At 41.1% G+C, this 141,306-nt stretch overlaps 9 protein-coding genes across 11 annotated transcripts; 5 read left to right on the top strand and 4 right to left on the bottom strand.

Annotated features, from left to right (window-relative positions):
* The first annotated feature begins 6,024 nt into the window (after nt 1-6,024).
* LOC138595728 (delta-type opioid receptor-like) lies at nt 6,025-12,412 on the top strand. The gene is made up of 4 exons (XM_069667111.1): nt 6,025-6,109; nt 6,459-6,714; nt 9,379-9,731; nt 10,077-12,412. Exons 2-4 carry the CDS (start codon nt 6,467-6,469, stop codon nt 10,604-10,606), a joined length of 1,131 nt encoding a protein of 376 aa, XP_069523212.1. The 5' UTR covers nt 6,025-6,109; nt 6,459-6,466; the 3' UTR covers nt 10,607-12,412.
* A 1,185-nt stretch (nt 12,413-13,597) lies between these two features.
* On the top strand, nt 13,598-17,042 carry chmp5b (charged multivesicular body protein 5b). Its single transcript, XM_069667707.1, has 8 exons — nt 13,598-13,740; nt 14,342-14,446; nt 14,747-14,793; nt 14,891-14,984; nt 15,081-15,152; nt 15,467-15,575; nt 16,486-16,601; nt 16,690-17,042. The coding sequence occupies exons 1-8, from the start codon at nt 13,672-13,674 to the stop codon at nt 16,738-16,740; spliced, it is 663 nt and encodes a 220-aa protein (XP_069523808.1). The 5' UTR covers nt 13,598-13,671; the 3' UTR covers nt 16,741-17,042.
* Nucleotides 17,043-17,117: 75 nt separating this feature from the next.
* Nucleotides 17,118-21,883, bottom strand: fastkd3 (FAST kinase domains 3). The gene is made up of 7 exons (XM_069667708.1): nt 21,806-21,883; nt 19,997-21,489; nt 19,785-19,870; nt 19,499-19,673; nt 19,349-19,418; nt 19,143-19,257; nt 17,118-17,324 (listed from the first exon to the last, which is right to left on the bottom strand). Exons 2-7 carry the CDS (start codon nt 21,459-21,461, stop codon nt 17,226-17,228), a joined length of 2,010 nt encoding a protein of 669 aa, XP_069523809.1. The 5' UTR covers nt 21,462-21,489; nt 21,806-21,883; the 3' UTR covers nt 17,118-17,225.
* Nucleotides 21,884-23,446: 1,563 nt separating this feature from the next.
* Nucleotides 23,447-26,760, bottom strand: myl12.1 (myosin, light chain 12, genome duplicate 1). Its single transcript, XM_069667020.1, has 4 exons — nt 26,676-26,760; nt 24,703-24,902; nt 24,327-24,488; nt 23,447-23,968 (listed from the first exon to the last, which is right to left on the bottom strand). Exons 2-4 carry the CDS (start codon nt 24,884-24,886, stop codon nt 23,796-23,798), a joined length of 519 nt encoding a protein of 172 aa, XP_069523121.1. The 5' UTR covers nt 24,887-24,902; nt 26,676-26,760; the 3' UTR covers nt 23,447-23,795.
* A 4,878-nt stretch (nt 26,761-31,638) lies between these two features.
* On the top strand, nt 31,639-60,977 carry myom1b (myomesin 1b). 3 transcript variants are annotated; one of them, XM_069667047.1, is made up of 38 exons: nt 31,639-31,757; nt 32,097-32,359; nt 34,769-34,903; nt 35,026-35,200; nt 35,954-36,111; nt 36,311-36,403; nt 37,686-37,774; nt 38,093-38,134; nt 39,502-39,663; nt 39,809-39,970; nt 41,951-42,092; nt 42,308-42,507; nt 42,715-42,768; nt 42,890-43,014; nt 43,123-43,306; nt 43,386-43,560; nt 43,637-43,758; nt 50,424-50,620; nt 50,704-50,830; nt 52,626-52,810; nt 52,900-53,014; nt 53,091-53,247; nt 53,333-53,439; nt 53,522-53,566; nt 53,660-53,796; nt 53,890-54,034; nt 54,835-54,894; nt 56,067-56,134; nt 56,234-56,347; nt 56,832-56,891; nt 57,123-57,210; nt 57,302-57,340; nt 57,443-57,548; nt 58,165-58,328; nt 58,596-58,632; nt 58,832-58,854; nt 59,267-59,322; nt 59,427-60,977. In XM_069667047.1, exons 2-38 carry the CDS (start codon nt 32,166-32,168, stop codon nt 59,685-59,687), a joined length of 4,503 nt encoding a protein of 1,500 aa, XP_069523148.1. In that variant the 5' UTR covers nt 31,639-31,757; nt 32,097-32,165; the 3' UTR covers nt 59,688-60,977. The 3 variants fall into 3 exon arrangements, with proteins under 3 accessions (XP_069523148.1, XP_069523150.1, XP_069523151.1); XM_069667049.1 differs by lacking the exon at nt 56,832-56,891; XM_069667050.1 differs by lacking the exons at nt 32,097-32,359; nt 34,769-34,903; nt 35,026-35,200.
* A 10,176-nt stretch (nt 60,978-71,153) lies between these two features.
* LOC138595725 (phosphatidate phosphatase LPIN2-like) lies at nt 71,154-81,221 on the top strand. Its single transcript, XM_069667104.1, has 20 exons — nt 71,154-71,174; nt 71,264-71,464; nt 72,185-72,280; nt 73,060-73,355; nt 73,434-73,550; nt 73,694-73,820; nt 73,913-74,372; nt 74,768-74,867; nt 74,975-75,162; nt 76,324-76,417; nt 76,526-76,595; nt 76,686-76,769; nt 77,027-77,106; nt 77,415-77,571; nt 77,964-78,112; nt 78,220-78,306; nt 78,400-78,552; nt 79,659-79,773; nt 79,854-79,957; nt 80,044-81,221. Exons 2-20 carry the CDS (start codon nt 71,273-71,275, stop codon nt 80,186-80,188), a joined length of 2,814 nt encoding a protein of 937 aa, XP_069523205.1. The 5' UTR covers nt 71,154-71,174; nt 71,264-71,272; the 3' UTR covers nt 80,189-81,221.
* A 540-nt stretch (nt 81,222-81,761) lies between these two features.
* emilin2b (elastin microfibril interfacer 2b) lies at nt 81,762-92,564 on the bottom strand. Its single transcript, XM_069667777.1, has 9 exons — nt 92,431-92,564; nt 92,151-92,276; nt 91,174-91,355; nt 89,254-91,041; nt 84,026-84,235; nt 83,895-83,948; nt 83,771-83,824; nt 83,566-83,682; nt 81,762-82,093 (listed from the first exon to the last, which is right to left on the bottom strand). Exons 1-9 carry the CDS (start codon nt 92,562-92,564, stop codon nt 81,762-81,764), a joined length of 2,997 nt encoding a protein of 998 aa, XP_069523878.1.
* Nucleotides 92,565-93,014: 450 nt separating this feature from the next.
* Nucleotides 93,015-126,311, bottom strand: smchd1 (structural maintenance of chromosomes flexible hinge domain containing 1). The gene is made up of 46 exons (XM_069667410.1): nt 125,961-126,311; nt 124,775-124,850; nt 124,445-124,603; nt 124,263-124,345; nt 124,017-124,150; nt 123,791-123,905; nt 123,581-123,700; nt 123,265-123,431; nt 123,063-123,153; nt 117,085-117,301; nt 116,861-116,990; nt 115,610-115,793; nt 114,452-114,646; nt 114,245-114,367; nt 113,166-113,272; nt 112,901-112,983; nt 112,689-112,802; nt 111,830-111,907; nt 111,358-111,706; nt 111,075-111,183; nt 110,835-110,907; nt 108,093-108,226; nt 106,589-106,717; nt 106,261-106,485; nt 105,890-106,032; nt 104,548-104,633; nt 104,344-104,462; nt 102,862-103,023; nt 102,573-102,701; nt 102,400-102,479; nt 102,102-102,259; nt 100,167-100,282; nt 100,009-100,070; nt 98,915-99,002; nt 98,628-98,759; nt 98,393-98,548; nt 98,186-98,306; nt 97,107-97,223; nt 96,944-97,029; nt 96,712-96,834; nt 96,420-96,601; nt 94,360-94,469; nt 93,874-93,944; nt 93,624-93,792; nt 93,372-93,530; nt 93,015-93,283 (listed from the first exon to the last, which is right to left on the bottom strand). Exons 1-46 carry the CDS (start codon nt 126,117-126,119, stop codon nt 93,195-93,197), a joined length of 6,012 nt encoding a protein of 2,003 aa, XP_069523511.1. The 5' UTR covers nt 126,120-126,311; the 3' UTR covers nt 93,015-93,194.
* A 112-nt stretch (nt 126,312-126,423) lies between these two features.
* Nucleotides 126,424-141,055, top strand: mettl4 (methyltransferase 4, N6-adenosine). The gene is made up of 8 exons (XM_069667688.1): nt 126,424-126,784; nt 127,114-127,179; nt 132,720-133,080; nt 133,298-133,367; nt 135,536-135,710; nt 135,793-135,899; nt 136,003-136,094; nt 140,763-141,055. Exons 1-8 carry the CDS (start codon nt 126,554-126,556, stop codon nt 140,966-140,968), a joined length of 1,308 nt encoding a protein of 435 aa, XP_069523789.1. The 5' UTR covers nt 126,424-126,553; the 3' UTR covers nt 140,969-141,055.
* Nucleotides 141,056-141,306: the final 251 nt, after the last annotated feature.

The raw sequence follows: 141,306 nt of genomic DNA, 5'->3' as shown, positions 1-141,306 counted from the left end.
AACTGAAACGGCGATGGATAATGACATCCAGAGGGACATGGAGCCGTATTTTAAGGTATTTTATAACTCATTAGCTTACGTTAAAAGTAGCTAACATTAGCACTTACCCACTTCCTAGCTAACATAGCCATTTCACAGTGTTACACAACACAATATGAACATCAATTTCTACGGTAATGTTAACCCGCTAACGATAATGTTGGCTAGGATTTGTTTGAATGCTAACATTAGCTGTTAGCTGTTTGGCTCTTAATAAGGTTTTGTAGTTTAACCTTGAAATAATGTCTTTTCAGTTGCAAACATCAGTCAAGAGTAGAATTAGTACTTTGTGTTTGATGCCAAATAGAAAAAGACAAAAAGCGACGTAAACATCAAACACGATACATTAAACATTATATTTACTTTCTTAACATAAACTTGTTAGCATTGTAATCGTGAGCATGTTAGCATCCTAGTACTAGAATTAAGGCCTAAAAGAGCTACAGATTATGGACAGACGGACGGACAGTCACCTAGCTAGCTAGCATAAAGCTACTAGCATACCAGTAGACTCATGTGTTGTATTAGCCACGAAGCTATCTCTTGGAAAAGCTAGTAAACAAATATGTAATTAGATTTTTGCTGTTGCTAACTCGTTCACACACGGAGTTCATGCAAGGTAACAGTTTCTTTTATTCATCTGACTTTCTCCTCTTTTTATTCTTTCAAAATGTCATACCAGCTGATCTTATTCAGAGCTGTAGCCTATCCCAGCATGCTCTGGGTGAAAAACAGACCATCTATATTTATTTCCCACTCCTCAAAGGGACACTAGGAATGTTGAAACACTTCACTTTGACAAAGGGAAAGTGAAGCCTTTCTCTTTTTTTTTAGGAATTCGCCTTTTTCTTCTCAGACCGACAGTGGGCTGTCCACTTGCAGGGATAAAAATTCAGACCCACCAAGGAAGACAAATGAAGTGTTGACTTTGCTGAGCCAGAATTTGCTAACGTTGAGCTGTCACAGGAAAATGAAGCTGTCTAATTAACAGCACATTTAAATATCAGTGCCTCAGTTTATAGCTTCAGGATAAACTCATTGCATGTTTAAAAAGGCTCCTTAGCGTAACAGATCTGTTAAAAATGCTATCTGCTAAAATGTTTGTAATAATACTGCTTCTAAAAAAGAATAATTAGTGTGGGTAGAAAATGTAAATCTGCCTCTCCTTTCCTTTACTTAAACAACTTGAGCTCCAAGTAATCGACCTTATTGCTCCGCTGAGACGTTTCTGGCTGTAAAGAAATGTAATGGAGGCAAATACCCGGAGCAGAAATGAACTCATTCATTACTTCGTTTGAGTCAGCAAAACTGACTCTCAATTATTTTCCTGCTGCAATAATGACTTTTGACTTTCATTGGTTTTTCTCCCCATATTCGCCATAATTACTGACATAAGTTTAATAATTTGGATCTGTGGCTTCCAGAGGGCCTCGAGGACTCGGCGAATGAGACCTTTTTACATCCTCAGACATTAGCTTCACTGCAGTAGATTGGTTAGTTTGCTTATTTATGACATGCTGGGCATGAGTCACATTATGATCCAAGGTAAATTGCTGTTGCATAATATTCTCACAAAGCATCACTAATGTATCACATATAAACAGCGGTACTTTTCCCATTCAGGGTCTGATTGTTTCATGTAACCCCTGGGGTCAATACAGTCTTAATGTTTACTATCTTTGATACGAGTGAAGAACACGGTTTAATGTAATGTTACATAATGTACAGGCTTCTTACAGAGGAGAAGATCAATGATGATAAAGGCAAAGAGGTTATGAAAAATAATCAGTGAAAATCCTGCCACAAATGAGGTAACGGTAAACAGCTAAGCATTTTAGTAAAATTAGAGGTCCCACAGACTAGAGATAGACCGATATGTTTTTTTCAGGGCCGATACCGATACCGATTATTAGTAGTCAAGGAGGCCGATAACCGATATTTGGAGCCGATATTCATTTGTAGTAAAAGTGAAAATATTGGCGTCAAAATTTTGAATATACAAACTCCAACACTTAACTTTGTTTAAATGCCTTTAAGCATATGTTTATAAACAAACAAACAAACAAAAAGCGCAGGGAGTTCCCAGGGTCAGCAACATCTCTTATGAAGTTAACTGAAAATTTAAATAAATAAATAAATAACTTCCATAAGTTCTATTAAGTAAATAAAACAAAGTTAAAAAATTTTTGCAAAGAAATGAACTTTTTCTCCTCTCCGCCGTGTGTGTGAGCACTCTGCACTCTTATCGACCGTCGGATAAAAAAAAAATAATTAAAAAAAGGCCGATGGCGATATGCGTCAAAATGCCGAATATCGGCTCCAATAATCGGCCCGGCCAATAATCGGTCTATCCCTACCACAGACTCCCTGCTCTAAGTCTAACAATCATAACACTACAAGCAAAAATAGCATTTTCATTGAAAAGGTATGGGATGCCCTCTGGAAGCTCATTAGTGGTTGTTGAGTACTTATTTTGCCGTCTTTGTACTCGCATGTCAATCATCTGTAACACACTTCTTCATGCACTAACACAAAGGTGCTAAAGGTGGATCGATGGCTCATGAACAAGCAGAGCTAAGACTATAAAACCAATCTGTTGAACCTTGTTTTACAGCTAGAGTGTGTGAATCCCTGAGCTGATGCATGGAATTGTGACACATGACGTCAGATTAAAAGGAGTAGAAGCAATTCTCATGACATTAGATTAAGTGAACCAATGACTGTATATATAGATGGACAACACGTCTCCATCTGCTCCCATTGTACGTAATTGATGCCAAAATAGCCCCTGCGATAGGCGCTTCCATCTTGCGATGGTGACATCATACGAAGCCAGAGTCTGCGCAGTAGAGATCGGCGGGTGAAGCGGCGGTAGCCACTTCCGCTAACCCAAACACACACTTAACTTACTGAAAAAACAGCTAGGATCCCGCACGCCGGCGTGTTTAACAGCAGAACAGCTTCTCTGTGTTGGTCTGAGGAGGCTGCAGGAGCCTAATTTGTCAACAGAGCTGTCAATCATCCTTTTGACAGCATCAAATAACTAATTAAAAATAAACTTGTCAGAAAAATGAACGCTTGGACGTAAATCAGCATGATCAGAACTAACTATAATGACAGAAACCATGTTTGAGAAAAATGTATCTGGCGTGTATTTTGATTTTATAGTTTGACTCATGTCCCATCTGTTAACATGGAGGAGGCGGGCTTTATGACCTATACTGCAGCCAGTCAGCAGGGGGCGCCCGAAATGTTTTGGCTTCACTTTTAGGGAGCTGTCATGTCGTCCATCTTTTTATACAGTCTATGAAGTGAACTATCATGCAGATAAAACAATAGAGGTTGCTTACTGTTATATAGGCATCGCAAACACATTACAGTTAGATGAAGCTGGAAACAAGTGCACAGCACGTAGTTGAGTTTCAACTTGGAACTTACTTCACAGCTATACCTAACTCTTTACTGCAGCACTGCAGCACAGAGGTGAGTTGTTTCTTGGGAACCGCAGCTACATGGAGCTCAGCACATCAGAGAATAAACTGTATGAAAAATAAATGATTCTGCCCTTAGTCCAATAAAATTGCATCCACTAACAAAACATACGGGCTGCCCCTGAGATCTTGACAGCACAATCAGCATTTTTAAACAAAGCAGCAGAATTTTAGACCTGAGGCTCATGTGCATCATGTTTTACCTTAGGATAAAAGAAATAAAGGGTCATCTGTGCCTGCTGGTGAGGCGGTTTGAATCCGGCCTGCTCTTGACCTTGGTCATAAATCATTCCTTTTTCCTGTTTTATTCACTGGAGTCTGTCCACTACAGCAGAGAAATGTGCTGTGTTGTAAAAGCTGTTATCGTGACCCCATCATTGCACACACCTAGAGCTGACTACTATCAGATTCATAGGTCCTGTATTTCCTCCCCTCTGCTCTGTCCAGCTCTCGGCTCCAGTTTAAAAGAGACAAAACGTAGAAATTAAGTAAATTGCCAAATTTCTTTTGATATCTGCGCCATAAATGTGTTCTGTGCTTCTACAGAAACTGCTGTGACACACGTAGATCTGATTATATTATTAGATTTGTATGCATTAGCTGATCCAGGGAACTGTGATTGGGGAAGCAATGAGGATGGAGGCTATGTTGTTTATAGCGGGGGCTAATGATTATGGTAGCGATAAAATAATAACAAATTAATTACAACAGAAAAATTAGGTCCAATACAATGTCTCCAATACAATGACGACATGTCCTCCATCTGCTCTCAATAGCCCCCGTGATCTTGCAATGCTGATGTCATTTGGATCCCGCACGCCGACGTATTTAACAGCAGAACAGCTTCTTGTGTTGGTCTGAAACAGACGTTCACAGATACGGGTACTTCAATGACTGTAGTGATTGCTTTAGTTATGATTCCTCTCGCCGATCTTCCACCACTCTGCTAATCAGGAACAGATTGGCTGCAGGAGCCGGATTTGTCAACAGAGCTGTCAATCATCCTTTTTACAGCATCAAATAAGTAATTCAAAATGAAACACTTAGATGTAAATCAGCATGATAATAACTAGCTATAATGACAGAAACCATGTTTGAGAAAAATGTATTTTGATTTTATAGTTTGTCTCATGTCCCATCTGTTAACATGGAGGAGGCAGGCTTTATGACCTATTCTGCAGCCAGTCAGCAGGGGGCGCTCAAAATGCTTTAGCTTCACTTTTAGGGCGCTGTCATGTCATCCATCCTTGTATACAGTCTGTGGTTCATTCCCTTATTTTGAAGGAACACACTAAATGCACACAAAAAGTAACAACAACAACGAACAGTTGAAATCCAATCACAGCCACCTCAAAAAGCATCTATGAATTTACTCAATACTGAAGCTGTGAGCAAAAACGATATAATTGAGCAGATCAGACGTTAGTATGAAAACAGCACCACACAACTCTTGCTAGCTAGCAGCTGCCTGCCAGCTGTAGCTGACGTTAGCCCGCGGCACAAAGCTAGCTTACTTTCAGCTAACGTAGCCAACTTACAGTATTGACGCAGCTCGGTCTGACTGTCCTCTTCTTCACCGGCCTCCTCCTCGTCAACTTTATCCTCCATGTTTGGCAGCACGATGTCTCCACCATTAGCATTCTTATTAATTCAAGCCTGTCATCGCCTTGACCGCCATCATCCACTCTTTATCGGACAATCAATAACAAAAGAAGGCGGTCAGCTGATTTGCATTCACCGAGCACTTTCCACACTTTTAGTAACCGCGAGTGTTACGGTTAAATTATACAAGGAGCAAAGTTCATCGTTCATCATCAATTGCGTCACTGAAACGTCATTACGTAAATTGAAAATATGATTATATATATATTTTAAATGATCTATTTATTAGCCAGATAGATGTTCCTAAACATATATACAGTATATATACAGGTTAATGCCATACATTTTTTTATCATCACAAACATTTCTTTTTTAACAAAATTACTGGGGTCGGAGTCTTTTTCAGAAGGGGCTTAAGACCTTGCTACCCGCCCCCCCTGCTTATTTGAACATTGTACAATATAAAAGGACAATCAGATATATCATAGTTTTTCACTGTGGATTAACCCTTTATAAATCCACCAATACGCACATCAGGGATGTCTTAGTTAATGATGCTCCACGGGTTTTACTCCAGTGTGACATAAGATCGGAGGAAACTGTGTGATGCCTGCGGGTTATTGTCATCGCTCTGTCATTTCACATTTTGGGTGTAGGCTCTCTCTGTGTGTCTGTCTCTCTCTCTCTCTCTCTCTCTCTCTCTCTCTCTCTCTCTCGTTCTCTCTCCCTGTGTGTGTGTGTGTGTGTGTGTGTGTGTGTTGGGTCTAGCCTGACTGCGCGCCACCTCTCCATCAGTGCGTGTGCACGAGGGGTCCGCAAAGCCGCTGCTGCTCCTCTCCGGGCGCGCAGAAGCATCCACAAACTTTCATGAGCTGTAACCTCAACCAAGGCAACAAAACAAACCAGAATTATAACTTGGATAATACATTTTTTTCTTACATTAATTACAGAGTGCGTGGGCACTCGGCTGGATTAAGGTGAGTAAACCTGCCAGATTGAAATTGCTGTGACGTGTTTGCTGTGCGCGTTTTTCCGGAGATGCTGGTGCTGCTGAGTTTGCATTTCCGACTATGTTTTGCACGATCTACAAGTGGCTACAGAACCGACGTGAAGTTTTAAGAATAATTTAAGAGTAATTTTCAGTACTATAAATATACATTTATTTTTACTTTAAACAGGATTTAAGTGGTCTTTCACGTGCGTATTTCTTGCTCATGTCACCTTATTTCCCACCTTACATAACTGGTTGCAATGTAATAATTTATTTGTATTTACCCGCTTTAGACTCTTATTTTGAAGCCTCACTTTCGTCAACCTAACATACAGGTGTCAAAATGGAAAGCACTCCGGTTGAAATATTCAAAGAAGATAACAGTAAGTGCCTCTCCACGTCGTTGGATGACTGTGCGGTGAATTCTTCAGCCTGGGTGTCCGGATACTCAGAGAACCGCAATCTGACCCACGATGACAGCTGGGAGCAGGAGGGCATGTCTCCCATCATCCCCATCATCACTGCGGTTTACTCCGTGGTGTTTGTGGTCGGCTTGTTGGGCAACTGCCTCGTCATGTATGTGATCATCAGGTGAGGTCATTTTTTATGTAGAATTAGACATAATTTCTCCTATATTTTACCATAAAATCAACACTAAGGGGCTTCACTGTGCCAGAAATATACTGTAACCTATACAACATTATGTTGTGGTGATTTAAAGTAGCATAACAAGCTGTAGTTTGAACATTTTGAGGAGACATTTTCTGGAAATTTCTCAAAAATAGGACATGTTTGATGGACAGAGGAATGTGATATAAATGTTATTACTTTTGGGGAATGTACTGGCATCATTGGGCTTTCTCAGTGACCCCATAGGCCACCTTGTACATGTCATTCTTCTCCTTTCTGTCTGTATTTTGTTGCTCATTTGAGACAGATGTAGTCATTGCTCTGGCAGCTCATCGATACAGTTTGCATGTAATGTGCACATAAATAGCCGGGCAACATCTTAATATATATGAATTTTCTAGCTAGTAAGTTAAGTGGGCGAAGCTTGAGTTCCATTATGACCAAGAAAGGGTTTAGATTAATGCTGTCATTTCTCATATGTGGTAATATTGATAGATTCTGTCTCATTTAACGGTCCAGAAGTGCCTGAAACCTTTGAAGTGGCCCGCTTTATAATCTAATAACCCTCAAGACCTCCAAAATATAATAACAATGTTCTGTAAATCTCTCCTGGGCTGGCGGGCATGATATTAATCATAGTTGAAACCAGTGGTGCTTTATCAAGCTGATAGCCTGCTTGCACCTCATTGGACGTTATTTATGGTGTGCGAGGGCAACAAATCTCCTTTGATATAATGTGAAATGCAGCAGTGCCATCCAGCATGCCTCGGCCCATAGACAACAATTACCTCAAATCAGGTTGATTGCCTCGCCTGTCTGTAAAAGCCAATTTTTTCCTGTCAGTTCCAGTGAAGACTGAAAGTTTTATTGTTAGTGGCTCCATGGAGAGCAATTCAACTAAAGTAAAAGTGGTTTTATGTTGATTTAGTGTATACAAATATCTGAAATTACACTCGCACTGAAGTCAAAAGGCATTAGACTTTTAACTAAGGCTTTAATGGAAGTACTTGACATGACTGTGCACCTTTTAAGGCTTTAAATGGGCATGGTCGGTTCTGTTAAAGCTGCTCTAATCAATATTTTGTATCAATAATTAATCAGAAGACTTCGTGTAACATAAAATTTCTCACTCACTGGGATGAACCTACAGATACTTATCACCTGGCTCTGCAGGTTATCTTAGCTCTACAGTGTTTTTAAGCCTCTTCCAGCTCATTGTTTTGGTTTATGTTTTGCTACACTCTCACCTCTCCCATCAGTGTTACTTCCTGTCCCAACAGGAAGCTGGTTTTAGCTAACAGCTCAGATAAAACCTTTGTGCTACATGTTTAGCGCCAAAAAAAGACAAACAAGTTGGCAAAGCTAGCGACTAGTTGGTAAACACAATGCAGCATATAACAGGTAAAGAACCAGATATTTTTCTCAGTAGCTGGTGGAGACCAAAAACAAAGCTTAAAGCAGAGTGAATAATAGACTTTAATGCAGCAGGTGGACAGAAACACAACTTCAAATGTATGCTAATGCTACTTTTAGTTTGGAAGTGGGGTATTTTGAAGCTAAAGAGTCGGATATTTCCTGCAGGAGTTCATAGAGACCAAAAACAGAGCTAATAGGAGAGTGAATACCTGACTTTAAGCTGGCAGGTGAACTGAACTTCAAATGAATGCTAACGTTGCTTATGCTAATGAGTTTGCTGGATAGACAACAGTTAGCTAACGGTTTCCCAAAAACAACTTGATGAGGTAACGCTGCCCCCAAGTGGACAGAAATTAATGAGATTAGGATAAAAAGATTAGAATGACTCATAAATCTGTTAAATCAAGATGAAATTTGCAGCTAGCACCCAGTTAGCTTAAAACCATAACATTATTGTTTTTACCCTTTGGTGCAGATTAAACAAATGTGTCAATCTTTAGAGATGTTGGTTGACAGATTTTGTTGCCATTGGCCAGAGCGTGGATAGCTGTTTCCTCGTTCCTTGTTTCCAGCCTTAATGCTAAGCTAAGCTAACTGGCTAATGGCAGTAGCTTCGTATGTAACAAACATCTTGAGTGAGGTATCTATCTTCTTGTCTAAGTCTTAGCAAGAAATTAAAAGAGTCAATTTTTCAAGATGTGCAACAGTTATGAAGAGATGTGCGATTTCAATGACAATAGACAACAAACATCCTGCCTGGTGCATCTAGTGAATCAGGAAACTTTGTTTGTGTTGTTTATAATTAACAAATGCCATGATAACAATGCCCAGTGGACATGATTCAAATAGGTAATTCTGTGGGATCAGGTTTTAATTTGGATGCTTCATTACATCCTGTGGGTCTCACCGCTGGTAAAAAATGAAAACTTTAAATTAGATTTAAAGTCAAACTTTGCAAAAGTAATTGTATACTGTTTTAATGCCATTGTGGTTTAATGAAGTGAAACACAGTTCATTATACATGGCCTCCAATCAGATGCATACTATACATAACAATGAAGAGGCAGCAGTGCAGCAAAGTGGACTAATGGACGATGTTTAATTCATAATGAGTCCATGAAGAGTCGGCCGAGCGATACATATGGCGGCCATTGCAGTCGGGCTGATGGATTAGATCTGGTTTAACCTTGTGTTCTGCATGTTTTACAGGTACACAAAGATGAAGACGGCCACCAACATTTACATTTTCAACCTAGCGCTCGCCGACGCCCTCGTCACCACCACGATGCCCTTCCAGAGCACCGATTACCTGCTGAATACCTGGCCCTTTGGGGAGGTAGTTTGCAAGGTCTTCATCTCCATCGACTACTACAACATGTTCACCAGTATCTTCACTCTCACTATGATGAGCGTGGATCGATACGTGGCCGTGTGCCACCCGGTTAAAGCCCTGGACTTCCGCACTCCAATCAAAGCCAAGATGATCAACGTGTGCATCTGGATCCTGTCCTCAGCCGCGGGGATTCCTGCTTTTGTTCTGGGTGGCACCCAGACGAAGAGTGGTGAGGAATGAATTCCCCTTTAGCTGAATAATGTTAAAAAGAAATGTTTTCTCACTTAAAGCTTGTGCCGGTAATATTTTAAGAGCAGTAATATATTCTTCTATCAAGTCCATCTGTCAGCCAAGGGTTTTCCATTAGCCACACATCATGCATTTTCCTCCCTGGATAGGGATGATGGATAAAAAAAAGCAATTTAGAGCAAAATATTCCCTTCGAGTCCAGATAAGCTGCTCCCTAACAGCTTCTTAAATTAAAAGCAGAAAGGCACAGAGGGGAATTTTTATTTATGATAAAGCACCAGTGCACTTCATCACCTAATTCACATCCTGTCCTTTGCTCCTGCAGGAATAACCGAGTGTGCCTTACAGTTCCCAGAGCCGTATGTGTACTGGGACACACTCATGAAGATATGTGTATTTGTCTTCGCCTTCGTCGTGCCTGTCCTCATCATCACTGTGTGCTACTCCCTCATGGTCCTGAGGCTGAAGAGCGTACGAATGTTATCCGGCTCGCGGGAGAAAGATCGCAACCTGCGCCGGATCACGCGGCTGGTGGTGGTCGTGGTGGCTGTGTTTGTGGTCTGCTGGACGCCCATTCACATCTTCATCCTGGTTAAAGCGCTGGTGAGCGTGCCGGAAACCACCGCCATCATGGCCGCCTACTTCTTCTGCGTGGCTCTGGGCTACACAAACAGCAGCCTCAACCCCGTCCTCTACGCCTTTCTGGACGAGAACTTCAAACGCTGCTTCAAAGACTTCTGCCTGTCGGCTAAATTTAAGGGGGACAAGATGTCAGGGAGCAAGAAGGCCCCCGGCAGCGTGCGCGACAACGCTGTTCCCCTGCAGAACCACGATGGGACTAGTAAGCCGGCATGACTAGCAGTGGAACTGTCTTCAATTTCACACATAGGAAAAGAAGACTCACATGACCTGGGCCTAACCCACGTCACATCAACAATGTAGTTTGGACTCTTTTACAGAGACGCCATTTGTTTTCATTCACAACTGGGTTTTAACCAATGCTCACGCTTAGATGATTTCATTCCAGCGATCAAACGAAATTATAATTATAAGTTGGATTCCTTCTTTTTTTATGAATACACATAGAATGAAAATCCCCTCTGCATGACAGTAACCGAATCCTCGTCCCTTTGCTTTAACATCACTTCGTTTCCTCATGGAAGTTGGTTTGAAGACTGTTTATTTATTATGTCAACACGAACGGATGCTAACTTGAGGAGACTTTGATTTAGGGGCGACGGTTTAGCTCAGTAAGTCGACTACCTGGGTGCAGCGGCCGCAGGTTTCACCGACGCCCTCGGCCCTTAGCTGCATGTCATCCCTCACTCTCTTCTCCCAGTATATCCAGTCTCTCTTTGGCTGTCCTGTCTAATAAAGGCCAAAAAAAGGCCCCAAAAAATGTGGTTTAAGCAGGAAAACAAAATATTGATTGCCTTTAAAAGCATCCATTTCGAAAACCAGCCCTTGTCCTGCTTTATAGTCTATTATTAAGAAAGAGCTGCTCATTGATTTTAAAGACTTCCTCTTAGTGAGGAAGCACTGCATAAGAGGTAAAGAGAGTCCAATGTTTAACTTTTTTACTGTCAAGTTAGGATGAAAATTGTAAGTGTTGGCTCATTTGATTCCATTTTCCTGTCATTTTTCTACTGCCAAATGTGCCTTTAACAGTCCAGGATAACAAGTTTGCAGCAGCGGAAAATGACTTAATTAATTACTTCTGAATGGGGGTAAAAAAAAAAAAATCACTAAATGCATAAAGTTTGATTTATGCTGTTAACACATCAGTGGAAGTGTCAGCATTGATGTGCAAAAATGCTTATCGCCTCAGTGAAGAGTTTGTGCTGATGGACCACAGTGTGAGAAAACCGCCTCCTGGGACTTAGAAGGAGTGAAACAAAGAACGTGTTGCATTCAAATGCGTGACAGTTTATCACTGCGGAAAGTTGAAGAGGAAATCCTGGACTTGAATGTGCATTTAATATTTGACAGAGGGCTCTCTATCAGCTTTGACTCTGGAGTTGCGTCCAGTTTGATAAGTTGTGTATAATTCAATCACATGGGCTGTTTATGGCTTCTACCATGATACACATCGTCCTATTGAAATACTCATGCTTTTATTGTGAAAGTGGTGTGCATTAAATACAGTTTATTCTATCAGTTGTACAGTATGATAGTAAGTGTACAATGCATTATTTTGTATAGATTACAAAGAACATCTTTGCACAGACAACTATATTGGTAGCATGTCAGTGATCATCGCTATGATAGTATAATGCAACATCTGCAGCCTATATGCTCGTGCTGTTATTTTGAATGTACTGCAAACAGACTCTGTATTATACAAACATTGCATAAACTCTTCTTTGTATTATGTCATGTTTCAGTATTTCAGTAATAAAATCCATTTCCATGAACACTCATGTTGCTGAACCAGACCTGTGTGGGTTAACTGTCTTTTATTGTAGATCAAATCTCGTCATGTGTTCTGGCTTAAAAATAGAAGTTCTGTTACCTGTTTAGAGAAATAAGAGACTTTATTCTTAGAAACTACACTGTGACCCAGACATCATTGATTTTTTCTTGTCTCTCTGCTTATTGTTTAAATCTGCTGCTGCCGCTGCCGCTGCTGTATATTGGCTTTTTCTGCTGTTTGATCTGAACACCCAGTGTGTGAAGGGATGAACATTAAAGCAAGTTTGACAAATTCAGGTTGATTCTCTTCTCTTAGGCACACCTTGTCAGTTTGGATTGTCAGTTCTCTGCAGGGTATGATTGTGATGCTGTGTTCAGGTGCCCAGAAATAAGCACCAAACTTTTGAATAAAAAGGGCCTCACAGTGGTTTATCTGAATAACAGTTTGATAGAGGAAGTGCAATTTAAGATTCTGCATTATTTTCTGCACAGAAACAATTTTCTTCGGAGGTCCAGGGTCCCCGCAGGTGTAAAATTTGTGTTTCACAGCAGCTCCCCCCAGAGGAAACAAAATGTAAGTACATGAATTTATGCGTTAAAAATGATTCCTTCCATGTTTGATACAGTAGTTGCATGCACATTGCTTAAAGTAAGCAGAAGGTTCCCTACAGCCATCTTCTTTAGCAATATAATGGTAATTGATTATGTAATCCAAATTATTTTGGTTTTCATTTAATAAACCTGATCAGTTTAATTCTGATCAGTCTGAACCAGAGTTATTATAGTTTCTAAATTGCCATTGGTTTTCATTTTTATTTAGTCTTTCATTTTGGTTTTTGGTTTTGGTTTAGTTTAAGTTATTTTTATGAGTTCATAAGTAGTTTTCGTGTTAGTTTTTCAGATATTAAGAGGAAAGCCTTGATTTAAAGAAGCTGAAAAAGGTAGGATGAAAGAATTTATGACATCAAATATGATTTTCATAAGGCCTTCTTATGCAGTTACTTGTAATCAGAGTACTCCTGCCCAAGCAATCAAATAACACATAATCAGATTACTACTCTCCCTACTCCCCCAGAGGCAGGGGTCAGTGTTTTACATGAATTTATGTAATAAAATAAAATATATGGACACAAACTATGACTTCAATAACTATGTAATTGCCCGTTTTAAATGTTTAGATTTGTTTAAATGTCCTAAATGTCATGTTGTTTTGCTTTCTGTTACAATTCTTTTTGAAAAAAAAAAAATCAGGAACATATTGTCTTGTAAGTCATGCTACATAAATACAAGCACCATAAGAAGAAACGAGTAATTTAACATGAAAGAGAAGAAAAACATGTATTAAAATCTAAACAAAGCGCTTTGTAGGGCGCGGCTCAGTGAATAATGACCACGTGATCCCTCTGACGTCAACTCGAAGTCACATTTCCGGGTTTTTCCTCCGACTGGACGGCAGACAGCAAGTTAACACAGCTTTCTTGAAAGTTTAAATCCTTAATTTTGCCAAAATGAACCGTATATTTGGTAGCGGAAAACCTAAAGGTCCGCCCCCGAACCTTTCGGACTGCATAGGAAACGTAAGTTTAATCTTGAAATAACTTTTTATACGCTGTCAACAAAGTAAACAAAGACGGACCCCTTCTCGGCTTAGTTAGCTAACTGTTAGCTAACTTTTATGAGCAGAAAACAGGTCAACGGTTTGCCACATTTAACAGCCATGATGTCATGAAACGGCTTGTATTTAAGTTGTTATAATACTGATTGCAGAGAGGATATTTTTACTGGTCGTTTCTCCTAACACAATGTATCTATAATATCAGTCAATAATCAAGATATCATAAAAACAACAGTGGGTTGGTCTGTTTAGGTACTGAATAAGCATTATATCATTTTGAGCAGGAATTTAAGTGATTTCTCTGGCATACAACAGAAACTATGTGACCGTCAGTGAAAAGAGACCTCAACCAGTTATACTGGTTCTGTGTCTGGGCAGAGCTATTCTTAGCTAACTAGAGAAGGAAGGAGAAACGGGTTATATGGCCAAATAAGCTAATGCTTATGTGTACCTAAAGAAATCGGTTAGTTAGATTGTATGTATTGATATAAAGATCAACTATTAAATTACCCTGCATTTATTGATCAAGAAACTGATGTCATGTTCTCTGTTTTTACTTGAAGGTTGATTCTCGGACAGAGTCTATTGACAAGAAGGTTGCCAGACTAGATGCTGAACTTGTGAAATACAAGGATCAGATGAAGAAGATGAGAGATGGGCCCTCAAAGGTGAGATTAATTGCCCAATGCTTATGGATAACGAAGAAGGGATTGAAATCAGCCCTTGACATCCTTGGATCTACCTGCCAAACATTCACAATCATTAGATAGAATACCTTTTCCAACACCTAAACTAGTAAGAAACTTAAATGTATAAACCTCAAAACATTGTTTTTTTTTTAACAAAAGTTTTCCTCATTAAATTACACTCTAAAATCGGCAACATTTCTGGTTGGCACCAAAAAGTCTAATGTCTTTTTCCCTTCTCATCATTGTTAAGTATACTCACTCATTTCCTTCATTTACTAGAACATGGTGAAGCAAAAGGCTATGAGAGTGCTGAAACAGAAGAGAATGTAAGTCATTCTATTTCCTAGAGTCAAACTTTTCATATCATCACGGGTCAATCTAGTAATATAAGCTCAAACTTAAATTCTTCTTCTTGTCCTCCAGGTATGAAGGCCAAAGAGATAACCTCATGCAGCAGTCGTTCAACATGGAACAAGCAAACTACACAATCCAGTCCCTTAAAGACACGAAGACCACCGTAAGAGACTGCCTCCAGATGTGATTCTTTTTCACACCAGAAGGACATTAGCTTAAGAAAATGTGGCTTTCTGCTAATGTTTTTTTCTCTCTTTAGGTTGATGCAATGAAAACCGGCCTTAAAGACATGAAGAAGGCGTACAAGAACGTGAAAATTGATAAGATTGAGGTACTTTCTTTTTTTACTACAGCTTTACTTCAATAGGAGGGCCTGATATGCATCAGCAGATACAAGGAAGGTTCAGATGCTCCCCTTCTAAAATGTACACTTTAAAGTTATTATTGTGGACTGTGTTGGAGAATAAGGTCATGCAGAAGGTACCAGACATTGTTAGATAAAATATAATTGGCATTTAAATTCCCATAGTAAAGGATTTGTTTTTGACCTTATTAAGCTTTTACAAGAGAAGTCTGTGCGCGTCTCGTCTTGCAGAGCATTTACACGAAATGCAAAAATTTAAACTCTATTTTCTTTTAATTCAGGGCCTACAAGACCAGCTGGAGGACATGATGGAGGATGCCAATGACATCCAGGAGGCGCTGGGCAGAAGCTATGGCACTCCTGAAATTGATGACGATGACTTGGAAGCGGGTCAGTAGAATACTTCTATTCCAGCATTTGTAGGGGACCTCGTTTGATTTATGAAACGAGCCCCTCTACGTCTGTGTTTTCTCCTATCCTTACTGTTTATTCCATATAATAATTGTTAAATATATAAGGTAGATAATTGCTGATCTCTGAAATGATAGAAAAAAATCCTTGCCATGTGAGTGTCCCATCCAAGCAGTTTGAGATTTCGCTCTTCTGATGGATTTAAGGCAGCTCTTCTCGTCAATCCGTCTTAATGCTGGGTTGCCAGAAGGGCGTCCTAAATTTGCACTAAAATGCTGTAAAAGCTTTCTTTTAAAATTGCCAGTGCAGCCTTCATAATTTTCATTATTATTATGGGAAAGAGGAGGTAAAAACGCAACCAACAAATCTGAGATGGCCATTTGCAAGGGACTGATGTTATAGCAGGTTGTCTGTGGAGTAATTTGCAGTGGAAATTTTCATTTACAAATGCTGGACATGGTTTAGCTCAGCTGGTAGAGCAGGCGCCCCATACACAGAGGCTACAGTCCTCAATGCGCTGATCGCAGGCTCTACTCCCCGTCTGCTGATCAGTTGGTGCGTGCCATCCCCATACTCCCCGTCTCTCTTCAGCTGTCCTTTATAATGAAGGCAAAACAACAACAACAAATACTTGACATGACAGATTTGCGCACAATTACTATAGATTTCCAGGTAATATTAGTACCGCGCGAATACGACGTCTGTCATTTTGTTTCTTGTGTGTTTCCCTTATTAGATGAATAATGAAGTGCTTTGACAGACCGAACATTTACATCCTTTCAATTTCCATCAATGATACATACATGTATATGTTGCCATGGAGACCCTAATGACACTTAAGTGACATGGCCTATGTCGGTGGTTATCTTAACTGTGAATGTGTCCACAGAGCTGGATGCACTGGGAGACGAGCTCCTGATGGATGACGACAGCTCCTACCTGGATGACGCTTCTACAGCTCCTTCCATCCCGGAGGGTCTGCCCGGCGACAAATCAACCAGCAGGGTGATTCTTTCAAGATATTTCTTTTTACTCTATATAAAAAAAATTTGTATGCTTTTACTAATGGGCTTTGTTCCTTGTCGTGTTTCAGGATGGAGTCCTGGTGGACGAGTTCGGCCTTCCTCAGATTACTGCTTCATAAAGCAGCAGTCAGAACACTCATGTTGGTTTCACATGTATCATAGCCTTTTTCTATTTATCCAACTGACACTCCAAGCCTTCAAGTGCAGCATTTGTACCAAAGCTTTTTCTTTCATAGGAATGATGAAAACTAGAAATGATAATCAGGCTTTTGTAATTAAAGGGTGTGATTTATATTCTTTGAGTGAGTTCATGTCGAATGTATCCAAGGTGATAGTTGGAATCAGGATTTTCTTAACTTTGTACAGTTTCTGCAGCCGCCGCGTTGCCAAGAACAAAATAAATTATATTTTTCAAACCAGACGTCTTGCCTTGAATTAAGTCATTCAAAAGTCATTGTTCATATAAAAGTAACTTTATTATCAAGTTAAACAGGTCAGAGTGCATAAGCAATAACTTCATTTGGTAATGCCTGTTTCTAGAAAAAATAAATAAAGACTCTGCAAGTAAGAAGCTTCTTCACAAAAGTAAAGACGGCACTCATCATCACCAGCTCAGCCTGTAAGTGTGAGGGAAGATTTTCTGATGCAGATACTCCACCACACTGGTCTTGTCTCGCAGTGTTTCAAATTCATAGTAAGGCACCTGAAAAATTAAGGGGGGGGAATTCTGATTAGTAATGTAATAAAAACAAAACATCACATTAACAGGGAGCAGAAGGTCGTGCTATGAGAATAACTGGTGCTCTCGAAAGCAGTGATTCCTAAAGTGGAGGCTGCAGTCCACAGATGGGACAGTTTCGTTCTATTTGGTGACACCTTGTGGCCATAAAAGGCAATTGCGGGTGCATACATCTCATATAAGCAGATGTCCTCGCTGACGGTCGCTTTCCTTTTCAGACTGTTTGCTTCATCTGAGCGTCGAATTTGTTTCTTTTTCTTTGGATTTTCACTTATTTTTGAAGTTGTATCTGTAGTCATCGATCTTTTCTTTGTTTGTTCAGCCATAGTAGATTACTGTTTACTCGCAACACTTGGAGAGACCGGAAAAGCAGCCGCTTAGCTCCGCCTACCCTCTCTGACAGACCGACCACTGCTGGGTGATGGAAAACACGTCACTAACTGGGCGCCACCGGTGATGTTTTCACAATAGTTGCACCAGACACCCAGTCTGTAAAACTGCAAAGGCTTTCATCAGTGGGCCATAGGCTCAATCACTATCGTGTTACCTCATTCAGCGATAGATAGAGACTCAGACTTTTATTTACATGAAAATCTTTGAGATTATCACATTAAAGCTCCTGTGAGGAGTTTTTCACTGGTTATGAAACAGACTGAAATAAATAGTGACGCATCTATATGACCTACAACATATATTTATATATATTATAGACATTTATTTAAATGAAAATCTTGTCAAGGTACTGCAAGTGGGCCACGAGAGGTCGTTTATACACAAAAATGTGTGTTTTACTGTTTTAAAATACACGATTTGCACTAATATTGTTGCTTTGTACCTTTTATGTGGATAAATTATCGTGCATTACATTACCAACCTAATTAATTAACCTAATGTATGCAGATGATTTGGTAATTTTCTGCCCATATAGTGCTGGCCTACAACAGCTATTGAATGTCTGCTCACAATATGGTCTCGACTTTGACATCAAATATAATGCAATTAAGAGTAAGATTATGATCGTTAGAAGCAAAGGTGATAGAAAACTAGTTTTTCCTGAATTCTTTTTATCTGGCATTGCTCTTCATGAATGTAATGAGATCATATATCTCGGCCATCATATTGTAAATGATCTGTCGGACAATAGAGATATTAACAGACAGTGTCGCAAGTTATACGTGCAAGCCAATATGCTCGCACGGAAGTTTAACATGTGCACTGTTAATGTTAAGACAGCTGTATTTAAAGCATTTTGTACCATGTATACTGCCCACTTGGGGCGTGTTTATAGCAAAAGCAACATGCAGAGACTCAACGTGGCCTATAATGATGGCATGAGAATGCTTTTAAAAGTGCTAGTGAAATGATGGTAAATGTTGGGGTGCCGAACTGCTCAAGTCTGTACGTACACACAGCTACCTAATGTATGAACCTTTGTGTCATAATCGAGTTGATGCCTCACTTATGTATTGCTGTATGTATTGTCTGTTATGTTTTATATATATATATATTTTTTGTGCTATGGACCTCACGCTGTGTCCTTAATAAAGTCTTATCATTACAACTACACTACAGTAGGCCCACTTTCACATAGAACCTTACTACATATGAAATAGGAATATGAATTGAAATCCTTCGTTTTGTCCCCGAGCGTTGATCCGAGTTGTGTGATGAGTAGTTTGGTGAGGCCCCGTTTTTTTTTTTGCAATTTCATGTTGGGAATCGGCATCCTTACGTTTGGGAATGGCTGCTCTAAAGCATAAAAGTAAAAGGTGAGGGTCTAACCTGGACAACTTCATATCCCAGAAGCCTCAGGTGTCGTTGCTTGATGGCCTCTTTTCCAAGTAGCTGCCTCTTGCTTGTGGTGAACCTTTTTTGTCCATCGATACAAAGAGCGATCCTGCAAACATGAAAACACACAGAGTTAGAATCTCATGTCAAACCATTACGAGCTTCAGCTGGATCCAATGATGCAAGTCAAATCCATTTACCTCTTGTGCACATCCTCATTTTGACTGGCAGGCAGCACATATCCCTCCTCATTCAGTTTTATCTCCACATCTACAAAGACAAATCTTACTGTTAAGCCCTTTGTGAGTAGGAAACACTGAGGAGATAAACAGATCTTGTGTTGATGTTACCGAGTGTGTAGCAGTACGGCGTCAGAACTTTAGACCCAAAGTATGCACGAGCCCCGAGAAGATCAACCAGTCCCATTTTCACGGTGTTGTACAGATGAATATCGATCGGTGTCTCCAGAGAGCGTCCGGGCATGAGGAAAGACTTGATGCGGTATTTGGGGTGGAGTTTGGGACCCTGAGGAGACAGAAGGTGTGGAAGAACACAAATACATTGACACTACATTAAAGCAAAACAATACAGGAGTATGCTTTCAGTGAGAGGTTGTGTATTCAGAATATACTTTACCTCATAGAAAGGACACTCCAACTTCAGCGTCAAGTAGAGCTGTGTCAGCTGTGCCAGGACAATGCGGTCCATTCCTGTGCCTTGATCTGGAATAAAACAAAAGCTTTTTTTTTTTATACTTTAATCATAAAAGACATGCAGCGACATCAACATCAAACAATTAATTTGCTTGTGAATCCTTCATGGAAAGGTACATACTGCAGGATAATTACCTTGCAGTTGCTGGAGGAAGTAGCTGCTGAAAACTTTGGCGACAAAGTTGACAGGAAACCTCTCCACCAGGGTGCAGGAGTGCAGCAGGTTGAGCAGCGTTCGAGGCTGGAAGTGTGAAAAACGCGAGTGCAGGATTTTCTCCACTTTCCTAAATATGTCCCCGGCGTTGGGCGGAAGGTAGCCGAGCTTCCCGAGAGCCATGATCTGCCTCGCCACCTGGCTGGTGCTGTAGTCATCGGCCCGGTACACGAAACTCTCCGCTATAGCGTCAAACACAGTGGGGGAGAGGATGTTCCTCCGGCCGAAGAACTGACACACTTTTGTAACTGTCTCTGGGTGGGAGGTGAAGACTACTGTGGGCACATGCCTCTCCATCGCCTCCACAAAGTAATGATCGCTGTGACCAAAGTGCATGAGGGCGCCGAGAACGACGGTTAGCTCCTCATCAGTGAAGTGAGGTACATGCCGCACAGCCTGCTTACACAGACTGATCACAAGCGGCATGGCCTGCATCTGATTCAGGGTCACGAGAGCACTGAGCAGCCCGCTGACGGCAGTAGGATCCATGCAGGAGGTGACCGTCACAGCACGGGTGTGCATGGCGTTTAGCATGTGTCTGTATTGTCCATCTTCAGCCACTCCCCCTTGCAGAAGTCTGTAAACAGCGATAAGATCTGCCAGGCTCCACTGGGCAGGCTTTTCCTTCTGGATTTGCTCCATCACCTGCTCCAGCATCACACAGCCAGGACCCTCCATAGCCTGCATTGCCTGACCCAGGGTACACAGCTGCCCTACGCTCATCTCCCCTCTGTCTAACCTCTCCTGGCTCTCAGACACCAGCCGCACCATTAACGTGCTCCAAGGATCCAGGAAGAGGCGTGTGCAAGCCTGGAGAGCTGACACCACCCCAGCATCTGTCAGGCGCCTAGAGTCCTCCTCCAGCTGGAAGCACAGAGCTCTGATGGTGTCGTTCTCCAGCACTGTAGGATCCTTCAGGGAGTTCCCTGCCTGCTCCAGGTCGGCCACACGGTGCAGTGCTGCTGCAGCCATGGTGTCAGACATGATCTCCACAGAGCGCAGCAGCGAGAACACCTGTCGGGATGAGGAGCAGGTCCCTAAACGCTGCTGGAAAGACTCTTCCTCTACAGCTGTGGGTCTGTGCAGCTGGGTCAGGCAGAATCGAGGCCACGAGTTTCTGTGGAGTCCTACAGAGCTGCTGGCCACGAAGGACGGTTCCCTGATGATGGTGGTCAGGGTCCTTCTCCCGCGGTCCGGCTGGAGCTTCTTGCAGCCCTGTGTCTGGATGCAGCTGCCTGCTGAGGTATACAGGCAGGCTACACATAAGGGCTGACCTACCCTTCCGGTACTCAGGAGCCTGGAGGGGCAGACGGGTCCCACATGAGGGTAACGTTGTATCCCGAAGTGACCGAGCACCGGAAATCTCTTGATCAGTTTCAGAGCCATGACCCTGCTCCAGGACTCCCAGACCCAGCTGGAAGAATAAAAAGGAAAAACTATCAGACAGTGAAACGGTGTTTAAGGGTTTTCTTTAAGCCAACACAAACATTCAAAAGATGTCATCGAACCTGAATGCAAAACTACAAACAGTGAGAGCGTTTAGCCCCTCCTCACTGTTTTGTTAACTAACCAACCTTGAGGTTAGCTAACGGTAGCCACTTAGCTGCTAGCTTAACTTAGCTATCCTACAACAGTCTTGCTGCTCTGATAAACGTGTATAATGGTTGACACTTAAGGTCACAGTAATAAATCGATAATAATTGACAAGATGAAAGTGGTAAAGTTCTTACCAGGACTTTCCGACAACGGAATATGGTCACAGTTCGGCGGCTGACAGGGGAGATTCCGTCCTAACGTGGTCCTGTAAGGATCGTGAGGCATTCGATGGACCTCGGACGTCGTTGATTCCATGTCTGAACTACGATTTCTCATCTTAAGTTTTGATTACATTTTCTGATCGGAATTTAAATATACAAGATGATAGAACTAATTCTGGAAATGCCAACAGTGATCCTTCGATATGGGAAGAAGAACGTGTTAAAATAAATCAACAGGAGTCTAATTAACTTTGAATGTATAACACATAATTTTAAATACTTTTATCGTTGCCTAAACGGCACCAATTATCTTTGCACCTCTGATTTGAGATCCCAGAAAAATTGGCATTTCACAGACAATTTCATATGAACATCCCGTCCCCTCAAGTAATTTCAATAATCACTTAAATTTTGAGTCTTTAGTGTTTGTTTTTTCCGATTAAATTTGAAGGCGGCATTAGCTGTTTGAATATTCCATTCAGACACTAGAGTGCGATATAACCCAGGTAGGTTTTCTTCAATTCATATGGCCAGGTAGAAGGTTTGTTTAAAATTTTAAATATTTGTACATCTTAATAAATGTTATACCATTATACTCTTATCAGCATTAACTGTAAAGACTTCAACTTTCTATCAGTATTAACATTTATCTGCATGGTCAACCGCAATTTGACCATCCTGTAATTTAAAGAGTTTGCCTAGCTACCGTTAACTCATTCACTAGACGTAAGGCGCCTTTGAAATATAAGACGTTCTCTTTAACAGTGCTAGCGAAATTACTTAGATCCTTTACTTATACTTGAATACAAGTATAACCATGGTCAATTAGACTTTAGAGGCTGTTAGTTATCTTACAGGTTAAATTACCTTTATTATTCTTTTAAGTACATAATAAAGTCACCTAATCTGGTGCATTGTATTAATTCTAACATAACTCGGTCTACTCATGATCATAAGCGCATGTGGGGCATTGTACCACCACCAAAAAACTCTTAAACAAGTATATTTTCGATATAAAATAAAGTAACTATAGCAGTTAATTCATGTAGTAAAGTAAAAACTACAGTACTCTGCTCTGAAATGCAGGAGCTAAAGTATAAAGGAGGATAAATAGAATATATTTAAGTAAAAGTATCTTAAAATTGCACTGAAGTAAGTATTCTTAGGTGACTTTCCACCACTGTTCATTCATAAAGAATATATTTTAGAGCAGCTTAAGTTATTGGCTCATGAACTGCTGCTAAATCAGTAGGAAGAATTGGATTAACTTTACAATGCTTGTCTGACAGCTCAGTGTCCTCTCGTCTGTTAGATAAGTCCTCCATTACATAAAACCACACCCTTTTTCTTCACAGGAATGTATCCCCATTACTTTAATAATGGTATTTGGGTAGTTCCTCTTTGTTGTGTTCATGTTAACCATGTTTTTTGCCCCTTTCACTGAAAGAATTCAGCTTGTGCTAGTCGGCACACGCTTAATGAGTTAAGTGGGGAGGCAGTATGGACTTGTCAGGACTTGGTGAGCACTTTAGATATGCCTCAGACAAAAAAAGACAGATAATGCACTGCTTAGTTCAGTTGTCATTTATGGAAAGGGAAAAAGTCAGCAAAATACAACTTGATAGAGGGCTTTATTTAAAAAGTTTATATTATAAAATGTAAAAATTCAGCTAAACCCGATCACATGAATTGCAAAGACTTATCCCTTAGAGCTTCCAAGGTGCTGCCACTTCACATCTTTACATGACAGAAAAAAAAACACTTCACAACCTATTAGAATTTTTTCTCCTCATTAGAGATGTGTACATTTGGCAATACTGGAAGGTCCTAACAAACAGGAGTGGATAGTTATTGCTTTGGTTTGTTTAAAATGGGGTTTATACTGGAGAGTTGAGACATGCAGCACGGTGATCTAGCTGACGTTGGAGACAGAGGGTGGAGAGGAGTATGCTGGTATGGCTCTTTAATCGTCTTTGTCCTTGGCACCGTGCTTTAGGATGCGTGTGAACTCCACGTAGTTGAAGTTGCTCTTCTTGTCGATGGGGGCCTCCCTGAAGAGCTCGTCCACCTCCTCGTCTGTAAACCGGTCGCCCATTGTTGTGAGCAGCTCTCTGAGGTAATCTTCCTGGATGAAACCTGAGGGGGGAAAACAGTTCAGATCAGATAAGGCTAAAGACGGCCTGAAACAACATCAGAATTATCTCAAGAATTCCTACTGTCCTGGAAAAACCATTAGTGAACGAACCTTATAAGGCAAGGCCACTTTATCGACTTTATAAAACATCTTTACTAAAGCACAGCTGCTATTCAAAGTTCGGAAGTGGTGAAGAAAAGCAGAAACAGCTGAGTAAATTAAATCTAAAACTAATAAAATTAATTATTACAAGAAACGTCTTTAAAAAAAGGGATGTCATCTTTGTATCAGCAGAAGCCTCACAGTTGAGACTATTTTGAGTCTATCAACAGGAAGGAGTTTTCAGCTGCAACAATTTACCTGTCCCCTCCTCATCGAAGCAAGCGAATGCGTTTCTGATCACATCCTCAGGATCTGTGCCATTGAGCTTCTCCCCAAACATGGTGAGGAACATGGTGAAGTTAATGGGTCCAGGAGCTTCCATCATCATGGCCTCCAGGTACTCATCAGTTGGGTTTTTCCCTTTATAAAAGACAGGTATGATGTACTTAAAATAGGTTGGTAGGGTTTTGAGTAGGTGTGACACCAACAACTCATTAACATATAAATATGTTTGCTTGTAAAACTAGTTTTCAAACAATGTAGGTGCACACCCAACAGTGCGGAACTGCTTACAGCTACTTTCTGATGTTAGTTCAGCTTATCTGGAAGTCAAAACCGAGACTGTCCAACTCACCCAGTGAGGCCAGCATGTCGTGAAGATCCTCTTTGTCTACAAACCCATCACGGTTCTGGTCGATCATGTTGAAAGCCTCCTTGAACTCCTGAATCTGAGACTGGTCAAACATGGCGAAGACATTGGAAGTGGCGCGCTGAGGGCGCTTCTTCGTGGTCTTTCCCTTAGCCCTTTTGCTCGACATTTTGACTGATTTTTACCTGTTGGAAACATTTTTAAATGTAAACAACATCTTAAAACAGTTAGGGGGGAGTTGGTAAAAATACAAGTACAAAAGTACATAACGTGAATCTGATAAGAGGGGAAAAGAATGATATAGGAGACACTCTGATCAAAGGTAGAGCAGATCATGGGGCTACTCAAAATAAGATTTCGTCATCTGTACCCACAACTCAGTGGTGGGATATTTTAATACTCTGGCAGTGATTCCCCAGAGCGGTGTCCCTCATTGAGCTATAAATGGAAATGTTCCTCATCTTTCTAGGTTGATCAGCTCACTGGCTTCACTAAGGGTAGGAAAGTTACTGATGTGAGGACAGATGCCCTTATGAGGCAATGTCTTAAATGGAGACGAATACTCTCCTACACAGCCTTACCTTGATGGATTATTAGGTTCTTGCAACTGTGTTTTCACAGGCAGCAAGTTCAGACTACAGCCTGGCCTTGTGTTAAAAGACATCTACTGACTGTATTTATATTTGTTTCTAAATCTTTAAGCACATTTGCACCGTCCTGTTTTGCACTACCTCCATACAGCCACTACTCAGTGTTGCAGTGTTTAGTTGTAATTTTAATAGCCTTTACTTTTTATTTTAGCTCAATTTTATTTTGTCTCTAATCTTATTATTTTCTTACGGGTGTAAGGGAGAGTGGGGGGGTTGGGCTGACAGATGTGTGATGTTAAATGTCTTGTAAGCTACTGGATGCCTAAATTTCCCTCGGGATCAATAAAGTATCTATCGTGGAGACATGGCTAGATATTATATTTGACACTGGTAATTATACAGGCCCGTTCAAGTAGGACAACTGTTTGCGTTCCGAGTTAGGGCCGCAGCTAACAACTGTTTTAATTGTAAAATGAACTATTGATTAATCACCACGAGTCCCCAAATCAGCAGCTGCTTTTTAGCTTTGAAGACTAAAAACATGCAATTTACAATAAAAGGGAATATCGGCGAATGTTTGAAGCTGAGACACAATTATCACGGTTGATAGAAATTAATTTGTTGTCGAGTAACTGTTCATCTACTTCTTGTGCCATCTATAATGATAAGCTACATTTCTGGGATACTTGCTATTAAAATGGCGTTATAATAGTTCTGTGTTTACTATTTCGAGTAAAAAAAACAAACTCAAAAACTAAATGTCTATATAATTTAAAAGCACATATTATCAGTTTTAATGTACATCCAAAACTCTAGAAGCGTTCACAAGGAAAAAACACAAACAAACATGGTCGTTTAATTTGCATGTAGTCGTGTTGCACATTTAGTAAACTGTTCAAACATAAAAGCTAGCTTCTAGCAAAGCAAACTTTCCTCGTTTGGTAATGTTTTATAATTTAGTGCATTTTTAACTACGTGCTCGGTCTTAAGGGTTTGCGGCCTAGTTTCAGCCACATTAAGTAATTGATGTGCATAAAGCAGCTTGACATTCGCCCCCTACTAGCAATCGACAGCAGCGAAAAGTTAGCCAGGTAAATTTACAATTTAAAAAGTTTACCTATAACTTTAAAATGCCTGCTTCGTATCAAACGGTTTGGTATCACTACGTTAGCTTTCGAGTTAGCAGCGCAGCTAACATTTAGCCGTGTTTTCAAAGCAATCAACCGAACTCTCCAAACGGCACTGTAATCTGCTGTTCAGGTATACGCATTTAATATGACCTACAGCTGCGTGGTATCTTATTAGAAAACTGTTAATAATATAGCTGACTTCGGTAGAATGAAATACACGATTAAAACATAGTCTTACCTGACGCCAACCAGATACTTGTAGGATAGCCCGTGCTGCTCTTTTTCTCAACCACCGCCCTTCACTTCCTGATGTTGAGTTCAGTAGAGAAGATTCAGAACAAACCAACTCAGAGAAATACGGGGGAGGTTTCAAGGATTAAACCCTTATCACTCGCTTTAAAAATAATGAATAAACCTTTTGTGTCTAAATTTACAAGTATTTTAAATTTGAATGGACATTTTAATCCTAAAAGAGATTAGACTGTTTGCTATTTAGAGGTTATTAAACACATAATGTACCTTCACACCCCCGTTGAAATAAATGCAAGTTCCACAAACACTCCCTTGCCAGCGCTGGCATTCCTGGATATGCCCTTTTAAGGAAAGAAAGAATACAGCGTCCATTACATTGTGCAATTAAGGCAAAGTAGGGTCTAATGACCCCAAAGAGGAAAAATGCTATCATATATAAGGCACACTTATGCAATTGCAAATAATAGCTTTCTCTTCGATGTTCTTGATTGAATTGATAATGTTAATAGCGGTCTAATTTGGTGCTTACATTTTTTCGTGCTTATTTGGATGACTCAAATAGCTTTTTAATTAGATGTCAGTTATCTTACCATGTCTATAGTGTTTGTATTGTATTTATTGCTTTGTAAATGTTTTTGTGCTGCCTTCTTGGCCAGATCCCTCTTGAAAAAAGACGTTTAAACCCCAATGAAATGTTGTCCTTGTTAAATCAAGTAAATAAAAAAGGAAGGCCACGTAATAAAACCAGGGGGAAATATTGATAGGATGGATAATTATAGACAATGACAGTCCAGTGTGGGTCAGACAACAGTTGGTACCCCACTCATTTCTGTGAAGGGAGGCTTAGCGCTGCAGGCTTCAAAAGCAAAATATGGAACTGGTGAGTCACAGGTTAAAAGAAGACACATCTGTCTTTTGTGTTCAGTTGTCATATCACTTTAAAAGTTGATAACAAAATGCTTAAACATGTGTCAAGAGTCACTTTTAGTTATGCTATATGATCAGTAGCCAAACAAGTCATCGATCTAGAACTGTACAGTCCTAAAATATCATATAACTAATATTAATGACAATACAAAGTGAATGAAACTACTTTAAAAACTACAGGTCTCAGTGATGGTTATCTGGTCACTGACTTAACAAATTGTTTATTTTTATGTTTATTAGTAAAGAACAAACACAGAATTTTAAGAAAACACAGTTATATATCTATATTTTCCATTAAAACTTTGCAAATTTCTTAAGAACTCTTATCTTATTGTCAGGTAGTAGAATTGATCAGTTTGTAGTTTTTCATGAAAGGTCAAAGTTTAAATAAATGACATCATTTTAGTCATATTGTAGTGTCATATTTAACCACTAGAGTGTGCTAGCTGCACAGAAAAAGTTTTATTCTTTAAGCAATAATGAGACTGTTTTGGGGCATGTTACCCAAGCCTGTGAGAACATTTAATCTGTTCATGTCTAGAACCATTAACAATCAAACAACTGTGTGGGAGCCGTACAGAGCAAAAACCTAAGAATAGCCCTAATAGATCCCATGGGATAGTCCATACAGCTGGAATTTCCTGGACAGCTGAATGCAGTGACATGCTGCTTACGTGAACATGATTAAGTGCAACCACATTCACAAGGACGCATATCGTAGGTGGGGAATGGAAAAATGCGACTATTTCAAAATAATGCAGTATAATACAACCTCAAAATGACCATAAAGTGGCTCAAAACCTCTCTGACGGTGTCAACAAAACCTCACTGCTGTCAATGGTCAAGCACTATTGCTAATAGATTGTTTGTTGCTCATGATTCTCTTTAAATACCACGGGGCACAATAGGATGAAGTTATTAGGTGGCTGTTATCATGTTCCCGGTAAATAAGCACTCAAGTTTTTCTCCTTTTGAATGACAGCTGTTTTTAATTGGGGCTTATCGTCATATTAGAGTAAATCCTAAGATGTTTGTGATGAAAGCTACAGATAGACTGTGCGCTAGTCTTTGACATTCAGTTATATTCAATAATCCCTGAGGTTACTGTGCCTTTAGGTATGTGACCGGGCAGTAACACACAGACAACATATAAATATATACAATTTATTGTCATGTGATTGTGACACATTGTGTGTAACATGCTTAGTGTACAATGTGTCCTTGATGCTCGCTTTTTTTGTGTTCAATAACACAGGTTAACTTTTTAGGACGATACAAACCAGTCACCATTAATTTATTAGAATCATTAGAGGAAAAGTAGGTTACTGTTATTCACTGTGTTAACCAAAAAATATGTTTTTCTTCCAGTCACTAGCTAATTTGCTTTCTTATCCAGAGTTAAAGAGAAAAATTATACTCTCATTAATACGAGTTAATACAAAGCTACAGGCAGCAACGGTTAGCTTAACTTAGTATAATATAACAACTTAAAACAAGGATGTAGATAGAGTCCAAAGCTAACGGAATCTTCCTACCAAGGACTCTTAAACTCATATATAAGAGACTAGTGGTTTTACTGGAGGTTAACAAGTCAAAATGTGTTAAGATAAACAATTACATTTCAGTTAATTTGTGAACTTAATGCTTTATTAATAGTAAGAACAGTAAAACATCCTTCTAATTTGTGAGTTGTTGAAACACAGTTCCTCCCATTGCTAGCTTGTAGTGTAGCTAATCGGTGTCACCGATTATAAAGGTTTATTCACAGGTGAATCCAGATGTAAACAAACCTTTATTGTATTAGTGTTGATATTTCATTTGATTTAGATGTTATGGTCAGCAGTTTGTTGACGCTACGATATCACTCAACACACTGTTGAGTGATATCGTAGCTACCAGAGGTTCTTGCTATCTTGGACTAAATAACCACAAGGTTAACTGCTCACATTTGCTCTTAAATATAGTCTGAAGCAGAATTTATGACTTCAACGTGGCAATATTGGTGTTTGTAGTTGGATTTTTTTATATTTGGACAGAGAAAGGCTAGCTATTTCCCTTGTTTACATACGCTAAGCTAACCAGCTGCTACCTTTATAGCATACTAGATTCATATTCACTTGTACAGACATGCGAGAAGTATCAGTCTCCTCGTATAATTCTTGGCAAGATTTCAAAGTATGTGTAACTTTTCCTTTACATAAAATATACTTGAAATGTATTTGAATCACAGCATTAATGGCTAGCAAGTCCACGCTGCAGCCACTGGCTGTAGCTAGCTTTGTCAATTTAGCTGTAGCTTTTCTGATCATGAGGCAGCTGTTTTACCTCAGAGGATCACAGCAGTTCAGAGTAGCCGTGTTTGCAAAGGATTTAGTGGCTTGTGACATATTATGTTACCCTTGTAAAATTCATCCCGTATTCACTAGACTGCATGTAGTGTTGTGACCCTGCTTAATGTCTTGTATTGTTCTCAACAGTGTTGATCTCTTTTAATGGGTTTATACTTTAGATCGCTGCCATAATATTCGTTGCAATGCTGACTGTAGTGTCATGTGGAACAGTGGTGGGTGAGGGCCAAAAAGGACGAATGTCACAAATGCCTATGAGGTGTTAATTGACATGATATTTTTGCCATGGAAACTCATCAGGTGTTTGTGTTGTTGTCAATTTCTAGGAAAATATCTGAACATCTGTCGCGACCTCTAAATCTGCTAATCTGTCTAACGTCCTCCAACATATTTATTTTAACAGAAAAGTTTGAGATATCTTTTGTTAATTCATAAGTCATGCTGGCATCAGGGTTGTTTGGGTTTTATCAACAGTGTTTAATTTCCTTATCATTCTTGAAGTAGCTGTTTACAACCAGAGAGGACATTTGCCTACTTGTACAAATGAGAGTGACAAAGAAAGAGAGAGAGTGACAAAGAGACAGTAACTGGCAGTTGTTGGATGTGAAGCTAGCGACAATAGCATAGCTAAAGTTAGCAACATCACAGCTGAGACTGCTGTGGCAAACAGCAAAGACAAAAGCTGCTGGAGATTAACCAGGAATGATTACTGTAGGCTCAAAGCCAGCAAGATCTTAAAGGAGCACTTCGCCCCTGGAAAAAGCCACTGTCAGTCAAAGCTGGTGTTCTCTGTAATCGACAGAAGCATTAACATTTTAAATTTGCGCCATAGCTGTGGAGAAAGTTGTACAAACAGCTTGTGGTTTCGCCCATTCTACATTCCTACAACACCCAGGGTGCATTGTGCCCTTCTCTCTGAAAGGAACGGCCCAGCGCGAGACGCTGAAGTGAAATATTACCATTTCACTGCAGGTAACGGCTCAGAGAGGTACAGAATCCAAAATACACGGAGAACATACCGGTGGATCGTCTAAAAAAATCTTCGGTCTGCAGTCTACATTTCAAACCTGACGATTTTGAACGAGACATGACATCGGAGGCGCGCGTCCTAGATTGAGGAAGTGTAGTTTAGCAAGCTCCCCAGCCTCCGCCAGATGACGTGTTTTACATAGTCTGGTGGAGGTTTTCCAGGGCCCATTGGAGAAGCAGATAGTGTCCTCCAAAGGCAAAGAGGGACGTTGCATTTTCTACCATAATGGCATTAGCTCCCCATAATAGCATGATAGGACTGAGGTTGAAAATCGGTGAACTGGCCTTTTAACTTAAACAAAATAAACTGTAGGACACATGAAAAGTGATGTACTTTTACACATAAATACAGTACAACTACAGATGTGTATTTTCTATTCATTTCCTTCATTAATTAAATGGATAAAGGAGGTAAAAAGAATTTTATACAAAGATGAAACAATATAGATTAAATTAGAGCAAAAACACAAAGTAAGCCTGTGTTTACCTGCATTCATCAGGCAGTCATGCTCATCTGCAGAGACCTGCACCCATAAATGTGTAGGGCCCCCATGCTATGCTCTCAGCTATATTTATCCCCACCCTCACCATAAAAGGCTCTGACTGCTGCTGGGACACTCTGGCAGGGGCCAACATTATTTTTGTTGTGTAGACCGCAGCCCTGTAAGCACCTACCTGTAGGTTTGCTGGGATATCAAGCTTAAAGTGTGGAGTTTGAACCATCTTTTCCTTTAAAGCTTGGAGTTTGAGGCTTTCTGTCCAGGGTAAGTGGCTGGTGCACGTCTTTCTAAGCATGCTGGGAAAGTGCCTGGATTTTATATCATGTGTTGCAAGCTGATGGTGCAGATTTTAATTTGTTTCATGATGATTTTTGTCAATCATCTTGTCTTTTTAATCAAAGAAATGTTACATAATTTCTCAGTGATATGATTTCGTTTTGTCTGTCTTGAACGCTAAATTAATTATCCATGTTCAACGATATAGAACATGAAGTAAATGAAAGCATGGCCAGCCTGTTAATGAAGAAATAACTGATTTCAACAACAGTATGTAACATTTAAAATTCAATGCGAGTCACAACTGAACTGTAACTAACCACACAGACTGATAGGAAAGCAAGAAACTCGGGAAAAACTTGAAAAAACAGGCTGGTACCAGGAGAGGCCTGCAGCATGTCTGGATCTATACCGTTCTACCAGAAGCACCATCGCCACTATGACCGCGGCTACCGCAGCAAGGAGACTGAGTCCAAACTGAGCCAGTACCAGTCCAGCAGCAGATATGCGGCTGGCAGCAGCAGATACGTGGCTGGCAGCAGCAGATACGCGGCTGGCGGCAGCTCCTCCGCCACCAGCTTTAGCAGGGGGTAAGGAGCAGGAAGAGGACCCTAACTTCACCCGTCTTTGTCACAGGAAAGCCCTCCTGCTCCCTTTAACACCATCACCCCAACCCGACTGATCAGGTTCACCTCCATCACCTTTGCTGGATCACTTCCCTGTCGCAGCTTTGGGATCATCTTTCCCATGCTTTGCTGCCATATTGACACCAAAGTAACCATCACTCCCTCCTCTGAGTCCTCTTTGATCAGCCTTTACACACACCTGAGGATCATTTCGCTTCATTCGTGTTGACTATCGCATGAAGCTCTTTGCATGACGGCTGAGCAACTTATGCATGTAAACAAACTCTTTGAACACACATATTCCCAAATAACCAAAATAACTGTGTATGATTTTGTATAATTTTTGTCTGTGGGGTTGAAACTCTTTGTTACATAAGCTGTGAGAGAAATACACTATAATGACGGAGATAATGTATATGGCAAAGACTGAAATAGAATCTTGACCTGTGCATACCGTGCTGCAGGGAAAGTAAGAGGTGAAATCTGAACCACTGTGTTGTGGATTAACATTTATTTTACGTGGAACCTTAGTTCCTTTCCTATATTTCCAGTAGACACAAGCAGAGTAGATGTTTATAGTGGTTGTTTTCTGATGCCCAGATTTGTTTCGTCCATGCTGAATGCATTGGTTTGCTGTGTAGTGTTTTTAATGTTGACTATATTTTGGTCAAATGAGATTCTGACTGTATGTGTAAGTATTACATTAATGGAAAGAAGCTCGAAAATAGTGAAAACCTTTGCCCAGTCAAGGTTGGGACGACTAAGACGCCATTACAGGAACTTTTCTCTTTACCTGGCTTTCAATTTCCTTGTATTTTGAAAAGTTGGTACCCCATTAAGGCTAAGCTGTTCGTCTAAATGCGACAACTTTTCGTCAGTAAGGTTCCATGTAAGCTCACCGACTTTGCGTTGGATACGTTTGTTCAAGTATGACCCCTGTAAATGGCCAAAAATACACCAACATCTCAAAATAAAACCAAAACAGCAGACTTCCTGTTGGGCTTAGGGTTTGGGTACCAAAGGCTTTTTTGTAGGTCTGGACTGAATACATATGCCTACCAAATTTCATACATGTAGGTCAAACACACTCATTGATGTATGTGTGTAGTATGTAGTCATTCTGCAATCTCCCATGACCTGAACCATATCAAACTTAAGTGTTAAACACTTTTGATGTGTGCGCAAAGTTTTGTGAGTTGTGAAGCACCTTTAGTCCCTCAAAACTGTAGTTTTTTTGTATAAGAAATATCCTAGCTAAAACAATGTAGCTTCCATAATAGGTGTGGGACAAAATAACAATATCGCGATACATCGTCATATCGTATCGCATCGTATCGTTACCCTGCAATTCCCACCCCTACTCCGTAACGTTTGGTGTCCGAGCCCAAAGGGTAGTGTCAAGTTGTTTTTCAGTGTCCAAACTGTGCGGTCTCAATGTTCTTATCAAAGGAATAACAGAACACCCAGTTTAGGGTGACCCCATCTTTTACACTGCTTGGCTGGTCTTTAAAAGCACTGGCCTGCTGAGTGTGAACAGGTCAGAGGGCTTAGGTTTTACTAACACCATCTGATCTTGGCCTTTACACTCACTGCCGGGCAGCCAACCTGCCACCAAATCCGTGCTGCGGTTAGGAAAAGAGGATTAAGATGTGATGAACGATTGAAGTCAGGGTGGTTATGATAAAGTTGTTACGACAGAGATTCCGATGTATTTATGTGGACATGACCATTGGGTTTGTTAAATGAGATAACCATTACTGCGTGAAACAGAAGCTTCCCGTGTTATAATCCTTTTTAATGGACGTTGTTGCGGAGCTGATCCTGGAGAGTCAAGTGGATGTAACTGGCCAGACTGAAGGGGGACAGTGAGCCAGAAAGATACAAGAAAAATGAGGGCAGTTGACTTGTCACCCTTCTTGCCCCCTCCTCCTTATCAGGCTCTTGTTATCTCATCCTGAGCTCCAACCCCCAAGTCTCTGAAGCCTGTAAATAGTGTTGCCATTTCAGAGGCTGCGGCGTCTCACTTATTCTAGGATAACTCCCAATTGTTGAATGTAGTGTTCAGGGCTATAGTATCAGGTGTACTCTCATATTTGTGGCTCTGGTAGGTGTTACCATCATTTTAGATTGCAGCAGAGGTCTTGTTTGGGTCTGCTAATGATTGAATAATGGGTTTTAGTATTTAAAATGTAAGCATTATAGAGCTGGATAAACAATAAACAATCAAAACTAAACCATCAACACTACTTTTCACTGAACCTTCATTTACGACTCATCCACCCTCACATTGGCTTTTCCCCACCATGTTGATGTTCTGTTGCTCGTTGCAATGTCTGGCTGGGTGCCAGGCTGATGATATTCTACATGTCCCAGACTTAAAGTGTCTTCACATTCTGGGCTGGAAACAAGCAGACTGAGCCCCGTACCAAAGAGAGCCAAGCCATCTTACTTGGCTGTGGATAAAGAGAACCAAATCATTGGCTACGTAGTGCCGATCTTCAGGGGCAGGTAATAAAATCTTTACTGCATAAAACTGTAACAACAAGAATGTTTGAGGCGTATTAATCTTAGTGTTAATGATATGCCTTGCTCCCCACATCCATCCCTGGCTCCGCTCTTCAAACTTCTAGTCAAGAATTTGCAACAGGATTGTCGGATACAGAGGAAGCGAGGGTGAGGGACACTGCAGCATACATGGCTCGCAGGGATTTGTTCACCAGTGGCGTGGAGATGGAGCGGTCAGAGCTGGTCTCCAGGAGGGAGGCCATGCGTGAAACGGCCGAACGCATCTCCCTGAGCAAAAGGGTCAGTGTGGGAAATTTGAGATCATATGGGAACCATATATTGCAAACTGTTTCCATTCACACAAGGCCATTCTGTTTTATGACATCACATGCAGTTTCTTTGTAAACTGCGGCTTCCTCATAGCTCATAGACCATTCGTATTGTTAAATCACAGATTGGCTTTTGTTACTTTTTAGCATTAGTGAGGCTTTAAAAAACACTATTATGTTATTTGCGTATTTGCATAACTGAGCTTAATTAATTGCAGTACAGCTCAGAAACATCAAGTGCCTGTGGCTAAGTGGATACTACTACTCCATACACAAGGGAGCTATTTATGTCCCATGGTAATAATGTGTAGTACTACTCATTCATTGAGCATTATAAAAGCAACAGTGACCCCATCACTGTCTCCACTCTGCCAGATAGCCTTACTAATGGGTGACAAATTCCTCGGAAGATCGGGTTTCTTGAGATACAGTGAAGCAGTGTCCCAGTGGTGTTGTCATTTTATGTGTTGAGTAACTGGAAGCAAAACAAGACTGGCCCTCAACACCCGTAGCTATTCATAGGACATAATGAACACTTACAACATGTTGAAAAGTGCATTTATCACGCATGTGTGAAACGAAATGTTGGCATTGTGCTCAAATTGTGTTCTTGCTTCAACCTTGCATTGTGCATAAAAAAGGTTTGGGTTGTTTTAAAAGTTTATGATTGGCAAGGTGTCACTATCCTGGATGATTTAATGCTGAAGAACTCTCCTGTTTGTAGATCCATGAACACGAGGAACACTTTAAGCGCATGAACGAAGACAGCCTGATGCATACCCCGGAGTTTGTGATTAAACCACGCTCCCACACCGTGTGGGAGAAGCAGTGTGTGCGGCTGCACTGCACTGTCAGTGGTTGGCCCGACCCACGGGTCGTCTGGTAGGTCACAGACAAACATCACCAATAACAATTCAAATCTGTCCTTTCTGTCCCCTATACATCCTTAATCTATACTTTTGTGCTCCATCTAGTTTCGTGGCTTTATTATTTTTCCTCTTGATTATTTTTCATCTGTTTCAAATTCTTTCTGTTTCCTCTTGTCTGTCCTTTTCTTGTGTATTCTGACTCATATTACAAGGTACAAAAACAATGTGGCAATTGACCCCCTTTCCAGCCCCGGCAAGTATAAACTTGAGAGCAGATACAGCGTGCACTCACTGGAGATTAACAAGTAGGTGTACCTCTTCTACCCACAGTTCTAAAAAAAAAAAAAGTATTTTCTAAAAAGGCTTTGAAATAATTATTTACCGTGATAACAGAAAATTAATCATATTCACACAGCGGCCATTTTCCTCTGACTTTATGCTCAGGGTGGGAAGCTCACACGCTGTTATCAAACGTACAGTTGTTTTCCAGATTGAACATCGTACAGCTGCAATTGAAAAGACATTGCAAATTAAAAATCCAGACGGCCATATGTCATGATAAAACAATGCAGTTAATGACGCATTAGCTACCTTTTAGACAACAGCTAATTTTAGCATTCAACCACCTAGCTAACATTACCGTTAGTGTTACAAGATGCAATGGAAAGGCATAAATACTGTTAGCTAGGAGCAGGTGGAAGGCTAACATTACTTATTGTCTAACAGTAGTTGAAATATGGCCCATGTTCGTACATTACACATTATTTAGACTGTAGCTAGAAGGATTTCTGCCATCTTTAGCACTTAGCTCAACTGTCGACTAGCTAACGGTTAAGTGGTTTAACATGGAAGGTTGGCTAGTCACCCTAAATCACATTGTTATAACATGATATGAAATGAGATATTTATTATAAAGATATTCAAAACATATCTTTTATCTTTAAACAACCATTCTAAAAATCACCAACACATAGTAGAAGTGAATTAATTAGTTTGTATTGTTTAGAATGTCAGCCTTATTTTGTAGCTTTTTCTTTAGCATTAGCTTCACTCAAAGCTTCATACTTCATGTTTGGCAAAATGTTGACATCGTCTTTTGTGCCTGCCTAAGTTTTCCAAACAGATTGACACTGTCGGACTGTGAGCAAGAGAGGAGCCAAACTATTTTCCAGGCGTAGATAGATAGCAAAGAGCATGGCCTAAAGATAGCCACGACAAATTCAACAATCAGCCAAAAACTCAAAAGGAGGAACAAACAAGATTATCTTTATGATATTTTAGCAGTGCTTCTTAGAAACATCAAGTGCCAACTGTTAGTTTCTGTTATGTTCAGCACCCAAGAGACACTTTCGTGTACAGAGACCTGGTGCAGATGACATCACTAGTGGTGTCTATTTATTGACAGAGTATTCCTGGCCAGGAGTTATGGAACGCCTCACAGTCGGGGCTCACATAGTTGGTATTATTTACATGGCTGAGAGGGCTGTGGTTGAGGTGGGGGGAGGGGTGGGGACCGTACATGTTAATCCTTGAGGTAAAGAATGTGCGTATCATGGACATTGATCACCTGATGCTCTCCTCTTTCAGATGTGATTTTGATGACACGGCGCAGTATCGCGTCTCTGCCATGAACTCCAAAGGAGAGCTGTCCGCATTTGCCTCCGTCGTTGTCAAGAGTAGGTTCAGTCTCAAAACCATCACACTCGACAGTCTTGATACAGCCCCGCTCATTTCTCATGATCACTAAATTATTTTATACTACAATAAAGCAGTAAGATCCAAATGTAGTTTAAGATGTTTTCTTGCAATATTGTTCCCAATAGTTGGAATAGATAGAAACCAAATATAGTTATAAGTTATAAGTGCCAGATTAATTAAGGACCACAATCTTATGTGCTATGTAAAATGTGGCACCTGTAATGTAGGGGATTTTTCATAATGATTCTGACATTTTGTCGTTATAATGACCCATCAACTTCTGCTGCTCTCCGCAGGGTTCAAAGGTGAAGTTGATGAGAACCTGCCATCACCCAGACGTAAGTGTGAATTTACTGTATACTTGGATTGAAATTTTTTGTAAAGTATGCTGTACTGTAAATAAAAGCTTAATTAATTAATATATTTCCACTAATGGGCAGAGGAACAAGCTGAAAGACACAGCTTGCCTTAATTTTTGTCTTATCACGCTTTTACGGCTAATGTGATAGCAAACTGTTGCTTGTAGCAGACAGTGAGCGAAGCATTAGCCTTCAGTTATTAGCTAAGTATTAGCATTCAGTTTGACTTATATTATTATCCACTGAATGAATGTACAAAAGGCATAAATTCACTCTAGTTATAGCTTTGTTTTTGTGTCCATCAACTCCATATCAGTGTCCGCAGATGCACGTTAGCTAGCTAGTTGCTACTAGCATAATCTGTCTGTGGTATGAAGCCATGCATGTACCACACAGCTGCTTTATCAGAGCTTATCTGCTGAAAACATCTTATCCCCATTGCTGGGACCAATGTTAATCACAACAATTAGACTTAACATCAAATATCATGGCACTATAACCAAAACAATTAGCTATAACAGGCTAGAAGGCTCTACAATGCAGCTTTAATGGAGTAATAATGCTGGGTTAAGGCTAACTGCAGCTACATGACTGGTCTGCAGTGACCAGAGGGCTGTGGTGGGTTGGGGGCTCGATAGACAGTAAATGCTACTGCACTAACATCCTTTTTGTTTTCTTGCGGTAACAATACAGGGGGCAGTACTGAAGGTAAAAGGGTCACAGGACTCTGGTTGATGTTTCCACTGATTATGTGTCCACTGCATGGCCACTTTTGTCTGTGTAGCGATTTAAGGTTCACAATATTAGCCGGGAAAAATCTACAAATTTTTCCGTATGTTGGGTTCCACTTTGTGTGCATCTACAATGTTGTCCATCAAACAAGCCTTGGAAGTAGACGGTATTAGTAAAAGAAGTAGATGTATAAGTTGCTAAATAGATTTAGTTTTTTAGCGATAATTATTAAACCAAATGTTGTAAATGTGTAAATAAATGTATTTTCTGCTAATTCAACCACTGAAGTCACTGAAGACTGATTTCCTTGCTTGATGTGTGTCACTGTCTTATGCATGTTTGTGCGTCGTCACTTCTTGTTGTGAGCACTGTACTGTAGTTTATGTTGGTCTGTTTGTTTGATGTCTTTCATCTCATTATATTTCCTCTTCTTCACTTCCTTCTGCCTGGCTGAAAAGTTTGGATCCAGCATATTGTTCGGGTTTTTTTTAAATGTGGATATGGTTATTGATGTGATGAAGTTCTGTCTCTTTCACAGTGCAATGCTGTGTTCTTTCTCTTCATACTCGAGTGTTTCCTCTTTGATCCTGACTTTTCTCTTCCTTTGTCCGTAGAGGGCCCAGTGTCTGAGTATGGCATCAACTTCAAGACTCACATTGTTGATAAGTTTGGTGTCTCGTTTGGACGAGAGGGAGAGACCATGAGTTTGGGATGTACCGTGATCATTTACCCTGCTCTGCACCGCTACCAGCCTGAGATCGAGTGGTACAGAAACGGTGAGTGGACGACTTCAAGATGCCAAAATTCCTCTTTTATCCAATCTAAAAGAAATTGTCAATATACAATTATTTAGGCCTAGATAACTACATTCCTAAAAAGTATGACATAAGCGCTCAGATATTGCCTGTGTTATTTTCCCAGATGTTCTGCTGTCTCCCTCTAAATGGAACCACATGCACTGGAGTGGAGATCGAGCCACGCTGACGCTCACACACCTCAACAAGGAGGACGAGGGGCTCTACACCCTGCGTGTGACCACCAAGTCTGGATATGAAACCTACTCAGCTTACATCTTTGTCAGAGGTATGTACTCCCTCCCTAAAAGTTACGTTGTCATCAAAAAGTCAGATGATATTCCAACTTGTGTAAAACTTGTGTACTTCCTAAGAGATGTGTTTGTAGCAATGACTGTATGTAAAGATGGACGACATGCCTCCATCTACTCTCATTGTTCAAAACTGAAGCCAAAAAACTCCCTGTGACGGGTGCTGCCATCTTGTGCTGGTGACATCATTTGGAGCCAGAGCTGCACAGTAGACATTCAGCGGGTGGAGCCAGTCAGCAGGGGGCGCTCAAATTACGTTGGCTTCACTTTTAGGGAGATGTCATGTCGTCCATCTTTTTATACCTTCTGTGGTTTGTAGTCCGAGAATTATTGACCAATCACGTATCAGCAAGCTTTGGTTGCATGCAGGAAATACTGTCCATGTGCAGAGCAAAAGGGGCGCAATTTGCCATAATGCCATCCTGGCTCCCATAGGCGGCCATTTTTTTTTTACACATATCTGCATGCAAGTGCAGCTAACAATCCGCTCTGAGATGTCATATCTCAACTCCAGCTTCATTCTTGCTTCTCAAGTTAATAGACTGTACAACTGAAGACTGAACAACGCAGCACATGGAGGAAGTCTTTGCTGATAGTCCTTTATTGCTAACCGCTGGCTACGGCAGTTGCCCCCGAAAGTTTGCCGATGATTTGATTGTCCTGGCAGACGGTCGCTTTCCTTTTCAGACTGTTTGCCTTCATCTGAGCGTCGAGTTTGTTTCTTTTTCTTTGGATTTTCACTTATTGTTGAAGTTGTATCTGTAGTCATCAATCTTTTCTTTGTTTGTTCAGCCATAGTAGATTATTGTTTACTCGCAACACTTGCAGAGACCAGAAAAGCAGCTGCTTAGCTCCGCCTACCCTCTCTGGCAGACAAACCACTGCTCCGCATGTGATTTTTCAATGAAAATCGCACCAGACACCCAGTCTGTAACACTGCAAATGCAAAGGCTTTCATCAGTGGGCCATAGGCTCAATCACCATTGTGTTACCTCATTCGGTGATAGATAGTGACTTAACAGACATTTATTTACATGAAAATATTCGAGATCATCTCTTTAAATTCTTTTTTAAAAAGTTAAACACAAAAGTCAACACAAGCTTAATGCGGCCCGATGCCCCCAGCTTTGTTTTTGTCAAGTATGTCATGAGATCAAGGTCAAAGCCAGCTGACTCCAGCACCATGTTTAATAGTCAGACTGATTGAGTGGTTTTAAATAGGAGCTCTCTAAAACCGACAATGCAGATTGGCAGCTCCCTGTGCTTGTGTTTGTATACAGTGGAAAAAGGGGACAGTGGAGCTTATCTTTGCCGCCTTCAGGGACAATCTGACCTTTGAAGCTTTTACAAATGTTAAGTATGAACATGACACAAAATAGACCCTGTTTCCCTGAAGAGGGCAGGTACAGTCTCCAAAACAAACCGCTATGCGTGCCTGGCTGCAGTCGGGTTATTCTCAGAGAGCTCAGCGGAGGAATGAGGCAGTGAGCTCAGAGAGATACTGTTAATATCTGCTTCAAGGAGAAACAATAGGCTGCCCAGTTTCCTGACTAAACTCTGTAGTTATATTCTTAAAAAGGATTAGTACACATACAGTATCCCTTGTTGATACAGTCTCTTACTTTATGATGCAGCTCTCCGTCTCTAGTATGGACATTAGGTGCCCTGGCTTACCCTTACGGTCTGTTTCTTTAAGAGTCACCTCTCTTATCCCCTTTCACTCCGGGGCAGGCTGCAGCTAATTCTGTCCTCCAGCCGCTGCCTGCTCTCAGCTCCAGTTTGACTTGAGGACCAGAAACATTCCTGGCATCTCTCCCTGCAGCTACACAGTTCAGCACAGGGCAAACTCACTTTAAAACAACCAGCTAGTTTTGACTGATTATAGATAAATCTTTTGTTCAGAGATAAATAAACAGAGAGAGAATATATGTACTGACGGTCTTTACTGTGTGTTTTAGATGCTGATGCTGAGGTTGAAGGAGCTCCCGGCGCCCCTCTGGATGTTCGCTGTCTGGATGCCAATAAAGATTACATCATTGTCACCTGGAAGCAGCCCGCTGTCGATGGTGGCAACTCCATCCTGGGCTACTTTGTGGACAGGTCAGCCAATGTGCTATTACTCTTACATCCCTGCTTAAAATGTCCGTCAACCATCAGACAGCAGAGGTTATATTTCTTAGCGATTTGACAAGGCTGGTAGAATTTATGACCTTTTCCTTGCTCTTAAAACTTTGCAGTTCTTTCCACAGCTGTCCTAAATCCCCAAAACACAACTTGATTAAATATGTAAACTTTCTATTGTTATATGTTCCCAGATGTGAGGTTGGAACTAACCACTGGATCCAGTGCAATGACACCCCCGTCAAGTTTGCCCGATTCCCCGTCACCGGCCTGGTGGAGGGACGCTCCTACACCTTCCGTGTCCGTGCTGTCAACAAGAACGGGATGAGCCACCCGTCTCGTGTCTCTGAGCCGGTGGCTGCCATGGACCCAGCTGACCGCGCCCGCATGAGAGGTACCGCAGCCTCCAGTCTCCTGTCCCTATTCAAAGAGCTTTGTTATATTCATATAGTAGAGGAATAAGGGGAAGTGCAGGACTGTTATTGAGGCTTTTTCGCAGCTTTAAAACAAAAAATGTGGGAAAAAATTGTGAAGATTTGAGTAAATTACAGAAGTAAGATTGGATTTATGACTTTCATGATGATTATAAACTCGTTGTCAGGTACCTCTGCTCCCTGGACTGGCCAAATCATTGTCACAGAGGAGGAGCCAGCAGGTGAGATTTACACAAGTCATATCCACAACACCCAGTTACACCAAGGTCGCATTTATCTGCACTTTTTCTGCTGCACACATGGTGTGTTTAAGGACCTAATTGTTCATGTTTTCATCTACAGAGGGCATCGTTCCAGGCAGACCTCTTGATCTGCAGGTGACAGAGGCGACCAAGAACTACGTGGTGCTGAGCTGGAAGCCACCAGGGGAGAAAGGCCTTGAGGGTGTCATGTACTATGTGGAGAAGGTATATTGAATAACACTACACACACTAAAACCACAAACATTTTGTTGTTTGTATCTGCATCTGAAATAGTTAAATGCCAGTGTTTCAGCTTGTCACCTTGTTTGTCAGTGTGTCTCAGGCACAGACAGCTGGCAGAGAGTGAACACAGAGATCCCGGTCAAGTCTCCCCGCTTTGCGCTGTTCGATCTCGCCGAGGGGAAATCCTACAGCTACCGCGTCCGCTGCTGCAACTCCGCCGGCGTCGGCGAGCCATCAGACCCGACAGAAGCCACCACTGTCGGCGACAAGCTTGGTCAGAAACAAACGCATACATGCATCAAAACAGCAGAAATGTCACTTCTCAAATAATGACCTAACGTTCGGCTCCACAGATATCCCAAGCGCCCCTAGCAAAGTCGTCCCTACCAGAAACACAGACACATCCGTGGTTGTGTCTTGGGAAGCGTCTCAAGACGCCAAAGAGCTGGTTGGATACTACATCGAGAGCAGTATTGTTGGCAGCAACGTGTGGGAGCCGTGCAACAACAAGCCTGTGAAAGCTACAAGGTAGAATTACTGCTCTGTCTTTTTTAAGCAAAGTGTTTAATGCAACAAAGTCACATCTTATCAAACATATTTGCAGGTTTATCTGCCACGGTCTGATGACAGGAGAGAAGTACGTGTTCAGGGTGAGGGCAGTGAACGCAGCAGGGCTCAGCCAGTTCTCACCTGAGTCTGAGCCTGTGGAGGTGAAGGCGGCTATTGGTGAGTGAAACTGAGGGGGCATGTCTCAATATGAGAAGCTACAGCAGGAGTCAGACAATCTTGAGAGTTATAGGAGTTTGTTTATTAAGATTTATGGGTATAAAGAAAAAGTCCATTATTTTAATAATGTTTAAAAATCAGCTTGTGGTGTTGTAGCTTGCATTCTGAATTCATTTTACGATTAGTGAAAAGGTACCAGACACTTTATGATATAGAGATGAACAGGCTGAAAACAAGCTTGGTCTTTACTGACAAAAAAAAAAAAAGTCATACACTTTAAGGCAGTCTCAGACAGAAAACAAATCCAGTAGGGAAAAGGCAAAAATCCAAATATCTGAAAGTCAAGCAGAAAAAAAACTATGAAACTGCTAAGTACACAAGAGATAACAAAGACTATCTAGCAACCGAGGAGGGCAAACAAAGGACTACATGAACCAGCTGCCTAATGAGATAATCAGGGGCAGGTGTGTAATAAGCACAGGTGCTGGTAATCAAGGGGCCGGAAGAAACATTAAAGCAGGAACTGAAGCGACAGGAGATTTTAAAATAAAACAGGAAATTAGCCCAGACTGTTATGTTAGAATATTTCTAATTCCACAAGACATATTTAAAGAGCAGTTCCAGTCATGTTTTAAGACACATAAAAAGCTCTGCTCGAAATAATAAATTGTGTCAGATATGTTTTCTTCTGCAAAATAAGTTTAATTACCTGCAGATTTCCAACCGCCCCCTCCATTGCGAAAACAAAACAAGTCTCTGCCATCGTTTAGTGGCAACTTGTTGAAACTTAGCTAGCTTGAAATAGAGTAATTAGTAGTAGTAGCGTTAACGTTAGTAGTCAGTAGTGAGTTTGCAAAAATTACGATGATGGTTACAGCTGGCTTGCGCATCGCCAAAGTGGTTGCCATAGGTTACACATAATGATATGCATAGCGTCACCACGTCCATTAACGGGATTGGCTGCTTAGGTTTGTGACGTCTCAAACCTGCCACTCTGAAAAAAAAGGCCAGAGTGAGAAAAATATGGTGTCTTCATTTTAGTGTATATTTTGGCAAAGTGGAGGAGTTCACAGCTATTAAAACAATGTAGGAAAGCTGAGACTTACACCTGAAGTAGAGGTAGGTGAGTCCGGTAAAGAAACATTTTAATGTAAAATGACTCTTAGATGCACCAAACACCACAGACTGGTTAAAATATTTTATCTGAAATTTTGTGCAAATTTTATGGAAGACAGGAAGTTTGTTTTTGTTTCTTTGATATTTGAATATTGCTGTTTGAGATCACCACCGTTGTGTTCACTTCTCTGTATCATCAATACTCCCACACGTTCTCCTCTGTGGTTCCACCCTGTCACGTTACTCTGCACTGTTATGTGCTCCACCTACCCACCTCCACCCTCCTCCCTCCCCCCTCCTCCCTGCACAGCCTGAGGCGGGGTCAGGGTCAGGACTTGTAGACTTCCTCTAATTTGGGTCAGTGCGATCCAATTCAGCGGTTGTTACAAACCAGCCCAATGTCACACACCATCAACACCACCACCCACCCCCCATTTCCCCCACCTGTCCTGGGCACAAGACGTGTCGGCAACCCCCACATGGTGCTGAAGGTACCAACACACACACCCGTCCCACCCCACCGGTACCCTAAAGCTGCTCTGAGTTCCTCTGTTGTAACCTCTCAGCTAACATGGCAGCGGTATTGATCTGTTTGACAGTTTTAATGATTTTAATGTAAATTATTTTAGAAGTTTTAGATCCGTTAAAAATGTAAAAGCAGATACGATTTGAAGTGAGAGACAATTGTGGCTATTTTACCAATTCCCTTGACAAGATATGATGCTATATTTTAATACCTAGAAGTGTTATTGAGACTGACAGAAGAATTCAGTAGAATCAGGATATTTGGTTAAAGCTCTATGATTAAAGACTTTAATAAACAATCATGAAAGATGTACTCAGATACTATAAATACCATGGTCTAAAAGCATTCCTTTACAAGTAAAAGAAAGTGAAAGTACAAAATAGCAGAAAACTAAAATACTCCAAAGATGGGCTGCACGGTAGCAAGGTCGCCTCACAGCTAGAAGGTTCTGGGTTCGAATCCCGGTTCGTGCTAAGGGGGCCTTTCTGTGTGGAGTTTGCACGCGTGGGTTCCCTCCCGGTACTCCGGCTTTCTTCCACAGTCCAAAAACATGCATGTTAGGCTCATTGGTGATTCTAAAATTGCCTGTAGGTGTGAATGTGAGCATGAAAGGTTGTCTGTCTCTGTGTGTCAGCCCTGTGATTGACTGGCAACCAGGTGTAATCCCGCCTCTCGCCCAATGACAGCTGGGATAGGCTATGGCGACCATGATAGATAATGGATGGATGGACGTGCAAATATTTTAAATTCTTTTAAAATAAAAGTACAAAAATTGAGTGAATGTACTTAGTTAAGTTCCACCACCGGTAAATATTTACATTAGTTTAGAAGTTTACATTCTTTAGATCTAGTTTTGCATAATTATACTTAAAACACACATGAAAGGATGGGATGCAAAATACTTTGTTTCTTTATCTTCCTCTTGGCTGCAATTTTCAAAATAATGAATTGTATAAATTGTATGAATTCATTGAATTCAATCATTCAAATATATGCAAAACTCTTATAAAGTAGTCAAAAACTCCTTAATGATGAATTTTGTAAGTTTAAAGGCAATTTTCATTTTAGTTTAGAGAATTCTTTAAAGTAATAACTCAACATCTTCACATTATCAGTGTATGATTCCAATGGAAGTTGATGAATAATACCGGAGTACAGCGTGTACTCTGTAAAACAGACCAATCCTGCCGCTGTGCTAATCGTCAGCAATGCTCTGTACAATCTCCTGCATGTGTTCCCTAATGTATCTCATCATTATAACTAACACTACTTCCAGCCTGTGAATGTCTCTCATTCACTGGCCAGCTTTGTGTTGAGCGGCATGCTCTGTTTTCCCTTATGAAACACACGTAGCAAACATGCCAATGTATTTCTCTGCGCTCTGATGCAAGTGGACAAACTGGTAATGTAGTTAGGAAACACAGTAATTTGTACATTGTTAAATTTCTACTACCAGAAATAAATTCACAGCACATTTCATGCAAGACAACAGCTCATAATCTAGTGGAAAAATAGTAACAGCTAGAAGCAATTACTCCACCTCATGTGAATTAGATCATAGTATGCTGTATCATTCATTTCATATGTAAGAAGTGATGAAATGCGTTGGCGATGTTACTAAAGTAGTGTTTTTTCATAGAGGGTTGGCGCAAAGCCTGCACATTCACACTCACTGGCTGTTGTACGTCTCTCGCCTGCATGCTCTCATACTGAACGTACTCACCTCCTCACACGGATGTCACCTGTTGGTCATCTTGTCTTCATTTTTTACTCCCAGTCAGATGAAGACATGCCACTGTATTAGATAGCAGGTTGTACTGAATATTTCTTTCTCTCTGTTTCTTCGTCTGAATGTTGTGTGATCGAGAGGAGCTGCGATTTGTCTGAACGGATCTTTTGCCTGTTGTTGTTTTTTTGTAAAAGCCTCTTTTGCTTTTCTCTGCTAACTCCTGTAGGGGGCGGCATCCCTCATGGTGTGTTGCCGGAGATGGGGCCGGGGGGTAACGTGGGCCGACTAACCGAGCACAGGCCACGCTGGACGGGCACGCATGAAACTGTCCAGTCTCCCCCTGACACTAAGCAAAAGCGCATAAAAGCTCAGACTGACACTGAAGCCAGGGAGGGGGCCGGGGCTGCTCGCTCAGAGCCCGTGGAGGGTAAAAGCAAGGCGGGCAAGAGAGGCAGCGTGTCCTGGGCCCCCGACCTGGCAAAAGACTTGGTCTCAGAGTCTGTGTCAGACTCAGTTTCTGACTCACCTACTGACATAGCCACTGCTGCACATTTAGACCCAGTCCCTGCTGAGGTTCAGGATCAGGCTGTAAAGACAGTCAGTGAGCCTGAAGTCAAACAGCCACGTAAGTTGTCTGTAGATGCTTCGGCTAATCGGGGGACAGCAAGGCCCAGGAGGGAGCCGGCAGGTGAGCACCGGTCAGATGGAAATCTTTTCATCAACTCCAAAACCAACCACAAAAGTCTAAATCAGTCCCCCACCCACTTATATTGTTCCCTGACTTTACAATTCACCTTATTCATGCAGCGGCCATTTTCCTCTGCAGTCATGCTCAGGGTGGGAAGTTAAAATGCTGTTATAATGTTGTACTGCTTTGTCCCAGGTTAACAAATCCTCTAACCTCTAAACACAGTGAATCTGACAAACCTTATTGACTGCTTAGCATCTGAATAGACAATGTATAGTGAAAATCCCAAGGATCTTTAGGCTATATTTCAAGTTGAAACAACATATTTGTAAGTCAGCAGCTTACGTTAGCATTTGACCACTTCCTACCTTGCTTAATAGTGTTACAAGATATGCTGGATGGGTAGATACGATGGAGATAGAGATGGAAGTAATTCCTAGCTAACAGTTTTGTATATTAGCTTACAGCAAAGTTAGCTACAGTAAGTAATGTTACAGTATATTTATCTATAGTGACTTAAATGTATCTGCTAGCTTTAGCATGAACCGTTTCCATGTTAACATTACTGTTAGTTAACTTGAATTACCGTTTGCAAGGAATTACTCCTATTGTATCTTGTATCCTTTAAATGGTAAGCTAGCAAGTGGCTAAATGCTAAGGTTAGCTGCTGAATAACAGTAGCTAATGACTTGTGCTATCAAATATGTTGTTTACTTCTGAAAATTGCACAGTTTCGCTCCTGACTTTCACTAGCTACTGTCTTTAGCGTTACTGATCAATCGAGAAGTGGGAAATTATAGCAAGTTGTCAGATTCCCTATGGTTATACAATTTGCAAACCTAGAACATAGCAGTGCAACATTATTACTGCTTTTGAGCTTCTCATCCTTAACAACTTGTTAAAGGAAAATGGCCGCCTTATGGCTATGGTGAATACTCTTAAAGAAGATATCCCTTTTTATACAACTTCCCCAGGGTTCTTCTCTTACACTCAAATGCTTTTGACATACAATTATCTAAAACAAAACAAAACAAAAAACAGTCTTTGAAGTGCTCTACTTGTATTCTTCTCTTCAAGGTAAGTCACTGTAAAACACCACCAGACTTAACTCAACACAGTCACGCTTGTCAATATTTTTCCTTGCCACCACTTTCCCACAACCGCCGCACTGGGTGGCTCTGCCTCAGTCACCTGGCACTTCAGGACCTGCTGTCACATTGAGTTCCCAGTGCACTGTAACAAACACACACACACATTGGTATGTCATGGCAGGAGCCGGTAAATCACACCCTGTACTCGAAAAGTGGGTCATCCGACCTACACAAGAGCAGGACACTCGTAACCCGAGACCTTTTTGGTAGCGCACTGTGTACATATGTCCACGTCTCAGACACTTTGACCAATCTTCAACCTTAAATAGGGGAGGTATCATGTTCATGTGACTATTCGTGTACAACAGGCCAATTTATTATCACAGTTCTGCATGATTTGATTCCAAAGAGACCTTTTTCTCAAGTCCCAGAAAAACAGAAATGACCTTTTCTTACATGAATTCAACAAAAGAATATTTTGATATTTTGGGACATATGTTTACACACTTTCTCACAGGAAGTTAGCTGATAATATTGATACCTCTCTCATGTTTGTCATTTAAATATAAGGCAACAACCAGCATCTGGTTAGCTTAGCTTAGCAAAACTGCTGGAAACAAGGAAAAAGAGTGAGCCTGGCTCTTTCCAAAGCTAAAAAAAAACATACTCAGCTACTTTAGGGTTATGTGCTGGAAATGCTACTAGCTAGGTCTGTGTGGCGCTGCTCTGTTCATGTTCTGTCTGGTTTGAACACTAATTAGTGAGCTCTAGTACATTATTTTGGGACAGAGTAAGGCTAAATGTGTACATTCTTCATGCTAAGGTATGCTAACTTAGTATAAAAAATGGCTAACTAGCTTACTTGCTCCCCTAAAGCTCACTGATAAGTTGTTATATTTACTTTGCACAAAATGTGTGGAAAAAAAGAAATGTGGTTCAGACAGAGCAAGGCTAGCAGTTTGCCCCTGGTTCCTGTCTTTATGCTAAGCTAGGCTAACAGTCCTCTGACTTGAGATTCATATTTAGCACTCAGACTTTGGGCGTGGTATCAATCTTGTCATTTTACTCTCAGCAAGAGAGCAATAAACTGTTCCCTTACGTTAAAATCATAACACACGAGCCTGATAAAAAAAGGTTTAAGGTGCCATTGTGTTTGGGTTTGACAATATTCTGTTACAGCAGGTATTCACCTACTACTGTCTTCAAAGTTGACACAATTCACCAGCTACTACAGTTACTTTTTTATTCATGGATGAACATAAGATTAAATAAATAAATACCTGCTGTACAGTTTTCAGTAATGGGACGCTGAAGCTCATTAGCATCTCAAAAGCTACAATAAACTCATAAAATGTCTTTATGAGAATTTGAAACAAACAAAGATTATAGGTCAATTAGAGCAGCTGGCCGGAGGTGTAAAGTATCGCCTCACTGCAGTGCTTCAGTTTCCCATTACCTCACCCTGTTCCCCAGCTGAGGGATTATGGTGTTCATTGGAGTTTTCTGTCATGTCAGCCTCTCCTACTCCACCCTATGGCATCACTGTGCTGGAGTGTGTGCGTGACTCCATGGTGCTGGCCTGGAAACAGCCAACCTTCATCGGCGGTGCTGACATCACCGGCTACTTCGTGGATTACCGCGAGGTCATCGATGGCGTGGCAGGGAAGTGGCATGAGGCCAACATCAAGGCTGTCAGCGACAGGGCCTACAGGGTGAGCTGGTACTAAATTCCTCAACCTGAATTCACAAGTTGATTTCAATGACCTAAAGGACTTTTTTGCGGTTTTGTCTGCAGGTGTCTGACCTGAAGGAGAACAGGAAGTACCAGTTCCAGGTGCGGGCAGCCAACATGGCAGGCGTTGGCATCCCGTCACTGCCCAGTGACACCTTCCTTTGTGAGGAGTGGACCATCGCCGTGCCAGGTTGGATAGATCACCTGTTTAACTTTATGTAGTCCCAACTCACAGCATACACTACTGGTTTGCAAAGTGGGGTCCTAGGACCATTGGGGGTCCACGAACCATAGCCTTGGGTCCACGAAATAATTATAATACATTTATAATAAATTATAAAATTGTCTTGTCTACAGAAGTCTACAGATGACGACCATTTGCGTCAATGAAACAACCATATTGTCTCCATTACTCCCGCCCACGTTAGCTTTGGACCAATAGAAACTTAAGTAATTGTGACACATCAAGTCAAACTGTCATGAATCGGGTCACAGTGAACCGTTCCTGCAGCTGTCTTGCCACTGCTAATTTTCTGAAAGCTTCCACAAGCAGTTTGAATAAAATGACCCTCTGTTTTAAAGTGTATATAAGGGGTATTAACATGATTTAAATTGAAATGTGTTTTTGTTTATCACTATGAAACAGGTCTGAAGGATTTAGGTTGATAAGTTTTACAATACAAATAGTTCCAATCTAAGAGTGTAAGTGGTAGTAAGCATATGCTTAATCGGTGTTACGATGATGAGGGGAAAATGAATGATTGAATGTATTTTATTTGATAGGGACGATACAATTTAACATACAGCTCCGGAAAAAATTAAGAGACCACTGAAATATTTCTTAAATCAGCAACTCTCTCTACATGTCATGGCCAACACAATCCAGATCTGTACCCCATAGAGAACCTACTGAATGTGATCAAGAGGAAGATAAATGGTCACATGCAAAGAGTGGCCTAAAGTCACCAAACAGCAATGCGGGATGCATGGAAGCTGTAATTAAAAACCAGGTTATTCCACCAAATACTGATTTGTGAACTCTTTCGAGTTAAAACATTCGTATTCTGTTGTTTAAAAATTAATATGAACTTGTGTTCTTTGCATTATTGGAGGTCTGACAAACATCTTCTTTTTCCATTTTTTTAACCAGTCGCCATTTTCCTTTTATTAAAGACCTTAATGAGAATATTTTATTTGGAAGTAGGGAGAAATGTTGAATAGAATAAAACAAATGTTTATTTTACAACACAAACCTAAAAATACAATAGGAATAAAGAACCAGAGAAAAACATATTTTTTGCAGTGGTCTCTTAATTTTTTCAGGAGCTGTAGTTCCAGTACAGAGCACAAAACTGGTGTGTTGCACAGAGACTGTGTAGCTTTGGCTAATTTTCAACGGTTGTCCCTAGTTGGGCCTTTACATATACAGTGTAATAAAAAATAAAGCAGTCAGTGTCATAAAACTACAGATGTACAAATGTTCTCCCCTGTAAGTGGTTCCTGGCCCCAAAAAGTTTGAGAACCCCTGATTTATAGAACATTATCAGAAACAGAATGATGCCAGCACGCTTAAATTCTTGTTTTTCTTCTGTGTGGCACGGAGGAGATCTCGTCCCTTTTAAACTAGAGGCGTATGTTCAGGAGACATTAGGAGACTTTAGTGTTAAAGTAGAAGTGCAGCTTAAGTTCTTGTCATACTTTGATGAGTTTAATGTCATTCGAATTAATGAAGTCTGACACCTACGGTTACAATTACATGTGTATTCACGCTCATTAGTTGATGACTTATACATTTACAAAATTTATACTTTTACAAAGATGTCGGTTCATTGCTTCTTATCATGTGATACATTTGCGTCCAAGTTCTAAAATCATTCATTTTTCTCTCTACATAATAATTTCCCAAAACTTTAGAGGTGTTCAAGGACCCTTTGAAAAGTAGGAATAAATAACCAAGCTTACTCATTGACTGTTTTGTACCTCAGGACCTCCTTACGACCTGCAGATCAGAGAGGTGCGAAGCGACTCTCTGGTGTTGCTTTGGAAACCACCTGTGTACCACGGTCGCGACCCCGTCAACGGGTTCTACATCGACATCAAGGAGGCGGAGGCACCACATGAGGCGTGGAGAGGAATCAACACCAAGGCTGAGGAGAAGACGTACATCAAGGTCGACATCTTCTGGCTGAGTGCTTTAATCAAAGAGACCCTCCTACAGGTGTGAGCGTGCGTAATCCTGTTTTTAATTTCATTCTGCAGATTAAGACTCTGAAGGAGGCAGAGTCGTATGTGTTCCGTGTGCGCGCTCAGAATAAAGCCGGTGTTGGAAAAACCTCAGATGTGACAGATCCGGTCTCGGCTGTCACCAAACCAGGTGCGTCCAATGAGCTTCCTGTGACGAGTGCCCCGGAGCAAACTGATTATTGAACACACCTCCCTCTGCGTTTCAGGCACCAAGGAGATCCTTGTGGACGTCGATGATGACGGTATCATCTCCCTGAACTTCGAATGCAGCGACATGACCGCCGACTCCAAATTTGTGTGGTCCAAGAACTATGAGGAAATGACAGACCCATCCCGCATGACCGTAGAGACCAAGGGAAACAAGTGAGATGGCAGTACATATTTTTTTAGCCCCTTGATCAACACTCTGTAGTCTTGTTTGTCACCCCTGTTGTGTGTTTTCCTGCAGGTCCAAAGCTGTTTTCAACACTCCCGGGGAGGAGGACATTGGCATTTACTCATGTCTCGTCACACACACTGATGGTGCTTCTTCCAGCTACACTCTCTCTGAGGAGGGTAGGTCACAAAGACAAGAAACACACATTTAAGAAAGTCAATGGAAAATAAGTTGATGAATGACTTGTCCTGTGTTTGTCAGAGTTAAAGAGGCTGCTGGAGATCAGTCACGACCACAAGTTCCCCAGTGAGTCTTTCAGCATCGCACGTCGTCATTGTTGCGTTTAGGTGTGTTGGGGCTTGACTCTAACTTTGAGCTGGCTCTTACTTTTCTTCTTAGTCATCCCCCTGAAGTCAGAGTTGGCCGTGGAGCTGCTGGAGAAGGGAAGAGTTCGCTTCTGGCTGCAGGCGGAGAAGATCTCGGCTAACGGCAAAGTCGATTATGTCTTCAATGACAATGCTCTCTCTCAGGGAGAGGTCAGTAAACACAACACAACTCTGCAATTCAATGCATTTGTGATTTATGTAGAAAGCATTTTTTGTGTGTGATTGTTTACATTTGTTTTGTAGAAATACAAGATGAACTTTGACAAGAACACCGGAGTGATTGAGATGACCATGGAGTCTCTGACCCCGGCAGATGAGGGCACCTTCACCTTCCAGCTGCAGGACGGGAAAGCTACAAACCAGTCGAGCTTGGTCCTGATAGGAGACGGTGCGTTGAGTCAAGAAATGTCTTAAGAGTTGTTTTTATTCCTTGGCTTTTAACGTGTGTGTTTTAATTGCTCTGATGGGTTTTTAATGTATTTTACTGTGTTTTTATTTCTGCTATTTTAATTCACAGAGCATCAGTTTCCTAAACTTTGTTGTTTTTTTATAATGTGTTACATAAAAAAGTGGATTGGATTGGTAGAAAACTTTTTACCTGAAGATCATAAATTCAATCTAGCTGGATCAAGTGATTTTTATTAGTTTAAACCTTATTTTAGAGGCTAAAGCCAGCAAAGAATGGTTACTTTGGATGTCTACTTTTTAGCACACAAATAAAAACAAATTAAAGTGGTGCAAAAAATAAATAGTTGTTATAAACACACACATATAGGTGTTAAAACTGCTGCCCTGTTTAGAGCAGTGTTACAGTACAGAGCTCAGCAACTCTAAGATGTGGACACTAGAGGGCAGTAAAGACATGCCAGACTTAGAATCTGGTTTATTATACAGTATGGAATTTGTCCTGATGTCATTGTGCATAACAAAGCAAGTAAACAGCAGTAATGTAACAGCCAAGACACTTAAATTAAATAGAATAATTAAGAAAATAAAGAATATGTTGTTAAATATGAAAAATGTAAGAAAGCTCATCAAGACAAACATCCTAGTCAGAGGAGTTTGGATGTAAACCCTTATTTAATTAGATTTAATTGTCAGATTAAGTGTTTAATTCTAAAAACATTCATTTTAATGGGGATTTTTTTTTGTGAAACATAAAATTTTTACCCCATCTTTTCTTTACAGTGTTCAAGGAGCTGCAGAAGGAGTCAGAGTTCCAGAGGAAAGAATGGTTCAGAAAGCAAGGTAAGGGATCCTCACTCTTATGAGTATTGTAGCCATATTTTACCTCTGTATTATTTTCATTGTTAAATCATCTACAAATTATTGTCTTGATTAAACAAGCGTTAAATAAACAACAAAAATGTCCATCACAGTTTCACAGAGTCTAAGGAGACAATATTATACGTCTTCTTTAATATTGAATATAAATTTACAACCAACCAGTGTTGGTGGGAGGGGAGTAAAGGAGGATAGGAACGGGTTGGAGATGGGGCTGCAATTCATAACAACAGAACACTGTCGAGACTACTGTAAATTCTGTTGTTACTTATTCCTGTGTAAAACCAATAAAGAGAAAACATTTTTTTCTACAAAGACACACTGGGTAATTAAGAATCAGCAAATGTTTGACACTAGCAGTGTTCCAAATCCAAATGGACTCCGAGTCAAGTCCCCATTACATGACTGCGTGTTTAAGTCCAAGTTTAAGTCCTCAAGTTTGAAAAATGCAAGAAAATGCACTTCCGTTAGGTGATAAGAAATATCCACAACATCTTTGAATCAGAGGTTGAGTCTCTTTAGAGGCTAACGTTACCGTTAGCTAGATGCTAGCTAATGGTATCTTTTATCAACATCAGCGAACAACAGTCATCAACAGCCCAAGTAACTATAGCATCTCAGGGACTTTTCTAGGTGAATCCTGGACAGGTGTCTGTTAAAGTTTGAGGCGGTCCCATCTTCTCCTCGATGATTCTTGTACATATTGAACATGTTGCCCTCCTCTTTTTTTTTTTGCATTGGCTGTAAAATCTTTAAAGCAAAACGCATGAGTCGTGGTGCCTCTTTAGGCCTAATGGCAGGAACGGTACATGAACACGGATGCAGGTGAACACACGGGCAAGCCATTGACAAAAGTGAGTAAAACAGCGATTATCAATAATAAGTCAGAGTCATCCTCCCCATCTTCCGAGTCTGAATACACACAATGCTGAAGTCCAAGCTGAGTCACGAGTCCTAAAAATCAGCACTACAACCCTGGACACCAGATTATAAAATGAGTAAAATGATTAACTGATGGTTGCAGATTAAATTCCTCTTAATGGTCAAAAGAACCAATGAAATGTTTCAGCTCCTCTGTTGATCTTTATTTAAAATACATGTTGTGATGTTCATTTTCATAACTACGTTTGTTCCAGGTCCTCACTTTATCGAGTATTTGGGTTACGAGGTCACACCAGAGTGCTGCGTCGTGCTGAAATGCAAGGTGAGACACAACTCTGAGGATTTTTTTAATGCCTCACTCTTATGTAGAAATATTGTTACAGTTATTTTAATCACAGTCTCCTGTCGTGTTGCGCCTCAGGTGGGTAACATGAAGAAGGACACGTCTGCGCTGTGGTACAAAGACGGGCGTGAGATCAAGAAAGACGAGAACCTGGGCTTCACTGAGGGAGTGCTCAAACTGGAAATAGCTCAGGTAAGAATATGAGAGAAGAAAGGTGTGTGCAGTTTGTATTTATGTATATATATGTATATTTTTGTGCTGTATAATTGTCACTGAATTCATTTGCATATATGAATGTAAACGGTGGACTCCTTCACAAGATTTCAGTAAGTTGGAGTACAGACATTATCAAAGAGGGTTATCAAACATTTATTTTCTACTAATTACACTAAGAATTAGACATAAAAATAGATGTAACACATCATATTCTAACTGATTAATTTAAACTATTTCTGGACGCCGTTATCACTTTCTTTCTCTGACAGTTCTGTCTTCTTCTTCACTGTTTTTATTCTTGCTTCTCTCTGTAATCCCTCTTTTCATTCTTCATCTCATAAGTCATCCCCATCCCACTGTATCGTCTCTACGCGTCTGTCTGAGTGGCGTGCAGTCACATGACATCCTCCCAGTCGCTCTTAACCTGTATAAACATGATGTCACATGTGTCCCGTTTCAGCGCGACTCCCCTGCAGACACAGCAGACTATGCCGACACCCTAATCTGGAGAAGACTAAAAGTTGGGATCAGTTTTCTGATCATCACCTCTGGTTTTGTTGTTCTGCCTGCGAATGCTTTTTGTTTGTTTGTTTGTTTGTCTGTTGGCTTTTTTGCTTTTTGCGTCATATATGTGTTCTGCAGCACTCATAGCAGAAGAGAAAAGCTTACCTTTTCAGATGAATACAAATCATATTCCTTGCTCCTTGTGTTGTTTTTCTCCTGAATCTGACGTTCCTGTTCTGTCTGTCAGATTTCCAAGAAGGACTCTGGTGTGTATGAGGTGGTTCTGAAGGATGACAGAGGAAAGGACACGTCCACATTGAATTTGACAGATCAAGGTAACCCTGCAGGGTCGCACAGTATGATCATCTATCACCTTATGAGTGTAGCAAATATACCACTTAGCATGATTGTCTCATTCTCCTTCAGGTTTCAAAGACTTGATGAATGAAGTTTTCAGTTTTATCGGTAAGAAACATTTTGTCTGTAAACATTTAGTCTCCAAATAATTTGCCACCTGATGGATTTTAAATTAAATATTTATTTGTGTTTTTGCATTTTTTAATGCAGCCAATTCCTCCACTCCACTGAAGATCACAAGCACAGATCAGGGCATCCGACTCTACACCTTCGTCAGCTACTATAACGACTTACTGCAAGTGACATGGCACTACAAGTACGTTCTGTCTTCATTCGTTTGTGCAGACGTGATTCATTACAGCCACTACAACTATTGCAAAAAGTTTAAGATGATGCTCCCTGTAAAAAAAAAGATGTTACATCTACTATTTTAGCAACATTAAAGGGGGGGTATTATGCTAATTTCAAGCTTCATATTTCACTCTGTGATACCTGTGGAGTAGCTTAGCATAATTTACCGTTTAAAAAACTCATTTTTCTCACACTGGTGCTCTGTGCAGGCTCTCATACAGCCTCTGTCTGAAACGACTCAGTCAGCTCTGTCCCTTTAAGAAACTCCGCCCCTACAAGGCCACATTCTTTTGATTTTTGAAGCCTGCTGAGGCTGCACTGACGTCACTGCACTTTGTGACATCACAAAGTGCAGTGACGTCAGTGCAGCCTCAGCAGGCTTCAAAGCGTGAGACTTTTTTTTAGCAGGAGATTCCTCCAACATACTTTTACCCACAGATTTGAAACTTCACCCACGTTTAGTCTGGACATCCAACATTGTAACATTATATATATATGTCTTATCATGTGAAACAGCATAATACCCCCTCATGTCTCTGTGTTTCCATGTGACAGAGCTGTCTGTTTTGTCTCTCTGACAGGGATTCAGCCATCGCCTTCTCTGACCGTATAAAGAGCGGTGTGGTGGGAGAGCAGATATGGCTTCAGATCACCGAGCCCACAGAGAAAGACATGGGCAAATACGCCATCGAGTTCAACGATGGAAAAGGCGGCCTGAGGAGGACCGTTGAGCTGTCTGGTCAAGGTGAGACCATCAGCGTATTGGAAACTTCTCTCATATTTACTTTATATATTAATGCTTTATAACGTATCTATCTTCATTGTTTATCTTATCTATCTCCGTAACGATCTTATCTTTCTCTGTAACTTCTAGCTTTAAATCTAATAGACTTCTTTTCATCGTTCAGGTTTTGTTTGCGTCTTGTGTTTCCTACAAAAGCTGATTTACTTGTGTAACTCTTTTAGCCAGTAAACCAGATTCAGATTCCTACAATCTTCTTTTGTTTCGCAGCATTCGACGACGCCTTTGCAGAATTCCAGAGACTCAAGTAAGTCACAAGAAGTAGCTCCATGTGGCCACATCACATCATGCATTAAAGCACATGTTTTAAAATGAAACCTTTCTGATTTAAGTAAACACACAAAGAAGTATGCATGCAGGTTACGTCTTAACTTTCATTTCTGATTCCTGGGACCTTCGACCTAATTTGTTGTTCCCTCTTTTCTTTTCTTTTTTTACCTCCTTAGAGCTGCTGCCATTGCAGAAAGAAGTAAGTGATATTGTGTTTAGAGTGGCTGCTTTTAGTGCAGCTTTTAGGCCTGGATGAGGCAGCTGTTGAATCATCAAGTGGATCCTCATATATTGTTTAATATGCCCGATAATGGAGCCTCAAATGCTGCAACTCTTTATTAAAAACTAAAACTACAAAGACAGATTATATGACCCTTTTTACTTCTAGCTTGTACTTACAAAGTAGTGCTTCCATTGATTTAATATCCTTATGTACAGAAGAGACATCTGCAATTTGTAGTGATCTCACCTTTGTAGTTAAAGAAATGAAAGCCATTTTGATTTTACTTTAACTCCAAAATGTATTTATTTGCTTTTTTCCGTCATAACATGTTTATGTTTTTACAGGGGTTATATATTATAATTGTTAAATTGAACATTGTTTCTTGCAGGTCGTGCTCGAGTAGCAGGAGGCCTGCCTGATGTGGTCACTATACAGGAGGGCAAGGTAAAGTGCTTCAGCCGACTCTGACGTTCAGCTCTATCTGCTCTGAATGTATCTAAATCTTTTTACTCTATATTATTATGGGTGTGTTTTTATTCTCTTTCCAGGCCCTGAATCTCACCTGCAACATTTCGGGCGACCCCGTGCCAGAGGTCACCTGGCTGAAAAACGACAGGGAGATCACGTCCGACGATCACTGCATCCTGAAGTTTGCGTCCGGCAAGTTTGCCAGCTTCACCATCACAGCCGTGAACACGTCAGACTCGGGCAAGTACAGCATCCTGGTGAAGAACAAGTATGGCACGGAGAGCGGGGACTTCACCGTAAGTGTCTTCATCCCTGACGAGGCGGGCGGCAAGAAAAAATAAAAGCGGTCCAAATCTTGACGTAAATATGTATAAATGAGAAACACTGGAAACAGTTGAAGAAAAAAAAGGCTTGAGGAATGTCTTAGATGTTGTGTGTAGAATATAAACTTTACTCTAGAGGTGCTGAATCTGAATTAAATGTCTAACAGTTCAGAGAGAAAATCCAGAGTATGGTTAAGAGATAGATTATAATAAATATTTAATAATTTGGTCCAATAATAACAAATCTAACTGAACGTTAAAAGGTTTCAGTTTTTGTTTGTGTAAATTAATGGCATGAAGAAAGGCAAATTAATTTAGCAGAACAAAAATGAATTATTACTGGACACAAGAAGGATAATAGTTCAAGACTTGTATTGAAAGCAAACTAAATGGTAAAAAAGAAATAATTAAGTTAGAGTGGAATTTCCAATATACAGCCAAATGAATGTTATGTGTTTTGTCCCATTTGCAGTGCATCATGCATACAACCAGCTTCAAAGCATTCAGTAGCATTAGACTGATTATTAAGCTAGCTGTACAAAACAAGTGAAAACAGTGTCTTCATTTGACTTTAGCAAAAGTTTGCCTCCTTCTTGACAGTTAAATCTGAATGTTTTCACTTTAAGACTGAAAAGACAAGAAAGAAGGTTTTTAAGATGAGGACAAGCTGATGAGTAAAGTTATCTCTTTACCAGAAGAGCTGAAAAACACAGAGCTAGGAAGATCTGCTAACAAAGCTCTGATAGCATCTCAGACCTGTGTTACGTTGTGAAATATTACTACTGAAGTGCTTTTAAGAACATAATATGGCCCCCAAAAAAGGAGCCAGGAGATACCTGATGCTCTTTCTCTTTAGAAGTAATTCTAGGCTACATACCCTTTGTCGTTAGCTTAACAAGCTAATAGTTGGAGCTGACTCATGCTATGACCTGTAAAAGTGCTAAATGTGTTGCAAATGGGCTAAAACACGATCCTTTTATGTAATGTGCAATTTCATCAGAGTTTACATTAAGTCCTGTTGTGTTATCATCCACAATCATTTGAATGTTGTGTTCATGACCTCCCTTGCCTCTCTGTCTGTAGTGAATACTGTATGTTTACCCACCTGTCTTTAATGTGATTCATCATTGTTATGACGCCCCCTTCACAGTCCTTCTTTAATGATTATGATGCCTCCTTTATGTGTGATTATGTTGATGACGATGCCACTGTAATGAAGACTGTTAGGTCATGCAGTTTTTGTTATGCATCACTTCCTGTTCCCCTGTTTTTTGATGAGACTAATAAAAACAAGCATGTACCTCCCCACTTCCTCTTCCTCTTTGAGTTGTCTCACTTTGGCTTGAACCTACCACCCTTCACTTTTCACTCGCTTATTTCAGTTGACTGTTCCCCTTTTCACTCATAGTCACGATATTTGTGTAGACTTGGACTGCGTGAAGACCAACCACCAGCATGGAGACAATCCCTCTCTCTACTGTACCCATACGAAATAAAAATAAACACTACCCACTGTTTGTTGAGCACAAACAAAGCACAAAAAATCCTGAATTTAACTGAGAGAAAACTAATGCTGTCTCCCTGTGTTGTCTGTTCACCACTATTAGCATCCACCATTATAGTTTTCTCTAAGATATAAAGGTTATAGTTACAGTTTTATCACATGTAGCCTACTGTGTGCACCTAAAAATGCTCAAGCACATAACCCCCTGAAAACCTTAATGCGTTCCATAATGAGCTTATAGGTAGGCTTCTTTTTCTTTGGACATATGCAGGCTAGCTTTTTTGCTAGCTAGTATAGCGTTTAAGCTAGCTAGAGCTTCTCCAGCTGTGGGTTAATAACAGCCATAAGAGAGGTATCTTCCTATAAAAAGCTGAACAAGAAAGCAACATTTATTGTACCAGGCTGTAAACATTATTTGAACAGAACTAGGGCCAGTTTCTCAAGGATTAACTTGACTTTGGCCAATAACAAAGTGATAGTTAGCCATCAGAAAGATGCTAGTCTCTAGAGGATTTTAAAAGCTAAAAAACATGTCAAATCATCAAATCGTTCACCTTGCTTCACTCCAGATGAAAACTCCTGAAGAATTCAACAGTTACAAGGAGCATAGAAACAAATTATGTGTAGCGAAAGGGTGTCACTTATTTTTTAAATTGAAACATGGCTCTTGTTTTTATTTAGCCCCTAACATTAGAGAGCAGTCTGTTGTGGCCACTTGATCTTGATTACTGACTGCTAATAAGGCTTAAGGCCTGTCTCTTAAGCTTAGAACGTATCATATTTAACAGTATAGATGAAAACAGGACATAGGTATTTTTAAGAAAGAAGGCGAATGAACACAATAGCTGGGTCCCAATCAACGGGCTGCAGCCTTCGAAGGAGTTGGTCCACGGAGGATGCTCCATTCATAGCCGCAGAGACTGTTAAAGCCGAACTGGTCTGGTTCTGCGAAGCATTTCCTGTTTGCGTCACCAGCTGTTACGCGCTTATCCTTGCATCACCAAACACAGCTAAAGCTACAGCAACTAGCTGGGCTAACTAGCTAGCATAACTAACGTGGAGTAAGTTAACCTATTATTTTAAAGATAATTTGTTTCAAGGGTCCTTTCGTTTTTTTAAACATGTGTAATGCTAGCTATTCCATTGAGTTGAAACCAAAAACTTTTAAACGGCCGCTTTAGAGTCTGCCATTTCGTTTGAATTGGTGCGCAATGCATCTTGGGATACGTTGGGCCCTTGAATAGAGGACGCATTTGCCGGCCGCGTCTGAAGGAGCCTTTGAATTTGACGTGCTTCTATGACGCAATTGGTCTTCAAATACGTCCTTCGAAGGCTGCAGCCCCTGGATTGGGACACAGCTAGTACTTTGCTCAGAATAGGAATCAGCAATACATCATTCTTGATATGAGGCGATATCTTTCCTTTGGTTTTAGTTCAAATGTGTTTTAAAATGTAATACAGGTGAATACAGATTAGGATAGACTGACTTTATTATGTTTTTTTCATTGTATAAAAGTATACTTACTGTCAATCAGTGATTTATTTTTGACCTCTCTGAACATCCCCGGTAAGTAGTGGACATCATACTATTCAATGGTGTGATGGGTAGTGGTGATAAGGCTTTTTGTTCTTCACACGATGATATCTGACTCAGCTGTGTTTCTCCTCTCAGCTGGAGATCATAGAGGGAACACCTGACCTGGGTGTGACTTCATATTGGACTGATGCAGAGGGAAATGTGATGTACGGTCCAAATACCCCAAAGGAAAAGATGAAAACACCCGGCAGTGGAACGAAAACACAGAAAAGAAAGGGTTAGCGAGAGTAAACAAAATACCTGTGTGCATAATTTTACCTTTTGAGACATTACACTATGTTGTAATTTTATCATGACTGTGTGATTTTTCTCTCGCTCGCAGAATCTGTTACTAAAACTCTTCCCATGGAAAATATTGAAGACAACAAGGAGCTTGAAGTGCAAAAAGATGAGGAGACAGTTGCAGTCGATGCTCCAGAAGAACCCAAAGCTACAGATTCAGAACAAACAGGAAATGCAGAAGAAGAAGTTGCTGACCAGTCAGAGGCCTCCGAGCAGCCTGAGGATAATGCGGAGGAGCCTGAACCAGGAGCTGAAACTGACAGAAACACTGAGTGAATCCAGTGGAGAGAAGAAATGAGTGTGCCTATTATGATTGATGTGTCTCTAGTTAACTAAGTAGCCTTGAAATGCGTTTGGTCTTATTTATGATGACAGTATTCCACATTTCTGTAGCAGAACAATTATCTTATGGAACATACATTTCATTTTATATCATGTAATTATAGTAGCATTCACAGAGCACTGATTTTTGAACCACGTGTATCTTTTTTTTCATATTGACTTGAATAAAGGATAATATTCTTTGGTTTGAATAGCTACTTGTTAGAGTATAATACCAGAAGATTTAAGGATACTTAGAGTGACGCAGACTGAGCGGCTTACAGAGGTGAGGCCCTCAACAGTTAGAGGCAGGAACAAAGCAAACATGAGAAATTCTTGGTGTGACTTGGGGCAGAATTAATTCAAATGAACATGTGTAAAAGTTGTAGAGGTCCAGTCGCTCCACAGCTCTTAAAACACTTTTATAATCATCCAAAACGGTTTTAATATTTTGCAAACTACCTTGTTACAGACTTTCAGTTTTAGTATTTCTGGGCCTAGAAGAGCAAAACAAGTTGTTAACTATTTTCAGAGACATTGTAAAACATTTAGATTACAAAGACCTTACTTAATCGAATCTTTAACTTCTTTAACTTTTAAAAATACAAAAAGTCAGGCAGAAACTATGTCCTCAGTGTAGGAAATCCCTGCATCAAACAGCTGCTAATGCATGACTCATCTGCTGTTTAATAGGGAACTGAAACTTTCTACTTCCCCTACAGAGCAAGTGGATGGTACATTTCATTTGTGGCTTCATACATTTATTCATAAGAAAGCTGAGTGGTGTACTTCTCTTTCTGTCTGTCTGACGGATGATCCAAGTTCAATTATTGCCAAATATCCGCCCTGCTGAACTGAAGCAAATCCCATACCAAGCTGAGCGTGATCTCTGACCTCAAAACAGAAACTGTGGAAAATGGATTTCCTCACTGTCATCATTCATTTCCTGAACTTCTTTTCAGGGTATAAACAATGGGTATATACTACATCTAATACAGTCCATAAAGTTATTCACACTAGAGAATCAAAGGATGGCAAACACCAAGTTATCAAAGCTATACAGCCCATGCTAAAGGCTAATTGATTAGCAGGCTATTTAAACACAGTATTTCCCACAGAATGAGAATCTATTCTATTAGTGAGCGAGCTGACCAGAGTTGTTAACAATAAAAAAGTAAAGAGAGCATACTGAACGTAGTGGACTCGCTTCTCAGTCGCACACATCTCCGCAGGGAATGTGAGCTACTGGTGAAAGAAGCTAACCGGGTAACTTAAAATAACCTGTCTTCTCACCTCTTTGGCCCGCCATAAATCACTGCGATGAAAAGCCAACAACAATCCTGACTTCTATGTCGGGCCACTACAATTAAATCACTTTATGATAGTGACAATTGAACATGCTAACAAGCTGTGTCCACCCCCCTTATTAAGCATAACTTTAAGCCTTAATCTAATTTAAACGTCAAGTTATATTAAAATTCAACTCCCAGCATAGTTGTCATGAAAGGGGAAATAATCTATAAATGCCAAAACCAATTGTTGTTACAGGCTGTAAAGTGGTTTAATTCTGCAGTAAATTTGGGCATTTTAACATGGACTCTATGGGAATTGACTCACTTTTGGAGTCGTCTTCAAGTGGCCACTTGATGAACTGCAGTTTTGGGCACTTCAACATTGGCTTCAATTTTTCAATCCCATAGGTTGCTGCCGAGACATAAAAAACATCAGGAAAGAGGAGTGAAAAATACAGTATTTCTCTCTGAATTGGAAATATAAGTATGACGTTGCAGAAATTGGAAAAACTTAAATAAAGTACAGATAATTCTCAAATATATTATAAGGTAGGACTTTTGTTTTTAGCTATATAAATCTTTTCTTAAAGTGGGGGAAATGGGCCACATGTTAAAAGTTGGTAACATTCCTCATAAACCTCTAATAATCCAACTAAATAAGTTACCTTATAAGACGTCCTCCTGTAATCACGTGAAGCCTCGGCGCTGCATGGTCACGTGCTTTGGTCGGCTTCCCAGCAGCAGCAGCAGCAGCCACTGTGGACTCAAACTACCGGCGGAGGAACTGAATGAAGGTGCGACTGCCTGCGGGTGAGCCTCTCTACTCCGGCAGGTAGGATGATTCAATCCGCTACTCTCCTCATTATTAGTTTTAGAATACTGAAATATGTCTACGTGTGTATAAAAGAAGGTTAATATCGCTCCTCTGTCGTGTTTAATAGCGACAGTGAAGTCCTTGAGGAGTCATTTAGCGGCTTGCGAGTCTGAAAAGCGCTTTTAATGTGTTATAACATTTGTCAGTTAGCATAACCCGAGTATTTACTACTTAACGGACACGTTGTTGCTTCGTAAATGTCTGTTCTGTCAAATTAAACCTTTCAACTGCATCCCGAAACGCCTCATACGTTTAATAACGAAAGTACTTTGCTAAAACGTCACCTGAAGACATCATCTCCAAGGGGCTCGTGCGCAGATTTGACTACATTTTATGCAATATCATGAAATTATGGGGTAAATATGTCTTTTTATGCCCTCAGTGGCTACGAATGCTAGTATGCAGGTTTTATCATCTGACTGTGTTTACTTAAATACAGCAGGGTCGTGATTTTTAAAATGTAACACTGTATTGTATCTCAATTGTGAAATGAGAGTCTATATTGAGGAAGACTTAGGACATTATAACACCATATTGCTTAGTTAAATACAGGTGAATAACCCATGCATGTTGAATATTCCAATAGATAATATTAATATTCAAAGAGACCACATCATGTAGACATACTAGATGTTTAAAAGGATCAAAATGGTGTTGAATTTAATAATCCTTAACATAATCTGGTTTCAGCTTTTGATATGTGAGATTCTCCTGCTTTTATCTAAATAACATTGCATTTTTGACTGATTAATCCAAAAATAAAAGACTGAAATAATACTAAGATACAGCCCTGTAGTAGCATTATCAACAAACTGAGCTGAGTCATGTATCATTTGCGGTATTTGATTCGTCAGGACCTGTTACCTGGAATAGGAACCTGCAGAATAAGTGACACAACGCTGCTGAAAACAACATTGGCTGTTGCAGAATCACGTTGGACACGTTAGTGAGCAGGACAAACGTGCAGGGATAGTGAAAGCTAGATTTGTACTAATCTTGTTAGCAGGATTAACACCTTCTTAAAGTCCACTCAGAGTGTCCTGGATAAGACCTGTTTGTGCCACATTTATATCATTGCTTACCCGGGGCAATTTTATAATTAACCCTGAAAACTAAAAACGTTGGGAGCCTTATAATAGTTGTACTGTATCCGTGTAGACAACTACATTATTGTCTGAATGTAAAGCCTGTGAGCTTTAACTGTGTATATAATTACAGCCTGGTTCCTCTGTGAATGAGGCCTCGCCACTTCTTGTTTAGAGAGGAATATGAAAGAGTCTCTAGCGATAGTTTCAAAGGTTGTTTTAATTTCTTCCCTCTTTCTTTTGTTGCGTGTTGACCTTGGAAACAAAAGTCGACCTAAGTCTTAAGTCAAGATCCACTTTCTTGCTTAAAAAAAACTTGTCAGCTTTGATTTTCGAGTGGTGTTATCATCAGATGCAGACCAAAATGCGTCTTGAGGCAATTGGAAAGATCTTCTTCAAACCAGATAATGAAACATGTAACATAGTGCTTGGCTGGGTTGCTAGTTCCACATCCAATTATTATGGCTTCTAGTTTAACGTCATAGGCTACACGGAGGTTTCTGCATGATGTTATTAAGAAGCCAACACGATTTAATGATCAGTTATTTTAAAACTGATGCAATAGAGGATTCAGCAGCAGGAATTGTCTTTGATCAGGGAACAAACTGGTCAGCAATTCAAGCCCACACAAAATGACAGACAATCATCAAACTACTTCATCCTCATTCAGGCCTGACGTGCTGCAGCAGAGGGGTCCGTCTGAAGTGCTGTGGGAGTCGAGTCTTTTACTAAATTTGGTGTGCTGTGTAGATCAAGCAGACAGTGTGTGGTCAGCTCTCTAGAGAGGTCTGGTTGTGCACTGTTGCCATCATGGCTGATGACTCTCATCCAGACACTTCTGCTTTGTCCTTTAAATGCGTATGGCACATTCAGTCTACAATGTGCTGTGGTTCGCAGCGGGGTAAACACTGTGACGCTATTATCAGCTTGTGTCATAGTAGAGGGGTTCCCACACTGTTTTATATCATGTAAATAACCTGTACTCAGGTAAACATGAACATTATTGTTTGTTACGTCACTTGACGTTTTCATTTAAAAACTAGTATAAAGAAGTATTGAATGTAGAATGGGCGAAACCACAAGCTGTTGCTATGGCGCCAATTTCAAATATTATTGCTTCTATCGCTTACAGAGAACACCAGCTTTGACTGACAGTGGCTTTATTGAGGGGAGAATTGCTCCTTTAAGCATAAAAAACCCTCAAATACCCCCTGCAGTTCTCCCAAGTACCCCTAGGGGTACTAGTACACCCATTTGAGAAACACTGTCATAGTACACTGGATGCTAGCAGACGGCTAACATTTGTTACTATATATTACAGCTGTGACTTAATCAAAACACCGCTGCACTGCTGCTCACACATTCAAAGTCCCATTCTGTTGTTGGTGAATAATGATTTTGATCATGCCTCCCACCAGCCTCAGCTATACTTGTGTTTAAGGCTATTTAGCAAATGTTAGCATGCTAACATGCTCAACAATGTAGAACATAGTGAGCAATTAATCTGCTGAAAATCAGCGTGTTAGGACTGTTATGAGCTAGTTAGCACCCTAAGCACTGCTGTGCTGCTAGCATGGCTGTAGACTTTCATGATCTCCAGAGGATTCATTCTTGTCTCTTTTGTGATCCACTTACTTTTCATGTAGCTCTACCATTTGACTAGATCACTAGATCATAACGTCGATTATCGGCCGGGCCGATATTTGGCATTTTGACGCATATTGGCATCGGCCTTTTTTAAAAAAAATTTTTTAAATTAAATTAAATTAATTTTTTAAAATCTGACGGCCGATAAGAGTTTCTTTCTTTGCAAATTTTATTTAACTTTGTTTCATTTACTTAATAAAACTTCAGGAAGTTATTTATTTATTTATTTAAATTTTCAGTAACTTTATAAGAGATGCTGCTGACCCTGGGAACTGCCTGCGCTTTTTGTTTGTTTAATAAACATATGCTTAAAGGCATTTAAACAAAGTTAAGTGTTGGAGTTTGTATTATTCAACATTTTGACGCCAATATTTTAACTTTTACTGCAAATGAATATCGGCTCCAAATATCGGTTATCGACCTCCTTGACTACTAATAATCGGTATCGGTATCGGCCCTGAAAAAACCATATCGGTCTATCTCTAGTCTAAAACAGCTGACCAAATTCCTGTGAGCTTCAGCTGTACCACAGATTAATACTAACATATTGTAGCTAGCTTAAATGCATTAGCATGCTAATATGGTCGATGACACACTGGTAAATTCAGCTTTAGATTGGCCTTTGTCATTATTTAAGAGTATTTAAGTCACCTATTATTCACAGTAATAATTCAGTAATAAAATGTCCCTCATGCTGTTTTGTCAGTGGAGACTTGAGCAGGTTGGTGGTGATGGGGGCCTGGTGCTAAGAGAGGTTATGTAAGGGTTTTAGGACTCAAGCTCGGGGTACTTTTTCTTCAGAGAGTTTGTTCTCTGTTAGGAGGGTTAGAAAAGGTTGCTTTAGCTTCGGTGCATGGCAGGAGAAGGTTGGATGAGGAGAACAGGGGAGAATAGGACGCCTTAGCTCAGCTCTGTCCTGTTGGGGTGACATGGAGCTGTCAGGGAGGCTACCTGTGAAGCAGAACGACCCGCTGCTGCACCTGAAGTCCCCTTGGACTCTGGTGAGTTAGGGTGCTGGTTGGCTGGTTTATGACCTGAAATGTGCTGAGTGATTTATTTGGGAAGGGCAGTGTTGATTTCTGGTAAACCTGACCCCTTTCGTTACACACGGTAGCCACGTGTTATGTAAGTGGTTTATCACAGTAATATATTTTTATTTGAGTTATGCATTGAGTTAAACTATAGTTCACTCTGCCAGCTGTAAAGTGCATATAAGTTTTGTGCAGAGGCGGCCGCTCGTAGAGACTGAGCGGTCTCAAAGTCCATCCGGCTTGTATGCAGCTCTGATTTCATCAGTGTAAACCATTGTTCTAAACTGTACTGAACCGACGCATAATGACGCTCATGTGACTGACACTGATGTTGTTCTAGAGGGATGATCAGGAGAAAACAGGTGCACTAAAAGCAGGCAGAACACAGAGCCATACAGGGGTCTAGTTTTCAGTGGATTTGGTGGTAAAGGAACAGAAATATGGCCTTCACCTGCTGAAAAGACTTGTCTACTTTTTGATCATATCCTGAAATTATATGATCTTAGTTCCTTATATGCACATGTCTGTCTTCTGGGGATTTACATGGACCTTTTTTTAGTTTTAGTTTTCAAAAGCGTTTGGTACTGAGTGAGGGATTTTGTAAAGAGGAGAGTTTAATGAGGGAAGCTCGTCTTCATGACAGATTGAGGTCTCGCTTCCTTCCTAAAGGATGTGACTTCTTGGTGCCTTTACTGTCCTAGACGTGTCATGTTAACTGATGCATCAACTGAGCATACTGAGAACTGAGCAAACACAATGGCTGGAATATTGTTTGGAAGTAAGGACTGAAGTGTTTCGAGGAAGCTTTCCTGTACAAACTTCAAGTACATTTTCGATGGATGCGGTACTTGCCCCGGCTGTGGCTCAGTGGTAGAGTCGGTCGTCTTTCAATTGGAAGGTCGGGGGTTTGATCACCGACTGCTACAGTCCACATGTCGAAGTGTCCTTGGGCGAGACATTGAACCCTAAATTACTACCAAAGGAAGAGCCATAGGTGTGTGAATGTGCATGTAGGGGTGGGACAAAATATTGATATATTGTCGTCCTGACTAGGGCAATACAATTATCAATTATTAGCGCCAAATTTCGATATTTTGATTTACAAATATTTGCCGCTCTAAACAGATTTACCTGCGTTTTTGACTCACCCCGTCACTATGAGGGTAACGTGAACGGAAATTAATTGGTCTTGTAATTTGGCAATTATCGCAGAACCGCTGTATGACACAGATATTACTGTTGTCGTGGGCCACGTATCGTATCGCTAATCGTATCGCGTATCGTATCGTGAGTTACTCTGCGATTCCCACCTTTAGTCACTAGGTCAGTTTGGGTAAGTGTAGCGTCGTTGCTGTACTGGGTTCACTTTAACCAGTACCCATAAAAAAACAAACAACTGGGTCAACAGTCAAACCAGAGACAATGAGTTTGATTTCAACTCACTGTTAATGTTGTTTTTTAAATGATTCGACAAAAAAAAAAATCGCCTGTTTGAGCCATAATTAGAGAGTTTGTTTTTACCTTCAAACAAACATTGATAATTGAACAAATCGATGTGCATTTAATGTGCAAAACCACAAAGCATACACACATAATTAACAGTCAGTTCAGTCAGTGACGTGTAGGAATAATAAGAGCAGAAGTAGCCGGCTATATTTACTCACTGGGTCCATTTTGACTTGTCAGATTTCCTCCCCGCTCTCTCCGCTCTGCTCTGATGCGCAGCAGCCTGATTAAGTCTCCTTCGCTCAGGACTCTTCTGAGGAAAATGGGACAGAGCCGCTGTGTTTAGGGACCAGCTCGCATCGGACTGTTCTGAACAACAGGAGCCGTACTTCCCGGGGCACTGACCTAGAAAGACGCAAAAAGAAAGTTTGTGTGGTTTATTCTGCGAGAAATCAAAGTGTGTTTATTTTAGAAGGTAATAAATGCTTATTAATGAAGGGTGTGTTTGCCCACAGGTTGACACCATGAACTATGTGGGGCAGCTGGCGGGCCAGGTGCTGGTGACGGTAAAGGAGCTGTATAAGGGGATCAATCAGGCCACACTGTCAGGCTGCATCGACGTGATCGTGGTCCGACAGCCCGACGGGACGTTCCAGTGCTCCCCTTTCCACGTACGCTTCGGGAAACTGGGGGTGCTGCGCTCCAGGGAGAAAGTAGTGAGTGCCCAATTTTTTTAAGGCTTACTTTTTGAGTTTGCATTCGTTCTGAGGGACACTTTTTCTGCACCAGTCCAGCAAAGGAGACGGTCTGGATTCTGAGAAACATGTTTCAAACTGTGCATTAGCGTGCAGCTTGAAGCAGTCCTCTCAGTGTGTTGTGATGCACATAGATTTTCTCTCTCTAATTACCCTCTGCTTCTCACAAGAGCTGATTGCCTTCTCTCTCTATTTTTAGTCCCTGTGTAGCTGTCAGCTGACCACTCAGGTGGGATATACAGACTAAAGCTTAATTTAGCCACTTATTCCCAGCTTGTTAAGACTCATCCCATTCATAAAAGCGTCTCACAGAGACTTTCTTTACGAGCTTACAGGAGAGCCAGACAGCGCGGGAGGGAGGCTGTTGTTGGCATCATGCGGGTCTAAACAGACTCTGTCGCTGATGGGATAATCACGCGCACAAATTAAGTAGATTTTGGTCGATTGCATGCTTACTCATGTTGTTGACCCTTTTCTAACAACCTAATTCCACCCAGGCAGCGCAGCTCTGAATAAACCCTCGTCTGTTTAACACAAGCATTCGCACAAGATGTTTTTTTCTGTGGCTTAACTCTTAATTCTTCTGAGGCACAGTTTTGTGTTTCTCTTTGAGCTGTGCTGTAGACATGCATGTGTTGACGTGCTTTGAAACACAGTAAATTACTTTGTTTGACTCGACAGATTGATATAGAAATCAATGGGGAATCTGTGGAGCTGCACATGAAGCTTGGAGACAACGGAGAGGCCTTCTTCGTCCGGGAGACAGAGCAGCACAATGTGAGTTATGAACATTTAAGATGTTAATGAAAAGAAAATATATGTTGTAGAAAAGAATTACTGTGGGTTACCTGTCCTCGACAGCTTCTTGTGTTTGAATCCTGCTAGCAGAAGGCCTCTGGGACAGGCCGAGTCGGTCTGCTTGTCAGTTAGTCCAGATGCGTTCATGATACCCAGAGGATCCCAGTGTTTGAATTCCTCTAGCATCCATCAGCAGGGCAAACCTTTTCCATCCATCCAGCCTATCCCAGCTGTCATTGGGTGAGATGCGGGGTACACCCTGGACCTCGCACCAACCTTTCACGCTGACACTCGCACCTACGGGCCATTTTAGAGTCACCAATGAACCTAACGAGCATGTCTTTGGAGGAAATGTCTACCTGGAGGAAACCCACGCATGCACGGGGAGAACATGCAAACTCCACACAGAAAGGCCCACTCTGTCCAAACCGGGATTCGAACCAGGAACCTTCTAGCTGTGAGGCGACATCGCTAACCACTGCACCACTGTGCAGCCGGTCAAACTTTTTACTTCAGTAAAATATCTCAACTATTACCCTAGAGACTTGCACACAATTGCATAGATACTCAAGATCCAAAGAGGATGTATCTTTTGTCCTTCGTGAGGCGCCACAAATGAGGCCTTTCAAAATGACGGCTGTGACTTAAACATCTATTAACAGTTATTGCAAGCTTGTTAGCATGCTGAGGGTAGCAATTAGCTAAAAGCACAGCTGTTGCTAAGAAAAGTTTGTTATCATATTTTTACCTGAACACAGGAGATCATTCCGGCACACCTGGTGACCTCGCCCATCCCTACAGAGGAGGCTCTGTTCCGGAGCAGAGAGCCCAGATGCGTGGGATCAGCCGCAGAGAACAGCCAGCCGGCGAGCCCGGAGGACCCGGCCTCTGGAAACCTCCAAACCTGCTCCAACACAGCCGGCAAGAAGAGGAAGAGACGCAGGAGGAAGCACAAGGCCGAGCCGCGCAAGGAGGAGCAGGCGGCAGCTGCAGGCGGCGAGATCGAGCTGTGTGAGCTCAGCTCAGATGAGGAGCATAATGCGCACAATGGACGGTGAGTAAACAGTTTAAAAGCTGCATTTGAAGTTTTTTGCTGTAAATATTTAGTTGATTTCATTGTTCCGGTCTTTAGGGCTTCTTCACTCTGCTTGATGAAGGAAAACCCGGACCAGAGGCAGCACACCCCGCTCACCGCCCTCGAATGGGACAGCTACCCGTTCTCTGACGGAGACTGGCCACCTTGCACAACGTACGCAACTAATTACACTGTTTATACAAACACAGAGAAACAGGAGACATGATTTCCAACCTGCTTTATTAAAACAGGCTGAGTCGAACAGATAACTCCCACAGGGCGCTTACAGCTGACTCAGTGGAAATGTTTGTTTACAGCAGGGAGATGTCGGATCCTTCGTCGCCCAAGAGTGACTCCGAGCTGATGGTGAAGCCGGCAGAAAGCATGCTCAGGGCCGAGTCCCACATGCAGTGGACCTGGGGAGAGTTCCCAGAATCCACCAGGGTGAGCCTAAGGCCTGGATTTGTAGAGTGTTTTTTGAGAATGCATGTAAGTAGACTCAAGCCTTTTCTTGTGCTGCTCTTTTTTACATCCAGGTCAACAAAAAGGACAAATTTGAGCCAAAGACGCTGACCATCACTCCCTCAGAGAGCACACATTTCAGGGTCATCTTGAGCACAGAAGCCATGGAGGAGGAGTCCAGAGAACGAGGGAGAAGCACAGATCCCGTTTGCAGTATTGTAAAGCCAGAGCCTCGGACGGTCACAGCGGATCAGTGCGGCTACAAACCACAGCCCCCTGAAGGTCCATCCCACAAAACAGACATCCCAAAGTCAGACCTTTCAGATTTAATTCCCAGCAGTTTTGACTCTGAACCCTGCCCCACTGACTCTGACCTCAGCCCTAAGGCTGCACACAAGACCAGGTGGAAGTCCTCGCCTCCCAGCCGCAGGGACAGCGGCTCTGCTGCCAGCGGAGGCACGAGCACGGCTGGAGACTCAACTGCAGTTTGTCCTGATACAAAAAACTCCTCTAAACCCACCGACCCCAAGAGAAGTAATGCCACTTAATTTACAACTCATCGTAGAAAAGTGGTTTTATTTGTTTCTGTACAGTTTCTTTTTTGCTAGAGGGATTAAAAAAACAGGAAGCTAGAAACCCTGATAGCCAATTTGCCCTCAGTATTACACCAGTTATTACAACAGTAGCACTTTGTGTCTGAAAGAGCGTGGGAAAGCCTCCGGTAAACTCTACAGCTGCTCGACAGCCAGTTTAAATGTACTGTAAGTGAAAGCTAACAGGAAGGAAGTGGTATCTGTTTAGGCCTCAGTGCGTGCTCTGTGTCTAGCGCTGCGCTGCGCTCACATCAGAGGTTAAAAGAAAAGGAAGTGGGCGGAAAAAATGGTGTCTGTAATTTCTAAGTAGATGTCTCTTGTCGTTCCCTTATTAAGGTGTGAGGAAGAGGAGCCAACATCAGGGACCTGAAGACATTTACCTGGACGACCTGACTGCACTGGAACCTGATGTTGTGGCGCGGTACTTCCCAAAGAGGTACAAACCAAGGAGAGGCCATGTTACCCCATTTATGATTATTTAATTATATATGAAAAGTATTTGTAATTTTCTTTTAAGCCACATGTGTGTTTATGTGTCTTCAGTGAGTCTGAGCAGGGTGCTAAACACTGGGAGGAGACGGGGAGGGGCTCAGGGTCGCAGTCTCCCCAGTCTGTTGGCAGCGCAGCAGCAGACAGCGGCACTGAGTGTCTGTCTGACTCTGCCGGGGACCTCCCTGACGTCACCCTGTCACTGTGTGGAGGTGTGGGCGAGAACTCAGAGATCTCTAAAGGTACCTGGTGGCTCTGCAGCATGTTTTTCCTCTTACATTGATCTTTACATTCCCTATGTTGCTCAGTCGTTTTTATCTTCTAGCAGCACACAAGCTGTAAAGTAGGTTTTGAAAATCAGTGGCAGCAGCTAAACAAACTATTTTTATTTTTACCAAACTACATTTATATGAAAGATTGAGTCAGTGAATACTGTACTAAATTTAATAATACTAATACTCAATAAAGCTTTACTGGTCACCATAGGGAAATTCACATGCCACCCACTAGTAGGCTAAATAAAGTAACACAATATAATCAGTACCTGTGAGATTTTTCTGCACAGTAGTTATCAATGTTTTGTGTTTAAAGTAATAATCTCAAAGATTTACATGTAAATAAATGTCTGTTAAGTCTCTATCTATCGCTGAATGAGGCAACACAATTAGTGAAGCCTTTTCCATCAGCCAGCAGTGGTTGGTCTGCCAGAGAGGGTAGGCGGAGCTAAGCGGTTGCTTTTCCCGTCTCTGCAAGTGTTGCGAGTAAACAGTAATCTACTATGGCTGAACAAACAAAGAAAAGATCGACGGCTACAGATACAACTTCAAAAATAAGTGAAAATCCAAAGAAAAAGAAACAAATTGGACGCTCAGATGAAGGCAAACAGTCTGAAAAGGAAAGCGACCGTCAGCGAGGAAAATCAAGAGTTACAACCGAAGCCAACCGTTGACGTCACACATGCAACACTGGCTGGATATCTGGGAAGTGTGCTCCCGCAATTACCGTTTATCACCACAGGTGCCGCCAAAGAGAACGTAAATAGGAGTTTTAAATACATAAGGTACATTATGAACAGATAAAAGATTTAACTCTTGACAGCCAGGCGATTAATCACGATTAAAAACGTAAATCATTTGACAGCCCTAATTCATATATATCTTATTACTCGTGAATCCAGTTTTGAATTTTTATCCTTATTATTTCTTTTTTTCTGTAATGTTTATTTTGTTTATGAGGTAAAAAAATCTTTGAATCTATCAAAATCTTTGTAAGAATGAAATAAGCAGCAGGTTTTTCATAGTTTAAATGTCTTCACAGCTGCATATTCATGACTGTGTACCTGACATAGAAACACGGGCCGTCACCATCACTTGTAACGAAGCTTTTGTGTCCTTTTATCACAGAGAAATTCATGGAGCACATCATCACCTACAATGAGTTTGCAGAGAATCCAGCGATAATCGACAACCCAAATCTGGTGGTTAGAATTGCCAACAGGTGAGTCTTCTTACCCTGTTCATACACAGTCATGACATTGGATTTGCACATGTGATTCATTAAGATGTAACCGCATGATGTGCTCACTGTAGATATGTTTTCTGTTAGGTATTACAACTGGACCCTGGCAGCACCGTTGATACTGAGTATGCAGGCTTTTCAGAAGAACCTACCAAAGGTATCCTCTTTGTGTGCAGTCGTTGTAGTGTATTCTCAATGTATCTGCACATTATATCTGTTTACACTGTAGTTCTTCATGTGAACGCAGGCGACAGAGGAAGCCTGGGTGAAGGAGAAAATGCCCAAAAAGTCTGGCCGCTGGTGGTTCTGGAGAAAGAGCAGTGTGAAGCAGGTACTGACTCAGACTTAAGTCTTTAGGTAACATTATGAGTCACTCTTCCATCTGTGTGTACAGCACAGTGAAGGTCAGTGGGAATCCTAAACTGTCTGAGTCGCTTTGAATTCTAAATGTTCGTAGACAAATGAGGAACAGATTGTGCGTGAGAAACCATTACATCCCTGCTTTGCATTATCACGTAAAGACTTTTAAGTTGAAAGAACCTTTTATATCAAACCTTTTATTTTGTTAACTCTGCGTCTCTTCCTCAGTCATCGTCGGAGGCAAAGCTAGAGAGTCAGGAGTCTCTGAACAGCGACAGCCCTGCCCTTCACCCGGCCCCAGAATCACAGTGAGTCAGCAACAAAGCTCTGCTTCCTCGCAACCCTCCTGTCAGTCACGCACCAACACAAGCAGTGTTTGGTAAACATGTCCCACAGAGGCCGGATGAGCGTGTTAGTCAGCAGGCAGCGCTGTCATGATATGACTCAGAAACGTATCATTCAGATGTAGTCTGAATCTGGTTCTGGTTTGTGTTAGAGATGATTAAAGATGCATCCATACAATAAAAACTTAAGGAGGTCTGCTGCCCTCTAGTGGCTCTAAATGATTCTGCAGGATTTATTATGCATATGGAGATCACTGTCTTTTCTTCCACAGGCAAAAAGCATCAGAGTGGTCTAGCGACGACGAGACTAAAGAGCTTAACGCTGTGGGACCTGCTCCGAAGCCTACTGAGCATGTGCAGACTGAAGGCCCTGCGACCGCGTCCTGTCACTCCTACAAGAAGTCCCTCCGCCTGTCGTCTGATCAGATAGTATGACTAGCTTTCTGTTTATGACTCTGTCTGGTACTTTACAACTTTCTGCGCAACCTGTAGTGAAACTGTTCTGCGGCTCCAGAGGGAGCTTCGCAAATTCGGATGGATTTCCTCAAGCGATGTCACTCGAGTCAGCATCTGTTAGAGCGGAAGCGCAGAAGTTTGTGGAGTGGGAAATGTTTGAGGCTAGCAGTTGAGGCTATATTAGCTGCCAGGAGCATAACACACACAAATCTCTGACCAAACTACCAGCAGTCGAGCTGCATTGTGGGTAACAAAAGCAACAATATCTTTGGTTCTCTTGTATCAATTTTGATATATTGTTTCAATATAAATCATTAATCAGTCCGTGGGAACACTTTTAACCTCTGATTTTCTGTCTCTCACAGGCCAGTCTGAAGCTAAGGGAGGGGCCAAACGACGTCACCTTCAGCATCACCACTCAGTACCAGGGGACATGTCGCTGCGAGGGGACGATCTACCTGTGGAACTGGGACGACAAGGTCATAATCTCCGACATCGACGGCACCATCACCAAGTATGACAAATCTCAATATTCACCTTTTCACTGAAGTTTGTTTTTGGACGTCTCTCAGCTGCTCACACAAATTCAAAATGTTGATCTTTTTTCTTTGCTTCCTACAGATCAGATGTGTTTGGTCAGATTCTGCCTCAGCTCGGGAAGGACTGGACTCACCAAGGAATCGCTAAGCTTTACCACTCGGTGCACGAGTAAGAAACACACGACCTTCAAATACTTTTCTGTAAACGTTAAAGAAATTAGAGTTCTAATCCATCCATGAACAAATACGTTGACTTCCACAGGAACGGTTACAAGTTCCTGTACTGTTCGGCTCGAGCGATCGGCATGGCGGACATGACGCGAGGGTATCTGCACTGGGTGAACGAAGGAGGGACTCTACTGCCTCAGGGACCCCTCATGCTCTCCCCCAGCAGCCTCTTCTCTGCCTTCCACAGGTAACTAAGCATTTTTCTGAGCTTTTTATTCAGTCTAAAGCTCTATAAGGGTAACACGCGGTATAACTGAAATTCATCATAGGATTGGAGCAATAGATGTTGATCTACCTCTGAGGATTTAATGCAGTGTGGACAGATTTCTGGTATTGATGTCAGTGGTTTTAGTTTCTAGTCTGCCAGCAAATTAGAGTGGAAATCAAGCAAATTTAGGATGAAGTTACAGGAATTCTTCTGCATCTTTTCTTCAGTTTGCTGGGTTAAAAAGCCTTTTAATTATATCTGTATGTATTTGCACTAGGGATAGCCCGATTATCGAACGGGCCGGAAAAAAAAAAAGGCAGATGGCGATATGCGTCAAAATGCCGAATATCGGCATCGGCCTTTTTTTTTTTTTTTTAAATCCGACGGCCGATAATCGATCAATTTAAAACTGGGTTATTTTGGCTCTGATGCAGCCGCGCCTCTCTGTCTGCAGTCACTACTCCGTCTCCAGCATTGTCCCACCCACAGCACTGATTGGTTACAGGCAGAGCCATGGCACGGGTAACAGCCAATCAGCAGTGAACGCTGTGCATGCAGAGTGTTATCACACACGGCGGAGAGGAGAAAAAGTTCTTTGCAAATTTTATTTAACTTTGTTTTATTTACTTTATAAAACTTCAGGAAGTTATTTATTTATTTATTAAAATTTTCAGTTAACTTAATAAGAGATGCTGCTGACCCGGGACTCCCTGCGCTTTTTGTTTGTTTGTTTAATAAACATATGCTTAAAGGCATTTAAACAAAGTTAAGTGTTGGAGTTTGTAGTATTCAACATTTTGACGCCAATATTTTCACTTTTACTGCAAATGAATATCGGCTTCAAATATCGGTTATCGGCCTCCTCGACTACTAATAATCGGTATCGGTATCGGCCCTGAAAAAAACATATCGGTCTATCTCTAATTTGCACAGATTGGTCACCTTACTAACCTGTGTTTGTGTGCATTTTGGACACTCTATAAGAATTATAAACGACAGCCAGTCTTAAAACTTGTCATTTAAATATAGGTGACTACAGCACCAGCAGAATTCTTTAACCCTGCTCTTTTTAATTCTCTGCATAGGGAGGTCATCGAGAAAAAGCCTGAGAAGTTCAAGATCGAATGCCTCACAGACATCAAGAACCTGTTCTTCCCAAACACATATCCCTTCTACGCAGCGTTTGGAAACAGAGCTAATGTAAGTAAAGACTCAGCTGCTGTTTTCCTCCACTTCTTCATCACAACTCTGAGAATGATCCTCATTGTTCTGTGTTTCAGGACGTGTTTGCCTACAAGCAAGTGGGTGTGCCCGTGTGTCGGATATTCACAGTGAATCCCAAAGGGGAGCTAATCCTCGAGCAAGCCAAGGGCAATAAAACGTCGTAAGTCTCAAACCATCAGCCGCGTAATTGTTCGAGTCTGTGTGACAAACGTTTATTGTTCCCCGTTGCTGGTTTTTATTTCGCAGATACAGCCGGCTGAGCGAGCTGGTGGAGCATGTTTTCCCTCTGAGAAGTTCACAACAGAACGCCATCTTCAGCTGCCCGGAGTTCAGCTCCTTCTGCTACTGGAGGCAGCCCATCGCTCAGGTGTGTTTGGAGGAGCTGCTTTAACTGTTTTTAATTACTTGAAGTCAAAGGAACTCAGAGCAGGAGCTTCTTTATATGCACTGGTTTAAGACTGACGATAAGTCTTTGTAAAAGCCACTGGAGTAGTTTGATATTGTTTGACACAGTCCACTTTAGTGAAAAGGACAATAATACATTACAAAGGGTTTATTCCCTTTGTGCACTTGCAGATTATTCTTTGTGCTTGAGCTTCACGCCCATAAGGAAGCCAAATGTTTCACGTAGCAGTTTTTACAATGTATATGAGAAGAGATTGCCTCTGCACTTTTTTAGGCAGGAAATGTACAATAGCAGTTCAAAACTGTTTGATACTAATCTAAAATGCTGCCTTCCTCTCCCTGACTCGAGAGCTTTCATTAAAAATGCAGGTATTATTTATGTTTCAGTCCCTTTTAAGGCCTTATTCACTCTGTAACAGTCTTTTTTAAGTGTTATTATGTTAGAAGGACGTAGAAATATTTTGCTGTATTAAATTAAGAAAAGCACTTTTTGAACTTTAGATTCTGCTGTCGTTCATTGAAAGTATTTTTCCCAAAAGCAACTTAATAATTTAGCCTCTGAAACTATTTTTGATGAATTTTGAAACAAATCTTTGCTGATGTTTTTTTGTTGTTTATATGATGCGATGTTTTGTTGTTTGATTTTGGCAGTCGTAAAAACTGCTGCGCCCCGTTTCTGTTTCACGCTCAGTTCCGGCTGTCGGTGAAACTTCTCGTATTCTTTCTATGAAAGGGATCCACTTTGTGTGAACACGCAGTATTTTCATAGTTCTGCTGCTTTAATGTTTCCTGATGATTGTTGTGATTACTTTGTGGTAATCCGGTTTATATTCGTGTAAGAATGAAAGCACAAGGTTTGTTTTGAGTCAAAATAAATCAGTATTTAAACGTTTGATGTGTGTGAGAGAGGTGAGCTCTGAAAACAGGAATTATTTAAAGTCTTTTTTTATAGCGTGTGAAACTGTAGATCGACTGAACATGAAATCTGTATACGGAGTTTATTTACTTTAAGTATTGGATTAATAAACTGTTGAATCAAATGTCCTGTGTTGGATAATTCTTTAATAAAAATACTGTAGTTGAAAAAACAATCAAAACTTATTTTACACATTTTTGCACCAACAAGAAGAGACTGTGTGTGTGTGTGTGTGTGCGTGTGTACTATGAACTGTAGGGTGTACTTTCTAAAAAAAACACTGTAGCTGATTTCAGCAGAGTGACTGACAAATAGGATCACTCGTTAGTGTCGGTAAAATGCTCTATGAGTATTTAAATACTCAAGCTCAAACGTCCTGCAGATTTCTGCAGCGGACAACACATAAAAGTTAAAGCTTCTCACAATAAAAAAAGTAAAATAATTGCAGTGTAAACACTATATATTAGTACTCATGATAGACATACTCTCATTTTTTCCTGTTTTTGTTGTTCCCTTTTGTTCCTTCTGATTAATAGATTGTCCATCCCCTGATAATATAATATCACCATTAGTGTATCATCAATAATGCACACATACAACTCCACTTATAAAAGGCTTCAGTTGTCTTTAAAAAGGGGCGGGGCTACCGTTTAGCAGCGCTGGGGTAAAGAAGCACCGCGCTGAACGACGACAGGATCTCAGGGGAGGCTGAGATGGCGAGTTTTCCAGCTGTCATGACGAGTCCCGCTCGGTCCCCTCTCTTCAGAGGCAGAACCAGGCTCAGCGAGGTCGAGCTGCTGCAGCTACATCCATCATGTGACAGCGGTGCTGTCGCTCCTGACAGGAAGCCCGTCGAGTCCAACCTCTGGATGCTGCGATTGGACACGGACAGGACGGCATCCACCCTCTCGCCTTGCTGGGCTGTGAGCACGGCGGTCACCAGGTAGCGGCCATCTGTGGGAGCTGTGAAGATACCTGGGAACACAGAGAGGGGCATATAGAGACAATCATGTGCACCGCTTTGAGCCAGACTAAAAGGTCTCAACAACTATTTGATGCCTTCACAACAAATTTTAAGAATTATTTATTGTCTCAAGAGGATTAATCCACTCATTTTGGTCTTTTTTTTCCTTTGTGTTTTTTAGTGAAATCTCTTGACAAGAGGAATTAAAATCTTTTTCATGATCCTTTTATTTTCACCGATCACAAAATATTTGCTGCACCTTAAGTTTAATGCTAATTATCAAAAATAAGCATGGTAACACGCCATTGCAAAAAATATATATGTATATATATGTAGTTTTTTGTGGGGTGGTGTGGGGGGTGTTGGGTGGGGGGAGAGTAAATCAGGGCATCAGATTGGTGTGTTGACTATATTTGTTGTTGATATCCGATACTACATTTTAGGCAGTCGTACGGAGGCCAATGCAGATATTGGTATTGGTTTTGGATACTAGTATTAATTTGAGATGCAAGAATGGGTGTAGGATACGAGAATGGGAATGGTTACTAGTATCCGTATAGGATACTACTGTTGGTATGAGATAGTATCACATAGGATACTAGTATCGGCAGAGGATACTAGTATCGGTATGAGGTACTAGTATCAGTAGAGGATACAAGTATCATATAGGATACTACTGTTGGTATGAGATAGTATCATATAGGATACTAGTATCGGCAGAGGATACTAGTATCGGTATGAGGTACTAGTATCAGTAGAGGATACAAGTATCATATAGGATACTAGTATTGTGTAGGATATTAGTATTGGTATGATATACTAGTATTGGTATAGGATACCAGTATCGATATTGGACAGTGGTATTTAATACTTGTTTTAGTAAAGGATAATAGTATCGGTATCAGATACTAGTATCAGATACTTGTATTGGTGTAGGATACCAGTATCAGTATTGGACACTAGTATCGTATAGTTTACTGGTATCTGTATCGGACGCACTCTATATACAAGAATGTTTCTCATGACACGCTACACTGAGATTATGAGTAAAGTAAAGATGGTTACTCTAAAGATGATGAACTTTTTAAAGATTTGTTCGCATTGTTTATGTTGTTTAACTTAACATTAAGAGCATCAAGGTCTGAGCAGAGGGCAGGTTTGGGTGGATGAATGGGTTATGCACAGGATTTATACCCTGGAGTGTTTGCAGTTTTGGGGCCTTAACAACAGGATCGTGGTTTGAGCTAAAACAATATGCCAACTTTGACTTTTGGTTTCACGCTACACAAACGAGTTCCCTGGTGAAAAAGAGAGAGTGCAAATGTTTGAGAGTTTTACAAAGTAAGGGTTACCATCTATACATGACCTACAGCTGCTTAAAGCTGCATGTTAGCATTCTGCCGTTGGCATTCAACAAGCTCATGCATATCTCTTGAGCATCTGCAGTACGATTGTCTGGCGTTGAGACTGCAGCGACGGTTACCTGTCTGAGCGTCATAGTGTCCTCCATCGTTGACGAGCACCTTGTTGAATCGAATGATCCCGATCTCTCCTGGGAACGGCAGGAGAGTCAGACCAGCTGAGAACGACACGGCCTCACCTGAAAAACAGGACAGGAAACATCTCACACTAACAGACATACTGTATATGAAATAAGGAAGGAACCTGTATTTTTGATCAAATCTAACCTGAAGCTGGGGCAGGTTTCTGTGGTGATGGTGTGTGGGGCATATTCACATCTGCTGAGCAAAAGAAAAAAGTTTGATCCAGTCTCGAAGAGTTGTGACGCAACACAAAACATTTAAAAGTTACCTGTGATTAGTGTTGTGCTGGGATACAGTGAGTCAGTGGACTTGGATGGTGAAGCTATAAAACAAAAAAAAGAGACACTTAAAACAATGCTGGGAAACCTGCAGAGAAGAGTGCATGTAAAACTGTCTCACCTGGAGCTCCTGCAAAACCCTGAACGGGCATCGTGCTGCCGTCCGTCCCTTTGGGCAACTTGGACGAGCTCATCTTGCCGGGAGGCCCCGCCTGTCCCGTCTCCATCACGGAGGGCTGCAGCGGGGAGGCATCCAGGGGCCCCGACGGCGGTGCGGGGCTCTGACTTGAACCCTTGGGAAGTCCTGAGTCATCCGCAGAGACCTGAACACCTGAAAAAGACAGATAAGGTGGTGAGCGATGGGGCTGAGGCTGCAGGTCAGACAAAGACAGATGTGTGGAGGTCAGATGTGTGAACAAACCAGCTGGTTACAAACCTTCCCCCTGTAACTCTGTGAGATATATCTCCCATAAACCCAGGTTAACCTTTAAATTACGAGCTGACTGGGATATAAAGGTATGAATTGAACTTCTAAGCCAACTGCAGCTACCTCCTTCTTACAGTTATATCTTCCTTAATATACATTTAAAGTAGTAAATCTTGTCCATATTGACTCCCTAGAATGACTTGTACATGTCAAAATATAACCATAAATGTTATTAGTTACGGTACACCTGTGCTTTTCTTGCTACTGCAAGTTCAAGAGTGAGTTTTCAGTCTTGTGTACACGCAAGAGAGGTGCACAAAATATGTGCAACCTTTAAACAAAGGTAGGTGTAACCAGACAGTTGTGTGAAACTCAAAGAAACAGGCAGTTGTGTTGATGTTTATGGTAGTGCTTTCATTGTTTCTCATTAACAGCCAAACAGAGAGTGATTATCTGAGCCTGTTATTACAGCCATAAAGAGAGAAAATGAAAGACCACGGCCCAATCGAGCATCATACGGTGATCGTGTACCGCCGCATTCCTGAGCAGCACATCTGAGACGGACCCTGCACTTTATCAACAAATCACCTCTCCTGTGCTGGGGGGCACACTGTCGCTGTAACCCTCTGGTCTACAACGACACAACTCTGCTGTTCCAAAAGGGAAAAAAACAGCAGCACATTAAAGGCATACCAGGAGCATACCGAGGCACGTCCACGTGTTCAATCACCAGACAGCTTGTCCCCTCTCCCCGGGGAAAAAGGTAATTTGGTATAAAAGCCGGAGAAGTCTGCCTGTTAAACACAACATGTGCAGAGGAACCGGTGAGTGACCGTTAAACAGCATGAGGGTTAAAGTCTGCACATGTGCTTGTGTTTCACTGGTCTGCATTTGTTAGTCTTCCTGCTCCTCATATAAATCCAGGTATGTGCTGCAGTGAGCAGCCTTTGATGGAGGGGTCCAAACCTTATTTCAGACCTGGTGCCACGCGGACAAAAGAGGCAAATGTAAAGTCTCCAAACTGATTCCCTTACCAAGAAGTGAGTACGAGCCGATACCAGAAACCCATCCGACACCATTGCAAAAATTGCATATTATATATGTCAGGGTATCAGATTGACTGTAACTATTTCTTGCCGATACCCAATACTGCATTTCGGGCTATAATATCGCAGGCCAGTGCAAATATTGGTTGTGGTTTTTTGGATTCTCGTATCGGTAATAGGATACAAGTATCTTTATCAGATACAAGTATCAGTATACAATAATAGTATGGGTATACTCATATCACTCGTATTGTACTAGTACTAGTATTGGTAGTGGATATAACCCATACTATTGGATATTGGATAGTTGTATTTGTACGGGATACTAGTATCCTATAGGATACTCATATACTAGAATTGCTATTGGATACTAGTATCTGTATTGCATACTAATATTGGTATCAGATACTAGTATCAATATCGAATTCTTAATCGATATTGGATTCAAGTATTGGTATCGGATATTAGTATCCTATAAGATACTCGTATTGGTAACAAATACTAGTATCGGTAGTGGATATAACCCATACTATTGGATATTGGATAGTTGTATTGGTACCGGATACTAGTATCCTATAGGATACTCATATAATAGAATTGGTATTGGATACTAGTATCTGTATTGCATACTAATATCGGTATTGGAAACCAGTGTCTGTATCAGATGCTAGTATCAGTATTCTTAATGGATATTGGATTCAAGTATTTGTACCGGATATTAGTATCCAATAGGATACTCGTACTGGTAACAGATACTAGTATTGGTATCAGATACTAATAACAATATTGGATACAAGTATTGGTATTGGATACTAGTATCTGTATTGCATACTAATATTGGTATCAGATACTAGTATCTGTATCAGATACTAGTATCAATATTGAATTCTTAATTGATATTGGATTCAAGTATCGGTACCAGATATTAGTATCCTATAAGATACTCGTATTGGTAACAGATACTAGTATCGGTATCAGGTACTATTATTGGCATCACATACTAGCATTGGAATTGGATCTAGCATTGATATCAGATACTGGTATCAGTACCTGATACTACTATCGTATAGGATACTCTTATCAGTATTGGGTACAAGTATATGTAACGGATACTAGTATCTGTATGGGGTGCTAGCATCTGTATAGGAAGAACTCTACAGAGTGTTTGTTATGATGAAAGAGGTGAACTGTAAATAAATGCAGCTGGTGTTGGCAAAAATACTGCATCCTTACCCTGCAACAACCATGTGTGTCACAAAAATGGCCATTTCCAGCATTACACACCAAAAATAATGACTATAACACAGTCATTTGATGCGTGTTGACTTTATGAGTCACTATTAGGCAACAGAAACTATATTTGATTTAAGACTTCGATTTAGGAAACAATAAATCTAACTCTGTCAGGGTAAATAGATCAGCCGCTACAGTTAGAGCAGCTACCTAACCCTGCAGGCTGTATTGTTCTTGAGGGCTTTCTGTCAGGTCTCGTCTTGTCTTTGGAGCAGTAGGTTATCATGTTTGACCGCTGAACAGAGCACGTCACCCTACAAGTTACCTTATCTCTCGTAGTCATTGACCCACCAGCTCTCTCTCAGGAGCAGGAAAGTGTGCTAACTTATCTCAGAATGTCCCCAGCTCTACGATGCTGTGTAAAGTGAGCTGAGGCCACCCTGCCAGAAAACTATCAAGGTCCTTATCATTACATGAAGTTTGCTCAGTTCATGAACCAAAACTATGAGATGTGTAGGAGCCAGGTTTCTCCGTACAACTTTCAAATAAGTTGCTCTGTATAAAGTTTTATTATGTTATCTTAGAAGACAATTATAAGACTTTCAGGTTGCCAGGTTGTATGTGTGAAAGTCACAATCAGTTTGACATCTTGCGTCTCTGTTTCCTCCCTTTCCTGACCCTCTCATTTAAGGTTTACACCAGAATGACATCATGGTAAACACATTGACATATGGCCCTTGGGACCCCGGCGCAGCTTTTAGTGTTTTCACTGTTTATGTCAACGGAAAAGGAACTCAGCCGTGAATGTTGAAAAATGTGAGAAAGCTGCAGGCCGAGTCGAGAAGACGGGAGTAAAATAAAACATGTCGATCCAGTAGCACCTAATCAAAACACGCTGACACGCTTGGCTCGGGAATCAACACGCCCATGAGTGGTCTCCGTGAGTGGATCATTGATAAGCTGTGTGGAGATCTCTCTGTCATGGACTCCACCTAGCAGCATTTTCCAGTCTCTTTTAGATAAGCAAGGAGGGAAACAATGGGATGAGGCAGCTGGGATAGCAAAGACAAACTAGGAGCTAAAGCGGTCATAAAGGCCACTTCTAACAACATTGGGCAAGAGCGGAAATTGTGAAAAATGGGCTCCAACTTGCAAACCTTCCCACTGACAGAATGACGAATGAAATGCAGTATTATGACAACAGCTAAGGGGCGGAGTGGCAATGTGTCCAAGTCGTTACAGATCCAGTAAAAATAAGAAAGCTGGCATGTCAGAGCTGCAGAGACAAATCAGAAGCAAAAACAGAAACTGATGCAGAGCCTCTGGACTGCCAGGACTATTTTACTCCGCCTCACCTCCCATGAGAAACTAGACCGGGTCACATGCTGCATCACCTGCTCCATAAACCAGTGATTGAAAGCTAACTGGTCCCGCAGGAAGACGCTGGCTCGTAAACATTCTGGGTGTGAGTCTAGCTCACGTTTACAACAGTGAGAGCCAGAGAAGTCCAGCTTGGTCTCACAGGCACCATTAGTAGACTCATACACAAAGTATGCAACATATACACTGATACTCTCAAACATGCTAACAGCAACATGGCCAAATACAATAATATCTAGCGGTTATTAGCTAAACTATATCACCCTCATGTTCTCACATATTAAACCCCACAAAATTATACGTACAAGTACAGAGAGTATGCTCAAAATCAAACACATGAATGTAAACTTGGATGCACAAAAAAGCCAAGTGAGCAATATTACTGTAAGCCAAGGCATTGCTCAACACGAGTGGGCCCTATTAACTCAAGCATGTGTCTTCAATCAACCCTGCCTGCTTTAACTGAGAACATGGTTAAATGAAAATCCAACTTCCTCTCACTCACACACTCTAATATTGCAACCCTTAGAATAACACGGCCAGCCTGTGATGCACTAACTGACTCCGGTCCAAGCATGAGCTAAACGTTCGGGAAATATTACAGTTATTTGACTGATCTCAAGCTTCTACGATTTTAGTAAATCTAATGCAGCTTGATATAAAACTGGAAGATGTTGGTGTAAATTGAGATCCTGAAGGTTTTGCTGAATAGCGTCCACAGTGGCCACAACCCAACCTTAGAGGATCATGGAAAATGCAGTTCCCCAAGCAGGGAGTAGCCATAGGCCCAATCCCAATTCCATCCCTTTGCCCTACCCCTAGTTTTGGGATTCCCTCGACTGAGTAGTTGCCCTACATAATGAAACACTTTCCTGAAACTGGTAGCTTCAGTTTGCAAAGCCTTCTGGGAATCTCCTTCTACCAATGTTTGGAATCTGCACCTGAAAACAATCCTTTTGAGGGCAATTTGGAGGGCTACATGACCAAGACTCCTCGACCCCCAAGAGAAACGGGACCCACTACCCTCCACAAGAGCTAGCAAGGCGGAAGGGTAGGGCACAAGTGGTAATGTCTGTTAAACAGCAAAAACATTAGCATCATAAGCTAGTTGTTATACCATACAAAGTAATGCTGTAGCAACAAAGCGAGAGGGATTCCACTTTTCATGTGAAGAATAATAATGTATTATATACCCTTTCAAAAGTACCGGTGTCACTCTTAATGCAGGATTCAGTGGGAGTTTTAATTTGCATCGCAGCTTACCCGTCTTCCCAAGGTGGCTGTTTATAAGCTCCTGAAGGTCTCTGGCTACATTGGAGATGTGGCTCTGGAGGTTCTGGCTAGTTCCCCTCAGTCCTCCGATGTCTCGGGCTTGACCTCTAACTGTAGCATTCAGCTGGTTCACGCAAGTCCACAACCCAGTGACGTGTTTATTCAGACCCTCTTTGATCCTCTGAAGGCTACCGGAGATCGGATCCAGCTTGCCGCATAAACTCTCCACACTGACCATGCGACTGTCCATGTGGGTAATCTCCTTTCCAATGTCGTCTGTTTGCTCCCTGCAGTTGCTGACCTCTGCTTTCACCTCCCTGGCCAGCTCATCCAGCCGGTTTCTAAGCTCATGGTGCTGGGTCTTGTGAAGCTCCAAAAGTTCCTTGGCTTCCTGCTCAGCCCCGGTTTTAACTTGACCCCATGTGGAGTTCAGTGTCTGCAAGGTCTGAGACTGCTGCTGGACTACATCTGATAGCGAGTCCTCAAATCTGCCCACGTGTCCTTTCAGATGACTCAACTCGCCGTTTACGTTTTCAACGCTTGTGCTGTAGTTGAGGAGTTGCCCCTCAATGGCTCCAAGGCCATTCATCTGGACTTTGAGACTTGTCTCCAAAGCATCTACAGCAGTTCTGCAGCTCTGGAAGTCTTGTTGAACACTTTCTACAAATGTTGAATTAGCCTTGCACTCCCTTGAAACCAGCTGCTCCAAGACATCGAAGCTGTACTCCAGAGTTTCAACAGAGCCCTTAAGAGATTCAATGTCCCCTCGTAGATTGTCCTGACTCTCTGGCTGACCACCATTTGACACGCTGATGCTTGTATCTACCAAAAGGGTGTTGAATCTGTCTTCCATGGAGACCAGCTTGTCTTCCAGAGCCTCCCTCAGGTCTTTGATGGCTTCTGCCCGTTCTTTCTTCAACTTCTCCTCCACAGAAAGGCACTGGGCGACTACAGTCTTCTCAGAAGAGTTGAGACGGATCTCAAGGTTCTCCACATGAGCCAGAACAGAGTCAGGCACTGGGACATTTGCCGTTCCTGCATCAAGCTTGGTCTTGAGGTCCTGGATCTCGCTTCGGAGGTCAGTTTCCTTGGAGTCCATGAGCTCGGCAAGGCTGAGGTAGTTGACTTCCTGTCCCTCGCACTGCTCTCGAACTGACAAGATTTTATAATCACATGAGCTCTTCAAGTCTGCCAGTTTGATTTCCATGCCCTCCATTAACTCCTCTCTCAGGGCATGGATCTTCTCTTCCAGATAGGCTCGCAGGTCTGGATCGCCAGTTGGGGGAGCAGGAGTGTGTGTGGACAGCTGGTTCTGGGTCGCCTCCATTAAGAGATGAATTTGTCCGTCATGGCGGTTGACGCGGCCCAGCAGGTCATCCAGGGTATTTGTCTTAGACTCCAGATCATGCGACACCTGGCTGATCTTGTTCAAGACATCGTCCATGGGCGTTGGATTGTGCTCAAAGGAGAAGTCCTGCACCTGAATGGTTTGGGCCTCTTCACCTCTTGCACTGGCCGGGTGTTTGTAGTCATTCATCAGTGTAACAAACATTTTACTTGCATCCTCTTGCAAATCCAGTCTAAGGTTGGATGACATGTCTGTCATTCTTGCCTGCATGTCAAGGACCATCTGGGACAGCCGCTGAACCTCTTCCTCCAGGTGTTGTGGATTTTGCGATCCTCCATGACCCCTCAGTGGCCTGTGACCTGTCTGACCTCCAGACTGCCTCTCCCCTCCCCATGGATGGTTACTCTGGCTGTCTAATCGCTGTTCTGGAGCTATAGGGAGAAATAAAAGCAAAGGAGTTGGGTAACAGGAATATGAACGCTCTTATTTTTCCAACAGTTATGCACGTGTTAGTTTCTCATATTTTCATACTACATTTTCTCAGTTATAGTCGTGTCTTTCACCTTGTGGTGCAGGAATATGTCCAGATGCAGAGGGAGAGTGAGGCATACGCTCTACTTGGAGCAGATTTATGTCTTTCACCTCCCTGCAGTCGCGTCCCTGGTATCCCGGGCAGCACCTCCACTCCAGCTCTGTGACAGTCTTGTATGCGATCTTATACAGGGGTCTGAAGTGTGTCCGATATCTGAAAGCATTTATCACATTTAGCACATTCTGTTTTCTAAAATGTCGCAGATGCTACACGATTTACGATTTGAGAGTATTTCTGAAATTACAATTCTGCTCATTAGATTTAAGACTTTGTGCAACACTTCCTGTAAACTTTCCATCAAAACACAATAAAAGCTGCCTTTTGACAACTGTGATTAGATAAACACCAGTCACAGTTGCAATTAATTAATCATACAGTTGGCAGGACGCAGCTTAAGACTTTCCACCGCTTCCCCTCATGAGGACACATGGCCCTGCCACCCGATGATTAACTACATCTCTCATGTGTTTGTTGCTCAATGAACACTGGAGCAAAACAAAGGCAGAGTCAGTCGTGTTTACCATTCATGCAGATTCAACACAGATGCCTGAATAATCAGGCTTTGTGAGTCAGGTCTGTGAATTAATCTCAAAGTAAATCTTATTTTATTACGAGCCATCAATTTGAGGGTGAGACACACCAAAGCCAAGGCAAAAAAGTGCGCTGTAAGCATGAAATAACGATTCAGATCCTGTTTTCATATTGCAAGCTTTGTTAGCATATATGATACCACAACTGAAGTAAGACAGAGAGCTGTGAATGGAACTTGATACCAAACAAGATTAAAGAGACAGCGGCTCTGTCCTAAACTTACACCCTAGAGAGAGATAAGCTCACTCATGTAACAGTATGTTTTTCAGTATAAAAACATTGCTTTTTTTTTTTTACTGAGCACTGACAAAAACAACGAATATCCACTCTCAGTGTCCTGAACTTTGGGGAACTTACATCACTTCTTTCCCACAGTTTGGCAGCTCCGGTGGACACGGTAAAACCTCCGGCTGCACGAAACTCTCCGTGCCTCCCACGACGGCACAGCTCACGTTCTTGTGCACAACGTAAGCGCACCAGTTTCTGCAAGAAAATGACCGGTTATTCACTCCTGATGTAGACGGCTGCGGTGCGTATTCATTGCGCGTATGTCTAAATTCTTACATTTACGTACAGACTTTGATATAGGAGCTTTTCATTAACATGCAAACATAAAATTTAGACATCCTTTACTCACTTATTTCTCTGTCGCGTGTCGGAGCCTGAATATGCGTTGCCCTGGAACATGCTATATTGGAAAGGTGACCCACTGATTAAAGGAAAAGTTATTAAAAAGTGAACAAGTTGCAGTCCACAGAGAACGCGCTTCATGGTTAAATCCTCGGGTATCTTTAAGACTTCAATCAGAAGTGAAATTCTGTGGTCCGGTGATCAGTGAAAGCACCACGGGTTGTTCCTTCTCTGTGGGGCTTAGACCTAAACATGCTCCCTTCAGCGTCCTGGGTGTGACGTTTCGGGACCCCCTCCAATACTGACGGATGCTTCTTTCCGTTTCCCAGACCTCTCTTTCTCTCACACACACACACACCAAATGCCCACCTCCAGCTCCATCACGGCATCCAGAAACACAATGTCACAGGCCTCAATCATTTCCGGCGGCATAAATTGGGATAATGATTGTCTTTGTTTCGGAAAGGCACCATAATTATCTCGTGCGTAAAAGTGCTCGTCACGTTCCGTCTGGCCAGATCCCTCAAATACACTTTTTTTTTTGTGAGTTTTTTTTATTGAGTAGAAATAAGGACACAGGCAAAGCGAGATCTTAAATATGTATTTTCTTATAGACACGTACATTCTTTCAGGTATATGATGTAAAGCAGATTGATGAGTTAAAAACGTATAAGAAAACAAATCACATAAAAAAATTCATAAAAAGTACAAAAATCAGCTCAATTATTAAAAAAATAAAACAATTTTCTGAAGAAGTTTGTGCTCAAACTATCAGGTCTGTCTCGCTCTCTTTGCAGCGATGCCGGACGGCTCACCAGCATCCTCAGGAGCCCTTCTCACTGGTCTTACTGCTGCAGAAGCTAGAAGTAGGAAACAGAACAAAAGAAACCAACAGTCTTAAAAGAACAAAATGAAATGTTCATATTACTTCCAGGTGAACAAACATACCAAGTTGTCTCTCAATCTCCTCGAGCTGTTTGATTTTTTCCTCCATGTCTCGCTTCTTTTGCAGGGTTTCGGGTGACGTCATCTTCTTTAAATGCTCTTCATGGTCCTTTGTTGCCTTATCCCTCTTCTGCACCAGCGCTCGGTACTGACGGAGCAGCTCTGTCGACGACAACGTCAGAGGGATTAAAACGCAATCTGACTGAAAAGAGCCGCGAAAATAAATTGTAAAACACGACGAATGAGAGATGTCACCTATTTGTTCCATAAGAGCGTAATAATGCGGTGGGATGGGGGCTCCAAACACTTCTAATTTTTCTATCGGAGGGGCTTTGTTCTGTAAACCTCCGAACTTGCCGTTGGAGCTTACTCTTTCCCCCTGCCTCGTCAGGATGGTGGGACACTGTGTCCTATTCTGCACCACCTGTGAACAGCACATTTAGAGGAAAAATAACCAACCCGCCAGTTAGTTTGTGTCACAGCTCCAGCAGCTAGCATCACTCACCGCCCTTCTGTAGTTGTTTGCAGAGTCCAGGTCATCAATCACAATAGTATCTCTGAGGAGGTTTGTAAACACTGCAAAGGAAGCACAAGCAAGGACCATCAGACCTGTTGTGACAAATAAAAACTTTTTATCTGCTACTTCAAGAAGAGTGTATTTTGGAGATGGCTGCAACTTTTTCCCCTGAAATCTTAAAATCCCAAACTACAGGAAATCCCTGAATTAAACGTCTTAAGGTGGTGAGAGAGGCCCAATTTCTGCTCCAGTGACAGGGCCCCCGGTGAGGAAACCCCTCCACCCCTGTGAGGTTCGCTCCCAGGTGGAACCATTTACTCAACACTTAACAGTAGTTGCGGGAAATGAAGAAAACCCCCCCCGACATTGTAAACACAAAGAGACCTTGGAAGCTTCTAGAAAACCACAGAAAGCCCCGACTCTATTGTCCCGTACATCTGCAATGTAGAGTCGGGGAAATCAAGTCAAACTCACCAATGTTACAGCTTTCTGGGTCTTGGGGGTAAATGAGGAGATTTCTGGCGAACACAGGGTTCCCAGGGGGGTCAAAGAGCGGGCGGCCGTTTCTCATGTGTGGCAGCGGTCTGAAAACAAATCAGAGCAGAGAGACTGCAGAGATGAACTATGTTCCAAAATGTGCAAAACTGTGTTATAAGGACTGTAATACTGATTCTAACACCATGTGCAGTGTACCTCACTTTGAAATTCCTGACATAAAGTTGTATTTTCCAACAGACATTGAATACATCCATCCATTTCAGTCATTTTAAAAGCAAACTCTTGAAACTCCTGACATCCGTTTTAATGATATAATTGGCTAATTTTCCCCCAGGGTCCGAGGTGACATCTTACAACGACTTGTTTTGTCCATCAAAGATATTTGGTTTATTATGATATAAAACAGAAAAAAGCAGAAAATCCTCACATTGTAGCAGTGGGAACAAGTACCGCTCCGGCATAAAATAAGATACCACTACAAATGTTCCTTAAAGGCATTAAAGGCATCGTTCGGTTTGTTTGAAGTGGGGCTGTATGAGATACTTATCAACAGTGTGCTACATACAGTGGATGCTGGTCATACCAGTATCGGGTATCGGAGCTTAGGTACTTGTACTCGTACTCGTAAAACTCCGACGAGTACCTCACTTGAATGCCACTTCATGGCTTGATGTTAGCCTCCTGTTAGTTAAGCAGGTCAGCGGAGGAACAAAGTTGAGTGTTAAAATGTCAGCAACAGTTGCATCATTATGTCTATTTACTTTGTTACAGTCAGAAAGTGAAGAACATCTGATGAAAATTAAAGATGTTTTTAAAGTCATTATGAGAACTGTAATGATATTATTAAGTATTCATATTGGTACTCGGTATCAGCAAGTACCCAAATGTAAGAACTTGATTGTGCGCTATATTTGAATAATTCACCGCGTTTCACTTGTCAGTAAGAACGCCTCTTTATTTGGCTCTACTTTGTGTGGACCGCAACACATACTTGTGACTACGCCTGCAGCGTATGGTGTCGGATCAGCTGTTTGTGTCAGCGGTTTGTTGAAGAAACAACAAACTAAAGAAAATACAACATTATGGAAACAACACAGTGCCGTGCAAAGGCGTGCCAAGATTTAAAAAACAGGTTATTTCACCAAACATTGACCTTTGAACTGAGTTAAAACATTCTGTTGTTTAAACATGAACTTGTTTTCTTTACTTTATTCGAGGTCTGAAAAACGTCTTTTTTTGCATCTTTGTTTTCAGTTGTTATTTTCTGCAAAGTAAAGACCTAAATGAGAATATTTGATTTGGAACTTTTGTGTCATTAAACAAAAGCTCATTTTACACAAACACAAACCTATATATAGTAGAAGTGTTTTTTTGCAGTGGTCTCTTAATATTTTCTGGAGCTGTGTATCAGAGGCTACAGGCTCATCTCTCCTTCCCATATTTCCTGTCTCTCTTCAGCTGTCCTACCTACTAAAGGCAAAATGGCCAAAAAATAATAGTAATAAAAAAAGATTAAACTAAATTGCTGAATGAAAAACATAATCTGCTCTTTAATCTATAAAGACAATGATGATTAGTTGCTGGCCATATAGTAATGTGGTGGCATTTCACAGCTACATTTTGTATTATAATCAAACATAAATGCTAAAAAGTTTTAGTCAACATGTACTTTAGACAACAACAACAACTGTGTGTACAAAGTTTTATAGCATTACTTCAGAATCTTCAAACATTGAATGAGGATGTAGATTTTTGGAGCCGTTCGTGGCTCTTATTTGCCCGACAAACGGGCGTATGAAAGCAGGGCTTCGCTCATTTGTCTAACAGTCTGTGAAAGAAGGAAGTGCCGGCAGATCTTTAAATTACAGTTGTTGGCGTAGGAGAGGGCTGGGAGATTAAAAAGGCTATAATCAAGGACACAAAGTAATCTCATCAGGAAAGCTACCCAGACACCGACAGCACTACTGAGGTGAACGTTGGTGCCTGAAGGATTTAAAGCGCAGGAATCCACAAAAGTGGCACAAAAGACGGCGTACCTGTTCCCCTGCTGCACAAACACACTGTCGAGGCCCATGACCTGCTGCCTGCCATGGGTGTCGTGATAGATCCTCTGTGCTGCTGCTGTTGTTTTGGTGATGACACAATCCATGTCACCCCTGATATGCCAAGAGATAACCCTCGCAGCAGCATCGTCCTGCACGAAGGCCAGGCGGCCAACCTGCACGCGAAAGGTAAAGGGTAAAACTTGCAGAGCGACTCGTTTTTTTCCCCCAAACTCACAACACTGTTTTTTTAAGGCATTTAAGCTCTTCTTTTCAATGACTTTACCATTCCCAAAACATCCTGCTGCCCCCTGAAGGAATCCCGGATGGAGCAGACTCGTCTTGGCGTGTTCCTGATCCCCTCAGCTTCAGCAGTCTTCTCGGCTTCAAGTCTCTCAAGATTTGGCACCTACAAAGAATGAACAAAAAAAAAAGTGCAAATACCAACCTCTGACAGGAAGTAAGATCATAATTCCTACACATTCAGAAACAAAGTGTTGTTCGAGTTAACATCTTACAGAAACATTTGGCGCTATTATCATGTTTCTCTCATTCAGCTTTTCTCTCTGGTCGGCCTCTTTTTTAATGGCATCCTGGAGTCTACCTGGAAGCACAGTAACAAGGCATAGGCGTAAGATTAGCGTAATTGAAGATAATGAAAATAAAGAAGTAAAAACTTACCGCTCAGCAAAGGAAGGACCGCTTCATATGTATTAAAGAGCTCTTTTTGTGCAGCCACAGCAGCGGTCAGCTTATCTTTCGTCCTGGACAGCTCAGACATGTTCTGTTGGTTCTCCACTAATGAAACATTAAAAGGAAGAACCTTTAATATCGAGCACTTTAAATATAAAACACACACTTTTCCAGAGAGTAATGCTTTGATATGGCAAGGAGAATTCTGCCCGAGCTTTGGAAATTAACCCTGCGGTGAACCGTCCTCAGTGGAACTACTTTACAAGCAAGAAAACAGAGCACATAAAAGCTGTTCTCTAATTGTGAAAAGTGACAGGTGTAAGGGCGTGGGAGGTAACTCTTTGAGCACTTACATAATGATTTAGTTTCCCTCGCCATTTTCAATTTAACCCACTTTCTAAAACAATTTGCTGCTAGCTATCGTTTTGTTCTTTGTGGAAAAGAGCAGCTTCATTTTGCCTTAAAGGGATAGTTTAGATTTTTTGAAGTGGGGTTGTTTGAGCTACTTATAAATAGTAAGTGCACTACGTTCAGTCGATAACAGTCAGCACGGCCCCTGTTAGGAGAAGCCGGCTGAAGTTCCTACATGGAAGCTAAGCTAAGCGCCGCAACCACGCACTTTAGCCACTTAAAAGAGTCCTACATATAAACAAACATTTTAGTGCAAGTGAACGCTGCATTTTAGGTTTTTGTTTCCGCTTCACATTTACGTCAGACAGCCCTTTACCTCGGCACTATGTCTCACTCCGCACAGCGGCCCTGCATACATACACATGCAGTGCATGGAATCAAGCAAACAAAAGAAAATACAATATTATGGAGATGACGTTCGCGATGGAGCCGAGTTAAAGGGCTGTCTGACGGCAAAGGGAAGCGGTGACAAAAACTAAAGTGTAGCGTACACTTTAACTGAAATGTTTGTTTATATGTAGGACTAAAGTATGAGGTATTTCTGACCCCGTCTGCATCGGTGCTTTGCTTAGCTTCTGTGTAGGAACTCCGGCCGGCTTCTCCTAGAGACTGTGCTGACTGTTAGAAAGAGAAAGAATCATGTTTTTATATCATACCATTGTAAAAACGAAAGGGGAGCTCAAAAGGAGCCAGGCGAACCATCGGCACTTCGGGTTTGAAGAGGAGGATGTAAGCCCCGCCGTTCTCACCGGGGCTGTTCTCCATGATCGTCAGCCTCTGTGCAGGAATAAATGTTCAATCCTCATTAATGTGACATCACACATCAAAGGCCGCAGCGTGCTGTGTGACAAACGATCACTTACAGGGACGTTGGCTTTTCCCTTTACCAAGCTAACATTGCAGCTGTTGGTGTTGCCGTCAAACAGAGGGAGGGTTCTGTTGCTTACGTCACCGGCGATCTTTATAGAAGCAACCACTTTCCCATTCAGGCCCAGCCCTGCTGGGTTTCCATATGAATCCTGCAAGTAAACACCTTTAGTATTGTTTCTTCTCTTTGCAATCAGTAAACATTGATGCATTCTGAGGATACATGCTCACCATTATCATCAAAGTCATGTTCTCCACCAAGGTTCGTTTGGAAATGTCTCTACTGTAGGAAACAACCGGGGTCGGTGGCTGAGAGACGGGTCCCAGTTTGACCGGCTGATTGGCCTCCACGTTTATGGTAATCTAGGAAAAGCAGTGCTGAGGTGAGTCAGGGTTCTGACCTACAACATCTCATTCAACAAACACTTCCCTGTAAACAACATGGAGACCATCTCATATGCTGTGTGCTTAAAAAGTTGGGTTTCTAGAGAGAACTTGCTGAAGCTCTGTGAACCAACCTGATGGCTGAACAGGTCTTTTGTTGTGTCTGTGTGTAGAGAAAACTGGATGGTGTACTTCCCAACCTGTTCTGGGATCTCTTTGTCTCTGCAGTGAAAGAAAACAAAGACAATATTCACATTTCTTAAAGGAGCAGTCAAAGCTGGTGTTCTCAGTAATCGATAGAAGCAATAATATTTGAAATTGGCGCCATAGCTGTGGAGAAAGTTGCACAAACAGCTTGTGGTTTCGCCCATTCTACATTCCTACAACACCCAGCATGCATTGCGCCCCTCCCTCTGAAAGGAATGGCTGTTTTCCAGACAAGGACATTGATCGCTGCAGGCAACGGGTCAGAGCGGTACCGAATCCAACGAGAATATACCGGCGGATCGTCCTAAAATCTTCACGTCTGCAGTCTACATTTCAAACCTGACGATTGTGAACGAGACATGACATCGGAGGCGGGCGTCCTAGATTGAGGAAGTGTAGTTTAGCGAGCTCCCTGGCCTCCTCCAGATGACGCGTTTGACATGGTGGAGGTTTTCCAGGGCCCATTGGAGAAGCGGATAGCGTCCTCCAAAGGCACAGAGCCTAAATTGCATTTTTTTCCTACCATAATTAGCATGGTTAGCTCCCCATAATAACATGATAAGACTGAGGTTGAAAATCTGCAAACTGTCCCTTTAAAGGAACAGTCTGACATTGTGATAAATACACTTACAAAAAGAACACCTCTCATACCTGTGCAGTAAATCTGAGGCTGCAGCGAGCAACTGATAAGTTTAGCTTAGCTTAGCACAAAGACTAAAACAAAGAGACGCAGCTAGCTTGGGTCTGTTCAATGTCAACCAATCCTGCCAATCAGGACCTATAAATATCAACACGATATATCTACTTTATTTAATGAGGAATAAAATAAGCCAATCAGAACTTTTCTTGCGTGGGAGCAGTAACTTCCTGGATTTTGTTGCCACTGGACAGAATCAATCTTGTAATCAAACTCTTAATAAGAAAGCAAAGAGGATTATTTCCCAAAATGTAAACTGTTCCTTTAAACCTCCTGCATCGACACACACAGAAGAGCAACACACAAGGTGTAAAATCATTTTACCTGAAGTGAAAACAGCCCCTCCTTTCATTCTCCATGGGCTTACTGCACCTCAGCTCAGTGGCCTACACAGGCAGAAAAAGACAAAGAAGAATAATAAACAAAAAACAAGATATCAGTTAAAAAAAGCGAATAAAATTATAAAGAAAGTTGTATGTTACTGTTGGTGGAGGCGTCATTCCTGATAGCTCTCCCTTCCACAGCAGCATGGACACAGCAGCAGGGTTAAAAGTTGTCATCGGGTTTCCTTCTTCGGACACCACAGTCACCATGAACACTGAACAAACACCAGAGGTAGAAGTAAAGAATTACATCACTGTAACTGAGTCGCTTTTTCGTGTGCATGTACTTTTTTTGAGTATTTTTCAAAGCCAGTCATTTTAAATGAAGTAAAGTAATTTTCTACATTTGGACGTCCATCTGAGTAAAATATTTATTTAAGGATGTTGCAAGCTACAAAGAAAAAACTGACTTGGACCAGACGCCAATCAAACATCGCATCAAAAACAGAAACAATCAGAAATGAGATCAAACCAGAAACAGCTGTTAGATTGTTCTCTTCCAACCCACCAGACTCCATTAACAAAAACAGCCGTTTTACCTCGCAGACGAACACGGGACTTGCTGGTCTGCCGCTGCCTCGTTACACGTCATATCACAAGTTAGTTCAGAACCGATCTAACCCTTTAAAACACCACACAACAACACAAACAAACTAACCGATCGAGGCAGCGGTAGACGATCAGCAGCTCCCGTGTTCTGCGAGGTAAAATCACTGTTTTTGTCAGTGGAGTCTGGTCGCTCTGAAGAGAGCTTTATGACTGCTGCTTCTGGTTAAACAAAGGATCTAACTCTTTGACAAAAGGTCCAGCTCTCGTCAATTTGTCACCAGAACATGTGAACACAGAGCCCAGGTTTGAAAATAACAGTTTCATTTTATTTCTATTCGTAGGTTGCATGTGTAAGGTAACCATGGCAACATTTGTTTATTATAAAAATGGGAAAGTAACCAAGTAGCTTTTTACTTTTACTTGTGTACAGTTTCATTGTAATAATAACTGTGAGCTGACGGCTACAGATTACGCAACAAGCTGTCACAACCCTGCTTTATGAAGCCATCTATGGCATTAACAGTTATCTTAAACCTTTACATTGTTCCAACTGTACAACCATTCCCTCTGCTCCTTTTCAGTTCATTGCACAGGATGCATGTGTAAGGTAGGGATCGACCGGTTATCGGCACCGATATTCGGCATTTTGACACATATCGGCATCGGCCTTTTTTTTTTTTCTTTTTTTTTTTTTATCCGACGGCCGATAAGAGTGCAGAGTGCTCACACACGGCTCACGCACATTTACTTAATAAAACTTCAGGAAGTTATTTATTTAAATTTTCAGTTAACTTTATAAGAGATGCTGCTGACCCTGGGAACTCCCTGCGCTTTTTGTTCGTTTGTTTAATAAACATATGCTTAAAGGCATTTAAACAAAGTTAAGTGTTGGAGTTTGTATTATTCAAAATTTTGACGCCAATATTTTAACTTTTACTGCAAATGAATATCGGCTCCAAATATCGGTTATTGGCCTCCTTGACTACTAATAATCGGTATCGGTATCGGCCCTGAAAAAAACATATCGGTCTATCTCTGGTGTAAGGTAACCGAGGGAAAATGTGTTGATTATAAAAATTAGCAGGATGGGAAAGTAACTAAATAACTTTGACTTTGAGAAGGCTACTCTGCCTTTGACGCTGTTTTAATGCTGATCATGTTACTTGATAACGATCAATCTTTTTCTACATGTATACATCACATGTAGACTCACTCGGTCTGGATTACCCTGTTTCTACATGGTTATATCTTGCTTCCTCCCTTGAATTCTACTCTCTTTTTATTTTTTTAATAAGCGTTAACTACCATAAAATCCGGAATAAGTGTGCACGAGAAATGTTGGGGGTCAAAAGGATTGATATGTGCGATTAATTAATTACAAAGCCTGTAATTAACATTTTTTTTAATCGCCTGACAGCACTAGTTGCTTACAGTGAAACTAAACTCCACAAAAATAGAAAATAGAGATAAAATGAGCATTCACACCTGGGAATCTCCCTCCAGCAGGAAACTTGGCAGACCTGTCGTACTGCACCGGCAGGCTCACGGGTTTCTTGGGATCTGGGTTGACGGTGAGATTCACTGACGGACCCTGGATGGGCTTCTCGTTGAAGGGACATTCAAAAACCAGCTGATAGTACCCCCTAGTGGAACAGCAACCCAACAAGCAACAGGTGAGGCATGTGTTAGAACTGTGCTTACCTGAGGATAAAATCCTTTTACTATCGCGTTATAGCTTTTAGAAATGCTACTTGTCGTTGTTGTATTATAAAGTGACACTCACTTCGGTCCGCTCACACTGTTGACAGTGAAACAGGCTTTCCCTTCTGCATCCGAAGGCTGTGAGGTAACAGCTGTCACCATCTAAAACAACAGGAAGACCTCATTACATTTCTTTAGACCAGTCTGTGAAATCAAAATGACAACAGAACAAACTGTGAATGCGAGGAGTCAGACCTTGAGTGTTTGGGGTGAAGTCTTAAGTTGTACCACGACCCTCTGGTCTTGGGAAGGGTTGCCCCATTGGTCAAACAGTTGGACAATGAATGGTGTGGTGATGCCGTGGCCGTTCAACACCTGCAAAGGCTTATTCATAGAAAAAAAGATGTGATTTGGCATTTGTTATTTTGCCAGTGGAAACATGAAATAAGGGACAGGAGGTGACAATCAGAACTCAAAGCACAGAGTTTGATATTGCTTGAATCCTGTCGCCTCCATGGACCCCTCAGTAAGTATTCTCTCTTACCTGCTCAGGCCCACTGACTAGCTTAAGCTGTGCAGGGACACCAGGCGCCACTGTAACCGTGACGGACTCCACAAAGCTCCTGTAGGTGAAGCAAATCTCTCGGGCGCCAGGACTCCCAGACTGGAACTGCACCCCGTTAACCAGAGCACACCTGCTGCTCTCCTGAAGTCAGCACACAGATGGAGCATCAATTCATCAGTTCATTTACACATTTATGGAAGTATTCAGAGTAAAAGTATTTGTAACACAATCTAAGAGAGTCGTGCCCTCAATGTTTGACTTTAGTGGAGATATATGAGCTGCGAGATGTAGCCAGAGTTTTAACAAGACGTGTGTTACGAGGACTGTCCTTATGAGGCCGATGACAACGTGTTTGAAGGCTGGTGCGGACATAGCAGCGTGGGAGCAGCCTCTCCGAACAAAGTATCCAGAGCTGTATGGACAGAGAGTCGCGCCAGTGGAGGTCAGATATGCTCCATGATCCGCCATTGCGATGTCGCGACCCTCTCTCTCTATGGCTGTGAAAGTACCGTCACTCACTCACTCAGTCAGTCACATGCAGACCCGTGTGTGTAACGTACTTGTAAGAGCCATTTATCTGTTTATTTGACTTTTGTTTATTTGCGTTGTAATGCACTTATTTTGACACCAGGGGGCAGTTTTATGCCATGCAAGTGTGTAGTAGCAGTGGCTTAATGTTCGGTTAGGTTACCAAACTGTCTGATGTTTTCTAGAAAGAAAATACTAATTGAAGAAGCAAAGGGAAATAACTGTAATTAACACAGCTGATGCCTACATGGTCAAACTGGTTCAGCGACATCGCAACACTAAGTGTCTTACTGGACAGGCCCTCACAGCACTCCTTTATATCACTATACAGTATTATATAAGACTCAATTAACAGTTTAACCATTTTTCACACAAACACGCCCCAACGTTGTTCCATTTTCCTGATTTCATGTTTCAATAAGGTATAGAAAGTTTCCTGGTAATAAATCATGTGCAAGTTACTTTTTAGATAAGGGCATTTTTTTCCTCTACAGGTGTTAATCGAGGTTTATATCATTATTACGTTGCATGCATCCTGTAGCTTTTATTAGCTGTGGAGGTGTCATGATAGAGATGTTGGAGACCCCTGTGGACAAAGCAGTATATTTTTCGCTGATCCTGTCCATGTGTAAGGAGTGTTTTCTGATCAAACATCTCATCCTGCTTCCGTTTAAGAGTCAAACGTGTCACTCACGCTGAATCTCTGCAGGGGAAACTGAAAAAAACAGGCGGTTTCAGGAGCGTGCTGTTAAACTGCTGGTCTGACACCGACCCAGCATTACAAATAAATAGATAGAAAGAGTCAAACTTCTCGCTCGTGGTCTTATTTGCTTTTGTAGGTCATAAAGAGACACAAGTATTTACATAACCAGCTGAAACCTCTTCACAGGGGGTGTAAGTCAACTCAATTGAACTTTGTGTCTCTTCTCTCACCTGCCATTCAAAGGTGATGGCTGATTTGTCCAGACCCTCAGCTTCGACAGTCATGTGGTTCACACAGGTGGAGGTTAGCGTCTTTGTTAAATTATCGTACTGGTCCACAAGCTCCAAGGCTGCATGAGGGAAAAGGTAGAGTGTAATGCAGTGTGCAACAAAGTGCTCAAAGTAAGTTGTTTGCGGGATTTGGTTTAAACTCACTGATGTCTCCAGGCAGGGTTTCACCCAGCTTCACTGTGTGCTGGGGCAGAGTCACTCTGAGCCGCTTCGGTTCATCGGGGCGTGGCCTAAAAGAAAAAATACAAGTAAGGATGTAGACTTTGAGATGAAAGACTAGATACCTGCGAGCACAGGCTGTGTGAGTTGGCATTTCTGAGCGACGCAAAGGAGCTAAACCTCGAGCTTCAGCGACGGGGCCGTGTGATCACAGACATGTATGATGCAGCGAGAGCTTAACAAGCCAAGCTGCGCCTCAGACGCAGCAAGGAAACTTTGGGTCACTTTTCATGTTCCTAAACAATGACACACCAGCTCTCCACAGCTGTGTTCCCAACTGCGCAGAGTTCACGCGGTGATTTGCCAACTTTGGAGCTCCGAAATTTAAATTTGAACTGCTCAGTTATCTGTTTGTAGTTGACGTGGAAAGAGCGCCTGTAAACATCCAAATGGAGCCGATAGAACTCTGAAACGATGCCCCACGCTCCGCCTACGAGCTACTCGAATGCTCTGCATGTTTGCAAGCGCATATCTGTGTGAGCGACTGATGCACACCTTCACTCCACCCTGAGAGTGTCCACAGCTCAGGGCCTAACCCCAAACATGAATGAACCTGCAGCCAAGAAAAGATGCCAAGCATAGAAATATTTGCACGTTTTCACCAGATTGATCACATTTGAAATTGTCCTGATGGTGTTGTGAATAAAGAAACAGAATACTTCAGATTTTCTTGAGAAAAAATAAAGTTTTCTGGCTGTTTTTGATGCATGTGTTAAAACTTTGATACCCTTGGTTTGTTCTGAATTCTATAAGATGTCTTTGGAGCAGTAATGTTCATACTTCTGTATGACTAATTTGTCATAATGCCTCTGATAAAAACCTGGTTTCTTTATGTCTGTTGTCCAAATAATGTTGACCCTGTTCGGCCCTCTTCTTAGACGCAGTTTTTAATTTCGCACCCCTTTCTGATTAAGTTTGAGACCCCTGTATTTAAGCGACAGTTTGACATTATTTGAAATACACCTTTTTGCTTTCACGGCGGGAGTTCGATGATAAAATGAACACCATAAGAAGCTAAAGCCAGGACGCAGTATGCTTAGCTTAGCATAAAGCCTGGAAATGGCGGGAAACCGTTAGCCTCACTTTGTCTGAGCCAAAACTATGTTAGTTTCAGGCTTTGTACATTTTAAACAAAGGAAATACAACATGTTTATCAGCGAGCTTCAGAGTTGACAGAACCAGAATCTTTTTTTCCTTTTAAATGACAGTGAAAAAGCAAATTAAATTGCACAATTACTTAAAACTATGAGTGGGGAATGTGGCTTACACGATGTGAAAGGAGAAGAACACATTCTGGGTCTGGTATGACACCTGGTAGAAGGGCTTTTCAGACACCTTACTGGGCACCTGCACGACGGGCAGCTTCCCCTGGGCCAAATCTCGCAGATTAACATCTGCTGTCCAGTTAACCTTAAACACAGTCAGAGTGAATCATGAAACCTCACTAACTGTGGAGGAGGAGTTGAAAAACGGTGACTCATAAATGTTGGATTTATTGCAGCAACGATGGTAAATAAATTCATTATCACAAGCCCAAACCACTGGAATCCTTTCATATGAAAATAATAGCTGGAACATTTGATTAGCAAACAGTAAACACAACAGGCTCAGACAATTCCTCATATTAACCAGACACACCTTTATCCTGGAGGCTATTTCATCAGAGAGAGGTACCTCCCTGCCGGCCTCATCATACAGCTTATAGAACAGGTTCTCCAGCAAACCTCCAGCCAGCCACTCTATCTTTTCGTTGTTCCTCAGCACCAGATTCTCATCATCCGAGCTGTAGAGCTCCATCGTCGCGACTCTTGTGCTGGGCACCACCTGCACTTCACTCACCACCGCCGCAACGTTGCTCCTGCCCTGGAGGGAAATCAAAGACAGGATGGAGACACCATGATCTAAATTACAATCAGATAATCGTCTATAAGCAGAAAGTTTTGGTTAAATTGTTTTTCTTACTTACAGGCATCACAAATTTAGCTTTGAGCATCTGTGGTTCTCCCTCGATGATTTTCAGGTTAATGGGCTTAGTCATAAGCAGACCAGCTCCTGAGCTGCTGATGTCAGTCACTGTCGAAGGGTGCCCGGCAACCTGAAATTCACACACACAAAAAAAAAAAGTGAGGATCAGTCTCAACAAAAATGAACCAGCTATTTATGTTCATCCAGATTATGCAATCAAATCAAGAGAAAAGGGGGAGTCTTTGGTTTGAACTGCAGTCCCCATTGGGGATTGGCTGACATTGACCTGACGCTCTGAAAGGGAGCTAAAACAGACAAGCTGGTGTTCTCTGTAATCAATAGAATAAATAATATTTGAAATTGGCGCCATAGCTGTGGAGAAATTTGTACAAACAGCTCGTGGTTTCGCCCATTCTACATTCCTACAGCACCCAGCGTGCACTGCGCCCCTCCCTCTGAAAGGAACAGCCCGGTGAGAGACGCTGGAGTGAAATACTACCGTTTCCAGTTAAGGACTTTGATCGCTGCAGGCAACGGCTCAGAGCGGTCCAGAATCCGAAATACGACGAGAATATACCGATGGATCGTCTTCAGCTCTACAGTCTACATTTCAAACCTGAAGTTTTTGAACGAGACATGACATCGGAGGCGGGCGTCCTAGATTGAGGAAGTGTAGTTTAGCGAGCTCCCTGGACTCCGCCAGATGACGCGTTTAACGTAGTCTGGCGGAGGTTTTCCAGGGCCCATTGGAGAAGAGGATAGCATCCTCCAAAGACACAGAGCATTTTTTTTCTACCATTATGGCATTAGCTCCCCATAATAGCATCATAAGACTGAGGTTGAAAATCGGCCAACTGGCCCTTTAAGCATCATTTCCTGTTGATTTTTCCAGCACATAGAAGTCTATACCACAGCAGCCCTTGGTATCATTCCCTCCCTTGACCCTTTGCCGAATTTCATCCCCTCTCTCTTCCCCACAGTTCCTGTCACTACAGTTTTCCAACATGCAATAAAGGCAGAAACTGCATTAAAAAAATAATCTTTAAAAAAGAAGTCTGTTAGAGTAAACCAAGAAAGCTAGGCAAGGTATCATTTTTGAAGTTTCAGATAGTTCCTATAAAACATAATTTTACTCAAAGAGGAAATAAAAGGACTTGATTCAAAGCTGTCTTGAGATTTTGCTATAATTTTAAAATAGTTTTAAACAAACAAAACCAAAATATATGTTCCCAAAACAAAGAAGAACAAAGCGGCTCCAGTAACGTTTTGTTTCTTTTCAGTTTAAAGACCTGTTCTCTTGTTTTCTCGTCCTTCTTGTAAGATCATCACTAAGATGTTTTTAGTTTTAATTGCTCACACGGGAATGCAAGCGCACAAACATCTCTCTCAGGACAGGCATCCTTTTGTTGTTAATTACATTAATCACAATGCAGCTGTAAAATCATGCTCCACATTGTCAGCGTGTCTGCTCTTAGTCAGAGGTCACAGAAACAGCACACCCTTACCTCACAGCGAACAGTCTGCTTTGGGTTAGACGTGACGTTTCCCGCCTCATCGTGAACTTCAACTTTGAACCCGGCAGGGTTTCCGTTCTCTACTGGGTTTACTTCTGGTTTCACATGGAGGGAATGTGGACTACCTGAAAAACATATCATGGAGTCAAGAAACTATTTTTAGGATGTGTTTGTTACCTATAGAAAGACGTTAACAAGTTGGTGGTATAAGCCTTATTTCAAAGTTAGACGCCAACAGATTCAAACTTCAACTATAGCTAGATGACAAATGCAGCCTCTACACAATGGCTGACGTGTCTCTTTGTGCTAATGTCGACACAAAAAGCACCTTATGTAACTGTCACTATAATAACTAACTAAAAATTCAATGGCTGTGGACACTCTCAGGGTGGAGTGAAGGTGTGCATCAGTCGCTCACACAGATATGCGCTTGCAAACATGCAGAGCATTCGAGTAGCTCGTAGGCGGAGCGTGGGGCGTCGTTTCAGAGTTCTATCGGCTCCATTTGGATGTTTACAGGCGCTCTTTCCACGTCAACTACAAACAGATAACTGAGCAGTTCAAATTTAAATTTCTTAAACCAAGTATATCAACTGATGCCTATGGGGTTTTTTCCTATACTGATTAATCTTTCTTTTATAACATAAAAGAGAAAATATTTGAGATGGCTAATGGCTAGATATTTAAAATGGCAGGCTTGTCCGAACAACAGCCAGAAAACTCATTTATTATATTTACAACAATATCAAACTGGGAAAAAACGATGACTCGGACAAATGAGACCTGAAAGCATCAAATGTTTGGCATTTGACTAATAGTGGTACTTTAGCGACTGACAGCAGTACAGTACAGTACAGCCTGGACAGCTGTAAGGAGTACTGAAATATTCTTTTCAAGTAGAAGTACTGTCACTCGACTGAAAATGTACACAAGTAAAAGTAAATAGTAAATGGACTGTACTTTTTTACGCTTTACTAGTGTTTGCGACCACTAAAAGCTGCTTTCACACTACATATCACATTCACCCATTCACACACTGATGGCAGAGGCTGCTACGTAAAGTGCCCAACTGTCAATCAGGTATCACATTCATACCCATTGGCTATGCCACCGGGAGCAATTTGGGGTTCAGTGTTTTGCACACACGAAGGACACTTCGACATGTAGCCTGAGGGAGCTGGGGATCAAACCTCCGACCTTCCGATTGAAAGGCGACCAACTCTGCCACTGAGCCACAGCCGCCCCACAAGTAAAAAGCCACACTTAAAAAAATGTACTTTCCCATTTTTATGATAAACAAATGTTGCCATGGTTACCTTACACATGCAACCTACGAATAGAAATAAAATGAAACTGCTATTTTCAAACCTGGGCTCTGTGTTTACATGTTTTGGTGACAAATTGACGAGAGCTGGACCTTTTGTCAAAGAGTTAGATCCTTTGTTTAACCAGAAACAGCAGTCATAAAGCTCTCTTCTGAGCCACCAGACTCCACTGACAAAAACAGCGATTTTACCTCGCAGAACACGGGAGCTGCTGATCGTCTACCGCTGCCTCGATCAGTTAGTTTGTTTGTGTTGTTATGTGGTGTTTTAAAAGGGTTAGATTGGTTCTGAACTAACGTGTGTTATGACGTGTAACGAGGCAGCGACGGGCCAGCAAGTCCCGTGTTCGTCTGCGAGGTTTCGTTAAAGCTCCTGTGAGGAACTTTTGGTTTGTGTTGATTTTGGCGCCCCTGTGGACAAATCCGTACCTCTAATCTCTTTACTGATTTTGTCCTGAACATGCTCAAGTGATAGTTTTTAACAAAAATCTCCTCATGCTTTCTCAAACAGTCGTATGTATCACTCACTTAAATTTTTGCCCTGGAAAATGTAAACAAAGGCAACTCCTCACAGGAGCTTTGAATGGAGTCGGGTGGCTTTGAAGAGAGCTATCTAACGGCTGTTTCTGGTCAAAGCTGGTGTTTCCTCCGGACTCTCTTCTGTCCCATTCATGGTTCACTTGCGCTGTGTGTTGGGCCCGAGTAGTTGCAGCCCAGTTCTCTTTCTCCGCTTCGAAATCAACCGGCATCGCAGTTTTGTCGCAGTGCGTTACACTTTGATCTGATTGGCCTGTTTTTGATGCGATGTTTGATTGGCGTCTGGTCCAAGTCAGCTTTTCTTTCTAACTTGCAATATCCATAGATAACTATTTTACTCAGCAAGATGGACGTACAAATGTAGCAAATTACTTTACTTCATTTAAAACATCCTCAAAGATGTGATCGGGAAGATTTCAATTTCGTTCTAATGACGATAAACGGCAATTGCAGGAGTTCACTTCCTGATTTAACCAGACGCCTACTGTTGGTTCCCGTTGTCACGGTTGTAACTCTTGATTTTCCTCGCTGACGGTCGCTTTCCTTTTCAGACTGCTTGCCTTCATCTGAGCGTCGAGTTTGTTTCTTTTTCTTTGGATTTTCACTTATTTTTGAAGTTGTATCTGTAGTCATCCATCTTTTCTTTGTTTGTTCAGCCATAGTAGATTACTGTTTACTCGCAACACTTGCAGAGAGCGGAAAAGCAGCCGCTTAGCTCCGCCTACCCTCTCTGGCAGACCAACCACTGCTGGGTGATGGAAAACGCGTCACTAACTGGGCGCCGCTTGGGATTTTTTCCACGAATGTCACCACAGACACCGAGTCTGTAATACTGTGAATGCAAAGGCTTTCATAATATGAAGGAATCATACCAGGAAGAAGAATGATCCTGACTCTCTGTGTGTCTTCTTTCAGGCCAGGCAGGGTCACTTCCAGGTCGTGTGTCTGCAACATAAGGAAAAGGATGGAAATAAAAGAGGGAATACTGTTGTTGTCTCTTTGGTATCAGGCAGAGAAGTTTACACCTACATTACAGACGCTGCACAGTCAGTGATTTTACTGCAAAACCTCTCGAGTAAATAGGCGATCTAATGTCTTCTGAGAGGACTAACCATTGACTGTTGGTTGTTCAGAACCTTTCCTCTTGCTTTGACACCTCGGATAGTAAACGTCCCACTGGCCCCACTGGTGTCCACTTTCTCGAAACTCAGCTCCAGCCCACTAAATGATAATGATAGTAATGTTAATGGAGCCAGAGCTAACTCTCACATCAGGCAAATTGAAGACATGGTGATGTTCATGATTAAGTTTTTCATGTAGTACCAGGCAAAAGATATATGTCTGCTTATGTATAACAACATTATATGGTGTAACAAGTAAGGTGAGTTGACACACCTGCATTTGATCACAGGCTTGAGATCAGGAGGAATCACAGCTGAGTGGTCATAAACATCTTTAATCTGCAGAGGAATGTTGAACTGCACTCCCACGCGAAGATGGGCGTTCACCTCACTCATAACGAATCTGTGAGCACTTCCCGCTGTGAAGGACAAAAGCAGCGAGTTCATGAGCAGAGATAATGAATCACGTACAATAAATAACGTTGTTTTATGGTTTTTCTGACCTTTGATGCTGAAATTGAGTTTGAAGCTCGGCAGCTCCTTGCCTCCAATGACCGTAGCGTCGCTTTCGTTTAACGCAGTGTTCAGAGACAGTGTATACTTCCCCAGCTGAGTCAGTGTCGCTGAAAAAGATGAGGTGTTTGTAAAAAAAGGTTTTTGATGAGATGATTTTCCAGCAGACGGAAATCACGTCATCCTGAACGTGACAAAAAAATGAAAAAGTTGACGTATAAAAATAAAAGTACCTATTTTTTTGAACCAGAAACCCCACTTTGCTGCATGGTGGGCAGTGAAAGAGACGACCTCTTGAACTCCTTTGGGACCTAAGTATGAAAGGCAAAAAGAGTTACTACAACAACCACTGTTACAGTTTCAGTACATGAAAGCCGAAGAGGAAGGATCAGATCGTCGTGCTGAAACAGAGTAGAGCTGAAATTTTTTTTTATTTTCAGGCAGAAATTCCCTAGTTTAAAATATTAAAGTGAAAATTTGCCTTTTTTTGTGGGTCTATCCCAGATAATGAAATATATCTGGGTTTAAGACTGTTAATAATACATCCAGAATAAAATATCATCAACTGAATATCTATATATTTACTAAATACAGTATATAAATATTAATAACTGGATGCAGCTCTGGAAAAAAGCTAAATTCCCAAAGCTATTAAAGGGTTATTTTTAACATGTAATTTGCTATATTGAAATAATCTGAAAATAACACTTAAACAAATCAAACCATCTAATTTAACCAATGATCCAGAACAGATGTCGGAGCCGTATTTGTTAACAGAGCTGTCAATCATCCTTTTTACAGCATCAAATAACTATTTTAGTTGGACGTAAATCAGCATGATAAGAACTAACTATGAAACCATGTTTGAGAAAAATGTATTTGATGTGTATTTTGATTTTATAGTTTGACTCATGTCCCATCTGTTAACATGGAGGAGGCGGGCTTTATGACCTATACTGCAGCCAGTCAGCAGGGGGCGATAGAGAGGGTTTGGCTTCACTTTTAGGGCGCTGTCATGTCGTCCATCTTTTTATACAATCTATGGATTTTCCCTTTTCAAAGGTTTTCATCAATGGGTTGTATTTTTCTTACCATGCAGGACTATTTTGAGCTGAACTATCAGTGGTTTCCCGGGTCCTCGGTCCACTGATGGCAACCTGGACACCGATTCCCCGTTCATGTTCAGAATTTCGATTTTAAGTGGTCCTAGAATGATGTTAAAGTGAAAAATAAAACAGTGTAATGTTTGGGCTCCCCAACAAGGACATTTTGACGATGGGTGTGCAAACGCTGCAGGATTTTACCCAATGGAGTCCCGGCAGGACGGACAGCGTTCTGTGGCCATGGTATACCCTCAGGCCAGTTCACTGTGAGTTTATCTGGAAGCCTGGAACATAAACATACAATTTCTTGAAGTTAATGAAGTCTCGTCAGGCATTACATAAAACATCCAGACAAGACCAGACAGAAATCAGGTGCTGGGAAATAAAACGTCAAACTGAGAGCACATTTCTAACCTCTGACTCACATTTACACATAAGGGTTAGTTTCCTCTGTGTGGTAACTTACTTGGCTGAGTCATTATGAACCTGGTTCCGGATGGCTTCATCAGAGGCGGTCTTGTCTATCTTGGAAATGGGGATGATCTTGTTCTTGTCATGAAGTGCTTTGGGTTCCTTAAAGTGGATTATTAACGTGAATCTCATGCAAAACAAACTGAAAAAAGACCCGTAAAAATGCACACTAATGTAGTATGAACTGGCGGCAGCAACACACATGGTTTATATACAAATATGTACATACGCAACAAAGCACTTGCAGCATACAGATGTATTTCTCCATGGACACACGGGATAAACTACATCGTTTACTTCTATAGACTGAGCAGTTAATTGATGCAATGCTTAAGTATAATATTTCTGGGTAATAAGTCCAAAACATTTTTCAACAAGAAGTTAAAACAAAGTAAGTGACTGACCGCATCAGGTCAATGTGCGCTTTTATGGGCAACATTAGAAGCGTGACGTGTCTACGGCGGCTGCGGGACGTGTTCATTTTCATTTGAAATGCATGAAAACAGATGAGTGTTCGCAAAGCTGTTGTGACACGCGCGACTCACGCGCCGAAGATGTAGAGAATAGGAGGCTCGCCTATTTTTACCGCGAGCCGCGCGCGGTTTTTGTTCAAAATACACGGTGAAAATGAATTGTGTTGACTCCTATTGAGCTCTGACAGCAATATTAACATATCTTCCTGTAGTAAAAGTCACATACATGGAGAGTAAAGTGGGTCAACACTTCCGGTATGATTTTTCAAAGTAAAAGCCCGATCTGGAATTCTGACTCCTCTCGTTTGTACACAATGCTTTTATTTTGAAGTGTTTCCCGGGCCATTTTATTTGTTTATTTTTACTTTATTTGGCTCTGAAAGTACCGTCTCTCACTCAGTCAGTCAGTCAGTCACATACAGACCCATGTGTAGAGCCAAAAATGTACTAAAATCTTTTTGCCCTAGGATGATTTTTTGGCCTCTGTTGATCAGTACATTTCTTAAAATGAAGAGAGCCAGATTAAGAGAGAAAAAGTATTTGCATGCAAGTTAAAACTCTTATCACTTGTCAAATACAGAATACCAAATTCTCTTCATACCAGAGCCAGTTCAACCTCTCCTCCTGTGGCGAACACACTTCCTTTTGTTTTTTCGGTATTTCCGTACAGCAAAAACTGCACCACGGTACCGTACAGATTGTTCCCCGTTTTCTGAGTCTTCACCTGTATGAAGAAGTATAACGGCTTAAATAAAGAACACAGAATAATCCACATTTGCACTTAGAAAGAAAAGTAACAGACACTCACAAGCTGGCCTGCTTTGTAGACTTTTCTGTCCCATTGGATGGAGGAGAACGTGTCCCAGGGATGCTGCATTTTCTTGGGCAATTCATGTCGTGTTATGGTCTTCTTATAGCCGATAAACTTGATTTGCTTGTCATGCTTGTCGTGACAGTTTTGTAGCCACTGCGTAAACTCCTTCTGAATGTTACCTCTGTGTTTCTGTGGACATGGAAATTAAAAAAGGTTCAGCAACACTTGGGAGAGCACTAGTTCTTCATTAAATCAAATGAAATAAAGCTGCATGAAGATTGAGATTTATGCCCACTAGGAAACAAAGACTCCAAAACAGGTGTTCGTATGCTGGCGTGTTAAACTTGTAAGAGTAATTTTTCAGTACATTGTTTTCTATTTCTATTTATTATCAAGTATTGTAATGATGTCATGTTCACAGTTGAAGTGGACGTAGCCTCTGGTTTCAAAAGTGAAGCCAATCGGAAAGAGCCTTAAAACTGCCTTCTTTGTAACGGGCAGCAGGGGGCGACTCCACTGGTTACATGGAAGTTCGATTGTATGCAATTGCAGATCCCATCGGCTATAGTCTGACGACGATATAGCCAAAATGCCGAACTAGGCGCTTCACTTTGTATGACGTCACGATGGCTACGTCCACTTCTTGAATCAAGCAAAATGATAGAGCCTCAAGGTTTGGGGTTATTTCTCTTTCTGCACTAAAATGGATAATTAAGTTATTAGATCCATTGCTGTTATAAGAGCTGTTGCATACTGCATCAATCGATCTATAAGATGTGGTGCTAAACTTTCTCTCTGCACTTGTTTCAGCACCTTGATCGGGGAAGGATGTAGCTGCAGACCAGTTCTCTTTGACTGAACATGTCCTCCTGTTACACTCTTGCTTTCTGGGTAAATTCAAAACAAAGACCATCACTGACAGGCTTACCCATGGACTCTAAAGTGTGCAACCAACAGTTACTGAACATTTCCTGTCTTGTGGACTACAGTAAGGCACCCTGATCAGGGAGGGGGGTAACTGCAGAACTGTTCTTTTCCTGTGGACACGTCTAATAATACAACAGCAACAGAAGTAAGAAAACTCTTGAATTTGGGGCTGCTAATTGTTTCATCAAAGAGTGTGAGAGGAACTAAAAGTGTTCATACGCCCACCTGTCCATTGACAACGCGTGTGAAGATAGTGTCCTTGTTTTTCAGAATCGGCTCCAGGTCCACAAAGGAAAGCTTGTTCGTGGTGACCTTGAATCTGTCGTCAGTGAAAAGCACCCCTGAGAACCGACTGTAACACTCGGCTGGCAACTTTGCTTTCTTTCTGGGCCGAGTACACCAATCAAACCTGTGACAAACCGACAGTGCAGCTGTTAGAAGTCCAACAAGTGTCTACATGTGGAGTAAATGAAGTGAAAAGAATGGATTACCATTTTGAGAAATACATTTTGCTTCCTTTCCAAGAGTTTGACCTGTGCTGTACTGTATCTTTGTATATCTTTGTATATGGAGCCAGGAGGATGTCGTGTGAAGAGGAGTGACATTACAAATGAAGTCCTGGTTTTCATTTGTTCTTATCTTGTTTTCGTAAACACCCCCACCCCACACCTTAAAGGCTTTCAGTCATTTACTATCTTTTAAAGTTAAAGTCTTAATCTCGAGTTTCTCCGTTTCGTTCTCTTTGGCGGAACATATGGTGATAAACGGTAATTACGGGAGCACACTTCCCAGATATCCAGACAGTGTTGCATGTGTGACGTCTACAGTTGGCTCCGGTTGTAACTGATTTTCCTCGCTGACGGTCGCTTTCCTTTTTAGACTGTTTTCCTTCATCTGAGCATCCAATTAGTTTCTTTTTCTTTGTATTTCCACTTATTTTTGAAGTTGTATCTGTAGTCATCGATCTTTTCTTTGTTTGTTCAGCCATAGCAGATTACTGTTTACTCGCAACACTTGCGGAAACCGGAAAAGCAGCCGCTTAGCTCCGCCTACCCTCTCTGGCAGACCAACCACTGCTGGGTGATGGAAAACACGTCACTAACTGGGCACCGCTTGAGATTTTTTCCACAAAAGTCGCCACAGACACCCAGTCTGTAATACTGCAAATGCAGAGGCTTTCATCAGTGGGCCATAGGCTCAATCACCATTGTGTTACCTCATTTGGCGATAGAGACTTAACATTTATAAATGAAAATCTTCCAGATTATCACTTTAACACCTAGAATAGATTCTAGAGTTGAATCAGTTTTCTCATCTTCCTCTCAAAATAAAGCAAATGTATTTCCCACAATGTCAAGCTGTTCCTTAATTTCTCATAAAGTGTATACACACATATGAACCTTTACTATCATAGATTTCAGTCATTTACTACTTTTAAAGGTAAATATGAGTTAACAAAACAGTTGAAGTATTTACTCAATGCCTGTGTCGTAAGGTATGAGCCGTCCATTCCAGAAACAGTCGAATATCGACCGTTTCCCTCTTGCCTGATGCCCGACTCCAGACTCATTATCATCATTGCCGTCATCATCATCGTCAGGGGGGGCTAATGAACAGATAAAAAAAAAAAACAATACACAATTTGAATTCAAAGCTTTCATATACCATCCAGTATCTCCAGTGTTTTAGAGTTTTAATACCTTCCACAGCATCAGGTTCTTGAGGGTAAGTCTCCTTGTCGAAGAGGAAGGGATGATAACGAATGATTCCCTCCACAGTTCCACTGTCGCCTGAAGCAGAGGCCTTAAACTCAAACGTGTCTGCGGCACTATTTATGTACAGGGTCTGCATGTCGTCAACAACTTCCTTAAGATTAATCGCTCGGGGAAATTTGGGGGACTTCTCCCGACAAGTGACCTGATCAGAAGAATCATATGACAACTTTAGCTGAGATAGACTCCATTAAACCATGAACAGGATGCAGAAACCTAGAAGTCAGAAATGTGGCCTGTTGTAAGTGCTGTTCTTCACACATATCTGTAGTGTAATCAGACAAAGCGACTCGCTTTTAGGTCAGGCATTGAGCCTCTTCCTGTGCCGGATTTAAAGAGAAGAAGAATAACGCAGAGACACTGAAGTGAATGCTTTCCATAGGTTGTTAAATTACAGCAGTCAGCAAATAGAGCTAGGTCAAAGTTCAGGTTTAACAATCAGAGTGCACTTTGTAATGTACTCACATACTCATGTTTTATTTCAAGGGCTCATTATAGCAGTATATTTCTCTGTAATGCGTTTCTTCTGCAGTTGTCAGCAGTCTTTCTCAGCCAATATTTAAATAACTTAATGTTATAAAAGTGCGACAATGAATCACACTTATATACATTACCAGGCAAAAGTTTGGACACACTTTCCCATTCACTTAGCTAACTTAATTGTTATTACTCATATTAAAATGAGCTAAGCTAGCTGTTATTACTCACATTAAAATGAGCTAACTTAGCTGTTTTACTCGCATTAAAATGAGCTAACTTAGCTGTTTTTACTAACATTAAAATGGGCTTATCTGGCTGTTTTTACTCACATTAAAATGAGCTAACTTAGCTGTTTTTACTAACATTAAAATGGGCTTATCTGGCTGTTTTTACTCGCATTAAAATGAGCTAACTTAGCTGTTATTACTCGCATTAAAATGAGCTAACTTAGCTGTTATTACTCACATTAAAACGAGCTAACTTAGCTGTTTTTACTAACATTAAAATGGGCTTATCTGGCTGTTTTTACTCACATTAAAATGAGCTAACTTAGCTGTTTTTACTAACATTAAAATGGGCTTATCTGGCTGTTTTTACTCGCATTAAAATGAGCTAACTTAGCTGTTATTACTCGCATTAAAATGAGCTAACTTAGCTGTTTTTACTAACATTAAAATGAGCTAACTTGGCTGTTTTTACTAACATTAAAATGAGCTAACGTAGCTGTTATTACTCACATTAAAATGAGCTAACTTGGCTGTATTTACTAACATTAAAATGAGCTAACTTGGCTGTTTTTACTAACATTAAAATGAGCTAACTTAGCTGTTATTACTCGCATTAAAATGAGCTAACTTAGCTGTTTTTACTCACATTAAAATGAGCTAACTTAGCTGTTTTTACTCACATTAAAATGAGCTAACTTAGCTGTTATTACTCGCATTAAAATGAGCTAACATGGCTGTTCTTACTAACATTAAAATGAGCTAACTTGGCTGTTTTTACTAACATTAAAATGAGCTAACTTAGCTGTTATTACTCGCATTAAAATGAGCTAACTTAGCTGTTTTTACTCACATTAAAATGAGCTAACTTAGCTGTTATTACTCACATTAAAATGAGCTAACTTGGCTGTTTTTACTAACATTAAAATGAGCTAACTTGGCTGTTTTTACTAACATTAAAATGAGCTAACTTGGCTGTTTTTACTAACATTAAAATGAGCTAACTTAGCTGTTATTACTCGCATTAAAATGAGCTAACTTAGCTGTTTTTACTCACATTAAAATGAGCTAACTTAGCTGTTTTTACTCACATTAAAATTAGCTAACTTAGCTGTTATTACTCGCATTAAAATGAGCTAACTTGGCTGTTCTTACTAACATTAAAATGAGCTAACTTGGCTGTTTTTACTAACATTAAAATGAGCTAACTTAGCTGTTATTACTCACATTAAAATGAGCTAACTTAGCTGTTTTTACTCACATTAAAATGAGCTAACTTAGCTGTTATTACTCACATTAAAATGAGCTAACTTGGCTGTTTTTACTAACATTAAAATGAGCTAACTTAGCTGTTATTACTCGCATTAAAATGAGCTAACTTAGCTGTTTTTACTCACATTAAAATGAGCTAACTTAGCTGTTTTTACTCACATTAAAATGAGCTAACTTAGCTGTTATTACTCGCATTAAAATGAGCTAACTTAGCTGTTTTTACTCACATTAAAATGAGCTAACTTAGCTTTTATTACTCACATTAAAACGAGCTAACTTGGCTGTTTTTACTAACATTAAAATGAGCTAACTTGGCTGTTTTTACTAACATTAAAATGAGCTAACTTAGCTGTTTTTACTCACATTAAAATGAGCTAACTTGGCTGTTTTTACTAACATTAAAATGAGCTAACTTAGCTGTTATTACTCACATTAAAATGAGCTAACTTGGCTGTTTTTACTAACATTAAAATGAGCTAACTTAGCTGTTATTACTCGCATTAAAATGAGCTAACTTAGCTGTTTTTACTCACATTAAAATGAGCTAACTTAGCTGTTTTTACTCACATTAAAATGAGCTAACTTAGCTGTTATTACTCGCATTAAAATGAGCTAACTTAGCTGTTTTTACTCACATTAAAATGAGCTAACTTAGCTTTTATTACTCACATTAAAATGAGCTAACTTGGCTGTTTTTACTAACATTAAAATGAGCTAAGTTAGCTGTTATTACTCGCATTAAAATGAGCTAACTTGGCTGTTCTTACTAACATTAAAATGAGCTAACTTGGCTGTTATTACTCACATTAAAATGGGCTAACTTAGCTTTTATTACTCACATTAAAATGAGCTAACTTGGCTGTTTTTACTAACATTAAAATGAGCTAACTTAGCTGTTATTACTCACATTAAAATGAGCTAACTTAGCTGTTTTTACTCACATTAAAATGAGCTAACTTGGCTGTATTTACTAACATTAAAATGAGCTAACTTGGCTGTTTTTACTAACATTAAAATGAGCTAACTTAGCTGTTATTACTCGCATTAAAATGAGCTAACTTAGCTGTTTTTACTCACATTAAAATGAGCTAACTTGGCTGTTTTTACTAACATTAAAATGAGCTAACTTAGCTGTTATTACTCACATTAAAATGAGCTAACTTGGCTGTTATTACTCACATTAAAATGGGCTAACTTAGCTTTTATTACTCACATTAAAATGAGCTAACTTGGCTGTTTTTACTAACATTAAAATGAGCTAACTTGGCTGTTATTACTCACATTAAAATGAGCTAACTTAGCTGTTTTTACTCACATTAAAATGAGCTAACTTAGCTGTTTTTACTCACATTAAAGTGAATGCTTTCCATAGGTTGTTAAATTACAGCAGTCAGCAAATAGAGCTAGGTCAAAGTTCAGGTTTAACAATCAGAGTGCACTTTGTAATGTACTCACATACTCATGTTTTATTTCAAGGGCTCATTATAGCAGTATATTTCTCTGTAATGCGTTTCTTCTGCAGTTGTCAGCAGTCTTTCTCAGCCAATATTTAAATAACTTAATGTTATAAAAGTGCGACAATGAATCACACTTATATACATTACCAGGCAAAAGTTTGGACACACTTTCCCATTCACTTAGCTAACTTAATTGTTATTACTCATATTAAAATGAGCTAAGCTAGCTGTTATTACTCGCATTAAAATGAGCTAACTTAGCTGTTTTACTCGCATTAAAATGAGCTAACTTAGCTGTTTTTACTAACATTAAAATGGGCTTATCTGGCTGTTTTTACTCACATTAAAATGAGCTAACTTAGCTGTTTTTACTCACATTAAAATGGGCTTATCTGGCTGTTTTTACTCGCATTAAAATGAGCTAACTTGGCTGTTTTTACTAACATTAAAATGAGCTAACTTAGCTGTTATTACTCGCATTAAAATGAGCTAACTTAGCTGTTTTTACTCACATTAAAATGAGCTAACTTGGCTGTTTTTACTAACATTAAAATGAGCTAACTTAGCTGTTATTACTCACATTAAAATGAGCTAACTTGGCTGTTATTACTCACATTAAAATGGGCTAACTTAGCTTTTATTACTCACATTAAAATGAGCTAACTTGGCTGTTTTTACTAACATTAAAATGAGCTAACTTAGCTGTTATTACTCACATTAAAATGAGCTAACTTAGCTGTTTTTACTCACATTAAAATGAGCTAACTTGGCTGTATTTACTAACATTAAAATGAGCTAACTTGGCTGTTTTTACTAACATTAAAATGAGCTAACTTAGCTGTTATTACTCGCATTAAAATGAGCTAACTTAGCTGTTTTTACTCACATTAAAATGAGCTAACTTGGCTGTTTTTACTAACATTAAAATGAGCTAACTTAGCTGTTATTACTCACATTAAAATGAGCTAACTTGGCTGTTATTACTCACATTAAAATGGGCTAACTTAGCTTTTATTACTCACATTAAAATGAGCTAACTTGGCTGTTTTTACTAACATTAAAATGAGCTAACTTAGCTGTTATTACTCACATTAAAATGAGCTAACTTAGCTGTTTTTACTCACATTAAAATGAGCTAACTTAGCTGTTTTTACTCACATTAAAGTGAATGCTTTCCATAGGTTGTTAAATTACAGCAGTCAGCAAATAGAGCTAGGTCAAAGTTCAGGTTTAACAATCAGAGTGCACTTTGTAATGTACTCACATACTCATGTTTTATTTCAAGGGCTCATTATAGCAGTATATTTCTCTGTAATGCGTTTCTTCTGCAGTTGTCAGCAGTCTTTCTCAGCCAATATTTAAATAACTTAATGTTATAAAAGTGCGACAATGAATCACACTTATATACATTACCAGGCAAAAGTTTGGACACACTTTCCCATTCACTTAGCTAACTTAATTGTTATTACTCATATTAAAATGAGCTAAGCTAGCTGTTATTACTCGCATTAAAATGAGCTAACTTAGCTGTTTTACTCGCATTAAAATGAGCTAACTTAGCTGTTTTTACTAACATTAAAATGGGCTTATCTGGCTGTTTTTACTCACATTAAAATGAGCTAACTTGGCTGTTTTTACTAACATTAAAATGGGCTTATCTGGCTGTTTTTACTCGCATTAAAATGAGCTAACTTAGCTGTTATTACTCGCATTAAAATGAGCTAACTTAGCTGTTATTACTCACATTAAAACGAGCTAACTTAGCTGTTTTTACTAACATTAAAATGGGCTTATCTGGCTGTTTTTACTCGCATTAAAATGAGCTAACTTAGCTGTTTTTACTAACATTAAAATGGGCTTATCTGGCTGTTTTACTCGCATTAAAACGAGCTAACTTAGCTGTTATTACTCGCATTAAAATGAGCTAACTTAGCTGTTATTACTCACATTAAAATGAGCTAACTTAGCTGTTTTTACTCACATTAAAATGAGCTAACTTAGCTGTTTTTACTCACATTAAAATGAGCTAACTTAGCTGTTTTTCCTCACATTAAAATGGGCTAATCTAGCTCTATCTCTATGTTAATGTTTACTTCATGTGCCGTCTTCAGTTTTATAGATCTCTCTGTCATAGCCTTCAGTTGTTGCGTCGTTAAGCCTATATTTCTCTCTCACATCCCTTTCTTGTTTTCCCTCTGTAACCAAGCTGACATCAAATCTACTGGACTTCTTTCGACGGATTGATATGATTACAGTTAGGCCTCCTTTAGGATTGTGTGATTACACCGACATCCCTAGCAACAGTCTGTTCTTCATAACAACGGTCTGCTATCGAGAAATAACAGACCTCAGAATGCCGTAATTAACCAATCAGAATCAAGTATTTAACACAGCTGTATAGTAAGAAAAAATAAAATCATTAGTCAGAGGTAAACCAAGTGTCAATTAACCCTTTTTATGCCAGCAACCTCACCTGAATGTCAACTTTAGGAGGATGATCTGAGTTTGAAGAGCTGCTTCTTATGTTTCCACTGACTCCGTGAATGTAATAGTGATATATATGACTAAAATAAAGATAAAACAAATCGTTTTAATATGAAATTATTTGCACACAACACGGAACATGAGAGGACTTTTGAGTACTTAATTGGTGGAATGATGGTTAATGAACTCACGCGAGCTGTCTGGTCAAGGCTATGAAATGTTCTTTCACAAAGGCTGTATGCTCAGGCCGAACTCCTGTGATTACCACAGCTGTGAAGCTGTCCTTCCTTATTTCCTCACGAATGAGGTTGTGGAGGAAGCGCTCCTCAGGTTTTTTCACATGTGAAAAGGTACCAGGCTGCCGTAGGATGATGAAACACGACACAGAAAAAACAGAGCAGACATGTTAACAAAGAGAGCTCCAAATTGCTTGTTACAAACTTCAATTGTGTTTTGAAGTTACAAGTGTCTGTTTACTTATAGAGAATATTCAAGCCTAGCACTTACCTTCCTGTTTGTGATGACGGTGCTGTAAATATCTTCTTTTTTCCTCTCTTTACTCTCAAAGTCTTCTTTTGACAGAATCAGCTCATGAACATCTGGAGAGCCTATCGGTTTACTGATCATCTGTTACACAAAAATCAACAATCTATAATTATCAACAATGGTTACTTATGCAAAGGCTTCAGCCATTTACTACTTTAACTTAAGACTTGCCCTGACTGAATCTCCAATGAAGAAAACAGCCTGTTTTCCTCCCACTCCGAAGTAGGAAACATCACTGTTGAGACTTCGAGGGACAGGAGCAGGCCGAACGTAGCCCTCTTGCTCACTTGAGAGGAGACAAGCAAATGTTGAGCGTTAAACTTAAACTACAAAACACCAATATCTGAGGCAAACTTCGGCAAGCTTATTTTGGAGCTCTTATGTAAAGCATACCAACCTTGCAAATGTGCTGTTTTCCCTTGCAAATTTAGAGAGTCTGTACACCGCCCAGTTATTGAGCTGCTTAGAGGTCATCCCGCACCCATTATCTAAAACAATTATAGCAGGTTTCCCAAGAGTTTCATCAAACATCTGGAAAACACAGACAGAAAGTAAACAAAGGTACAAACTCATACTACTTATGTGAGGGTAAAGATAAAACAATTGTTTGGTTATAAACAAAAAATGCAACTTCAGAACCAACCATTCGGATCTCTATTGTCCTGACACCTGTGTTTTTTGCATTGGCTGAGAGAGCGTTGTCGATCAGCTCAGCCAGGGCATATGCTTGAAAAACAAAAAAAAATAGTCAATAATGAGTTATTGCATGCAGCTTAATGTCTCTGTCCATCTCATGTATACTATTTTGATAATGTAAGCACTTACACAAAGGGTTCTGGCCTTCACTAGCATAGTACTCGTACAAGCCACTCTCAGTCAATGTCTTAAAATGAGGCAAAAACTTGATGTGCTCCTTCGTTGCCACTGGCAGAGCTTGATCCGCCCGCTGCAACAAGTGAAGGGTGCTGCCATCCGGAAGCTCCTCTACAATCAAATAAAATAGACAACTGTTTTACTATCTTATGTAAATACCGACGTATAACATGTATCAACATTTTAAAAAGGAAAACTTGGGTTACAGCTGATCACATTTACAGGACAAAGTAACCACAATTAAAGCATATTGTTTATTTTTGCACTGACCTAACTACTCACCAAATTTGGCAAAATCAAGGACTGTTCTGTCAGTTGTCACCAACACAAATGCTTCATGCGGACGGATTGAAAATTTCTGTAAAAGAAATATTGAAAGTGAGTATCATTATGAAATTCCATTTCTTCATTGGAGCTGGAACAATTATTGGTTTAACCGATTAACCAATCAACAACTCATCTTTTGATTAACTATTGGTTGTTTCAGGCATTTCTTAAGCAACAAATGCCAGCCATTGCCATCTTCTCCAATGTTAGGATTGTCTGCTTTTTATATCACTGTATATTGTATTTCTTTTGGTTACCAATGACTTGGGCTTGAGAAAGTTTTCACCATTTTAATTCTTTTTAAAAAATGACTAATTTAGAAAATGTTCATCTAAATGAAAATGATAAGTAACTTTTTTTAAATAAACGCTTTAATTATGCCTAAATGCTCGATGATTCCCTAAAAAAGTGTGCGGCCGCACTGCATGCACCACTCCTCTTCCGTCAAGCGCGCAAGATGTCTGCGGGATGGCAGTTTCTTAAGTTTCCAAAACAGACAGCAAGTCATGTGAGAAGATTTGAGTAAAACAGCAGATTAACAGAGGATTGACACTCCCTTTTTGCTGTGATCAGTGTGTGTGTTATGTGTACATAAATGCGCCATTTTGTACATAAACTAAGTTGAAGTACTTTTCTTATCTTGCCCAGTGAATGTGTACATTTTAAAAGGCACTGTATTATGTTTTTCTGCATCTGCCAGTGGGCCATTACAAGAAGGCGTGGTATCAATTGCACTACAGGGGAGATTTGATGTTCTTTGCAACTAGCTGGGAAAAAAACGTGCCTAATATATCAGTATCGAAATCGGCAATCTATCCAATATTGTGCATCCCTACATTAGAGTGAAACTGGCAACCATATTCTCAGTTCAGATGACTTGCATTTGAGTCATCTGTTGCATCTGGATATTGATATTTCTCCAACATTTAGCTTCATATTGCTTGCCAAAAATCTGACAATATTTCAATTTTTTAAGGCTACTTTGTTTCCTGCTAACAGCTGTACAGCCTTACCTGTCTTCGACTAAAATATATAAAACAACAGTTGATATTTAACATTTAAGCAATACAGCCAAATTTAAAAACTTTTGTAAAACTAAATTTGGCAATACTTTAACTTTAACAAAGAAAGCCAACATTGCCTTTTGCAGATCTCGAAGAAAGTCGCTGTAGTCCGAACCAGTGATCCAACTGTCTGTAGTGTCATTCTCCAAGCGACAGTCATACACACAGATCCGTTTGAGGGATGTTTTTTCACCCCGGGAGGATGCAGCGAGTCGCTGGTCGCGCGCATTAAACATCCTCCAAACTACAAAGTTCACCTTGCTACGCTAAGCTAAGCCTCATGTACGTTAAAGTTTTCAGTCGTCTTCGCCACTGTGTAACGTTGACACAATGTGTCACAAATTTGGACGCAAAACCAAAGTGTTATGGTTGTTGTTCTCAAATCTCTACTCCTCAGGTCTGTTGGTTTTTGGTTTTCACCCGTTGGTTGGTTCACTGCTACGGAAGTTCGTTGAGGACAAAAATGCAAATGTCGTCCACTTCCGCGAAATGACATAGCACGCTAACATGCTGAGAACGCTCCTTACTTTCGGTATCATTTCGCGGGAAATGCAGTTTATTTGACTTACTAATGCTGTCGGCCAGGGCGTTTTCTGCTACACTGGATCCTGTACCCGTTTAGAGTAATCGTTTGCACGCTTTAATCCCGTTCGAATCAACCAGTTTCACAATGTCCGTGGTGATGCAGAACAGCCAAGGCTGTGTTTTGGATGCATGTTCACTCATTGATCAGTGGTATTCGCGTTGCATCCGATTAAAGGATAATAAAAAGTCACACGTCAGGTGTCGTTTTAAAAGACAATGCTTTCAGATTTTAAAAAGCCATTATTGTCTTAATGCTGATGCTGCTGTGAATGTTGGAAACGCGGATGTGTTGCAGAAAACAAACAAATCACTAAAGGTAAATCCTGCTCCGAAAGCTGCTGCTAGAGCATCACAAGAGGAACTTTAGAGAAAGTGCTGGTCCTTTGGCTGTTTTCAGACACCCCATATTACTGCTGTCTGTGTAATAACATTGAGTATACCTGTTTAATGCAACGTGAATTGTCTTTGGTTGCCTGAGCAAAATCTCAATATTGCAATATCGAACTAACAAGTTTTCTTATTTTCATGTATATTTTATATGATGCTTTTAATTAAGTCTGATGATTATTTTGGTCTTGTTTTGATGTGTTTCAGGCTGTTTTGTTGTGATCACCATTCATCATTCAGTATCCATTTAACTTTCAGAAAAGGAAACGGAAACACAGCGAACTGAACCAGGGGGAGCTTGATTCAAAGGCCTTCCATGAGAAGGTAGGTTAAATACAAATATCATTCACTTTCTGTGACAGTTAGCTGCCGGAATTATCTCTGGAAAGAGTTATCTGCTGTTAAAGATGGAGTTAGTTAGATTGTGTCAAAGAGGGAAATTAAACTAAAAGTTTGAGTTAGTTAGTTTTCATCTAGAATATGTACAATCAGTCCCACTTCCACTGTGTTAAACTGGGTTGCAAGTAGAAGTCAAGTATCCACACAGAAAGAAAGCCGTCGGAGTCTGTTTACAGGTGTTTGGGAGTACTACTGCATATGTGATAGTAGTTGTATAAAGCCTTTTGTGGGTCCAAAGGGAGCTTCGTGCAACCTCAAATGATGTCACTTGAGTCACTGCTGATTCAAATTCAAATTCAAATTTTATTTGTATAGCGCCAAATCATAACCAAAGTTATCTCGAGACACGTTACAGAAAGAGCAGGTCTAGACCGACTCTTTGTTATGTTATTTAAAGAGAGGCCCAACATGAATCACCATGAGTAGCACTTAGCAATATTCGGCACATTGGCAAGGAAAAACTTCCTTTTAACAGCCAGAAACCTCGAGCAGAACCAGACTCATGTTGAACAGCCATCTGCCTCGACTGGATGGGCCGAAAATGGGATAGAAGGAGATGCAGGATAGAGACAGGCAAAGAGAGCAACAACAACAACAACAACAACAACAACATATGTCCTTGTTACATGAACAACAACAGACACATACTTATGGTTACAATGCCAATAATAGTGGTAGACTAGGGTGAAGATTAGCTAAATATTTAAATAAATAAATTAGCGAGAGAAGCAGATTCAGGCTGAAGACTACGTGTTTGGACATCTTTATCTTATCTTTATCTGCTACTAAGTGACACATACAAGCTCTGATTTACTGCCTGAGTGTTGATAGCCAAATTGCATTGTGGGTATTGCAGGCACCATATTTTTTACGAGGGAGAAGAATTTGTGGAGTACAAATATGATATAGGTGATACAAAGATTGTACTTAAACGTGTGAAGCGATATTTAATTACTTTTACAGACATTAGAGTATCTTTCAAGAAAAGATGCCGAGTCATGTTTGTGAATGACAGGACAACTTAATTCAGACTTGGCTCACGAAAACCACATGTTGATACCAGGTCTGAACAGCCTCTGAGATTGGAAATGAAGTCAACAGAGGAATACACTCCCGGTTTTATGGCAATGTCTTGCAAACATCTTATCTCCGGCCATAATGTAATTTGAGAGTTGGTGTGGTGTTTAGTGTGTGTGTCTGTTTGTCACAGATCCATTAAGAGTCCTTTCACCTCTTCATGTTAAGTTGTTATCATGACAAAACAAGGATCTTATCAGGGGGTGAGGCCCTTGGCGGTATACTACAAAGCAGGATTGAGGTAACTTCAGGTGTAGCGGAAGATCCGATGATGAAGAATTAAAATCTTTAACTCCTTAACAAAAAACCTGTTCACATGACCTCTGGGTCAATAATGACAACTTAAGCCAGCTAAATTATGGCTCTTGTAGGAGGACGACTTTCCTTGATTTCATGCTAACATCAAAAGACTCACTTGAGCAACAAGATGGAGAGATCCAAAAACTGTACGAAAATAAAGACCTTTATGATTAAAATGTACATTTACCAATAGGTTATGTGTAATAACCAACTGAAGTTACTGGACTGATGTTTAATGTTGATTCTAAATGTACAGAGAGGATGAGCGGCTATCTGTCCACTCTCCCTCTCATCCCCCCTGCCATTGCTTTAACTGATAAGAGATACTACGGTTCTGTGGTTCTCTGAATTTCAGTTGGTCAGGAAACAGACAATTCTTAAACCCTTAATTAACACATACTCTATTACCTCAATTATTTTACATTATCCTGTTAGACTTTTATTTATGTAACATGTTTCCAAAAGTCTCTGATAAGAATGCAAATACATAAAATATATATATTTGATATGTAACGAGGGTGGTAATACTGATGACCACATGTCGGTGAGTTTAACTCGACAGCATTCCATCCTAATGAAATGGACCTTTGGTTTAATACTAGGGAGGATGTTTGAGCAGACATCCCGACACCTTCTCATGTGCTTTTGCACTCAAAGTCATAAAGATGACAAAAGTAATGCTTCCCAGTGGTATCCCAGGCCCCCAGAAACCTCAGGAAATGACCTTTCAGAAGATAAAGGGGTTAAACAGCAACAACCCTTATGCATCCCTAGTCACGCCTGGGTGGGAGCCATAACCCCCTAAAAAGGGATTAACAAATAAACTTTCTTATGGACTGAACAACCGTCAGACAAAACAAAGGGAAGCAACAAGAATCTGTTGATAAGGACACTGAATGATAATAGTTTCCTTTCATGTGTTTTGTATGTTGTGTGAATTTTATATAAGAGCTCTCTGAGCTCCTCTGCACGTCACAGGACACAGACACGTTCCTGTGGTAGAGGGAGCCTTGATGAGACTACTCAAGTTATTTCACTCATTTGGTGTACAAAAGGGTATACAGATGCATATATATAAATTGTATGTGTATAGGTATACATATCTATGTGGTTGTTGAAATCGTTTAATACTTTTATTTCAATTGATCAAGTTTTATTCGGTGAGTGATATTAAGTATTTGGTCTTATTTCAAAGAGAGAGAGCAAAACTTTCAAATAGGGTAGAATTAAAAAGGTGAAGCGAGTTAATATTAAGTTTGTTAAAGAAGTTTATCTGAAAGAATCAACAGATGGTTTAAGATGGGGAGTGGTCAGCAGCTCCCGCCAATGCAAAACACCCCTCTCACAAAGGATAATACCCAAGGAGAATGGATAAGACTACTCTTCTGCTGTAGCTCTTCTGCTGAGACCCTAGGACTGATGTACTGATGTGATTCTCCCTCTCTCTGGTCTAATGGCTGAAGGCCGGAGAGAGGGGGGTAAAGCCTGCCGTCTGGCCGCCCAAGGCCAGCTGCAGAGTTCAAGCCACACCGAGCATGTTGGGAGGGACATCCAACCAACCCGTGAAGGAAACTTCTGATTTCGGAAACAATTAGAACTTTGAGTCCTGCCAGCCAGGATCCCTTATTGCTGCTTGTGCTCTTTCGCCTCTGGTGCTCACCTCGATGCTGCCCTGCGGAATGCTGGGTCAGAAAACGCCGCCTGCTGCGACTCTGCTGAATCCTAAGTTGCACTGAACTTGCCTAACAGCAAAATCTTGCAACTATTCAATAAAGCTTTTGAATGAAGATGACGTTAGAGTCAAAGACTTTGAATATGGTAAAGCTGCCATTATGACCCCTTTAGCCAAAGGACATGAAGAGATGCTCCAGCTGCTGCTGAGAGCGACGGAGAGACACAGACTCAAAGCCTGCAGTCTGCAACGTGGGACCCAAAATGCTGAGGCCGCCAGGAAGAACTTCTGCTGCTGCCACTCTGCCCATCGTCAGGTGAACAATACTATTTTAAGTGTTAAGAGTTGATGTCAAAAACAATTGATGCTAAATAACCAACTGAGAAATGAATCAAGAGATTTAATACGCATTAGACTTAAACTAGGATCCTTAGTCAAAATTACAGTTAAACCTAATATTAAATTGCTTCACAATCTTCCATGATGCTCCTCAAACTCTCCACTGCCAAATGGTGTTTTATACATTCAATCAATTGATAACTTGACTTAATGTCAGTCCTATTTAGAGATTGTTCATCGTGCAACCTATTCATTGTGCTCACTCATTTATTCATGTATTTTCTATTTAGTAGTTAAGTCATGTAGTTAGTAGTTTAATAAATATTTCACCTATAAAGACCTTGATTCTGTGATTTGTGTGTGTATGAAATTGTCACTGTACACCGTGGCCAAGAACCTTGTAGCAACCCTGAGATCACAAGCCTAAATTAATCAACAACTTATTATACGTTTTCCCTGTTTTGTCAAAATTGGGTGGCGTCCAACATTGAATTTAAATTAAACCTAAATTCTGTTATTTAGAAATGAAGTAATCGTTTCTAGGAGCCGAAGATGAGTGCCCTCACTCTCTTTCAGCTTTAACACCAATGTCTCATAAGCACTGGCCCGGTGGCCCGACGGTATGTTTGTCACCCCCCGGGCTGGTAGCATTTAACTGACCCGGTGTGCCAGTAGGATCCACAAGCCCACAATGTAAACAATACAGCCCTTCTTAGATTCACAGTCCTGATGGATGAGACTAATTACTTTCTACGCAGAATTTCTACTGCTGTCAAAAACACGTTACACGCTACTCGCTGCACTCGCGACAGAGCAGCTGTCAATCTAAACGCTAATTGACGTTAGCAAGCTACCGCGGACTAATATTGTCGTGTCTAAATAGACCGTAGGCCAAGGGCCAGATGAGGCCTGAGTCCTCTCGGACCACTGACAACTGAAGTTCAAAAGTGTCTAAAGTTCAGCCCAAAAAAACTTGGTTAAAGTCACTTCAAAGTCACTCAATAATAAGAGAAAGCAGTAGGATCTGATGCAATGGGGTTACACAGTTATTTTCGTCCAGGTATCAGTTGGTCTTTTTTTAAAAACACTTAATGACACCCTCAAGGCTAAGCAAACATGCTCCATAGGTAACAACCAAACATTTTCTCTCTTTCCCATACGTACGGTCAGGCATGCTATATTAACCATGCATTGTACAGATGGAAAACAACCCTCTCCTACAGTCCCAGCAGGTTACACATTAACTTCAGTCTTCTAACTTTCCACAGGTCACATTTTCCTTAATTCTTCTTGCTTTGATCACTATGTGGTTTCAACACTTACACAGGTTACATTTTTCCCTCTGATAATGTATGATTTAGTTTTCAGAAAATCAAGGTGGTCACACAGGCTCCAAGAATTTTTCCAACAGTATAAACACACACGTTTTATTTTTTGTACACACGCGAGGGAGATTTACTTCCCCCAACGCTCACGTAACACCCATTGTAGTGTGTCCCACACATAGAACAGGAAAAGAGTCCGTCTATTATTATTATTATTATTATATGATATTAGTGCAGCTTTTAATGAGAGCACAGAGTAAACTGACCGCTGTGTGCATGCAGAGTCTGTGTGTCAGTCACCTGCCTGTGAACCGTAAACATGCACGCGATGCTCCTGCCGTCACAGATGTGCCTGCGGGATGATCGAGTCAAACGGCAGCTGCGTGAAGTGGCAACAAGTGTGTGTATTCCTGTTATCAGCTGCACATTTACACATTAATTTTCTTCCAGTTGTCCGTGGATTTCAGTCTGAATTAACATCTTCATATCTTTCTAATATCATAGTTTGCTCAGTTTATAAAGTATGTCGACGGCAGACTCAGGTTAAGTGAACGCAGGGGAGTAAGTACTGTGTGGTGAAAAATGCTTATTTGCCTCTGTAATAAAGAAGATATAAAATAACTGAAGTAAAGTATTAAAGTACAGTGGAGTAAATATACTTAAGCATAACACGTTTTTAAAATCAGAACCTCCTATTTTTAGTTTAGCATCCCACACAGGCTGAATAATCCCTGTAATGTGTGCTCATGCAGATCAGGTCCGTGATCCTGGAGGGAACCAAGTCCTTGCTGGATTCAGCCCGACCCCTCGGATATCTAAACGGAGCGCCTGACGAGCTGAAAGAGCCTCTTCCTTCTCACGAGTGTGGCCTTGCTGCTCTTTGTGAAATGGCCAAAGAGCTCCCTCTAGTGGACGATGAGGAGCAGGAGGAGTGTGTTCAGTCACTTGTGGCTGAGGATGGCCGTACTTCACATGTGGATTTGTTCTGTCGGCTAACGGAGAACAGGGAGGACTGTGCGACAGTGGTTACACTGATGGGAGAGGAATATGTCATACCCCCACACACCGCCTTCCTGCTTTCTGATTTCACAAGAATTCAACCTCTAGTCAGCTGTGAGTACAATGTGAACTGAGAAATGTGTAAATATGTGTTAGGCCATCTGGAACTAATTGGACGACAAGCCTTAAAGTTGTATAGTCGTTGGCTATTGTGGCTCAAATATGACCACCCCTCTCTGACTCAGTGACTCAGTCTGTTTTTCCAAGTGAGAGCTTTGTGGTTGTTTTCCGGCCTGACTTTGTTTGTTAAAGCCCCTTGTGTCTCACACAGATGCGAGGAGGTTTGACTTGATCGTTATGGATCCACCGTGGGAAAACAAGTCTGTGAAAAGGAGTCGCAGGTAATTTGACAATCAAGCATTTAAGAAAGCCACAAGATAAGGCTTTATTTCCCCCCTCGATTGATATTTACATGTTACAAAGTGAAACAGGCTAGAAATGAACAAAGAGAAAATAAGGTAAAAGAACGATTTAAAGGTTTTAAAGATGATGTCATAATGATACCGTACACCAATGGCTCCTGACCTTTTTGACTTAGTACTCCTTTAGTGAAGCAATATTTGTTTGTCTATCCCTTTTAATAGGTTCACTGCTGTAGTCAGGACTTGAACCAAAGATTTGTATGGCTCTGTGCCGGTAACAGCTGTGGCAAGAGGCAATGGCCTCTTTTACACATGCACTGCACTGTGCACTGAAACTGTTCTGACGTTGTCCGGGTGGGCTGCATGTTTGACATTCTTTTACCCCACTTTATGCAGACTTTTTCCTGCCGGCCTCCTAGAAGTATTTCCAAAAGAAGTTGGGGTGACATCCTCCCAATGTTGACTATGTTTACCATGTTCGCCATTTTTTGTTAAGCGTGTTATAATGCTATATATTTGCTAATCAGCACAAATCACAAAGTGGAGCTGAAGCTTTTTTGTAAATATTTGGTTGGACAATTGCACATTTGACCCGGGGATGTTGCAAAAAGAAAAAGTTCAGAAGGAGGGTTTGGATATATGCTCCAAATTCCCAACAATCCATCCAGTAGTTGTCAAAGCAGCTGCAGTGACTTGATTTTGCCAAACAAAAAGAACCTATAAGCCACTGAGTGGCTGCTGTACCGGTACTTGCCCAGTTGATGCGTCGTTTTCCGTGTGGCGTGGCGGGTTGCAATGATTGAGTTCACAAAAGGTCAGTGCAGTCATACTCAGATGGTTTATTCACAATGATTGAGTTGTGGTAACTAATTTTGTGGTTTTCCATAATCTGAGTCAGTGGAAGCATGTCGATGTTAAACAGAAGAGGCCCAAGAATGGAGCCTTAGGGAACTCCACATGTAATCTTTGTCTGCTCAGATGTAAAGTTACCTATACACACAAAGTAGTCCCTGTCCTTTAAATAAGAACCAAACCAGTTTAATACTGTGCCAGAAAGTCCAACCCAGTTTTCCAGACGGTCGAGTAATATCTTATGGTCAATAGTGTCGAATGCAGCACTAAGATCGAGTAGCACTAAGACTGAAACTCTGCCACTGTCTGTGAAGCGGATGTTATTAATCACCAGTCACGACAACCTTGGAAATGTTTAGACCTTTGGAGGTAATTAAGAGTAAGTCCAGAGTGTGCCCCTTATTATGTGTGGGCTCTGTCACATGCTGAGTCAGCCCATAGTTGTCAAGAGTGCAACACAGTTCTTTAGTCCCTCTGTCCTGAGAGTTGTCAACATGGATGTTAAAATCACCAACAATTACAACACAGTCAGGTCACAGGGGTTGACTCAATAAGAACAGCTGCACTGTTATTTTGGTCTAACCAAGTTTCAGTTAAAAACATAAAATCAAGTTTGTGCTCAGTAATAAAATAATTGATTAAAAATGTTTTCCCCGCCAGAGATCTGATGTTTAATAAAGCCAGCTTTAATGTCTGAGGAGCCTTATCTGCCCAATTGATTGGGACAGATTGTGGCTCACGAGGAACGGATGCTAAATTTGCAGAAGCATTTAATTCCAGCGTCGACCAGCTCCTTCATCTGGTCAGTGAACTCCAAGAGGGGGGAGGAGGGAGAAAGGGTGGAAGGAAGGCGTGAGGAAGGTGGATCTTCACAGGTGTTGGTGAAATGGATGGAGGGGGGTGGAGACCCCTCCTCTCGGCTCTGATGTCTCTCCGGTTCAGAGCTCTCCTCGGGCGGGGGGGAAGACGTGGTTCTTCCTCAAGGATTCTGAAGTGAAATGTTATGTCTTCCTTCCGTGCTGATTCCTCTTGTCTCTTGTCCTTGGCATTGATGACTGATGGGTGACGCAAGGAGTCTACATGTACATCACCAAACACCAGCGTACATACGCCACCTACTGTGGCAACAAGGGAATTACATAAAAATGAACACCTATTGTACACACACATATACATAAGCACAAAACGGCTCTAACAGCAGCAATGATACTCAATCTGGGAACCATGAGTTTCCTAATCCCTCCAGAGATGGGTGTTTTATTTATCTACATATCATACCTCTTTTCTCGATGTAGATACAGCTCCCTGCCCTCGACCCAGCTGAAACGACTCCCTGTACCCCACCTGGCATCCCCCGACTGTTTAGTGGTCACCTGGGTCACGAACCGGCCCAGCCACCTGCGGTTTGTGCGAGATGAGCTGTATCCACACTGGGGGGTCGAAGTCGTGGCCGAATGGTTCTGGGTCAAGGTACAGAAACTTCGAATCGGAACGACTCACAGGAAATTTGATTTGATTCCAGATGCTGTGAGGGCTTCTGCTTTTCCCTCAGGTCACCACATCAGGACAGTTTGTGTTCCCTCTGGATTCACATCATAAGAAGCCGTATGAAGTGCTGGTGCTGGGCCGATATCGTTCGTCTGCACAAAACGCCACAAGGTATTCAAGTTTTCTCTGTGTGTTAGATTTCATACTCTTCATGCTGTCACCCTAAAATAAAATATATCTGATTTATATTAGAGATTTTTTTAACCTTTTTCAGCCCATCAGAGACGTCAGCCGTTCCTCTGGAGGATCAGCGTTTGATTGTCAGCGTCCCATCAGCTCTGCACTCCCAGAAGCCTTCACTTTCAGGTACAACATTTTTCTGAATGCCAAACTACTTGTTAAATCTCAGTGCAGCGCTGCTATGTGTTTTATTGTACCACCAGAGGGCAATGCTGCAACATGAGTGATTCTTCTCTTATTGCACAGCTTCAGTGATAGGCTCTAAATCCCACTGTAACAGACGCCAAAGCAAATCAAAGTGAGCCATCATGATTTTCTGTATGTTTAAAAGACAGGTGTTACAGGCCAAATGGTTTATTGTGCAAGAAACAAACACTAACGTTGCGATATCACACTTTTCTGACAGTTTAACTTGTTTTTCTTCTGCATAAAGTTTTGTGAATCCCGTGTTGAAGAAAAGAAAACTGCTGCATCTCTGTCGTATTCATAATAACTAGAGGGCTTCAGTGACAGCTCACGACAGGTTCGATCAATCAGAGCGGCGGACGTCTGCTGCCCAGATTTGATCAAATTTGAGCTGCGGCAAGACTCGACTCCAGCGTGGCCTCTGCTGCTTAGAATCGGTGTAAAACCTGCACTATGAATATGCAGGGACTGTGAACAAGAGAGGCTTGACGTCATGTTCCCTCCCTCTCAGGGGAGCGCGATTTATTGTGCGGTATGGAGAGCAAAATACAGCCGGTGTTTGACGATGCCCTTTCAGAAGCACGGCGAAGCGTCCACCTCGCGGAAGTGGCTTAATATTGTTAAAATGATGCCTATTTGTGGAGCTGTGATACCATAGAGATTATGAAGATTAGGGAACAGATTGTGTTCAGTCTCCTTGTGTGATTCAAAGCCCCTCAGCAGGTTTAATGTGCATTGTTTTGTTTGTGCAGTTACTTTATTTGCAACTGTGTGGAGTTTTCTTTTTTAACAAAGTTACAAAGATGTGCACGAGACGTAAAGTCGTAACTGCACTTATATTTTAAGGCAGACATATATTTGTGCCACTTTTTCTTCGTATTTTTAATAAATATTCACCACCAAATGGTAAGCAGCTATTACTGTGATGTGCCTGAGTTGTATCTCTGCCAACTCTGTTTACTGCGTTCCTGCAAGAGGTGAGAAAGCGCTGTCGGCAGTGGGTGTGGCTCAAAGCTGTGAGTGTAGTTATTATAAATAAGCACAGATGCCAATAAAGGCACAACAGTTTATTTAAGGATAAGGGATTTAAGCATTATTTTTTCCTTTGGTCACTCCTGTAATAGATTAGAAATAGAAGAACACCTTTGGCATTAATCTACCTGAGCTTTCCTACTTTCATCACCATGTCGAGCTTGTCACGTCTGCCAGAGCCAGTGGGTAGACTCGCTGAGAAACCCCGACCCACTCCTGCTCCCCTCTCTCTCGTACGGGGCTTCTTTCGCTGACATTCTTGGCTGCTAAGGGACGCCGCTATCCCCATACAGTTACGACACGACCGTGCCAGATGGTCAAGCAGCAGAGAAAAAAAGAAAGTGTGTGCGCTTCTCTGAATGACAAGACGTGTGTTTTTTTTATTAATTAGGGCCCCCTATAGCTTTAGAGATAGTGAAAAATGAAGGCTTCTCCCAAATTGGTACTATAATTAGAGGTTAAATGGGTGTTCCTCGTACTCGTCTCTGGAAGAGGCACATTGCCAAATGTGTGGGTTGCACTACTGTTGATTGGGGAAAGGATTTTTGGACAGTTATCCACGCACCAGTATGTTTCAGTGGCAGCCACAGCATTGAGCTTTCTTTGTTTTTAACGGTGATCAAGTAAACGTTGCACATCGACAGTGTATTTAAACATGTGTTCAGATTTATATCAAGCTATTAATAGTGTTCCAGAGTCTTAGCCTTTTATTTTTTAGCTCTGTGAGTAGTCAGTGATTTTGATAGCCACATGGGGGCAGTGCAGCAAGCTGTAAACAGAACATTGATAAAACCCCCTCTTATAGAACATGTTACACAAATCAACAGATACAGAACATTTGCTTTTATTTAGAGACGTGTTTTAGCACAATATTTACTCCTCTTTCCCCATAATTTTGGTCTCCACCAACTCTTCTTTCTATCTATCCTTGCTAGCTTCATATTTGTCGACATGTAGACATATTCAATAGCGTAATACAATAGATTCGAAAAAAAATCTTTATATTATTGGGTCTAAAATCTCTCGAAGATTTTAATTTAAATAAATGTTTGACAAGTCACTATCTATCGCCGAATGAGGTAACACAATGGTGATTGAGCCTATGGCCCACTGATGAAAGCCTTTGCATTTGCAGAATTACAGACTGGGTGTCTGTGGCGACATTGGTGGAAAAAATCACAAGCGGCGCCCAGTTAGTGACGCGTTTTTGCAGTGGTTGGTCTGCCAGAGAGGGTAGGCAGAGCTAAGCGGCTGTAATCTACTATGACTGAACCAACACAGAAAAGATCGATGACTACAGATACAACTCCAAAAATAAGTGAAAATCCAAAGACAAAGAAACAAATCCGACGCTCAGATGAAGGCAAACAGTCTTACAACCATTACAAAGGGAGCCAACCGTAGACTTCTGGATACGTGGGAAATTAACCCCTGCAATTACCATTTATCACCATAAGGTGCCGCCACTGAGAACAAAACTCAAATCTTTGAGATTATGTCTTTAAAGGCAAGTGTGTGACATCAACATAATAGATGACATGTTGTTTTTTCTTGGCTGTTATTATGTCCCCCTTAGAAGTATAGAAACTAAGATTAAGAAGGGACCGAAAACGAGACCCTGTGGTACTCCAGGTGTGTGTTAAGAATTAGTCATTAACGATATTGATTATATTGCAGGGCAGATTCTCTAAGGCTGAATGCATTCCTTGTCTAGAGAGTAGTTGAGCATCACTCTCCTTTACCTCTTGGCAGAAGTTTTATACCTTGTTCCATTTCAGAGTTAGGAGGATAATTAGACCTTTTATTCTGTGTTCAACTTTGAGAGCTGAGTCACTGGTTGGGGTTGAATTAGTGGAAGAGCTGCATGTTTGGCCTTTCCACTCTCTGACTCTCTGACGTGCGAAGAAAGAGAAAACGGGAGGCAGGACACCACATGGTGCAGGTTGGATCGGTTTGGTGGATCAGACTTTCATGCTCATTAACTTCCCGAGTGTTGGCTGAGGCGAGTGTCAGGCTGGTTTGAGCATGCACAAGAGCAGACAGAGTAGCGCAGGGGCAGAGGAAGTGAAACGTATCTGTCAGGTGTTCTGCTCCTGGAATATCATCACTTATAGACTCAAGGTCACTGCTTGTCTCCACATAGAGAGTCTGTGCTGGGGTGTGAAAAAGCTGGGTGGTTGCCAGTGCTGTTCTCTGACTATTATAGAGTAACAAAAAGTGCCTTGTTAGAGATGGATGCAGTGCAGGAACCTGACTTTTGCTGAATTCAAACATCCAATGTTTTATTTAATTTTTTTACTGAAAATTAAACAAATCCGAGTTGAAGCCTTTAGCCACAGAGGGCAGTGAAACACTGCTTTTCAGCTTGTTTTTTTAAAGGGCCAGTTCACCAATTTTCAACCTCAGTCCTATCATGCTATTATGGGGAGCAAATGCCATTATGGTAGGAAAAAATTCAATTTTGCTCTGTGGCTTTGGAGGACGCTACCCACTTCTTCAGTGGGCCCTGGAAAACCTCCGGACCTTGCTAAGCTACACGATTAGACGATCCACCGGTATTTCAGATTCTGTACCGCTCTGAGCCGTTGCCTGCAGGGAAACGTTAGTATTTCACTCCAGCGTCTGTTGCTGAGCCGTTCCTTTCCGAGGGAGGGGCGCAATGCACGCTGGGTGTTGTAGGAATGTAGAATGGGCGAAACCACGAGCTGTTTGTACAATTTTCTCCACAGCTATGGCGCCAATTTCAAATATTATTGCTTTTGTTGATTACAGAGAACACCAGCTTTGACTGACAGTGGCTTTTTACTGGGGCCAAGTGCTCCTTTAAAGGATATAAATTAAAACAGCAAGAACAAGATTAAACATAAAATCAAGTTAAAAAAATTGAAGTAATCTCACACAATGTAAATAATTAACTTTACTTGTATTTTCTAACATCCAAGCTGTTTTCCAAAGCTGGAACAAACTAATAATTTCAAGTTGGCCATGACTTAAAAAAAAAAAGGCTTTATTGACATAATATTAATCAGGTTTTTAGCTCCACACAGGAGTCAAACCACAGTCTACAGGGTGAAAGCCCCGTGTTTAATCCACTCAACAGCCCTGACTTACTCCCAGCATAGACCTTGTTGTTCTGTATACCACGTTACCTGAGGCTCTCTTCAAGGTTTTCTGGCAGAAAGCCCTGAAGGCAAACTTCTATCATCAGTGGTGCAAATGATCGATGTTGCCTGCTGGTAGACATGCCTGAAGATAATAATGAAACGCTTAATGATTACCTCTTTAACCTATACTTGTACACACATCTGTATGTTGATGTGGTTGAAGTATTGTCTTTATAAAGTATGTGTTTCACAGCAGCCTGCAGCCGAGAAGCCTGGGGATTACTCCAACCTACTTTTACCTACAGATTTGAAACTTCACCCACGTTTAGTCTGGACATCCAACATTGTATATAAATATATATGTCTTAAAATGCGATACAGCATAATACCACCCCTTTAAAGGTCCAATTACTTTTCTTTTTTGGTAAAGCAGCCCTGATCTTTTCTCTTCCACATGTTTCTCTTTCTACAGAGGTGTTGAAGCCCTACATTGGAGCTGAGGCCAAATGCTTGGAGCTGTTTGCCCGAAATCTTCAGCCAGGCTGGACCAGCTGGGGCAACGAGGTGCTGAAATTTCAGCACACAAGTTATTTTACTTTGACACCAATCGATGATCATAACTACGTCCATCAAGACGAGATCCCAAAGGACCGCACAGACGAACCCACCCAGAGCTAAGCTCCTCTCCCCGTCACTGTCTCAGTGCTGTTGAGCAATGACGGACATTCAAACCTTGTCAGTATTTCAATGTGTTTTATAAATAAAGTTTCGATACCAAAATATGTCATCACCAGTTCCTTTTGATCTGTTCTTCTCGTGTTTGTAGGACCTTTGATTTCTTTTTTGGGTCTGGGTACATATTTGAGGCAGTGAATCACAGGTTTGATGATGCACTTGAAGAGATGAAAGTGCATTTCTGTGCGGCTATGTTTTCGACGTCCCGCTCGGCAGTCAGATAAACAACACTCAAGGTTTATTTTGACTTACTTTGGCACAATATGTGTCTTAAGAAGGAT

This window comes from Semicossyphus pulcher, unplaced genomic scaffold, assembly GCF_022749685.1.
Source record: "Semicossyphus pulcher isolate SPU_LCO1_2020_fin unplaced genomic scaffold, fSemPul1.0.p SCAF_18, whole genome shotgun sequence".
NCBI classification, from domain to species: Eukaryota; Metazoa; Chordata; class Actinopteri; order Labriformes; family Labridae; genus Semicossyphus; species Semicossyphus pulcher.
This window is presented reverse-complemented; position numbering and strand designations above follow the sequence as displayed.

What these genes read in the sequence shown, in the direction of transcription:
- emilin2b (XM_069667777.1), bottom strand. Translation starts at nt 92,564, where the DNA reads ATGAAGCGCGTTCTCTGTGGACTGCAACTTGTTCACTTTTTAATAACT. An exon ending in CAGCCACCTTGGGAAGACGG is followed by an intron (nt 84,236 to 89,253) that starts GTAAGCTGCGAT and finishes TGTCTTTTTCAG; the next exon opens with GTGTTCAGGTCTCTGCGGAT. An exon ending in CAGCACAACACTAATCACAG is followed by an intron (nt 83,825 to 83,894) that starts GTAACTTTTAAA and finishes TCTTTTGCTCAG; the next exon opens with CAGATGTGAATATGCCCCAC.
- fastkd3 (XM_069667708.1), bottom strand. Translation starts at nt 21,461, where the DNA reads ATGGCTCTGAAACTGATCAAGAGATTTCCGGTGCTCGGTCACTTCGGG. An exon ending in CTTCCTCCAGCAACTGCAAG is followed by an intron (nt 19,871 to 19,996) that starts GTAATTATCCTG and finishes GTTTTATTCCAG; the next exon opens with ATCAAGGCACAGGAATGGAC. An exon ending in TGGAGTGTCCTTTCTATGAG is followed by an intron (nt 19,674 to 19,784) that starts GTAAAGTATATT and finishes CTGTCTCCTCAG; the next exon opens with GGTCCCAAACTCCACCCCAA.
- smchd1 (XM_069667410.1), bottom strand. Translation starts at nt 126,119, where the DNA reads ATGTTTAATGCGCGCGACCAGCGACTCGCTGCATCCTCCCGGGGTGAA. An exon ending in CCTTGATTTTGCCAAATTTG is followed by an intron (nt 124,604 to 124,774) that starts GTGAGTAGTTAG and finishes ATTTGATTGTAG; the next exon opens with AGGAGCTTCCGGATGGCAGC. An exon ending in AGAACCTGATGCTGTGGAAG is followed by an intron (nt 116,991 to 117,084) that starts GTATTAAAACTC and finishes TCTGTTCATTAG; the next exon opens with CCCCCCCTGACGATGATGAT.
- chmp5b (XM_069667707.1), top strand. Translation starts at nt 13,672, where the DNA reads ATGAACCGTATATTTGGTAGCGGAAAACCTAAAGGTCCGCCCCCGAAC. An exon ending in TGAAAATTGATAAGATTGAG is followed by an intron (nt 15,153 to 15,466) that starts GTACTTTCTTTT and finishes CTTTTAATTCAG; the next exon opens with GGCCTACAAGACCAGCTGGA. An exon ending in TGACGATGACTTGGAAGCGG is followed by an intron (nt 15,576 to 16,485) that starts GTCAGTAGAATA and finishes ATGTGTCCACAG; the next exon opens with AGCTGGATGCACTGGGAGAC.
- LOC138595728 (XM_069667111.1), top strand. Translation starts at nt 6,467, where the DNA reads ATGGAAAGCACTCCGGTTGAAATATTCAAAGAAGATAACAGTAAGTGC. An exon ending in GTCATGTATGTGATCATCAG is followed by an intron (nt 6,715 to 9,378) that starts GTGAGGTCATTT and finishes CATGTTTTACAG; the next exon opens with GTACACAAAGATGAAGACGG. An exon ending in TGGCACCCAGACGAAGAGTG is followed by an intron (nt 9,732 to 10,076) that starts GTGAGGAATGAA and finishes TTGCTCCTGCAG; the next exon opens with GAATAACCGAGTGTGCCTTA.
- mettl4 (XM_069667688.1), top strand. Translation starts at nt 126,554, where the DNA reads ATGTCCGTGGTGATGCAGAACAGCCAAGGCTGTGTTTTGGATGCATGT. An exon ending in CAAAGGCCTTCCATGAGAAG is followed by an intron (nt 127,180 to 132,719) that starts GTAGGTTAAATA and finishes GTGCTCATGCAG; the next exon opens with ATCAGGTCCGTGATCCTGGA. An exon ending in AATTCAACCTCTAGTCAGCT is followed by an intron (nt 133,081 to 133,297) that starts GTGAGTACAATG and finishes TGTCTCACACAG; the next exon opens with ATGCGAGGAGGTTTGACTTG.
- myl12.1 (XM_069667020.1), bottom strand. Translation starts at nt 24,886, where the DNA reads ATGTCGAGCAAAAGGGCTAAGGGAAAGACCACGAAGAAGCGCCCTCAG. An exon ending in CGACATGCTGGCCTCACTGG is followed by an intron (nt 24,489 to 24,702) that starts GTGAGTTGGACA and finishes TCTTTTATAAAG; the next exon opens with GGAAAAACCCAACTGATGAG. An exon ending in CTTCGATGAGGAGGGGACAG is followed by an intron (nt 23,969 to 24,326) that starts GTAAATTGTTGC and finishes TTCCCCCCTCAG; the next exon opens with GTTTCATCCAGGAAGATTAC.
- myom1b (XM_069667047.1), top strand. Translation starts at nt 32,166, where the DNA reads ATGTCTGGATCTATACCGTTCTACCAGAAGCACCATCGCCACTATGAC. An exon ending in GTGGACCATCGCCGTGCCAG is followed by an intron (nt 50,831 to 52,625) that starts GTTGGATAGATC and finishes TTTGTACCTCAG; the next exon opens with GACCTCCTTACGACCTGCAG. An exon ending in TAATCTGGAGAAGACTAAAA is followed by an intron (nt 56,892 to 57,122) that starts GTTGGGATCAGT and finishes TCTGTCTGTCAG; the next exon opens with ATTTCCAAGAAGGACTCTGG.
- LOC138595725 (XM_069667104.1), top strand. Translation starts at nt 71,273, where the DNA reads ATGAACTATGTGGGGCAGCTGGCGGGCCAGGTGCTGGTGACGGTAAAG. An exon ending in TGCGCTCCAGGGAGAAAGTA is followed by an intron (nt 71,465 to 72,184) that starts GTGAGTGCCCAA and finishes TTGACTCGACAG; the next exon opens with ATTGATATAGAAATCAATGG. An exon ending in GACTGGCCACCTTGCACAAC is followed by an intron (nt 73,551 to 73,693) that starts GTACGCAACTAA and finishes GTTTGTTTACAG; the next exon opens with CAGGGAGATGTCGGATCCTT.